We start from the raw sequence: 141952 nt of genomic DNA, 5'->3' as shown, positions 1-141952 counted from the left end.
TATGTTTGATTTGGCACAGAAACATAGCTATAATTCAGTACGGAAGGATCATAAGAAAGAAATGACCATGATTTATTAATGTACAGAATTTAGATAGAGGTATTTGGCAGTTAGACTCCGATGGCCCGTTGATCCCAGCAGTGATAGGGATTAGAGCAGGACTCCCGGTGAGGGTGGGGATTAATATAGAGGCTTGAATACAGCCTGAGTGATGAGAGGCGGTGATGTGGAGAAGGTGGGTTGCACAAAGGCGTCTGCAAAGGAGAGTGACAGACGCGCAGTGAGATTTAAAGTATGTGGCATGAGTGCTACTTTGTCTGATGAAGGCTGGGAGAAAAATGATTGGACAACATCAGTGATGTCACCAAACAGCTTCTCACCTGGGAAAGTAGAAGTGACGTGAAGCTTAGAATTAGCCGGCAACACCTGGGAGCAGACAGATGTGAGACCTGAGATCTTCCTTATTAAACTTATGCATAAGATTCCTTATAACGGGATGGAAAGATGAGCTAAAGATGAGCTAACTCGGGGTGACCATTGGTAGAACAGACTGCACTTCAGTCTCCACTCCACTGAGAATCTCTACTCCAAATCTGAGCCTGATAAAGAAAAGCAAATAAACAGACATTAAAAGGCAGTATTCCTCACTAGGTTTTAGTATAACATCAGTAGCTGGTGTATCTGTAAGTAGTTTTTAATCTCTGAATAAAACACATTATAAAAATGAGCCAAAAAGAGGAAATGCTTGATAGTGAAATATGTGATCTCAAAATATTGTGGTAAAAGCAAGAAGAAAAATATAATACTGCTTCTCAAAGGAAGTTTTCATGTGGGTGAGCTTAAGATGCTTTTATCTCAAAATAACAAAAGCAACACACAGATGTTTTGTCGTGCTGTTATATGTCATATATGAATAGCTGCTGCACTAATTTGATAGGAGGAGGAAGTGATCTGAAGGTGTTGCATGCACACATATTTGCCGTAATTTCCATGTCCATTTGGTCATAAGACTTTGTAGTTTTAAGAAGATGACTTCTGCTTTTAAGCAATCATTCTTTAATAAGACAGCAGCTGAGGGTTTTGAAAGCTCATTAGTCAACTTTCTGATTAGACAGTGAAGTCTGCAACAGCCATGTTCTTCACAGAAGCTGAATGTTTGTTCTGGGTTTTTGTTCTCTCTCTCTCAGGTAGAAAAGATTCTGTTTTACCAGATCCCTTAATTCAATGTCCACTTATATGTATGTTAATGTTGCATTAATGCATAGGTAACATTTTACAGTTGTAGATATTTGAGACATGTAAAATGAACATTTGCTGTTGTTTAGTTTATGCTAAAAGAAGGAATTTTGCTGTATTCCGTAAGATCATCTTTTCTGGTCTTCCTGTCCTTTCACAGCCACTTGTTTCTAAAAAGTACACTTTATTATTACATAAGCTGCTAGTTTCTCAGAATTATGTACTAAACGTGGCCTTGCTTCAGTGCCATGAATCACTGGGTTTAACCCATACTAACTCACTCCCGGCTTGGCTCACATAGCTTCGTAAATGATTATTCTCGAACAACTACAGCGCCTAATCAGGATATTTAAGAAAGTAAAAGTGAGATTTTCATATTTGTTGGTAACTATTAGTGTGCAGAATTATTATGCAACTAAATGAAAAATGAATATTTCCCCATTTCCTTTGTTTATTTTCAGCCAATGAAGTGAGAATGACAAAACAAACAACTTTAAAACTTTAAATTTATAAATAAATGTTTTTGACATAAAAAAAAGTCATTGACCAAAACACTGAATTTACTTTCAAGTTGAAGATTGTTGGTTATTTGATTTCTCAATGATCAAATGTTTTCTGCAGCAGCACCCGGAACCTCCCAGACAATGTTCGGAGAGGGTTTTGGTCAGAAGAAGAAGTACTATAATTTTCCAGTTAATATGAAATCAATGGAAAATAACACGTTTGATTCTTCTCAAATCTTTGGTGGTCTGTTTTTAATACATTTCTTGACCCTGTGACTTTTTGCAACAAAACATTTGATGGTTCTCTGATAACGTTGCAATATATTAGCAATTTTCAGAGTGCTGCATGGAAAAATGCATGAAACTTATATTGTCAGAATAACATATGAATGTTATAGAAATTGTGTAAATCTGCACAGATGCTTGTTAATCAAATGTTGTGTTAAAGGTGTTCAGGGACAAACAAACAGCATCTGTGCCTTGAAAGGTTCATCAGTGAATCTGTCCTGCTCACATCAACATCCAACATCAAGCATGAACTGGTACAGTGTACACAGGGGGGGCTTCAAGATTGAGACATCTGCAGATGGAAAGTACAGCATGTCAGCAGATAGTAACTTGACTCTGACAGTCAACAATCTAGCAGAGAATGATGCAAACATTTACTGCTGCAGAGAACCTGCTGACAAATCAGACTGTGACCAAAGGGGAATTTCTCTCAGTGTTGCAGGTACAGTGGTTTTATCAAATGCGTTAAGAACTCATCTATGAATAATCAATGTATTGATATTATTTCAATTAATGATCCTCTCAGAGCTGCAGGTAAAGGTGATTCCTGCCACAGAGGGACAGACAGTAACACTGATGTGCAGCAGCAGCTGTCCTCTGACTGAAAAGCCTGCAGCCTACATCTGGTACAAGAACAGAGAGTTTCTCTATGAGGACTGGTCTCCCTGGTACCAAGAGCTGCTCAGCAGTGAGGAAGCAGACACATACTCCTGTGCTGTCAAAGGCTACGAGCATCTCAGAGCCCCTCAAGTCTCTGTGGGTGAGTCATGATGTTCAGTGTGTTACAAAATAAACTACTCTAAATAAACTAAGTCAAATAATTCTGAGTAAACATACTCAATACTCTAATATTTTTTTCATCCAGATTCCATCACATCAACATGCTTCAATGTGACGTACACTAAAAGCGAAATGTGTCCTTATCAGCAGGGATCAGAACATGAGCCTTGTTCCATCACATTTCCCAGAGGTGAACACAAACACGTCTTCTTACTGATCTCTGAAATGCACTGTTTCTATATTCACTTTTTTAACCCCTCAGCTGTAAAAAGGCTGAAGGGTTAAAAGATGTTATTGGCAGTTGGCATGGACACAGAGATTTGTGAATGCGAGAATGAGTAGGATTTCCAAATTGCTACAAAAGGCACATGTACTAAAAATCTTTGATGATTTTGAATCTCCTTGACACTGACCTCGAGGTCAAGGTCAAAGTTCTAGTTTTCTGAAAATTTTGTGATTGCAATAATTCAGGAATGGATTCAAGTAGGATTTTCACATTAACAGCACAGGTACATCTACTAAGAAGCTGAGGGGTAGCACTGACAGCCATCAGGTCACACGTGAATTACATTACGCTTTGGGTGAAAAAAGTAGAATGCCAAGATTATTATTGAAGTGTGTGGATGCAGTCAATGAAAATGTGTTAAACTGAAAACGTCCCTGATGAGGAAAAGACAGAATGAGTACACAGACTCCTCTCTTATAATGAAAAGAGAAGTGAGTTCAAGTACCGTTCTTTGAACTCACCTCTACAAATCTGCTCCCATACACAAAACCATGTAACTGACATACATACACGTATAAAATATGCATAATAACATAGTGACTGACGAAACTGTATTTATCATCTCTTCAGTGGTACATGTTGTAAAGACACCTGGGAACACACTGACCTGTAGCACCTCATGTCCTCTGATCGACCCTCAAACTGTCTATGTGTGGTATGAAAATGGAAAACTTTATAGGGAAAATATAAGAAGCATTTCAACTCCAAGTTCTTTGAAAAACAACTTTTACTGTGCAATTAAAGGTCATGAGCATCTTCAATCTGATGACGTCTGTGAGTATCAAAGAAAACTGTTAATTCTGTTAATTAATAACAAGCTGTTATCTCAACATGCAGACACCACAGTCAACTTTAAATCGTCCATCTATATTTCAGGTGTTCAGGATAAAAACTGCTGGACAGTGAATTATGTCAGCAGGAGAATCTGTGCTCTGGAAGGATCTTCAGTGAACATTATCAGTAAATACTCACATCCTGATAACATGAAACCAGAGTTTAAATGTTGGAGTAAAAAATGGAAAACAGGTGATAAGGAACTTGAAAAACCGATTGAGCCTTCAGGTCGTGTGGAGTATCAGGACAACATGAAGAACCAACACACCCTGACCATCAAAAACCTGAAGAAGAATGACTCAGGAGAATACACCTTCATCCTGAAAGGAAATGATAAAGAACTGAAACTGCCTGGAGTCTTTTTGATTGTCACAGGTAAAGTCTCCTAACAAGATGACCTAAGATGTTTCATTCATGTAAGAGCCTCAATGTTTTACACTAAAAAGCCTAAAAAGCCTCATGTAAACCTGAGCAAACAATACTGAATGTAAAAGTGTTATCAGCAAAATTTCACTGATCATCACATTTTAGCTGGTCTAAGAAGTGCTTCTTGTAAAACTGTTGACGGTCCTTTGCGTTCCACATTGACCTGTATCACATTACCCATCAAAATGCTATCCTATATTAAAAAAAAGGTCATTGGGAAATTTTTTTATGAGATTTATAGTTTTTAATTATTTAGTAATGTTCCTCTTTCAGAGCTGAGAGTGAAGATGAGTCCTTCTGCAGTGGTGACAGAGGGTCAGAGAGTCACACTGACCTGCAGCACCAGCTGTCCTCTGACTGACAACACAAACTACATTTGGTACTTCAACAGTCGACATCTGAACATGACAGAGACCCACAACAAACATCTGATCCTAGACCCAGTCAGCAGGGAGAATATAAGAAATTATTCCTGTGGTGTTAAAACTAACAAGGATAACACCACAGCTCAATGGCTACCAGCAGCTGCAGGAGGTTTTGCAGCTCTCCTGTTAATAATAATAATACTTCTCACTGTGTTCTGCTGCCGGAGGTGAGCATCACTGTGTTCTCTTTAAGATCAGTCATGTTCAAACTCTGATTTGAAATCTGTTATTCAGTCATATCCTTTCATGTTTGACACTCAGAAAAAAGAGGGCTTCTAGTCATTCTCCAAAGAGTGAAATATCAGACAACAAACAGCAGGTACACAACACAGTGCATCCACAATCCTGTTTTTCTTTTACTTGATCATTTATCCTTTGTGTGGATAGATTTTTTTGTCTTGTTTATCTCACCAATGTCTTAACCTTCCATATGGTGTAAAATGTGTACCATATGGGAGGTTATGTTTTTGGTCTCCTCAGGTTAGCCATAATCCCATATATGAAAACGTCTCAGCTCACTACAGCAGAATGCCTGTCAATACACACCAACCAGCTCATCTCTATTCCAATGAAGGAGAACTTGACTCCAATCAAGGTGACCTCTACTGCAATGAAGGCAAAGTCTATCCCAATCAAGCTGAACTCTATTCCAATACAGCTGATCTATACTCTAACATCCAATACTGAGTCACTGCCTTTTAAACAGAAAAAAAACTCAAAAAAGCGCCACAGCTGTTGTGTACAGAGTGTAAAACAACCACACTCTAAAATGGCACGTAGAATACAGTAGAAATGAGTAGAAAAGTAGAAATGCTTGTGGGTTTCAATTTAAAGATGTTTGATCATGAAATGCATGTGTTGTGTACAAAGTATAAGACAATGTAAAAATATTATTGCTAACTTTGTAAAACATGCAAACTTGTGAGCTTTGTGTTGTTGCTTTCTGCGTGGTTTAGAGCTTTCAAACTGAACAGTTAAAACTTAAAGTCATCATTTCTTTTTTCCCTGAACCATACATGAACTGATAACGGCTTAACATAAATCAATAACCTTTATGAGTATTAATAAATATAAAAAAAATGAGCTGTAGTAGTTTAATTCTTTCAGCTATAGTGTGAAGATTTATCTGAATAATCATTTGTCTCTTATTTCTTCAGGTTTTTCTGTAAAGTTTTTGAATGTTTGATGCTTGAATGACCCATTTTCCCTTCTATTATTGTCTCTTAAAGAAACTATTTGTTATCAGAATGTTCAAAAACATCACACAGTTAGGTGACAGTGTTGATACAGCCCGTGACTTAGGATGTAATTATTATGTAAAAATACTTATTGGTAGGTGCGATGGAATAAATGAGTAATAATTCAAGATCTCTTAGGAGAGAAGAAAAGTGTCCTGAAATACTGAGTAATTCCGAAAAAAGTTTAGAGAACAGGATTACACATAAATTGTATATTTAAGTTGATAACTTTGGGTCATTTTTAGGAGAAATGTTTTTCACGACTTTCATTGAAAATACACATTTATTTTTACAGAAAAATGCCAAGGTTATATAAGCAATGATGTTATTTCTAATATTAATTAATTACATGTTATTAACCTAAACATTTGGAATTTTTGTCATATGAACATCCACCATTATAACCAGCACCCCCACAATCAGGGTTGTGGGGGTGCTGGAGCCTATCCCAGCTACCACAGGGTAAGAGGCAGGGTACACCCTGGGCAGGATATGTCCAGTTTGTCACAAGGCGAACACATAGAGACAGACAACCATTCGCACTCAAATGCACAATTTAGAATTACCAACCCCACTAACTGCATGTCTTTGGAACGTGGGAGGAACAAGAACCCATGCAAACATGGAAAGAACATGCAAACTCCACAGAAAGGCTCCGACTTGATAACAGGTAGGCAGACAACAACAGAAAATGTTACCAATACCAGCAGGATAACTCAGCAAACAGTATTAGATCCTTCAGCATTACTGTATCATGAGATATGATAATATTGTCATCTAGTGGACGTGTCTCTAACTGCAAAACAGACAAACAGACGAAAAAAAAAACAGTAGAGGAGCCCCCCAGAATTGTCTGAGACAGCAAAAAACAAGAGTGAATTTCAAACCACATTTTTTTTAAAGAGTAACTTTGCGAACAATTTTTTTCTTTTGTTTTTCACATCTACTTTTAGTTCTTAGCTAAGTTTTAGTTAACTATAATAACTGCATCAGAATCTGCTTCAGCTCCAAGTGTTGCCTTGGAGTTGAGGTTTCCATCATCTACCTGATAAATTGTGTCCAAGCACTGTGAAGGTTATATTTTTCGACTTTTCCAGTTCATACCATCAGGCCAACCTTCCTGGCTGATAAACTGATGCATGTGGATGCCTCTCTTGTGTCCTGGATTGTGGATTACCTGACAGGAAGGCCACAATATCTGCGTCTTCAACACTTTGTGTCTTCCACAGAGATCAGCAACACACTCGTATCAGAAAATAAACCAGACTGCGTTAAAAGCATCACTGCATTCTGCAGGAAGGGCCCGAGTCGTATCTATTTTCTGAAGCAGCTGAGATCTTTTAACATGTATCGGACAACGCTCAGGATTTTCTCTGAGTCTGTTGTGGTCAGTGCCATCCTCTTTGCTGTTGCATGCTGGGACAGCAGGATGAGGGTCACAGATGCCAACATATTATTGATAGAAAGGTAAAAAAGATGGATGAGATAATGAAGCTGTTTTCTAATGAAAGTTTCTGTTAAAGGTGTTATTATTTGGAACTTTATCCATGTTTATTACGAGCATTAATGCTATAACTGTCACGATACTGGGTTTTGTACCCAGTGTTTTCTGTTTGGGAAATATCACTACCATTTGTAGTTTTTAGTTTAAATATTACCTTTGCTTTGGTTAGGTTTTCATTCTGATTTTGTATTCATCATTTTCTTTGTTATTCTCAAGTTTTTCTGGTCCTCCTGTGTTGTCTATGCCTCATCTACGTTTCTGTGTCCATGTTTAGTGAGTTTGTCTTTGTGTTTACTTTGGCCTGTCAAAATCAGGTGTTAGTCTCAGTCTAAGTGTTGGTTTCCTGTTTTATTTTGATAGTCTTTTGCCCTGTGTGTGTTGTGTTCAGTTTTTCTTTGCTCGTTTTCATTAATTGATTCTGTTCACTTGCACCTTGTTTTCCCAGCAGTGTCTCTTTCCCCCATAGCCTCATGTCTTTTCAAGTCTATTCAAATTTCCCTCTGTTCAAGTTTTCAGTTTAGGTTTTTGTTCCTGAGCTCTGGCAATAAAGCTGTTTGAGTTTAGTTAAGCCTGTCTGCCAAGTCCTGCATTTTGGGTTCTCTCGTTGCTTGGCACACACCCTCACTTGATAGTAACAGTAAAAATATGACAGTAAAACCAAAAGTATTACAATTCTTAGTGATCAGCAATCATTAAAATCAATTGTCCCTGAGTGTAAAATATAAAAAGATTGGTGAAAACTTGGCACATAACATAATTGAGTAATGACATTTACAGTCCTCACTTGTTGAAGGTTAAGCAGAGAACAATAGAAAATGTTACCAACGTGTGCAGAATGGCTCAGAAAAGATGATCAGATCCCTCAGCATCAAGACTGTTGCATTAAACATGGAGTTGCTGACACAATGAGCAGTAATTATGGTCCCTTCTGGTCTCAAATTACTAAAAAACAGAACAAGAGAGAAGGTGCTAAAGGAATCTGAAATTGTGCTTGTTTTTCAGCATTCAAACAATAAATCACAGAATCTGAGGCAGGAAACAACAAGAGTGAATGTTGAACACAATTTTCCTATAAAATTTTACAGTGTTTATCTCTGTGGTTGAAGACCTGTTGTCACTTCTGAGTGTTGCTCAAATGTGGTAAAAGCTGTCACTTTTAGGCCACACCCAGCACCCATGTGTAACCAGTATCAAAAAAAAGTCTGCATCTCCACAGCAGTTCATGTTGCACAGTGAGCTTGAATCTGGGGTTTCTTGATCACCACAGACGTTTGTATTCATCACAAACCATAAACCACCATAATTAGATATGGACAAAAGCTTCAACACACAGCTTTCTTCTGAACAGCTTAAAGCACCTGAGGTGACTATTTATTGCACATTTATTTAAAATACAAGTGCACACAGCAGAGTCGACAAAAGATTGAAAGGAAAAGGAAGGAAGTTTGGTATTAGCCTCAAAGCTGCACAAGATGTGAAACCACTGAATATGAAACAACAGTCAATCTTCCCCCCCTAACCTTTCACTCTGAAAAGGAGAACAGCTTAGGTGACCGATGACTTACTTTTTTTTATTTTTATTCAAGCTTTCACTGTCAGTGTTAAACGTTAAAGTCTGGACTACAACAATCATGCCGCTCAGGAATGCTTGTCGTCTCTTTGTGGGTGTCATCATTTACATCACAGGTATCAGTGATTATTTATTTGTCCCTATTTAAGAATGAAAGTAACCATAGCTAATCCTACTACATGATTTATAGATGACAACTTTGAGTTCAGATTAGTTCCTAATGTAAACTACAGAATATCTCTCTCTTTTTGACTGAAAGGTTTTTTTCTAAAGAAAGTTTCTGTTTAAGGTGTTAATGGAGGAGAAACCAGGATCTGTGCTCTCAAAGGTTCATCAGTGGATCTGCACTGCTCACATCAACATCTGACTTCAAGCAGAAAATGGTTCACTGTCCAATGGAAGGGAAATTATGTTCAGAGTGAGCTCTCTGTGGATGGACAACGTGTAATGTACAACATCTCTGATAAGAAAAACCCAACTTTAACCGTCAATGATCTAAGAGAGAGTGATGCAAACGCTTACTGCTGTATGAAGACTACAGACAGTCCAGGACACTGTTGGCTCAACAGAATTACTCTTCAAGTTGTTGCAGGTACAGTGACTTTTACTCATGAATTACTTTCCAAATGACATCATTGTATAAGTTGTTCTCCATCATCCTCTCAGAGCTGCAGGTAAAGGTGATTCCTGCCACAGAGGGACAGACAGTAACACTGATGTGCAGCAGCAGCTGTCCTCTGACTGAAAAGCCTGCAGCCTACATCTGGTACAAGAACAGAGAGTTTCTCTATGAGGACTGGTCTCCCTGGTACCAAGAGCTGCTCAGCAGTGAGGAAGCAGTCACATACTCCTGTGCTGTCAAAGGCTACGAGCATCTCAGAGCCCCTCAAGTCTCTGTGGGTGAGTCATGATGCTTATTCTGCTATATTATTTGACAATAAATAAATTCAATATGAACAGAAATCTCAATTCTAAATATAAAAATAATCTTCTTACAAATATTTAATTGCATTACTTTTTCTTCAGATTCCATCACAGCAACCTGCTTCAGTGTGACTTATGCTTATGGAGACATGTGTTCTTATAAACAGACACCAGTGGATGAGCCGTGCTCCATCACATATCCCAGAGGTGAAGTGGTACAAAAATAACACCACCAAAACTCACATGTCAGATTTGTTGAGTCCAACATTTGTATGAATTATATAAACTTTATGAATGTATCTATGCACAGTAACGGGAAGTGTATTTATCTTTTATCAACAGAGCTTCATGTTCAAAGGACTTCTTCCATTTCTGGGTTTGTTACACTGGCTTGTAGTACAAGATGTAACCTGACAGACCCTCAGACTATCTACCTCTGGTACCACAACAAACAAAGCTATTATGAGAATCAACATTATTCAGTTCAAAACTCTTCAAGAGGCACATTTTCTTGTGCAGTTAAAAGCCACAAACGTCTTCAATCTACAGAAGTTTGTATGTGTTAAAAAAAATTATTGATTCACTGACATCCTGAAATATAGACCAGTCAGTCATTTCATAATCCATCTATATTTCAGGTGTTCAGGATAAAAACTGCTGGAGAGTGAATTATGTCAGCAGGAGAATCTGTGCTCTGGAAGGATCTTCAGTCAACATCACAAGTGAATACTCACATCCTGACAACATGAAGCCAGAGTTTAAATGTTGGAGTAAAAAACTGAGAAGTGGTGATGAGGAAGTTAAAAGGCTGATTGAGGCTGCAGGTGGTGTGGAGTATCAGTACAACATGAAGAACCAACACATCCTGACCATCAACAACCTGAAGAAGAATGACTCAGGAGGATACACATTCAGATTCAAGAGAGATCATGAAGGATGGACACAGTCTGATCTGCCTGGAGTATTTTTGATTGTCACAGGTAAATCTAAACTCTTCACTCAGCAGACTTTACTCATTAACAGGATTGTGAAAATATTCCATTACAGAGCAAGGATCAAAAGCAAACAGACATTTTCCTTTTATAGAAAAATTCACCCTTTCGGTGTATTTTTTTTTTTTGTACAGTCAGATCAAGTGAAAAAAACATTATTTTTGACTTTTAAAATATATAAAACTATTTTATAATCCTGATCAAATATTTTCTAATGAGCACTTTGCTATATATCAAATACACACAAAAATTCAATTTTCCTGTTCACAGAAATTAAGAAAATGATAGTTATTCAAGTTTCATGTTGGATTGAGCAAATATCACAAGGTGGAATATTAAGAAAACATCTATATAACCCACACGTAACCTAGAACAGTAACAATAATGGCATGAATAGCTGAAAAGAAATTAATAATCCCAGTTGTCAGACAAATACAATGAAATAAAGCAAACAATCCCCGTAAAATGTCACAGAAATGAAGAACTGAGCTTCATTAAATTTTATGTTTTTTCACTTAAAACATGGCATTACTCACTAAACATGATTTAAAAATGACACTGACGGAGTCTGGAGTCTAATAATAATAATAATTATTATTATTGTATGTTCTTCTTCCAGAGCTGAGAGTGAAGATGAGTCCTTCTGCAGTGGTGACAGAGGGTCAGAGAGTCACACTGACCTGCAGTACCAGCTGTCCTCTGACTGACAACACAAACTACATTTGGTACTTGAACAGTCGACCTCTGACCCCGAGAGAGAACCAGAACAAACATCTGATCCTAGACCCAGTCAGCAGGGAGGATGCAGGAAGCTACTCCTGTGCTGTGAAAACCAACAAAGATATCAGCTCTGCTCCAAAGACTCTCACTGTCCAAAGTATCACAGGAACATGGACACCAGCAGCTGCAGGAGTTTCTGCAGCTCTGCTCCTTTTAATACCTCTCACTGTCTACTGGTGCAGGAGGTAAGCTACACTGTCTCATCTGTCATACCTGTCATGGTTAAACGGTAGCTCAGGAGTTAGAGCAGGTCATCTGTTGATCAAAAGGTTGGTGGTTTGATTTTTGGCTCCCTCAGTCTGCATGCCAAATATCCTTGGGCAAGATACTAACCACCACTTGCTCTCCAATGCATCCATCAGAGTATGAATGTGTATGCTAGTGAGAAAGCATAGAGTGAATGTGGCATGTTGTATAGAGCGCTTTGAGTACTCCAGGAGTGCAGAGAAACGCTATCTAAAAATCACTACATTTACCAAATGTTTTAACATTTTATTTATTTCTTTTTGTGCAATAGAAAAAAGAGGACTTCCAGTCAGTCTCCAAGACAAGAAACTTCAGATAATAAACAGGTTAAAAAAACCTCTCATTTTCTCTTCACAGGAATAATAATTTATTCTCCATCACAGAAAAACTTTAAAATCACTCATCATGCTTTTTTTTCTCACTTACATCCTAACCTCTTGTAGCCTTTTTATCACTGGAGCTCACCACCTACCTCGATCATGTTTCTACTCAACAGTTGTATTTTTTATGTGACTAAAACACATTCACATTATGACACAGTATCATCAGCTGCATCTGCACACATCTAAAGCTCTTTTGGGGAGGAGACCACTGAACTGTTATCCATAAAAAATCCTGACCATCCTCTGCACAAAATGCTAGCCATTAGGGCTGCAGCTATTGGTTATTTTAGTAATTCAGTATTTCATCAATTATTCCATTGATTAATTGAATAATAAGAAATACTTTTAGCTTCATTAATGACAATAATAAATCAAAAAATGTACTCCTTTTTGTTTCAATTTTAAAAATTGCTGTGTTTTACTGCATACAAAGAATGAAAGGAAAAAACTAAACTATTTAAATCTGATAGATATCATACATCAAAACTTTTTGCAAAATGTACAACATTTGCAAAAAAGTAATTTCTTTATTTGAATGAGGCAAAAACTGAATCCTTAGTGTTAAATAACCCAGTGCTCATATCATTTGTCTTCTTTCTGTAGATGCACCCTGGTCCCATTTGTGAAAACATCTCAGCTCATTACAGCAGAATGCAGGTTAATACTAAACATCAACAAGATTTCTACTCCAAAGAAGCTGATCTTCATGCCAGCGAAGCTGAGCTCTATGCCAAGGAAGCAGAAGTCGACGGAATTGAAACTAATATCTACTGCAGCATCGAATCGTTGTGATTTAACTAAAAAAATAATTTAAAGGGAGCATTCACTGATTGGGATAATAATGAACTATCACAGAAGGGACACCACAACTGATAAGTAGAGAGTAAAAATCATACATCATAGTGGAAAATAAAATACAAGAGTAAGAAAAGTAGTAGTGTTTAGAAAAATAGAAATGCTGCAGCTGATGAAATGTGTTGTACATGTCCTGCAAAATACAACACAACTTCAAATTATATGCACATGCAAGCTGAACTACTGTACTGGATAGTTTAGAGCTTTGGCAAAATGTCTGTAAAACTGAACCGATGAAACATTAAAGTCATCGTGCTGGCATTTTTCTCTCTTCTTCTGGACCACAAAATAGCTCCATCACTTTACGTACCTCCACCGTTATACTGCCCGCCATGAAAAGTTTTTATTAAAAATATATCTGTCTCCTCCACTTGCTCACAACTTCTATGGGGAGAGAAAAAAAAATGCACAAATACATGACAGGTGTGCCATTCTTCCCAGTGTTGCTGCTCCAACACTGCCCTTCCTCTCCCTCTGACAGCCAGCCACAAACCGCACCCGGCTGCCATACCTTCATGCCGCCAACAGAGGAAGTCAGCCATAGCCATCTGTGCCCCCAGCCTCTGTACTACCTAAAATGTTTTTTAAAATGTGGTTGAACCTTTACAACATCGCATGGTCTGAACAGACGATGAATGGGCACCCCAGCACGTAATAACGCGAAGAGCTGACCAAACACTCTTTTTCCACAGAGTTATAGTGACGTTCATGCTCTGACAATTTCCAGAGTGCTTGCTTCAGCCTCTCATATGTGACTTGCCATCAGTCTGTCCACTGAACCAGATCTAAGCCAATTTTCCAGTCAGGGGACTGGTTAGAGCCACAGAGTTCAGGATAAACCTCTGGTTGTACCCACCCAGCATTAGGGACTGCCTCGCCTATTTTTTCGCCCTTGGCCACAGGCAAGCCATGTTGGCATCTGCTTTGTCAATTTGTCGATCTGGGCTACCCCTTCAGAAGAGGCATCAAGTGCACAGTCCATTCCTCCATTGACCACTTGAATGGTGCTGCTGTCTCCTCAAACATCTCCATAAAGAAAAATACACCATTTGCTCCTTTTGTTTTGAATAGTGTGGATTTGGCAAATGGCATCACTCACCCAGCTGACCATTTCCCAGACAGCAACCTCTGCAACACCTAGATCTATGCACCTATGCCCGACTACCTGCAGTGGGTCCAAGTGCTGTCTGGTCACTGCTGCCTTCTCTGTGTGGATGGCAGCTTCCTCTACCAACGTTTCCTCCAGAGCACTCCCTGTGAAAAAAACCAACACGTTAGTAGATCAGATGCGAAAGGTGAAGCCCAAAGAGGTCCCAGTGGTGTAGTGTTATGAGCTGTTGCCCTCAGAACTGGAAGAGGCTTCAGTAGAACCACAGGTACATCTCTCTCCCCCCCCCCCCCCCCCCCCCCCCCCTCTCAATCTCTCTCTCTCTCTTCAAGGACAAGTGAACATCAAAACCATTATCCAGGATGAAACAACAAAGATCTATGAGTACATCAGGAGATGGCCACAGTCCACAGTTCACATGCTTAGTGAATCCCTAAGGCAGCGGAAACCTGAGAAAGAGCAAGAACAAGAACTATCACAGACGGAAAGGCTCCTGCAAAGCATATATCATCGGCAGATAGAAGAAGTGCTGACACTGAAAAATCCTACCAATGGCTGGATAATACCTGGCTGGAAAAACAGCAGAGAGGCACTAATCATAGGAGCAAAGGAACAAGTTTTAAGCACAAGATTGATAGAGGCTGGGGTCAACCACACCAGGCAAAACCTCAGGTGCACAGTTTGCACCTGAGGTCTTGCCTGCTTGTATCTTGCAGGGTATAAGGTATAACGTGTATGTAGTATTCAATTTGTCTCTTTACTTTCTAGTATAACTAAAGTATGTAAGTCATGTAACTATCTACTATTTCCCAACACACAGAGGACAAGAGAAAACAGACAAAACTGAACTCAACTGGTCTGCATTGTTGAGAAAAGTATACGGTCTTAGACACAATATTTTAACACAGATGTGACAATAATTAACCCTTACCTGTTAGGAAGACACGCAGATAAGCAAATTCATTATGTAACCATTAAAAAGCATATTAGCCTTCCAACTATGTGGTTTTTAACAAGCAGCAGTCAAGGCATACATAAACCTATTTGTGCACGACTGACAAGAACCTATCAAAAATATGGTGTGGCGGAGGTGTGGTCCCGGGCGCGGCTGCAGGGGAGGATTGGTGCAGTGGGCTCAACGGGGCGGTGCTGGAGATGCCGGTGAGAACAGCTGATGGCGATTTGGACTGATAATGGTTTCCTTCCCTTTTTATAGTGAGACGGAGAGGAGCGGAGGGAGAGGGAAATCGGCTGGGACCGACAGCTGTCAGACTGTGTTCAGTCATAACCGGGGAAAATTGTAAATAAATGTGGAACCTGGTGATAAAGACCTGTGTGTGTGTGTGTACCTGTGTATAGTGCATTTCACATATGGATAATATTTTACCTGACCCAAACGAAAATTTTTCACAAATATCCAAATATTCTTTTGTAACAAAGGTAGGACTGTGAAATTACTGAACAATTTGTGATGTAGCTTGGCACTCCGAAGTTTAGGCGACAGATTCCTTCACAATTTATTGATCTGATGACTAAAGTGTTAAAACCTTCTGTTAGGACATTCATCAGGGACAGGTGAGTCTGATGGTCCATGTTTCCAATCCAAGGTGGAGAATGATACATTAAAGAGGCCAGCACTGGGACAATTCCAAGTATTTCTAAAGAGATGAAGCTCGTTAATTTGATGGTCTTCTTTTGTTCTTTTTTTAAATGACACTATAATATATAACAACAAAAAACAATGTGTTTATGCCATTGTGATAGCCGGTGTCTAGTATGTAATGTTATTTGAACATGATCCTTTTTATGAAAAAACTTCCCAAATCCCACATTTCTGAGAAAAATAATGAAAGAAGTGATTTTTGAAGTATTTCAACAGTTTATATATCTTTTTTCAATTATTGTTAATATTGTTTTTTGTTACTTTTTTTTGCACCTGTGAGTGGGTGTTGTGATGTCTGCCATTTGCTGCAGGGGGTGCTGCAACACTGCCAGCAACCCCAAGACCAAGAGTCCTGATGATGACTTAAAAATATAGGAATAAACTCACCTGTCTTCACTGTAAAATAAAAAATAAATATAATAAAAGAAAAGAGTCAGTTCTTAATCGAACCCTGAATTCAGTTGTAAGTACTAGTATGTACATATGTGAACCTTATTAAATTCATTACAACCATCTGCCGTTGTAACAGTATGGAGAAATGACAGCAAGTGCAAAAAAACTGACCTGATTTACATTAAATACTGATCAGCTGTGATCACTAAATTTCTCTTCTAGTAAAAATCTGCCACATAACCTCAAAAGACAGACAACTAACAACATTTACAGCTCAGTTTTCTTCTGCTGCACAGAGCTGACAATGGGTTAGCAGAGTACATGAAAATGTTCCTCATACCTGCAGAATGGCTCAGCAAAGATGGTCAAATCCCTCAGCAGCATAGACTGCTGTGTTAAACAAGCATTTGGTGACATCATGAGCAGTAACAATCGTCTCCTCTGAGCTAGAGAGAAGGTTATACCTTTTAACAAAGTTTTAAAAATGCCCCCAGAATTGTCTGGGTTCATATTGTGCTTATTTTTCATCAGTGAAACCACATGTCACAGCATTTGAGGCCACAAAAAACAAGAGTGAATTTAAAACACAATTCGTACTCAAAGTATTTAAACCGTGTTTATCCCTGTGGTTGAAGATGTGTTTACACCTCTGAGTGTGATTCAAAAGTGCTAAAGTCTGACACTTTCGAACCAGCACCTGCATATATCCACACCCAGTACAAGACTCCATCCATCCATCCATCCATCTTCATCCGCTTTGTCCGGGGCCGGGTCGCGGGGGCAGCAGCCTAAGCAAAGAGGCCCAGACCTCCCTCTCCCCAGCCACCTCCTCCAGCTTGTCCGGGGGAATACCAAGGCGTTCCCAGGCCAGCCGAGAGATATAATCTCTCCAGCGTGTCCTGGGTCTGCCCCGGGGCCTCCTCCCGGTGGGACATGCCTGGAACACCTCACCCAGGAGGCGCCCAGGGGGCATCCTTGTCAGATGCCCGAACCACCTCAGCTGGCTCCTTTCGATGTGGAGCAGCAGCTGCTCTACTCTGAGCCCCTCCCGGATGGCCGAACTTCTCACCCTATCTCTAAGGGAGAGGCCAGCGACCCTTCGGAGGAAGCTCATTTCTGCCGCTTGTATCCGCGATCTCGTTCTTTCGGACTATGATAGCAAATTAATTAACTATATGATTTTAGATGATTTATAAACTTTGAAATCAGATTAATTGCTAATGTGAACTACAGAATATTGTTGCATGAATAATGTTTAGCATTATTCATGCAAAAATAACAAACCAAACCAAACAAATCAAACACAACCTAGAGATCAAAAACAGAAAACACTGGAGCCCAGAAAATAACCAAACAAAAAGGCCCACAAAAGGCGCAGGCGGCCCGGAAACCACTCCCAAAAACAGTTCAGGGGGCCGGCCCGGAGGTCGACAGCGCAACAGCCCAAACCCGGGCAGCTCGGGGGGCAGCTCGGGGGGCGGCCCGGAGGTCGACGGCCCAAGACTCCAGAAAATGGCCCAGAGGTCGACGGCCCAAGAGTCCAGAAAACGGCTCAGGAGGTCGACCGTGAAGCCAGCGACCGTGACGGAGCAGATCCGGAGGCCGACCACGACAGCAATGATGTCCAGCCAACGACCTGGAAAGTGGCCGGGCAGGACGAGGACGAGCAGGACGAGGACGGGCAGGCCGGGCAGGACCAGGCAGAGCTGAAGCTGTAGCTGAGGCTGCACCAGACGAGGAGGAATACTCGGAGGCTGCACCAGACGAGGAGGCAGAAGGCTGGACGGGCCCCTCGGACCCTCCAGCAGAGGCAGGTTGCTGTTGCTGGACAGGCCCCTCGGACCGTCCAGCGGAGGCAAACAAAGGCAGGTGAGGTTCTCCAGAACCACCAGCGGGAACAGATGAAGGCCGGACGTGCCCCTCGGACCCTTCAGCAGGACCAGGTTGCAGAACAGATGACTGGGGAGAGGAGTGGCCGTGGCAAGGGCGCCGTTTCCTTCAGGATGAGAAAACAGGAACCGGTGAAGAAATGGAGACCTCCTCCTGATCCTCCGACCACATAGCTGCCAGGAAAGAGGCTGGTGAATGGACAGGTGAACAAGGTCCCGGCTGGCGTGTGGAAGGAGAGGAAGTCCATGGCAGCGTAGAGGCAGGTGGAGAGTGTGTGTCTTGCTGAATCAGCGATGGGGAAGATTTAGTGAGTGAGAGAGCAAGCTCACCAGCCCTAACTTGCTCTCTCCAGGCAGTAATGGTGCCAGCCAACTTAGTGTCCTTAGCAAACTGAGTAAGCTGAGGGTTATGCCTAATGATAGCATCTACTGTGCTTAGCCCAACTGCCATAGTCCGTAAATCCTGTGACTGGGCAATGCAGTCGAGCAGACTCACCATCCGCATCATCTTGGCGTTGAACTCAGAGGAAAGAGAGTCTGCGGGGTCCATGTTCTGGTCACGATCTTCTGTTAAGGAATGGCTTTGTGCAGGCAGGAAAAGGACCCAAAGTAGTGATGGGTCCAGCAACACTGACGCACCGACGCTTGTATCAAGCTCACAGAGTGAAGCCTGTATCGTTGCGGGCGTCGCTTTAAGAAAAGTCACATGATCGATACAGCTGCTGTATCGCTCATTGCCAACGCGCCAAACTGTGTTTAGAAGGTATCGCGTCCGCATCTGTCAACGGAACGAGTCGCCACCAAAAAAAACAAAAAATTACTCTCGCAAAGATAAAAAAAAATAAATAAATACACATCTCTCCATAACAAAATGGAGCCCGAAAGAAAAGTTTCTGCTGTGTGGGATCATTTTGATCTTTTAACTGCAAATAGTTTGTCTGTCTTCGTTTCAGTGTAATCTATCAGAACAGGAAAAACAATAATGTGACTTGCAGTGTAAATTACTTATTTCATTTTATGCAGGTTAAATGTCGCATCTGTTCTGCGGAGCTTTTTACACAAACACAAGCACCTCCTCAGTGTTTAGGCATTACAGAGCCAAACATGAAAATGAGGAGACAATCACACCGATAATGAACACAGGTCGGCCTATATTGACACTGAACAGCTTAACCAGTCTGAACACTGTTCTGGGCCAGGCAGTCCTGAATTTTATTATAAAGGACTGCCAACCCCTTAGTATTGTGGAGAGTGTCGGAGAGAAACATTCCAAGATCACAGGATCCTTTAACGTACTGGGGGGATAGGAAGACATCTTATCTGAACCTTTTCCACCTGGCTTTACAGTTTTTGTACCCCAGCTTCATCTGTGCCTGTGAGATTTCCAAAGCTGGGGAAATGGTGTAAAAAAAAAAAACCAAAAAAACGCAGTAGACTGAATGCAAAAACATTGGATATACTTATTTTTCTGAATAGAAACTTATAAACTCTGAGTCAATTACATTTAAATGGGTAATATTATATTCACAATACTTCCATTTTAATGATGTCTGCAATGTTTGCAATGTAAAACATATAAAATGATTCCATGGAAAGTACAATACCTTACAGTATATACAAGTATGACTAGGTATTTGAATCCGTGTCTGTTGTGAGTCTCAAGTAAGTTGCCTGCAATGATATTTAAGGTCCAGCAGGTGTCAGTATGGAGCAAAACAGCAACAATGTGTCGACACAGTATCGATACAATTTGGGGAATGTGCTGAAACGCTTCACGAGGCCTCATTTACCCATCACTAACCCAAAGTGCAGACTCCGGAGACAGACAGGAACTCAAAAACGGTAACAAAACTCAGACTCCAAAAACAAACTCTGGCAAACAGCTAGCCCACACAGCATCATAAACAGTAGATCACAACACAGACAGAGAAACACAGGGCTTAAATACACAGAGGGAGCAATCAGGGAATGGGTAACAGGAGGGAAACACAGCTGGGGCAAATCAGGCCTAACGAGACAAAGGAAGCAAAACCAGATGCATTTACATGAGACACAGACTTTCAAAGTAAAACAGGAAACATAACACAGAGACGGGAACTTGACAAGGGGATACAGCTGACAGGGGAGACAGAACAACTAGAGAACACAGAGACATAAACCACAAGACAGACCTCTAACAAAGAGATGGAAAGGAAACATAAATTACACTGTAAGTAATTTTACTGTATGTAGTTACTTTGAGGTAGTTTCGGGAAATGTTTGTAATCTTTTATTGTACTTACACATTCTCATGTTGTGCATGGCGATGTATTCACTGATACTGTGTTTTCAGCCAGAAGGCACAAAACACACTTTTCCTGTTTTAAAGATGAAAGTGAGAAGAAAGCTTTTATGTACAGAAGTGGAAAAGTGGAGACGTTCTCACTTCTGTAATAAGGCATCTTACATTCACCAGCAATTTTTTTTGATACTTTTTATCCCAAATTTCTTCTTTTACTGGACAACATGGTCCATTCATAGCCATTCCAACAGAGGTGTTCGCTGTCATCATGTTTGGTCTCATCTAACAACTATGTGAGATTTGAGGTTGGAAAGGCTGCCTTACATGATAAGACATCACCACCATGCTAGCTTTAGATCAGCCAAGGGATCCCACTACACTGACACCAGATTGTTATGGAAATATGATATAAATTGATCTGCACACTATAAATAAGTTGTCTTTGTGAGATTTTAATTTGGTGTTTGAAAAATGAATTAACAACTTGTTGTTAATTCATCATTTAAAGGAACAAGTTATCTACCTGCTGTGTTCACAGAACACAAGTATATCTTAATCGAGGGTTATATGAAGACAAAACAAGATATTTTTGAGCCTTCTATTCAGCCATATTAATTTAACACAAGGTCAAAAAGGTCAAAACACTTAAAATTTTCCATCACAGCTCTAATAATGTTTGGTGACCTTCTTGTAGAATTGCCTTCATTCACAGTGCACTGCTACTTTAAAAGGAGCTTCAGACAGTGTGGGAATGATTTTTAGGAATGTTTGTAATAAAACAATTGAATTTCCCCAGTCTTTGTTTCCCCAGTCTACTTATACTTTTTGCTTTTATTTTGATCCATGATTTCCTCATTTGGGGTCCTGCAACAGTTTGTGCTGCTAATTAAAATAGATCATTCAGCTGTCCTGTAAACCTCTAACTCTTGCCAGCCAACAAGACAAAGTGGTAGTTTACAAGGACAGAGGACCACAGTTGTTAGATGTTTGTCAATTAATGGCAAGATCAGAGAGCAGGAACCCAACAAACTCAAGAAGTCTCAGGGGCAGAAGGCAAAACTGCAGGAGAGGTGGAAGGTCCCAAATTGGTCCCTATATGTGTCAGGAGCTGTCACTGCAAAACTCATTCCCTGGGGAATACTGTGTAATTGAAATATTATACATTTGGGAAAATGTGGAAAAATATCAATTACTTACTCACTACTTATGTAATGTTGATTTTATGTTTCTCTTGTTATAAAATACACTCAAAGTATTGACTTTTTAAAAATGCAGTGTTTTATTTGATTCATCTAACCTGTGAAAACTTTTTTTTGTGGAGCTGATAAACAGATCAAAGAGTAGAAACAATTTGTAAAATCAAGTTGTAACAGTATACAAACGAGTTAGTAAAAAACTGGCATATCATAATGATTCAAATAACCCCAGTTATCGTGAGTTGTCTTGACAATGGGTAGTCAGAGAAAAATAGAAAAAAAAAATAGAAAGATTTTACTTATACCTGAAGGATGGCTCAGTAAAAAAGTGGTGAAATCTCTAAACAACATTGACTTTTGCATTAAATAACCAGCTTCTGAGATCAAGAACTATAATAATGGTGCCCTCTGGTGGACATGTCCCCAACTGCTTCACAAGTTAAAGAAGGACTCTGTGTCAGTTCATATCTGACAGGTCACCAAGTGTTTATTTATGTATTTATTTAAATCAGAGAATATGTCACTGTTTTTGATGCAGCTGTGATGGCATCAGCCACACATGGGTAAATCAGGCCATTTGTTCACTTTATTAGTTTGTTTTGCAGTTTTCTTCTTTAATATAATTCATTAATCATTTGGTTAAACCTAACACTGATATTATGAAAATGTTTTCTGTTATATTAATTATGTTTCTCTTTCTTTGAGTTATCTTGTTTTGGTTGGTGGTTGTTTCCTGTCTGGGCAAAAGGCGTGGCTGAGGACTCAAAATGCCTGCTCAGAAGGACCAACCATGTGCTTATCAGGAACAGGAGTGGTTTAGGTTTACTTGTGTTATTTTGTGCTTAGTTGATGTTACTGTGTTTTTGTTTTGTGTGTAAATGGTTAGGCCAAACCACTATAAAAGCTATGTCTTTGTAATTAGGTCAGTTTGTGAGTTAAGGTGTGTCCACTTTTAAGTTTCTGGAAATTACTTTTTGTAGAGTTATATGAATATGAATATTCCATGCAAGTGTATACAGCACAAGTGTGTGTGTGATGATACAGAAGGTATTTGTATTTTCCTTTAAATGTTTTTCAGGCCGGACACACACAATACAAGTACAAAGAAGATTCAAAGGAAGAGGAAGGAAGTTTAGTTTTAGTTTCAAAGCTGCTTAAAGTGTGAAACCAGTCAACATGAAACAGCAGTCATTCCGTCCCCCTCACCTTCACTCTGACAAAGAGGACTGTTCAGTTTGACCGATGACTTACTTTGTCTCTTTTATGGTTCAAGCTTTTACTTTTAGCTTTAGGCTTAAGGCCTGGACTACAACAATCATGATGTTGAGGACACTGAGGTCATATTTATTCCTGATGTACAGTACTTCAGATTTTTCAGAGATTAATTAATGAACGCTCAAAAAGAGAGATAATAAAGAAAGATAACAAAGCTGTTTACTAATGAAAGCACTAAGGCTGGAACGATAAGCCACACCCAGCAGGCATATCGAAGGGTCAGGAGTGCATGAGGTTGTAATTTGCTGCAATAAGTTGACGAGTTAAACCACCAGAGGCCAGCAAAACAACGTTAATGTTAACTCTTCAAACCCAGAATACAATTCAATTAGAGAGCTCAAAGAGTAATTATAGATATGTTAAACAAAACAAAAGGCACAAAGTAAAACAAACACAAAAAATCATCTTTCTCTGCATTAAAATATAAATACAATAAAATTTTAACTTAAGAGCAGATTAAAGTCGACATCACTCGAGCTTTTGATCATTAAAGTTTGGACTTTAAACCATCATCATCAGATACGGACAACAGTTTTAAGACCTCCTCAGCTTTCTGCTCAACCAATTCAAGCATCTCAAATGAATGTTTAATGAATTTAAACATAACTGCATGCAGCAGAGTTGATACTTATTGATACAAAAATTATCATGATGACACAGGCAGTGATTTTGGTATTTTGGCGGTATCATCTTTTATATCTCAGGTATTAGTGATTATTTATGAGTCCTTATATAATAATTATAAATAACTTTATCTAAGAAGAAATATTTGAAAAAAAATTACAGATTGTATAGTTTAAATTTGAGGAATCTGAGTTCATATTAATTCCTAAAGTCAAGTATTTAAGATTGTGACTTTTCTATCATTAATCTTTGAATAAAGAGAGATAATAATAGTAGGATAATGAAGCTGTTTGCTAATCAAAGTTTCTGTTCAAGGTGTTAATGGAGCATGTGGTGGCAAATTTCTTTTCTTATATATTGGTCACTTTAGTAATGGTAATATCACTTTCTCACTTAATTATATGCATGTAGAATAGACACTACAAATGTGTCTTTGTGCCCTATCACAAACACAGTGGGGCGATTGTAAGTTCATGTGAGATGTAAAACAGGTAGTGAGACTCTGTGTCCTTATCTCAGGGAATAAGGAGGAAGGATTTGGGATGTAAATCTTTAGGCAATGTCTAAGTAGAAAACATGGTCATAATTTTCTCTCTTTCGCTCTCAAAGGGAAGGTTTTCAAAGGATGAGCCGAACTGAGGGTATAGACTCATGTGATGCTTTGGAATTTCTTGTTCAGTTAGTTTGGTCAAGCCATAGAAGACATGAGTGAACCGCACCCATCTTCAGAGACTGCTTAGGTGTTTGACCAGAGTTTCTCCATATAACAATATGTACTTAAACCCACTTCAAATAATGCCTACCAGCTGTTTGCAGTTTATTTTAAAACTTCCACGAAATGCACAACTCAGAATTTGTGCTTTCAAAGGTTCATCAGTGGTTCTAAACTGCTCACATCAACATCTGACTTCAAGCAGAAAATGGTTCACAATAGACTGCAAAGGAAATTATGTTCAGAGTGAGCTCTCTGTGGATGGACAAAATGTACCGTACAACATGTTTGAAGGGAAAAACCCAACTTTAACCATCAATGATCTAAGAGAGAGTGATGCAAACGCTTATTGCTGTATGAAGACTACAGACAGAAAAGCCTGCAGAAAGGAACAGCTTTCTGCTGAACGTGGTGGAGGCAATATTCATATGGGCATGAATGGCTGTTAGTGGATCCAGTTTAGAAACATTTATTGATGATATCACTGATTATAGAAGTAGCACGATTAATTTTGAAGTTTACGTGGCTATATTCTCAGCTTAAATTCAGCGAATGGTAATGTATTTTTATTTTTTTATTTCATTTTAGCAGGTCAACTGCCTTTTGTCTCCCTCTTCTGACAGTGAGAGCAATTACACACAATGAAAGGGTCTTAAATGCTGCTGGGTATTTGATTTGATTCAATTTTGACTCCATCAGAAATATTATATTTCTCATCATTTATCAGTACATATCTATGTTTTTATATCTATGTATAAAAACAAAGCTGACACTTGTGAGACTTCATCAGATGTGTAAGCATCACAGCAGATGCTTTTGTGTCAAAGTAACTGAGGATAAAACACAGAAAAACATCTTCTTATAGCAGATAACCTTGAAAATATTCTGCAGTAGATCAAAAATGAAAGAAAACCATCAATCAATCAACATATGAACATTGCCTGATGCTGCTGAAATGAAGCAGAGCAAAGTTACAGAGGTTTTATTAGAGACACAGCTAAGCCTTTTGCAATTTTGACGTCATTCTCAAAAGTTTACATTTATTCAGTATTGAAAAGCACAAAGGCAGGTTTCTTGGTGTCATTTTTTAAAAAACAGAACAAAACAGCTCACCAGTCTGTACACAACGGTGGACTGGTGCGTAATGAGCAAGCAAATAATGCAGAAAACAGATTTTTGATGGGAAACTGGTCTTTGAGAGAGAGTGAGTTGTGCAGGAAGTGTGATTTCATCGTGGAGGAAGCAAAACAGCAAAAGTAAGAGGGAATTCATGATGATGTTTATCAAATATGAAGTGTAGTTTTGATCTTCTTTTGCTGCTGATTCAGGGAATTTTGGTCAGAGAGTGACCAAACCTGCAGATTCAGAATCTGTGAGATGTCAGCTTTCAGCACCAACGTGTACGTGCCGTCGGGTGAACAATCCGCGCTTTACATCTTTGTGTGGAATCTGTTTACCTTCTGTCATTTGCTGTTTTTGCTCTTTAGTGGTTGTTGAAATAGTTTTGTGAGCTTTGACCTGAGATTTTGGCAAAATATATTTATATTGTAGCGAGCAGATGAATCTTAGCAACAAAGCACCACTCAGCTATTGAGCTTGCTGTTCCACAACAAACAGGTAAGAGGAGCTCTATTAAACACTTGCTTGTGTTACACTGTGCTTCCGAGCGTCAATAACCACATAACCGAACTCACTCATGATAAATCATTCTTTCCATCAAACAATGACAGTGACTTTGTACCACAGAACAGTTAAGAGAACAGTTAAAAGTCATGTAACTGTAGACAATAAAACAAGAACATCTTAACAGCAGCACATGTCCCAAGGCATGATGGGAGATAACTAGTCGCTCCCCCAACAAGCCAGACAGCCCCCACCTGAGTGGTTAGCTCTCCCCAGCAACCGGCATGTCCATAGCAAAATCTCTGAGGTGTTGGGGAAGGCAATGACGTCATTAAGGACGTTCCGCTGGTCCCCCAGCTGTCTCTGAGGCCAGGTTGGGGGCCTGCCATTGAAGCTGGGATCCTGACCCCTCCATGGGTGGACTCAAGGGCTGTCACGATGGAGTACGACCACCCTGTTCCGTTAGACCACATCGGACAGCCCCTCGAGAACAGTGCAGGGTCCAACCCACTGACTCATCAGTTTTGGGAAAAGCCCTTTCTTCCTCTCCGGGCTGTAGGCCCACACCTGCTGACCTGGCAACAGTCCTCCCCCTTTCAGCGGGTATCATAAGCTCGCTTCTGCCGGAAGTCTGCATCCCAGAGCGCCTGCCTGGTCAACTGGTGCACCTCCGGTAGCCGGGCCCAGAGGTTTTGGAGGTAGTCCAATCTAGGGTCCCTGCCCCCTTCCTGCTCAGGGGAGGATCTGAACACCAAGTGTACTGGGGTACAAAGCTCATGCCCAAACATCAAGGTCGCTGGAGTGCATTTCGTAGATTCCTGGACCGCTCTAGGGGTGCCGTCCGGGTCTTCCTCATACCCATCCACTGACAGACCTCCTTAAACAACACTGCCTCGAAATTCCGGCCCTGGTCACTGTGCAGTTCCTCTGGTACCCCGAACCGGCAAAACATCTCGTTGACCCGACACTCAGCCGTGGTAACAGCGCTCTGGTCGGGGCAACCGGAACGTAGCGGTTCCCCTGGTCAGTGGTGGGGAAGGGTCCCAGGATGTCCTGACCCTGCCGCACCATGAACCAGCTGGAGGAAAGGGCATCTGCATTGGTGTGGAGACGTCCCGCCCGATGACGAACCTCAAAGTGGTAATCCTGCAGCGTCTCCAACCACCGGGCTAGCTGTCCCTCCGGTTCTTTAAAGTTGAGCAGCCAAGTGAGGGACGCATGGTCTGTGCGCAGAAGAAACTTCTTTCTGTAGAGGTATGGTCTGAAATGGCGGAGACCCAGAATGATGGCCAGCAGCTCTCGACGGGTGACAAAATAGTTCCTCTCCAGTCTGCTGAGGGAGCAGCTGTAGTAGGAGATGACACGCTCCCCCTCCGATGGTGACAAGTACAGACTATAAGCTTTTCACATGTAACCTCCTCACTCAGCTTCTCCAATAAGGTTCAGACCCTCTCCACTTAAAAACAGAATGAATGTAATGTACCCGAAACAGAACATGTTTCATAGCATTGACATGGCACTTCATTTGCAACACACACATACACACATACACACAAACATACGCAAACACACACTTGTATGTACACTGCTGTGACTGCAGTCAGTTTCTAGCAGAGAGAACTGTGGTCCTTTTGCGTGCTAACTCAAAGATAATAATAGGGTTCAGTGGAAAATATTACTGAAAACATAACCTGCAAGCACTAACCAAATGTCCATGATCTCAGCAGCACAGACTGCTGCTGAGATCATGAGCTGTGATAATGGCAGCCTACAGTGGGCAGGCCAGGAACTGTAAGACAGCAGAACAAGATAAACTGGTGCACAATAATGGTGATGTTTTCAAAATGTCCATCATTGGTATTAATAATTTATTATTATTATTATTTATTATTATTATTATTATTATCATTGTCTTTATTATCTTAACAGGCTGTTAACATGCATTAACATTTGTATGAGTATTTTGACAGGAGAATCATTTGACTCTTGTACCATTTTGTTTTTTTACACTCCATCAGGTTTGAGCAGGAGACTTTTAGAAAAAAATTATAAATACATACATAAATGTAGAGAAATAATATAAACACTTTGTTGAAAACTGAAAGTTACTTGAACATCTAAAATATTCAGGGCAAGACGGCAAAACCACATTGATTGTCTTGCAGATAACGAAAGAACCACAGAGGAAGGACGTTCATGTTTAGTTTCAAAGGTGCTTTGTGTGCCAAACCATTGTACAAAAACAGTCATGTCAGTCCTTCTGTTTTTCAATCGATTTTAACCTGTGAGTTAATCTTGTCTACTTTTATATTTACTGTCAACTTTATGCTTGCACACAAGACTTCAACCAACATGTTGCTGACAGATTTTCAACATCTGTTCGTCTGTTTCATCTTCTACATTTCAGGTATGAGTAATTATTTATACATTGTTATGAAAAGAAAGCAAAAATTTTATTTACATTCTAAGAAAAGAAAAAAAACCTGACGTAAAAATGATAAGACAATGAATTCGATTCCTGATAAAAGTTTCTGCTAAAGGTGTTATAGGAGGAGAAACCAGGATCTGTGCTTTCAAAGGTTCATCAGTGGATCTGCACTGCTCACATCAACATCTGACTTCAAGCAGAAAATGGTTCACTATATACTGGGATGGTTATAAGTATGTTCAGAGTGAGCTCTCTGTGGATGGACAACGTGTAACATACAACATGTCTGAAGAGAAAAACCCAACTTTAGCCATCAATGATCTAAGAGAGAGTGATGCAAACGCTTACTGCTGTATGGAGACTACAGACAGTGCAGGAAACTGTTGGCTCAACAGAATTAGTCTACAAGTTGTTGCAGGTACAGTGACTTTTACTCATTGATTACTTTCCAAATGACATCATTGTATAAGTTGTTCTCCATCATCCTCTCAGAGCTGCAGGTAAAGGTGATTCCTGCCACAGAGGGACAGACAGTAACACTGATGTGCAGCAGCAGCTGTCCTCTGACTGAAAAGCCTGCAGCCTACATCTGGTACAAGAACAGAGAGTTTCTCTATGAGGACTGGTCTCCCTGGTACCAAGAGCTGCTCAGCAGTGAGGAAGCAGTCACATACTCCTGTGCTGTCAAAGGCTACGAGCATCTCAGAGCCCCTCAAGTCTCTGTGGGTGAGTCATGATGTTTATTGTGCTACAAACCCTTCAGCAAAAATCTGTAAAAATGGCCTCAGTACAAATATTAAATCTAATTTCTTTTTGTCCAGATTCTATCACACAGATATGCTTCAGTGTGACTTATGGAAACACTTCTTTCCACAATGAGACATCAGTGAATGAGCGGCACTCCATCACATATCCCAGAGGTAAAAATTCCACACTCTACAAACACATCTCCAGTTAATATCAATTCTAGTCAGATTTGTTGAAACTATCATTTATAGGTATTATATGAGCTCTTTGAATATATCTATACATAGTAACAATAGGTGTGTTTATCCCTTTTCTACAGAGGTTCATGTTCAAAGAGCTTCTTTCACCTCGGTGTTTGTCACACTGACCTGTAACACCAGCTGTAACCTGACTGATGATCAAACTGTCTACATGTGGTATCACAACAAAATAAACTATTATGAGAATCAACATTATTCAACTCATAACTCTTCAACAGGCACATTCTCTTGTGCAGTTAAAGGCCACGAACATCTTCAATCTACAGAAGTTTGCAAGTTTCAAATCTATGTTGCCAACTAATAATGAACTCAAGTGCTGGAATACAGACCAATCAAACAACTCTAAATCTTCCATTTATATTTCAGGTGTTCAGTATAAAAACTGCTGGAGAGTGAATTATGTCAGCAGGAGAATCTGTGCTCTGGAAGGATCTTCAGTCAACATCACAAGTGAATACTCACATCCTGATAACATGAAGCCAGAGTTTAAATGTTGGAGTAAAAAATGGAGAAAAGATAAAGTGGAAGTTGAAGAGCTGATTGAGGCTGCAGGTCGTGTGGAATATCAGGACAACATGAAGAACCAACACATCCTGACCATCAACAACCTGAAGAAGAATGACTCAGGAGGATACACATTCAGATTCAAGAAAGATCATGAAGGATGGACCCAGTCTGATCTGCCTGGAGTCTTTTTGATTGTCACAGGTAAATCTAAACTCCTCAGTCAGCAGACTTTACTCATTAATGTCTGAACAGGAGCAGAGGTGGAAGAAATATTCAGATGCTGTGAACATGTCAATGCTGCACTGCAAATGCTCATTACAAAGAAAAAGTCATGCACTTAACCCTCTCAGGCTCAAATTAAACTTTTTGTTGCTAATGCACAACCAAGTCCTGCAGTGGTACTTCTGAGTAAAAAAAACTCATAACATATCTATGTGGGCTAATCAGGTTGTTAGTTTTTAACTGTTGCAAATCTGCAACGCCTGCCTCAAGAGGGTTAAAACTGAAATCATTCAAGTTTTCAGAAAAAAATGCATTTCATATTGTATAAAATAGTTCTTATTATGAAGGAAAAAATATGTTTTACTTTTTTAGAAGAAGCACTCATGTGTCTTTTCCATTTCTCACTTTGGTGTTTGTTTGTTTTTATTTGAACAATCTGGATACTGTTATTTTGTTTGAGCTATAAAGCAATTACTCATCATTTCAGCATTTAACGCTTTGACATCTAGGAGCATACATCACTTAACTGTCAACTTTAAATGAGGTCAGAAGAATTTTGAACAATAACATTTCTGGCTAATTTTGTTTGTTTGTTTGTTTGTTGTTATAAATCTACATTCACAAGAACCACATTTCCAAACCATAAATGTCGCATTTCCATTCCAAAATGTCTTCAGTTTGACAATTAAAAATCAATGAAAATGGTGCATAAATAATGATTTTTTTTTTTTTTTTTAACTTTCAGAGCTGAGAGTGAAGATGAGTCCTTCTGCAGTGGTGACAGAGGGTCAGAGAGTCACACTGACCTGCAGTACCAGCTGTCCTCTGACTGACAACACAAACTACATTTGGTACTTGAACAGTCGACCTCTGACCCCGAGAGAGAACCAGAACAAACATCTGATCCTAGACCCAGTCAGCAGGGAGGATGCAGGAAGCTACTCCTGTGCTGTGAAAACCAACAAAGATATCAGCTCTGCTCCAAAGACTCTCACTGTCCAAAGTATCACAGGAACATGGACACCAGCAGCTGCAGGAGTTTCTGCTGCTCTGCTGGTTTTAATACTTCTCTCTGTCTTCTGGTGTGTTAGGTGAGTAACGCTTTGATCTCATTCAGGTCAATATGTTCTTCTGATATGGCTTTAATTATATATATATTTTCTATCTGTTCAGAAAAAAGAGGATTTCTAACCAGCCTTCAAGAGCTGAAACATTAGGCAACAAACAGCAGGTACCAAACAGGAAACAAAAAATTATTCTGCAATAACAGCTGAAATAAAACAAGCCGCTTGAACACCTTGTTTTTCTTCATATAAATCTATTCCTGCTTAACCCAAAAGCATGTATTTTTAGCCTTTGTATTGTTCTCCTTCATGTGAATTATAACCTCTATATATAAATGTATGTAGATATACATTAATAAAATGTGATGTTATTTGTCCATGCAGATTTTTCCTGATTTCATAAATAAAAACGTTCCAGGTGAATCGGATGAGCAGGATGGTCATCACTATGTCAGGCTGCGTTTCAGTTTGAAAAACAACACTGACATCTACTCAACCATCGAGTTATCGTCTGCTAAGTAAATACACCTTCTTTTTTTTTGCTTTATTCATCATATTCAAACTGTGATTTGAAATCACTTGTTGATTTGAAAATTATTTCCTTTCTTTAAATTAGAATGACGACGACTTCCAGTGACTTTGCAAGAAGTGAAACATCAAACAATGAAGAGCAGGTACATGACAGGATTCAATTGTAAAACATCAACTCCTCTATTTTTCTTCATATCTTCAATCATTTGTTATCTATCAAGAACAGTGCTTAAACTTGTGTCCTCGTCTTTTTTTCCATCCATAATTCCTCCATTCATACATCTATTTTCTCCCATTTGTGTTGGGTTGGGTCACAGAGAGGGCAGACATGTAAACAAACTATCCCCTGCTAGCTCTTGCAGCAGTGGGTCATTTTGGCATTCCCAGGTTAGCCATCACACATCTCTCCAGCAGGTCCTGGGTGTTCCCCAGTGCATCCTCACTGTGGGAAGAAGCCACGTAGGAGGTATCCTAGTCAGACTATTGCTGACTAATTAGTACTAATTAGTACCTTTTGATTTGGGCGAGTAGTGGCTCCACAACCTCGACTTGAAAGATACTTTGCACCACTTGTAGCTCATCTTTTTCATACTATGTTAGTGGGATTGCTGTCAGGATTCTGCCAGAGGTGGGAGTTTGTTCCCAGTGTAACCTCATTTTATGTTTGGTATAGTCCTGTCAAGCATCCCCACCACCTGATTCGAGTCAGCACCATGTGGTGATCAATTGACAACTCTCCTCCTTTGTTCACCTGAGACCAGCTGTTTTTGACACATTTGAAATTATAATGGAGAAGAGGTCATCAATCATTCCATGACAGGCAGTAGTGAACTTTTCTAACAGACTAATTGAGTTTTATTGTCACAAGAACAGATATCTCTCATACTTCATGCAATACCTCTATAGTGGAACACATCTGTTTAACAAAAATCATCTGCTCTCTCTTCTCAAACATTATTGCAGGCCTGCACTGTACACACAAACTCACAAACTGCACAAACTCAAATACAAATCTACATGTTAGCTTCTATTCTGTTGTACAGTGGCACATTAATGTAATCTGATATCTATGTTTTCCTAAATTTAGCAAGCCATTTCAAAATTGAGATCTCTAATCTAGTTTAGAGGTCCCAACCGAGAAGCCTTAACACCCACTCACATCATTTGATCACAAGGTCTCACAATGGTTTCACCCGAAGCCTTGCTGGAGAATGACCCACACCCGTTTTTACAACTTGTCTCACATGATTATGCAGATCAACTGTGGGTTCACACTTTTCTTTCCAAGAAAAGACTTTAAAATGGATCCTAGATTCAATTGGAAGCTAATGTAGAGAGGCCAAAACGGGATTGATGTGGTCGAATTTCCTTCTGCTTTAAAAATCGTGCCGCAGCATTGTGCATTAGTTGCAAGCGTGACAAAGTGCCACGCCCAACCTCTACTAAAAGAGAATTGCAGTAATCCAAACGTGAAGTAATAAAGGCGTGAATAACACTTTCCAAGTTACACTTGGAAAGAAAGGGCTTAACCCAGTATGTTGTGTGTCCTCCTCAGGTGAACCCTGACCCCATATATGACAACCTCCCAGCACATTATAGCGGACTGCAACTACCTACGAGCCACACAAGTGATGTCTACTCCAGTATGGACCCACTGCCTGCTCACTAAAGTAACTTTGTTACCATAGTGATTTAAAGGGCCTTTTTCTCCGATAGGTTTAGCGACTGAGCTAATTTCAGTATCACAGCAGGGACACCACATTTGGTGGATCTGCCAGTGGTTTTCATACATAAATTACAGAAGAAATAAATGTTGAACTTTTCAGTTAGAAAATGTATTTTATTAAAACACATGTCACAACTGAAAGATGACAAAAAACAGCAACTTGAGTTTGAGTGCAGCTGAGTGACTGTTTTTTAATGCACCATGAAATATCAAAAACCATATTATCAACTTTTGTTAATAATATGTTTTTTTATATATATTTTTGCAACTCTCATAACTTTCCAAAGAAACTGTATGGGCATTTATTGCAATAAATGTGGCTACTGTTTAAATTCAGCCCTGTGGTTTCATATGTATTCTGGCTGATAGACGATGACCTCTTAATACTGACAGAGGGTCACTCTTCACTAAAAATCTGTTCTTTTGAAAAGTAGTCATGTTATGATTAGCAAATAATGTAATCCCTTGACAAAATGTACGAGACAAGAAAGCAAAAGTGTCCAGTGAACAAACATAGAGCAACACAGGGGGAGGCAACAGATGGAAACACAGGTGGGGGGACATGACTACAGCTACTCACACTGAAACCCACATGCTCTACATTACAGAGGACTCATTCCTAGAACAGAGATAAACAGAAAGCAGACGCTCTAAATAGCAACTTAAACTTTAAAATATGAACTAAGAATTTAAGACTGCAACAAAGAGTCAAACAACAGGAACCATTAGAAATTGTGGAAGCAGATTTCTTTTCTGTTGTATTACAAACATATTTAATCATATCACTTAAGTATAGCCAGATCACTCCTGACACCAATTGTATGCATCCATGTGGAATCTTATCACAACTGGGCCCCAAGTTTTATTGCACCTTCACAGAAGGTCCATTATATACTTGAAGATCTCCGACATCCTGCTCTTAGGGAGGTGACAGCCAAGCAGAAAACAAGGTCATAATTGTCTCTGTGAGGCAGGAGGTTAAAGGATGGGGCTGATGGCATAGAGATATATGATATGCTATGGAATGTTCTTTGTTTAACAGCGTCTGTGATGGGTTATATAACATGTAAGGGCAGCGGCCACAATTCAGAGATCACCCTAGTGTTTGACAGGAGTGGTTCTCTCCATATTGCAATATGTTATTAAACTCACTTTAAATCATGCTCACTGTGGTGTTTGCAGGTTATTGTTAAAATTTCCATAATAAAATCATGAAGTGATTTTGCTGTTGTTTTTTTTTTTTTTTTTTTTTTTTTTTTTTTTCCTTTGTCATTTTTTTTTTTTTTAATAAATAGGACAGGGGGAATGAATGAGAGAGAGAGGGGGAGAGAAAGAAAGAAAACCAAAGGGGAGAAGAGACGGTGAGAAGGGGGGGGAAGAGAGACAAAAAAAAAAAACAACTCCTGGGTCACCTGTATGGAGAAAAAAAAAACAAACAAACAAACAAACAAACAAACAGAGGAGACAGCAAACAACAAAGAGCAACATAATAATAGAGAAAACAAAGCACCATCACAATAAACTAGCTAGTCATAGATATCAGTATTTACTAAGTAATAAACAATATTGTGCAGCACGCAAGATAGACAGCGCACAGTGTGCTTTGAGGCAGCAGCCAAGAAAGCTTTAGTCCGCGTCTGTGAATACCCATGTGTGCATACCTGTGTGGATCAGCATGCTTGCATTCCAAAGGTTTCTCCATGTAATGATCTGCTAGGGAGTGTGGGGGGGCCTCAGCCCCGTCCTCCAGGGTGTGAAGCGGGTATGGAGGAGATCAAAACTCCAGACATCCAGAGGCCCCCAGAACACAAAAGACCATGGAAGACCAACAGAGGGGCAGCCGCGCCACTGTTCCAGATTTTGCTGTTGTTAAATCTGTGTGTCGTTTCTCAGCAGATACACTCACAGTAAACACTTTGTCTATTCTGTTTTCAACCTTTCCTGTAAAATTGCTATTTATTTTTGACATTCACTCATGTTTTTGAAATTTTATGAAGTGACAGAAACAGCAGCTGTAAAAAGGTGATTTACATATCACTTTGAACAAGAACTGTTATGTGGTTTGTCTCTGAACTTGAGCTCACTACAGATAAACATCATGGAAAGTACATCATGGCAGCACGGAGTAACTTCTACACAGAAAAAACGAGCAGTGTTAGTGCAACACCACAAGAGTCAATTTCAACACAGAGCCAGTGTCTCTTGAATAAAATGACAACAATTAATGCAACATGAAAAATAATAACTTTTTAAAAATTTCTTACCATATTCACATTGTTTTATGCTTATGTCAACTAATATGAATTATTATCAGTTGTAAACCCTTTTTAAAACTTTTTTACTGTCTACTCTTGTAGTATGAATAACAGCTGTATGGAGACTTTTGGTAGTTCCGAGGGGGGTATAACAGTAGTGTTTGCTGCGAGATCGATCAACTTTAGACCAGACAACAAACGACGGAGACTCCGGAAAAGTGCAATCAAACGATGAGTTTTATTATCACAGGAGAACAACCAACCGTCAGCATACGGAATGGGTTGCTCTGACAAGAATACATTGGGTTCTGGTTTTATAGGACAAAATATCACACCTACGTCAATACAGTTCAAAAATACATGGTGACAGACGGGCAAAAGTTCAATTCGTGCAGACAAGGGTACATCACGTACATATGACCTTACACCGACATATAACTTCTCTTTTCTACATTACTTGCCTTTTAAGGTAATAACTTCAGGTCTTAGCATCTCTGAGAGCTAATAATGGACCCTCGTCATTAATTACTAAGTAGAGTACTTTGCAGCCAGTCTCAAACTGAAGCAGAATACGCTTAGGCCTTCGCTCAGACCTGCTACTAGATTAATATGTGTATTGTAAGCATGCATGCAATTAACCTGCTATGTTCTCATCTCCCCTCAGCATGTATCATCTGGACACTCTCACCAGTGAAGCTTAAAACCTTCTAGAATGGAACATCAACTCTTAACCAAGCACATTTATGCATTGTGTATAAAATGAACTCAACCTGTAAAAATAGAAAGGTCAATGTGATGACAGACATATTCAATGCAATATAAACCCTGTAGGAAATATTACTGATAAATGATACTGTGAAACATGTTATTAATACATTCTTCATAAGGCAAATTATATGGTAGCAATGAAAGAATCTCTGAATCCCAACCTATCACATTATTCTAAATGGTCTTCAACAAAGTTATCTTCATAAGTGTAAAATAATAACTCTAAACAGTGTTAGAGAGCCTTGAAAAAATCATCAAATGCTCCAAGTGAACTGGTTGACTTGCATGGTTTGACCTGCTTGTCCAGGACAATAAGAAACTCACGGATGGTGTTCCTCTTTGTCCCTGCAGCACGTAGATAGGGTTGTGTAATGGGGTTGACGGCATCAACATGTTCCTGGATGCTTGTTCCACTCTGAGTATGTTAAAAATGAAGGAAAAAAAAACAAAATAAGTTGAATAAAAAAATCAAAATATCTGTTAAAACGTAATTGTTACACGCTTTCCCCGTCAATGTTCAAATCAACAGCTAACCAACACCCCTCACCCCAAACACAAGACCACATGGTAATAAAAGGAATAAAACAGGTATCAAATATTTTTAAAATAGAGTGCATTTTATATATGAAAAGAAAACAAATGATTGTTGGCCTCTGGTAGACACCCTCTGGTAGACACCCTGAGCTTGAAGGATAAAAGACCACCCACAGAGAGGGGATTCTTTTAATGTATATATATATATATATATATATATATATATATATATATATATATATATATATATATATATATATATATATATATATATATATATATATATATATATATATATGAAGCCTGAGCCTTTGACTTACAGGGATCATTTGTATATATGTTGAATTTATGATTTCAAACTTGTGCATCCACCACTGTAACAGTATACAAGTATATACAAGTAATATTAGGTCCTTGTGGGGCCTGTTTATTTACACTATATTTACTGATCCAATATTTTTTTTACTTAATCAACCAAGAAAAAGAAATAAATAAAAAATAAAAATAAAAAAACTTCCTGAAAACCTTCAACATAAGACAATGATATTATTACAGATATTTGCACCTCAATCATCTTGTGCTGTGAAATTGACAAGAAGTAGGCAGAGAACAATTCAAAAAGTTGCTGAGATCAAGAGCTACAATGGTGTCCTCTGGTCGACATGTCCTGAACTGCTAAAAAACAACAAGTGCAGTACTTATTTTTTCATTAAAGAATATATCATAGTGTTTCATGCAGCACAATAACACCAACCCCCCCCCCCCCCCCCCCCCCCCAAAAAAAAAAAAAAAAAACCAGATTGAATATAAATCAAAATACTAGTTAAAGGTTTTTCAGTGTTTTCCTCTATGGCTGAAATCCTATTTTCTCCTCTTTAGCCAAAAAAGGCTAAAGACTGGCAGACGTTTTGACTGTTGAGCCAAACTCAGCAGTGACAGAATACAATTCAGTCACAGAAATCAAACACTTTTTGAATATGGAAATTTTAAAGAAAGCAACTAGGCTAAATAAAAAATAATAATAAGAAGGTAACTTTTTCTATTAAAAACAGCAGCTACACGCAGGAGTTTCTGCAGCTCTGCTAGTTTCAATACTTCTCACTGTCTGCTGGTGTGTTAGGTAAGCAACACCTGGTTTGGTCCAAAAGCTATACATTCAAAGTCTGCTCTGGAATCCCGGATTTTATTTTTCATTCCTTTTAATAAACAGAAAGAAGAGGACTTCCAGTCAGTCTCAAAAAGGAGAAACTTCAAATATAATGCAGCAGGTGCAAAACAACATTCAAATAATTCTGCTGTGTTAGACAAACTTCCCCTCATCTGTCCTTTTTTCTCACATGATCATTTATCTGGAAAAAGCTTACACTTGTTATATGTCCGCCAGCAAGCATTCTTTTCAGTGTTACCCCCCACACCAGATCATTTTCCTTCTGAATGTTTTTTTTATTCCACACACTGAACTGGAGCTTGTTATTCATGCATTCTTTTCGCCACGTTTAGATTACTGTAATTCATTGTTTATATGTCTGAGCAAAAACTCCCTGAAACGTCTGCAGGTTGTTCAAAACACTGCAACAAGGCTTCTGACCAAATCTTCTCATACTGTTGTTAATACAGCTGCACTGACTCCCTATTGAATTCAGAGTCCATTTTAAGATTCTGGTTCTGACTTTTAGAGCTCTTCACAGACAAACACTAGCTTACATTATTGAACTTCTAACCTGTCCCTAGCAGATCCTTTACAGAGCTTTACAGACAGAGCTTTAGCCACCGTGGCCCCCAGACTCTGGAACTCTCTTCCTCTGAGCTTTAGATGTATGCTTAAGTTTCACACCACAAACCAATAGCAAAACATTCTCCTTCAGGATTTTCTAGTAATGAGCAGAATCCATGATTAAATTAATTGAAGCAAGTTGTCCAGATCCTGAAGCAGCAAAGCAGCCCCAGACAGATGCCATTTTTGCCCAGTCTGCTTCTTATTAATGAATCGTGAACTTTGACCTTAATTGAGACAAGTGAGATATGCAGTTCTTTAGATTTTGTTCTGGGTTCTTTTGTGACCTGACAAATATAAATTACTTTGTTTTCTGAGATATTTTAACTTGTTTCACTTTGTCAGACAGGTTGTTTTTTGGGGCGATCGTGGCTCAAGAGTTGGGAGTTCGCCTTGTAATCGAAAGGTTGCCGGTTTGAGCCCCGGCTTGGACAGTCTCGGTCGTTGGGCAAGACACTTCACCCGTTGCCTACTGTTGGTGGTCAGAGGGCCTGGTGGCGCCAGTGTCCGGCAGCCTCGCCTCTGTCAGTGCGCCCGAGGGCAGCTGTGGCTACAATGTAGCTTGCCATCACCAGTGTGTGAATGGGTGGATGACTGGATGTGTAAAGCTCTTTGGGGTCCTTAGGGACTAGAAAAGCGCTATACAAATACAGGCCATTTACCATTTTAAGATCTGTCACTGAAGTGACAATGTAACCAATAACAAACAACCAGCTGTTAGTTTTTGATGCAGTTTATTATAAATTTATAATAACTGTCTCGTCTCCTCAGACGAACCTTGACCGCATTGATGAAAATATCTCAGCTCAGTCAGCAGGGCAGGATGATCATCACTACAGCAGACTGCACTTCAGTGAAGACCACACAGCTGACCTCTACTCCACCATCGAGCCACTGTGTGCTCAATAAAGAAAAGCTTGTTACCATGGTGATTTCACCTCCAGTGATATTACTCTACCATCACAGCACAGACTCTGCAACTTCTAGATCTGTCAGTGGGTTACACTCGCTTTATTTTAATATAAAATATAGTAAAAAATAAACAATTTATTTGAAACTGCAAAGCTTAAGTATAAATTCTTAAGCTTTTAAATTTAAAGATATTTGGTAATGACGTACCTGTGTTAAAAAAAAAAACACCTGCAAAACACAAGGAAACTGTTTAAAAATTCTGCTATGTCCAAAAGCCCGTGTGTGTGCATTTACTGATCACCCTCTTAAAAAATGTGCTGTTTCTGTTCTGGTAACTTTTTGTCTGTATCACAAAATAATGACTAACAGCGTCATCTGGCTCTGCTCTCACTGTCAGCACTGTCAGGTGTTTGATGAACATATAATGAAATAGGTCGTGTGTAGGAATGGGAATCACAGTTGTCCAATATCTTGGAACTGTTCGTAAACAATTGCATCATACTGCTAACACAACTTCGACTTTTTGCAAGCATCCTCACTGACACCATGCTAATGCTAAGCTAACAAGAACCCAGAGTATTGTTAAAGCTGATCCCAGTGAGCCGCTGCTGTACTTCAACAGGTAACAAACTGATGAGCAGTCACACTTTAGCCTCCGTTTCTACCTGTTCATGTTTCGACAGTACAGTCACTGTGATGATTGATTTGAAGTGTCTTTGCTAAGAGAAAGATCATGTGTGTCCTCATTGTTTTTTTATTTGTGTTGGTGTGTCGGGCTGTAGCCTGTAGGTTTACACTGTTAAATGGTAATTATGCGACAGTGTGTTTCAGATCATTTTGCAGAGTAAAATGAAAGTAACATAACAAGTAGTATCTTTAGTGTAGTTTCTGAGAATGTCAGCTCTCATGGGTGAAGTTTGGCTCTGAGGGTCGGGGAGGAGTGTAGCGGTAGCAAGGCAATGTGAAGGGGACCAGATGGAAAAAAGACGACCACATGAGCCTTCAATCGTTTTTCAAAGCTTTGAATATATTCTTTCTTCCTTCTTATACAGAGGTTTTGTCATGCTCACCAGCAACACATCTAGAAATAACCACTCGAGCCTCTCAACAAACTCCTCTTTAAATAGATGCTGGTCATATCACCAATAAAATGCACGATGTGTGAAACAAAAGAATATGAACCAGCAGTCCCCCCTCACCCTTTGCTCAGACAAAGAGTGCTGCTTAGTTTGACTGATGACTTACTTTGTCTTTTTTTGGTTCCAGCTTTGACTGTCAGCTTTACTCAAAAGCTGGACTAAAACAACAATGGAATTGAGAGATGCTGGTCGTCTGCTTGTGGGTCTCATCTTTTACATTTCAGGTATCTGAAATTATTTATGAGTTCTTATGTAAAAATCATTACTTAATATTAACTTAAGTACAAAGATATTGTAAAATTTACAGATGAGAAAATTTAGTTTGGACTAGCTCCTAATGTGGAGTACTAAAAATTATTAAGTGGTTAATAATAAAGACATATTAATAAGATAATAAATGGTTTTTTTTTAACTCTCTTCTGTTAAAGGTGTTACTGGAGAAGAAACCAGGATCTGTGCTTTCAAAGGTTCATCAGTGGATCTGCACTGCTCACATCAACATCTGACTTCAAGCAGAAAATGGTTCACTATATACTGGGATGGTTATAAGTACATTCAGAGTGAGCTCTCTGTGGATGGACAACGTGTAACGTACAACATTTCTGAAGAGAAAAACCCAACTTTAACCATCAATGATTTAAGAGAGAGTGATGCAAACGCTTACTGCTGTATGAAGACTACAGACAGTCCAGGACGCTGTTGGTACAAAAGAATTACTCTTCATGTTGTTGCAGGTACAGTGACTTTTACTCATTAATAACTTTCCAAATGACATCATTGTATAAGTTGTTCTCCATCATCCTCTCAGAGCTGCAGGTAAAGGTGATTCCTGCCACAGAGGGACAGACAGTAACACTGATGTGCAGCAGCAGCTGTCCTCTGACTGAAAAGCCTGCAGCCTACATCTGGTACAAGAACAGAGAGTTTCTCTATGAGGACTGGTCTCCCTGGTACCAAGAGCTGCTCAGCAGTGAGGAAGCAGTCACATACTCCTGTGCTGTCAAAGGCTACGAGCATCTCAGAGCCCCTGAAGTCTCTGTGGGTGAGTCATGATGTTTATAGTCCCTACAAACCCTTCAGCAAAAAACTGTAAAAATAGTCTCAGTACAAATATTTAATCTCATGTCTTTTTGTCCAGATTCAATAACACAGACATGTTTCAGAGTGACTTATGCTTATGGAAACATGTCTTCGCACAATCAGACATTAGTGAATGAGCCGTGCTCTATCACATATCCCAGAGGTGAAATTTCCATAACCAAACCATACAAACACATCTTCACTTAACCTCTATCTTGTCATATTATGTCAAACCAACACTTATATGAATTTATTGAGCTGTATGATTATATCAAATATAGTGTCAAGAAATGTATTTATCCTTTTTCAGCAGGGGTTCATGTTCACAGAGCTTCTTCCATCTCAGGGTTTGTCACACTTACCTGCATCACCAGCTGTAACCTGACTGATGATCAAACTGTCTACATGTGGTATCACAACAAACAAAACTATTATGAGAATCAACATTATTCAGTTGCTAACTCTTCAAGAGACACATTCTCTTGTGCAGTTAAAGCTCACAAACGTCTTCAATCCAAGGAAGTTTGTAAGTGTCAACAATCTAATAATGAACTCAAGCGCTGAAACACAGACCAATCAAACAACTTTAAATCTTCCATTTATATTTCAGGTGTTCAGGATAAAAACTGCTGGAGAGTGAATTATGTCAGCAGGAGAATCTGTGCTCTGGAAGGATCTTCAGTCAACATCACAAGTGAATACTCACATCCTGATAACATGAAGCCAGAGTTTAAATGTTGGAGTAAAAAATGGAGAAAAGATAAAGTGGAAGTTGAAGAGCTGATTGAGGCTGCAGGTGGTGTGGAATATCAGGACAACATGAAGAACCAACACATCCTGAGCATCAACAACCTGAAGAAGAATGACTCAGGAGGATACACATTCAGATTCAACAAAGATCATGAAGGATGGACACAGTCTGATCTGCCTGGAGTCTTTTTGATTGTCACAGGTAAATCTAAACTCTTCACTCAGCAGACTTTACTCATTACAAAAGAGTCTGCTTTTAGGTTTCACTCACTCATGTTTATTCTTTACCCCATGTTACAATTGTGTAATGTTTCATATCTTGACATATTATGTTTTTTAATAAAAAAATGTTCCTCTTTCAGAGCTGAGAGTGAAGATGAGTCCTTTTGCAGTGGTGACAGAGGGTCAGAGAGTCACACTGACCTGCAGTACCAGCTGTCCTCTGACTGACAACACAAACTACATTTGGTACTTGAACAGTCGACCTCTGACCCCGAGAGAGAACCAGAACAAACATCTGATCCTAGACCCAGTCAGCAGGGAGGATGCAGGAAGCTACTCCTGTGCTGTGAAAACCAACAAAGATATCAGCTCTGCTCCAAAGACTCTCACTGTCCAAAGTATCACAGGAACATGGACACCAGCAGTTTCTGTAATAGCTCTGGTTTCAATAGTTCTCTTTTTCTTATTTTTGATTAGGTAAGCAACAGTGTGTTTGATTCAAAGTGACAACATTTTTATCTCTAGCATGAACTCACTTATTTTTTCTGTTTATTACTTTCAATAACCAGAAAAAAGAGGACTATGAGTCAGTCTTCCACAAACGAAACATCAAACAACATAGTGGAGGTAAAGATTACTGTAGAGTTGGAAAACACATTTTCATACTGAATGATCTGTCTTACAGAGTCAAAGGAGTCAAATCTTTAAGTGAATTATGATGTATCGCTTTTTGTTCTTAGCTAAATCCTGATCCTGTGTGTGAAGACGTCTTAGCTCAGCCACAGGTGGAGGATGAAGTCCTCTACAGCAAAGTCCACTTCTTTAAAAACCACACAGATCCTCTTTTTTCCACCATAGAGCCACTTCAGCCAAGAGAAGAGCAGCATGCTGATTACACTGTGGTAAAGTGTAGACATAACACGAGCTCTGATGAAGAATCTGTTGTCATTTCAACAGAAACAGACCCCACTTAAAGACCTGCAGACGTACACTGCGGTGAACAAGCCTGATGACAACCCTCTGCCTACATTTAAAATCTTGTGCACTGCACTGAATCTTGATTTCACATTATTTATACCTTCTTTCTGTATTTGATGCAGTGAGTTTAAGCATTTGATGAGCTTCACATGATACTCAGGTGAATGGAACAATTCATGGTCATGTAAATATTATTGCCATGTATTTTTAATTTTAATCATTTTTAGCAGGTGAGAGCAATTACACACAATACAAAGGTCTTCAACAATATAACTTGAAGAAAGAAGGGATACAACAGCTGTAATTTTTGCTATGGGGATGCTCCTCGTGGGTGTATATGTGCTGTTTTCGCACAGGACACTGAAAATTTCGGAATAACTATTTGAAAGTTAAACAGTGTTTGGGAATCTCACTGCATTATAGACTTGATTTTGTCACAATGCAGAATATTTAGGTTCACTTTGTTTGCTTCCTTTGCTTTTATTCCTAACTGTATTCCAAACACGTTTGTACAGTTTTACTTTTGTTTGCTTTAGATCTTCTATTTTTAATGTGAAGCGTTTCTACTATTTTAAATGTCTTAGTTTTTTCGTAGACTATTTTATAGCAAACAGCATATTCCATCCAGCCATTCTTTTCCGCGTATCTATTTCAGGGTCGACGAGGGGCTGGAGCCTATCCAAGCTGTCAGACAGCGTATTCAATTCAATTCAATTTTATTCATATAGCGCCAAAACACAACAACAGTCGCCTCAAGGCGCTTTGCATTGTAAGGTAGACCCTACAATAATACATACAGAGAAAAACCCAACAATCAAGCAAGCACTTTGGCGACAGTGGAAGGGAAAAACCAGGCTCAGGGAGGGGCGGGGCCATCTGCTGCGACCGGTTGGGGTGAGAGAAGGAAGACGGGATAAAGACATGCTGTGGAAGAGAGACAGAGATTAATAACAGATATGATTCAATGCAGAGAGGTCTGTTAACACATAGTGAGTGAAAAAGGTGACTGAAAAGGAAAAACTCAATGCATCATGGGAATCCCCCAAGCAGCCTATGTCTATCGCAGCATAACTAAGGGAGGATTCAGGGTCACCTGGTCCAGCCCTAACTATATGCTTTAGCAAAAAGGAAAGTTTAAAGCCTAATCTTGAAAGTAGAGATAGTGTCTGTCTCCCGAATCCAAGCTGGTTCCACAGAAGAGGGGCCTGAAAACTGAAGGCTCTGCCTCCCATTCTACTTTTAAATACTCTAGGAACAACAAGTAAGCCTGCAGTGTGAGAGCGAAGTGCTCTAATGGGGTGATACAAGGTTGTTAAGATAAGACGGGGCCTGATTATTTAAGACCTTGTATGTGAGGAGCAGGATTTTGAATTAAATTCTGAATTTAACAGAATGCGCTGGTATTACCAGCATAAAAAAATGTTTCAGTTGACCCAACTGAATAATATGGAAAAGCTCTGCACTCAAGTATCAACAAATAACCACAACATGGCAGGCCGTTGTGACCACAGAAGCACTCTATGTATGTTTGATTGCTGTTAGTGATTTTTATTTCATTATTCATTTCATTTTCATTGTATCCTCATTTTATAGTTTATTCCTGTATTATTGGGACATTGTCACTAGTAAGTTTTGCCACTTAGCGCTTCCCTTTGCCACTGGTATATATTTAAACATATGATGTGTGTGTATAAACTGTGTTGAAAATTTGGATTTACAAAATATGGCAATTACAAATACAGATTACAGTATACAGACAACTAACCTGATTTACAAATGAATTTAGTTGTGGTGACAAGCAGAGACAAAAGCTTTTCACTTGTAAACTCCTCACCCAGCTTCTCGAATAAGGTTCAGACCACTGAAAAACAGAATGAGTGTAATGTACATGAAACAGAACATTAAATGTAATGTTGGCATGGCACTTCATCTGCAACACACACACACACATTTTCATGTGCACTGATGTGATTGCAATCAGTTTCTAGCAGAGAGAACTCTAGTCATAGCTAACTTTAAGAGAATAATAGGGTTCAGTGGAAAATATTACTGAAAACATAACCTGCAAGCGCTAACCAAATGTCCATGATCTCAGCAGCACAGACTGCTGCTGAGATCATGAGCTGTGATAATGGCAGCCTGCGGTGGGCAGACCACAAACTGCTGAAGAGCAGAACAAGCTATACGGGTGTCTTATAATGGTGATGTTTTCAAAATGGTCAGTATTATCATCATTATTATTATTATTATTATCATTATTATTTAACAGGCTGTAAATGTGCCTTGTAATAATGTTTGCATAAACATTTTGACAGGAGAATCATTTAACTTTTGGCAAATGTGAAATGATTTTTATTACACTCCATCAGGTTTGAGCAGGAGAGTTTTAGAAAAAATAATAAATATATACAGCATATATACATAAATGTAGAGGAATAATAGAAACACTAACTGAAAGTTACCTGAACATCTAAAATGTTCAGGGCAAGACAGCTAAACCATATTGTTTTTCCTGCAGACAAAAGAAGAACCAAAGAGGAAGGGCATTCATGTTTAGCACAGAGGGGCTTTGTGTGCCAAACCGCTGAACATAAAACATTCATGTCAGTCCTCCTATTTTTCCGTCAGTTACAGCCTGTGAGATAATTGTGTCTACTTTTCATTGTCTGCTACTGTCAGCTTTATGCTTGCAAGCTGGACTCCGACCACCATGCTGCTGACAGATTTTCAAAATGTGTTTGTCTGTTTCATCTTCTACATTTCAGGTATGAGTAATCATTTATACATCCTTATAAAAAACATAGAAAAAACTAAATTTACATTCTAAAATAATTCAAATAAGAAAAAGTTGGGACAGTATGTTAATTAAAATCAAACTGAAAACAGTACTTTGTTAAATTGTCTTTGCTGTGTATTATACTGAAAACAATACAACAGAGCATTATTTAATGTGTTACTCATTAATTTGATCATTTTTGTCAAAATAAAAACACATTCCAATTTTGGTTCTTGCAACACATTTCAAAAAAGAAGTATTCAGTATTCAGTAATTAGTTACTAATTACGTTTTTCAAGTAACTTGTCCAAGACTGTTTGTTGGCAAACTGGCGGTCCTTGGCACATCTTTGCTCTTAAAGGACTAGACCTTTCTTGGATGCTGTTTTTGTACCAAATCATAATTACAATTACCTGTTGACATCACTTTTTTCAAATAACATCATTATTTAACCAATTTTCCTGATTACGAGCCAAAAATTGCTCCTGCCTCAACCTTTTTTGATATGTGTTGCAGGTACAAATGACAGGAAAGAATGTATATTTACAAATGAAGGGAAGTTGACCGGACAAAACATGAAATATTTTGTGTTCATATCGTCTGCAGTGAAATAAAGATCAAAGTAAATTTATAAATCAGTATTTTCTTTTAATTTTTTCTCAGTTTTCCATACTGTCCCAACTTTTTGGTATTTGGGTTTGTAGGAAGAACAAAAAACACAGTTAATTGTGATAAGACAATAAGTACATTTGCTAGTAAAAGTTTCTGTTAAAGGTGTTAATGGAGGAGAAACCAGGATCTGTGCTCTCAAAGGTTCATCAGTGGATCTGCACTGCTCACATCAACATCTGACTTCAAGCAGAAAATGGTTCACTATCCAATGGAAGGGAAATTATGTTCAGAGTGAGCTCTCTGTGGATGGACAACGTGTAACGTACAACATCTCTGATAAGAAAAACCCAACTTTAACCATCAATGATCTAAGAGAGAGTGATGCAAACGCTTACTGCTGTATGAAGACTACAGACAGTCCAGGACACTGTTGGCTCAACAGAATTACTCTTCAAGTAGTTACAGGTACAGTGACTTTTACTCATTAATAACTTTCCAAATGACATCATTGTATAAGTTGTTCTCCATCATCCTCTCAGAGCTGCAGGTAAAGGTGATTCCTGCCACAGAGGGACAGACAGTAACACTGATGTGCAGCAGCAGCTGTCCTCTGACTGAAAAGCCTGCAGCCTACATCTGGTACAAGAACAGAGAGTTTCTCTATGAGGACTGGTCTCCCTGGTACCAAGAGCGGCTCAGCAGTGAGGAAGCAGTCACATACTCCTGTGCTGTCAAAGGCTACGAGCATCTCAGAGCCCCTGAAGTCTCTGTGGGTGAGTCATGATGCTCATTCTGTTACAAAACATTATGCAAAGCCCTGTAATAATTCTCTCAGTACAAATATTAAATATTATTTCTCTGTGTTCAGAGTCCATCACACAAACATGCTTCAGTGTGACTTATGCTTATGGAAACATGTCTTCCCACAATCAGACATTAGTGAATGAGTCATGCTCCATCACATATCCGAGAGGTAAAAAAAAAAGAAAAAAATCCACACTGTTTATTAAACACATCTCCACCAAACCTCTAAATTCAGATTTCTTATAACTATCTTTTATATGAATTATATGAGCTCTTTAAATATAACTATGCATAGTAACAAGAAGTGTTTTTATTCTTTTCAACAGAGGTTCATGTTCAAAGAGCTTCTTCCACATCAGGGTTTGTCACACTGACCTGTAACACCAGCTGTAACCTGACTGACCATCAAACTGCCAACATGTGTTACCACAACAAAAGAAACTATTATGAGAATCAAGATTATTCCACTCATAACTCTTCAACTGGCACATTGTCTTGTGCAGTTAAAGACCACAAATATCTTCTATCTAAGGAAGTTTGTAAGTGTCAAACTATCAAGCGCTGAAACACAGACCAATCAAACAACTTTAAATCTTCCATCTATATTTCAGGTGTTCAGGATAAAAACTGCTGGAGAGTGAATTATGTCAGCAGGAGAATCTGTGCTCTGGAAGGATCTTCAGTCAACATCACAAGTGAATACTCACATCCTGACAACATGAAGCCAGAGTTTAAATGTTGGAGTAAAAAATGGAGAAAAGATAAAGTGGAAGTTGAAGAGCTGATTGAGGCTGCAGGTGGTGTGGAGTATCAGGACACCATGAAGAACCAACACATCCTGACCATCAACAACCTGAAGAAGAATGACTCAGGAGGATACACATTCAGATTCAACAAAGATCATAAAAGATGGACACAGTCTGATCTGCCTGGAGTATTTTTGATTGTCACAGGTAAATCTAAACTCCTTATTCAACAGACTTTACTCATTAATGTCTGAACAGGAGCAGAGGTGGAAGAAATATTCAGATTTAAGTGAAGATGCTACAAATCAAAACCTCATTACAAGAAAATTAGGATTTATCTATTGAAACTGAATTCACTTAAGTTTTTTGCAAATTTGAAGAGTATTGTATTAATTAGTACTTATTTTGCAGAAAAAAATGTGTTTTACTATTTTATAAGATGCATTCATGTGTCTATTTTATTTTTTGCTTTGGTGTTCATGGATTTTATTTGAACAACCTAGATTCTGTTATTTTGTTCAAGCTACATCAAGGACTCACATTTCATCATATGACATTTTGATCTATGGAACGCCAGGACTGCCATAATGAATTAATTAAATACACCATTAAATAATTAATTAAATGTGGCAATAATTAATTGAAATTGGAATTTATTAATTTTATTAATAGTTATGACACATGCAATTAATTAATTATTGACACATTTAATTAATTATTTATGTATTTCACATTTTAATTAATTATTGACACATTTAATTAATTAATTATTGACACATTTAATTAATTATTTATGTATTTCACATTTTAATTAATTATTGACACATTTAATTAATTATTTAATGATATATTTATTTATTTCATTTTGGCAGTCCTGGCGCCTGGCTCTCATCTTGAATTAATTTTATCTGTCAGCCTCACCCATCAAACTCAGGGGGCGGGGTTAACGCTGCCCATGCAGCTTCTCTAACATTTGATTGGTTGACGTGCAAAGTAAGTCAAAACAGGTCGATCCTAGATAATCGATTGCTTGTGTAGACTTGGGGCAGCCAGGTATCCCAGAATGCAGATCAAATCACAGGCAGCAATGGTGGTGGTGTAGTTTTAAAATACCCAGTTTTTCTGTCACCAGCTACACTTTTAACAGTGTTTTAGCCGCGAATGTCGCGACGTATGTCTGGTCAGGTTGTCAACATAGAACATGTTTGTGCTCAGATGTTTTCAGATATTTCACTAGCTCTGCTAACAGTCAGCATGCAGAGTGCACCCAGGGGGTTACGTTAACCGGTTTGTTTACATATTCCACTCTCCGTGTTCCACATGTTGCATTCGCAGATTCTCATTTTCACCGAACGATCGTCTCTTTCCGCCTGGTCTTGTGTTTCTGTAACATAAAGAACGAGCTGACATTTTTCTCACGAAACCAGCGATCAGCTCAACAGACCCTCAGTTTACCTGCATGCATCCTCCTCCTCATCTGTCAGCTGTTTAACACCTGCTGCTAATTCAAGAAACACGCCTACGTTACCTGGTGATAGTCACAGTTTAACTGGGCAGCCGGTGCTCGATATAACGCAATGTCAGCGCATTTTTCTGCACAAGATAAGTAAATATAGTGTTTTCCCCGAGCGCAGAGCTGCTGGAGCTTGTTTCCTTACAGAGCACTTTATAGGCGAACCAGCTTCATCAGCGGCTGATGTCCAATCACCGGCACACAGCTTTCAAACCTCAGCTGAGTTTTAGCTCTCAGTGGTTAAACGCTGGACTTCATTCACTCAGCTTCTGTCTGTCGGGTCACGTTTACTTCGCTGTTTTATTTACAACTGAGCAAATCGGTTTGGCTGAGGTTAAAGTTACGTTTCATAACTGCATAGTTTCACAGACGTTTAATGGTTCACTGGCACATGTGTTAGACTGAACTATTCGCTTTTCTTTATCTGGTGTGTTTTGGATTTAACAGTGAATTTTGAGATTAAACTGACTTTTAAAAGGAAAGAGAAGGCACATTTCCACCGGGAGGAGCAGGGTTTGCAACGGCATGTTCATCATGAAGTCTGCAACCTGGACAGAAATATTATATCATCTGTTTTTTAATAGTTATTCAACTGTATTCTAAGCACCAGCTGTCTGTTAGAATGTGATTTTTTTCTCTCTCTCTTTTTTTTTTTTTTTTTGCTTTTTCGGTCATGTTATGTTTACCTGTCAAAGGTTTGTTACAAACTATGAAACACATCGTGCAGACTTCTGGATGTTAGAAGAAAACTAATACTGCTCATGAGGGAGACTAAAGGCAGGAAGGTGTCCTTTAAAACTAAACATGTTAATAGGACCTCCCTATTTATATAATAGTTTATGATATAGCACATGTATTTCAGTAATAGCCTGCTGATTTCAGTGTAGTGGTGAACAGTCACACAGCTCACGTAGGCGTTATCTGTGATACTCTTTAACTATAATTTATCCAAGTTAACTTCAGTTAACCATTCAGACAGCTCTTTTGCAATGAAAAACATAAACACTCATGCTGCCGGTAGGTTTCCTCAGTGCCCGCTTTTAACATTATAGTTGCTTATGCAGTAACCATGGTAACCACGGACTCTGAGCAGCTGGATCGACGGAGGTCAGACAACAATTTTACATGTATGATCTTAAAACAGGACACAGCCACTATACGTGCTGGCCTCATATCAAATGTGAAGGCAGACTGAGTCTATGTTTGACGTTTTTTATATCTAATCTTCCTTTTCAAACATTTAAACAGCAGCGAGTCTGCAGCTGAGGGAATACAAACTCAAATTGTCGGAACAGGTTTGCTCGTTTCTTGGATTCATTTGGTGATTTATTAAATGTATAACTATTATTCTAATCTGCTGCTGGGTCTCTTACACTTTTCTTTATGCTGTATATTTTCACGTCTTTGGAATAGTTGGAAGTTAGATAGTCAGCTGGGAAACTCTGTGTTAACTCATGGAGCTGAGGATATCGTGGATATGCTGACCTCGCTGCGTGGTGTACAGAGCGAGGTCAGCATGATTAATATTCACAATAAAAATATTAGCCGAACATCATGAAGTCTGTATGTGTTTCATAGTGTCGAACAACCTTTGTACAGTTAAAGCCAGCAGTTACTACATGACAGAAACACCAACGTTATCTCTTTTATGTGTTTATACACAGGTCACGCTGATTACTGAACAAAAACCCAAAGATCAGATGTTAAACAGATTTATTTGCTCTCTCTCCTCCTTAAACATGTTTTTAATGTTAGTTATAATTCAGAATTGGCGACTGAAACACGTAGGACATATAAGAACATCAGGAAATAAAACACCGATAAATATAACCTCAGTAAAAGAAGTCAGCGGGGGTTAATACAGCTGTGTACCGGGGCCTGCACTTTGTCGGCGGTAATAATAGCTCGATTGCTTGCGAGGTGAGCGGGTCTATCCCACGCTTTGCCGTGAGACTGGGCAGACATCTCCGAAATCATCGCAGCACTTTTGCAAAGAGGCTGTATCTTGACAAACCGACCAGACACATGAAGATTAAACCACTACATTCTCTGCTAAAAAAATATTAAAACGGTATTTGGTGACACACAAACAGGGTTTTTCAAAGTTCAGTTCTGTTAGCTTCCACATGCCGGTTGTTGTGTGCTAGAAACAATGGCCACCAGGCCAAAGCAATGGTTTTGACTCGATCAGCGTTAACCCCGCCCCCTGGGTTTGATGGGTGAGGCTGACAGATAAAATTATTTCAAGATGAGAGCCAGGCGCCAGGACTGCCAAAATGAAATAAATAAATATATCATTAAATAATTAATTAAATGTGTCAATAATTAATTGAATGTGTCAATAATTAATTAAAATGTGAAATACATACATAATTAATTAAATGTGTCAATAATTAATTAATTACATGTGTCATAACTATTTATTTAATTAATTAATTCCAATTTTAATTAATTATTGCCACATTTAATTAATTATTTAATGGTGTATTTAATTAATTCATTATGGCAGTCCTGGCATTCCATACTTGACATCCATGAGCATACATTACTTTAAAAAAGGTCAGAAAAAAAGAAACAAAAATACTGTTGTTAAATTTGGAATAATAACATTTCTGGCTAATGGAATCCTTTTTTTCTTTTCTTTATTTGCATATTTGCATTCACAAGAACTGCACTTCCAAACCATAAAGGTCTCATTTCAATTCCAAAATATCTTCATTTTGACAATTAAAAATCAGGGAAAACTGTAGTGGTGCAGAAATAAACGTTTGGACTAAAAATTAACACTTACCCTGATTTCTTGCTTTCAGAGCTGAGAGTGAAGATGAGTCCCTTTGCAGTGGTGACAGAGGGTCAGAGAGTCACACTGACCTGCAGTACCAGCTGTCCTCTGACTGACAACACAAACTACATTTGGTACTTGAACAGTCGACCTCTGACCCCGAGAGAGAACCAGAACAAACATCTGATCCTAGACCCAGTCAGCAGGGAGGATGCAGGAAGCTACTCCTGTGCTGTGAAAACCAACAAAGATATCAGCTCTGCTCCAAAGACTCTCACTGTCCAAAGTATCACAGGAACATGGATACCAGCAGCTGCAGGAGTTTCTGCAGCTCTGCTCCTTTTAATACCTGTCATTGTCTGCTGGTGTGTTAGGTGAGCAATACGTTTATCTCACTCAGATCAATAGTATTCATCTGATATATATATATATATATATATATATATATATATATATATATGTGTGTGTGTGTGTGTGTGTGTGTGTGTGTGTGTGTATACATATACATATATATATTTGCTCTTTTTTTACAAATCAGAAAAAAGAGGATTTCAAACCAGCCTTCAAGAAGTGCAACACTAGGCAACAAACAGCAGGTACAAAATGAGAAACAAAAAACATTCTGCTGCAATAACAGCTGAATTTTTTTTTTTTTTTAATGCCCCTTGAACACCTTGTTTTTCTTCACATTAATCCATTCCTCCGTATCCCAAACTCATGTTATTTTAGCCACTGCACTGTTCTCTTTCATCTGAATTATAACCTCTTTATGTAAATGTATAAAATGTGAAGCTATTTGTTACTTGTCTCCACAGATTTATCCTGATTTCATTGGTAAAAATGTTCCAGCTAAATCGGAAGAGCAGGATACTCATTACTATGTCGGGCTGCGTTGCAGTTTGAAAAACAAAATTGACCCCTACTCAATCATTGAGTTATCGCCTACTAAGTAAATACACATTTTATTTTTGCTATAATCATCATATTCAAACTATGATTTGAAATCTCTTGTTGATTTGGAAATTATTTCTTTCTTCTTTTTTTTTTTTAATTAGAATGACGACGACTTCCAGTCACTTTCCAAGAAGTGAAACATCAGACAATAAAGAGCAGGTAGAGGACAGAATTCAGATATAAACATCCCCTCCTCTGTGGTATTTTCTTCATGTATCATCAATTAGTCTCCTTTTTTTTGCCTGTCCCGTTTGGTTCTTTTGCCATCAGAATTATTGTCTAAAGGTGAGGAAAGATACCCAACGGATTTACTTTACCAAATTGACCATCTCAGTCTTGCCGTAATGGTCTATTTGATTCACCTTTTATTGTTTATTTTATTTATTTTTTATTTTCACTTGCTAGATACGGGACAGACTTGAATGAGGAAAAGAAAAGGGAGAAAGGAAGAGGGGGAGAAAAAAAACTGCGGAGAAGAGGGACGGGGATAAAGGGCAAAAAAACAAAAACCAACTAAATAAGCAGACAAAAAAATACATATATCAATCACCTGGATCACCTGTTGAGAAAGAAAAAAGAAAACAAGCAGAAGAAAACGAGAGCAATACAATAAAAAACATCACGATGAGATATGGGAATATAACAGTAAATATTAAATATTAAACATTATTGTGCAGCACGTAATATCGATAGCGCACAGTGTGCTTTGAGGTAGGAGCCAAAAAGGGTGTAGTTTGTGTGTGTGAGTACCCGTGTGTACACCTGTGAGCATGAACGCGCTTGTTTTTAAAAGGTTCCTTCATGTAATGATCTGCTAGAGGGTGTGGGAGACCAAGGAAGACCAACAGAGGGGCAGCCGCGTCACTATCCCAGAAAGAGCTGAGGAGAGTCCCAGATGAGGGGTCACTCAGCAGCCGCGGAGCAGAAGCCGGGGGGGGGGGGGGTTGCAGTGACGTGCCCATGAGCTCCGCCGGCAGCAAGCTGTGCCAGAGTGACCCAGCCCCAGGCCGAGAGGCTGAGGGCACCCCACCCCCGAAGTGGCCCGAGCGAGCCCCAGGCTCCAGGCCCCGACAAGCAGCCACCAAGGAGTGAGCCGGTGTGTACATGGGCGCCCATCCCCGGACACAAAGAACCACCAACGCACCGATGTCTGAGGGCGTCTGCCACCGGCAGGGGAAGTGGTGGGGGGAGATAGGCCTCCAAACCTTGGAGGGCCTGAGATGTCCCCAGAGAGGTGGCGTCTGATGCCCAACCTGACATATAGACACAGACATACAGGCACACACAGATACAAACATCCATTCCCACCCTCATGCTCTCATATCAATTAGTCTCCATTTATCCATCCATCCATCTTCTTCCACTTATCCGGGATCTTACACCTCACCCAGGAGAGGCCCAGGAGGCATCCTTATCAGATGCCTGAACCACCTCTACTGGTTCCTTTCGATGTGGAGGAGCAGCAGATCTGCTCTGAACCCCTCTCAAATGCCTGAACTTGTCATTCTATCTCTAAGAGAGAGGCCAGCCACCCTTCAGAGGAAACTCATTTCTGCTGCTTATACCCGCGATCTTATTCTTTCGGTCACTACCCACAGCTTCTGACCATAGGTGAAGGTAGGGGCGTAGATCGACCGGTAAATTGAGAGCTTCACTTTTACAGTCAGTGGGCACTCCACCCTTTTCTGGCTGAGGACCATAACCTCAGGTTTGGAGGTATTGATTTTCATTCCCACCACTTCACACTTGGCTCTGCATTGTTCTGGTGCGAGCTGGAGGCCATCACCCGATGAAGCCAACAGAACCACATCATTTGCAAAAAGCAGAGATGAGATTCTTAGACCACCCAAGTAAAAGCCTTCCCCCACTTGGCTACGCCTAAAAATTCTGTCCATAAAAATTATAAACAGAATTGGTGACGAAGGGCAAGTCCGACTTATTGCCGACGATGCAGACCAAGCTCTTGCAATGGTTTTATAAGAATCAAATGGCACGTAGCAATGGGCCAGACACCCCATACTCTGGAAACACCTCCCATAGAACACTCCGAGGGACACGGTCGAATGCCTTCTCCAAGTCCACGAAGCACATATACACTGGTTGGGCAAACTTCCACGCACCCTCAAGTATCCTTGAGAGGATAAAGAGCTGGTCCAGTGTCCCTCTGCCAGGATCTGCCAGACTCTCCTTTTCAGCACCTTGGCATAGACTTTCCAAGGGAGGCTGAGGAGTGTGATCCCCCTATAGTTGGAACACACTACAGTCCCCTTCTTAAAGATGGGAACCACCATCCCGATCTGCGGTCTGCCAACCTAGAGGTATCTCCCCTGATCTCCACGCGACATTGTAGAGGCATGTCAACCAAGATAGCCCTAGAACATCCATGGCCTTCAGGAACTCAGTGCAATCCTCATCCACCCCAGGGGCTCTGGCACCAAGGAGTTGTTTAATTGCCTCAGTGACCTGACCCCCGGAGATAGGCGAATTGTTCCCCTTATCCCCAGATTCCTCCATTAAGGAGGTCCTCTAAGTATTCCTTCCACCACCCGACAATTTTCTCAGTCATAGTCAGCAGTGCTCCATCTGCACTATACACAGTACAGCCCAAATAGCAGACAGGTCTGGCCCGGATCTGGTGTCAAGCTGGCACTGCTGGCTGACTTCTGGCATGCTAAGTGGTATGTCATCCAGATATGGGTCAGGTCTGGCAATGAATGCACTGTTTATGTGATGGCATGCCATATCTGGCCCGATCGTGGTTTTGTTTTTGTGGCCCAGGTTCATAGAAAACAGGTCTGGCCCGGATTCTGCATCAAGCTGGTACTTCTGACTGACTGGTGTCATGGCAGGATGTATGTCAACCAGATGCGGGCCAGGTCTGACAATGATGGCATTATTTATGTTCCTATTTTCCTATTTTAGTTAGAAGACCCAAATGCCATCTTGCAATACTATACTGCTATGGTAGCCAACGTTTCAAATGCAGGTTTGACAAGTTTGTGAGTGTACACTTTATCCAAAACCTAGTGAGGGTTTACTCACATTCACCACTGGGTAGCTGTAGCTCAGGCGGTAGAGCAGGTCACCTGCTGATCAGAATGTTAGTGGTTTGATCCCTGGCTCCTCCAGTTTGCACTTAGTTTAGAGAAAGTGTGTGATTGGATGAATACAGCATGTAATCCGGGAGAGTAGAAAAAAGGGCTATCAGTCCATTCACTGTCTGAACAGAGTTTTGTCATGTTACTTTTGCACTATTATGTTCCGGGACATGTTGTTATTACATGGCTTGATTAAGGTACACATTAGGCTGACATCTGGGGCCAGAGTTTAAACTGTTCTGGGCCAGCACAGGGCCAGCAGTGTGTCTGCAACTTTGGCTGCACACGACTTACATATGGCCCAGATCAGGTTTGCCAGAAGTAATCCACACATGGGCCAGCACAGGACCACCAGTGTGCCTGCAACTGGCCTTGTTCTGGCCCATGAGTGGGCCACCTCTGGCAAATCTGATCTGGGCCACCAAAGGGCCGTCATTCTTTGAGGTATGTGGGCCGTGTTTAAGCACATTGTGTGGGCCAGATCCGGGCCATACCAATTTTGCTACGTGGGAGGTAGAGCACCGCTTTCCCCTTCTGAGTCCCATGACAGTTTGCCAGAATCTCTTCTAGGCAGACTGAAAGTCTTTTTCCGTGGCCTCTACGAACTACTCCCACACTCGAGTTTTTGCTTTAGCCATTGCCACGTTCTGCTTTGCCTGTCAGTTGTTACCACCACGACAGGCACCAACCAACTTGCGACTTTGGCAATGGAGGTGGTGAACATGGTCCATTCAGACTAGTGATGTGTCGGTCACGAACGAAACGGCTCTTAGAGCCGACTCTTTGAAGTGAACGACGTGATCCGGCTCCTTATTGGGAGCCATGGGTTGTTGTTTTTTTTTCTTTCTCTCACCCTCTCTCTCGCACTTTTTTTCCGCTTCACTCCGCACACGAGCCTTGTGCTTTGCGCTGGAAAGAAGGGGGAGGGGCAGTAGTTACACTCGCAGTAGCACAGGAACAGAGCGGGGACAACAACGTCACATTAGAAAGGTATAGTAATCATCCACAACTATTTTCAGTTGCGGATGATAAAGGATTCAGAAAGTTTATCCATGCAGGCCCATATGACAGAGAATGTGCATCTTCTTTTTGTTTTCATATTTAAATTTATATTTAATTGTGTTGAGGACCTCAGCCATCCCAACAACAGACTGTTCTCTCTGTTGAGGTCAGGAAAGCGATTCCGCTCCCTGAAGACCAACACAGAGAGACTGAGGAGGAGCTTCTTCCCGCAGGCGATACGGTCTCTCAATCACACCACCACACAGTACTTACCCACACATATGGTTCTTACACACACACTGGACTTTCTGGACATTGTTTTTGCACAACACTGGTCACTATATTCTTCATTTCCAGTTAATACTTGTACAGCTGCTGTTATTGTGTATATATTTATTTATATTTAGATTTCTTCATACATTCTTATATAGTTCTATATTGTGTATTGTGTATTTTGTTGTACAGTTATTTTATTTTCAACTTTAATTTATATATTTTATCTTATTCTTCCCAGTTAAATTTACCCTTCATTCTAATTTGTGTTGTACAGTTATTTCATTTTTAACCTTAATTTATATTTTATTCCTTCCTAGTTAAATTTACCCTTTTTAATTTTTCATATTTATTTCCTATCTTATTCATAGCCTTTCCTTTTTTGTTTTCTTTAGGTCACGAGCAGTTGTCCAAGCATTTCACTACATATCGTACTGTGTATGACTGTGTACGTGACAAATAAAATTTGAATTTGAATTTGGTTTGCAGTGTTTTGTGTTGTTTCACTTTGAATTTGTTTAAAAGGAAAAAGCTGAAGATTTAAATAGTTAAAATTTGAAAATAGTTGCTTTTTGTATTATATGATTTATTTATTACATTTTATGTGGAGTGAATAAATAAAAGTATATTTACGGTGTGGCCACTAGAGACAAAGCATGTACAAACCCCGAAGCACGTACAAACTCCAAAACACATACAAACTCCAAAACACGTAAAAACTCCATAGCACGTACAAACTCCGAAGCACGTACAAACCCTGAAGCACGTAAAAACTACAATACACAACAGAAGTGCTCCAGGATGCTTGGCGCAGTGTTGAGGTTTTGTTATCTAGTGGCTACACAAGCCATGAAGTACCAACGACCAGATTTGGTGTGTGGTAGTAACAGGTAAATGAACATTTATTTAAATTATTTGAATATATATGAGCGTTTGCGTATAAATACACAAACAATACACATATGCCTTCAATTGTGTAATATAAGTGATCTAGGTAGCTCTGTTTTGGAAGTTCAGTTAACGCTAGAAATGTGTTTTGGAGTTTGTACGTGCTTTGGAGTTTGTATGTGCTTTGGAATTTGTAGGAGAGGAGAAAAATGACCTATAACCCAGTATGTTGTTTGTCTTCCTCCTCAGGTGAACCCTGGTCCCATTTATGAAAACATCTCAGCCCGTTATAGCAGATTGCACCTACCTATGACCCACACAACTGATCTCTGCTCCAATATTGACACACTTCCTGCTTACTAAAGTAACTTTGTTACCATAGTGATTTAAAGGGCCTTTTTCTCTGATAGGTTTAGTGACTGAACTAACTTCAGTATCACAGCAGGGACACCACATTTGGTGGATCTGCCAGTGGTTTTCATACTCTGCAACACAAATTACAGAATAAATTAATCTTGAACTTTTTAGTTATAAAATACATGTTATTGAAACATATGTCACAACTGAAAGATGGCAGAAAACAACTACTTGTGTTTGAGTGACGTTTTCTTAACATAGAACATAATAAATGTTGTGACTGTTCAAATTAAGCCGTGTGGGTTCATATGTATTCTATTTCAAACAAGTACTGGTATGTGGTTTGTCTCTAAACCTGAGCTCACTACAGATAAATATCATGGAAAACTTCTAGAGAGTACATTGAGCAGATTTACAAAATTAGGAAATTGCTGCGGTACTTTGTGTGAGACATACATTAAGACAAACACTTAAATAAAAATAAAAAGTGCTAAGCAGATTGATATATAGATGAACACAGGTGATGATCAGTGCAAAGTTGCAACAGGTGTAGAGAACACAATACAGGGGTCATGTGTTTGAATTAGAGCAAGTGGTGGGAACAGTCTTATGGTTATTGTTCATGAGTCCAACAGCAGAGGGGAAGAAACTGTTCTTATGGCGAGAGGTTTTGGTCCAAATGGACCGAAGCTTGCTGCCTGAGGGAAGCAGGTCAAACAGACCTTGTCCGGTCAGTTGTGCGCCCCAGTGTCCTGGAGGTGTAGAGGTCCTGCAGAGATGGGAGTCTGCAGCAAATCACCTTGTCAGCAGAGTGCACAACATGCTGCAGTCTCTGTTTTTCCCTGGTGGTGGCTCCAGCATACCACACCACAATGGAGGAGGTGAGGATGGACTCGATGATTGCAGTGTAGAATTGCGTCATCGTCCATGTTGGCAGGTTGAATTTCTTTAGCTGACTCAGGAAGTACACCAGGTTGTTATGCCTGCACCATGACACCAGACATTCAGCCTCCATCCTGTAAGCAGACTCACCCCGTCCGAGATGAGTCCAATAACGGTCATCTGCAAACTTAATTACCTTGACAGAGTGGTGGTTGGAGGTACAGCAGTTGGTGTATAGGGAGAAGAGCAGAGGAAAAAGAACACCACCCTGAGGGGAGCCAGTGCTGATTGTCTGTGAGTCAGAGACATTCTTCCCTAGTCTCATATGTTGCTTCCTGTCTGTCAGGAAGTCAATGTCCCAACGGCAGACGGGACTGACTTGCATGGTATGACCTGCTTGTCCAGGTCAATAAAAAAAATGTGGATGGTGCTCTTCTTTGTCCCAACAGCAAGCAGATAGAATTGCGTAGTGGAGTTGAGGGCATCAACATGTTTGTGAATGCTTGTTCTGCCTCATTTTAAAAATGAAGAAAAAAGGAAAATATGTTGAATTACCGAATCAGAATTTCCGTTGTTGCAAAGTTCAAATCAAAACCTCATTTATAACAGCCAATATAATAGTCAGTTTCAGGCGTACTATTAAAGCAAGAATAGTGCATAATTACAAAGAAATATATTGTTAATCAACTCTATAATACACCTCATACTGTGTAATGGACTGTATTATGAGCTTGGTATCATGTCTTAAAATTATGTAATTTTATTCATAAGTTGTTATTTATGGGGGGTTCTTTTGTAAAAGATGCTGTACACACTAGTTGATTTGTTAAATACTACCTGTAAAAACTCAAATTATTACCATCTGAAATTAAGACCAACCTTTTTTTTCAACAGAGAAAGAGTCCACTGAAAGCGGCCTGACTCAAACCTGATTTTATTAATGGTTCAGCACAGACACACAGTTTCTCATCCAGGATTAAAGGAGCCAGACTTTGCTCAGACAGGTAGGATTTAATTTTACACTGAGCATGGGTCAGTACTAGTGATACAGTTTAAGTGACGCACAGAAATCAGCAAATAATTTATTATAGATGCATTAAAGCTTGTTGGGGTATTTACTGTGAATCATTTTACTGGTAACTTGATCAACTAGCAACTTAAGTCATGACAGAAGATAGTATTTCAGTCCTGGCATTGTTTAAATATTAATTACTTTACTACTATATACGATAACCGTTACATAGTAACAGTAAAACATTTAAAAACATCTACAATTGCCATGGGAATGAAGCACTGTTAGCCAAGATCTGTTTTACAAGGACCAGAAGACCACAGTTGTGATAATTGTGTCAATCACAGCTAACAGTAAGAAAGCAGAAACACAGTGAAATCGTGGAGTACCAGGGGCTGAAGGACCAACTGGAGGAGATTACGAAGGTAAAGTCCAAAGTGGTCTCAATGGTAATAGGAGCATGAGGAGCTGCCACCCCAAACTGGGAAGAGTGGCTTCAGCAGATTCCAGGCACAGCATCAGAGGTTTCTGTACAGAAGAGTGCAGTCCTAGGAACAGCAAGAACCATATACATATGCAATATACATGAAGTATTAAAGTTGTTATTTCTATTTTACTGTAAAACACACTGAAGGAACTGACTTCTTGAAAATACAGCATGATTTGTTAAATATTACCTGTAAAAATTCTAATTATTAGCATTTGTTCAAGAAGTGGAGCTGATAATCTGATTAGAGACAAGAAAAACTATCCAAAATCAAGGCAAAAAGGCCGAAACCTGAGCTTTTGACTTATAGGGATTATTTGTATACATGTTGAATTTATTATTTAAATCTTGGGCATCCACCACTGTAACAGTATACAAATGATAGAAAATAAATACAAGTAAAATTGGTTCCTTTTAAGCTTGATTATTTACACTATAACTACTGATCCAATATTTTTTACATACTCATTTAAAATGTAAAAAAAAGAAGAAAAAAGCTACTGAAAACTTGCAACATAAGATAATGAAATAACTGCAGATATTTGCACCTCACTTATCTTGTACTGTGAACTTGACAAGAAGTAGCAGAGAACAATTCAAAATGTTGCTGAGATGAAGAGCTAATGGTGTCCTCTGGTGGACATGTCCTAAACTGCTAAGCAACTTCAAGAAGTCCCCCAAAATTATCTAGTTTCATCTTGAAGGTGACACAGGAACAAGTACAGTACTTATTTTTCATTAAAGAATATATGATAGTCCATCCGTCCATCTTGTTCTGCTTATCCGAGGCCAGGTCCCCGGGGGACAGCAGCCTAAGCAGACAAGCCCAGACCTCCCTCTCCCCAGCCACCTCCTCCAGCTTGTCCGGGGAAACACCAAGGTGTTCTCAGGCAACCCAAGAGATATAATCTCTCCAGTTTGTCCTGGCATGTCCCCGGGGCCTCCTCCCGGTGGGAGATGCCCAGAACACATCACCCAGGAGGCGCCCAGGTGGCATCCTTGTCAGATGCCCAAACCACCTCAACTGGCTCCACTATGTATGATAGTGTTTCATTTCATTTTGTTGAATTCCATTTATCCTTTCTGGGTGCGGCTAAAAAAGATTAAAGCCTTCCACAAGTTTTGACTGTTGAGCCACACTCAGCAGTGACATTAAAGAAACAGGAATAACCAAGTCTGCAGTAAGTGACAAGTTCAACCACTACAGTGAAGCAACAATAATAAATTAAGGTTAACTCTTCAAAGCCAGAATACAATTCAATCAGACAACTCAAACACTGGTTGCATATGGATATGCATACAAGCATACAAGAAGGCAAGAGACAAAGAGGAAGAAAGTCAGTTTTAGTGTCAAAGCTGTACAAAGTGTGAAACCAGTTCCTTCTTACAAGAAAAGAAAAAAAAGGTGTTTGTCACCCTCACCCATCAGTCTGCAGAGAAAGAGTGTTTAGTTTGACTAATGCATTTCTTTTTGTCTTTTGGTTGAAAGTTTTACTGTCAGCTTTACACAAAAACCAGGATCTGTACTGTAAAAGGAAACGTTCATGGAAATGGAAAATACAATTCAATCTGAGAGCTCAAACACTCGTTAAGGATATTTTAAATAACGTGTTTCCCATATCACATTGTTTAATATTTTGAAAAAGAAAAGATAAAAATGGCAATAGAATTATGTCTACATCACTCCAGCTGTGTGTTTACATTTTAAACTGTTATACTCAAACATGCTCAGCAGTTTAACACCTCCACAACTTCCTGTTGAACAACTTCAATATATTTAATAAACGGAAGATTTAACACATTCAAATCACAACTGCATGCATCAAGTAAATAAAACAAAAGAATCATTATATAGGAAATCAATTGATGCAAATTAAAATATCACTCATGCTAACAAAGCATAAAATGAATGCAAAAGATTTAAAGAAAGAGGAAGCAAGTTTACTTTTAGTTTCAAAGATGCACGACATGTGAAACCAAAGAACATGAGTAGCAGACAGCAGCCACCCCCCCTTCCCCCCTCCTCACCCTTCGCTCAGACAAAGAGTGCTGTTTAGTTTGACCGATGACTTACTTTGTCTTCATGGTTCAAGCTTTTACTGTCAGCTTTATGCTCAAAGTCTGGACTAAAACAATGGAGTTGAGAGATGCTGGTCGTCTGCTTGTGGGTCTCATCTTTTACATTTCAGGTATCTGAAATTATTTATGAGTTCTTATGTAAAAATCATTAGTTAATATTAACTTAAGTCAAAAGTTTAAAAAAAGTTGAGAAATTTTTTAACAGATGAGAAATTTTAGATTAGATTAGTTCCTAATTTAAAGTACTGAAAATTATTAAGTGATTACTAACAAAGACATATTAATAAGATAAAAACATTTATTAACTCTCTTCTGTTAAAGGTGTTAATGGAAGAGAAACCAGGACCTGTGCTTTCAAAGGTTCATCAGTGGATCTGCACTGCTCACATCAACATCTGAGTTCAAGCAGAAAATGGTTCACTATAGACTGGGATGGTAACAAGTACATTCAGAGTGAGCTCTCTGTGGATGGACAACGTGTAACGTACAACATGTCTGAAGAGAAAAACCCAACTTTAACCATCAATGATCTAAGAGAGAGTGATGCAAACGCTTACTGCTGTATGAATACTACAGACAGACCACAACTCTGTTGGCTCAACAGAATTACTCTTCAAGTTGTTGCAGGTACAGTGACTTTTACTTATTACTTACTTTCCAAATGACATCATTGTATAAGTTGTTCTCCATCATCCTCTCAGAGCTGCAGGTAAAGGTGATTCCTGCCACAGAGGGACAGACAGTAACACTGATGTGCAGCAGCAGCTGTCCTCTGACTGAAAAGCCTGCAGCCTACATCTGGTACAAGAACAGAGAGTTTCTCTATGAGGACTGGTCTCCCTGGTACCAAGAGCTGCTCAGCAGTGAGGAAGCAGTCACATACTCCTGTGCTGTCAAAGGCTACGAGCATCTCAGAGCCCCTGAAGTCTCTGTGGGTGAGTCATGACTGTTGTTGCTACAGACTCTCCAGCTAAACCCTGTGAAAATGACCTCAGTACAAATATTTAACATCATGTCTTTTTGTTCAGATTCCATCACACAGACATGCTTCAGTCTCTCTTATGCTTATGGAAACATTTGTTCTTATAAACAGACATTAGTGGATAAGCCGTGCTCCATCACCTACCCCAGAGGTGAAGTTTATATCATATTTGTTGCAACAATACATGTATATGTCTTAAATAAGATGTATGATTATATCAAATATAGTGACAAGCAGTGTGTTTATCCTTTTTCAACAGAGGTTCATGTTCAAAGAGCTTCTTCCATCTCAGAGTTTGTCACACTGACCTGTAACACCAGCTGTAACCTGACTGATGATCAAACTGTTTTCATGTGGTATCACAACAAACAAAACCATCATGAGAATCAAGATTATTCAACTCAAAAATCTTCAACAGGCACATTCTCTTGTACAGTTAAAGCTCACAAACATCTCCAATCTAAGGAAGTTTGTAAGTGTTAAACATATTTTATTTTATATATAATAATGAACTCAAGCGCTGAAACACAGACCAATCAAACAACTTTAAATCTTCCATCTATATTTCAGGTGTTCAGGATAAAAACTGCTGGAGAGTGAATTATGTCAGCAGGAGAATCTGTGCTCTGGAAGGATCTTCAGTCAACATCACAAGTGAATACTCACATCCTGATAACATGAAGCCAGAGTTCAAATGTTGGAGTAAAAAATGGAGAAAAGATAAAGTGGAAGTTGAAGAGCTGATTGAGGCTGCAGGTGGTGTGGAGTATCAGGACAACATGAAGAACCAACACATCCTGACCATCAACAACCTGAAGAAGAATGACTCAGGAGGATACACATTCAGATTCAACAAAGATCATGAAGGATGGACACAGTCTGATCTGCCTGGAGTCTTTTTGATTGTCACAGGTAAATCTAAACTCCTCACTCAGCAGACTTTACTTATTAATGTCTGAACAGGAGCAGAGGTGGAAGAAATATTCAGAGCCTTCTTTGTTCTTTAATAATGTTAAAATATTCCCTTACAATGAAAAAGTTTGCTTTTAATTAAAATCATGTGCATTTTATGAAACATAACTTTAGTTAAAATATCAAAAGTAAAAGTTGGCTTCTATTGTAGATAATCATAATAGTTTTAATATTATATACAGTCGGGTCCAAAGGTGTTCAGACAAACTGCCCTTCACCACAGTTTCAACAGGTGGCATACCTGCTGCTTCAGAGCTATTTCTATTTATTGAATTACTGTTTTGATACTACAGGTTCTGTTTATAAAAGAAAATAATACTCATCAATAATACTCATATTATTTCATCAATATTTTTGCTCTCGATTGCTGTTAAATATAAAAAAAAAACACCTCTGCTTTCAAGAAGAAAATAAAACAGTTTTCAGCTCTGACTCACAGCAGTATAAAGTTAAGGAAAGTTTCTTCGTGGTTCAGAGGTCACTCAGCAGAGGATGGTTTAAAGATGTGCATGAAATGGAGTGTTACAATTCACCAATAAAATTTTGATAAATGTTAACTTTTTTTTAAAGAAGGAAAAGACATTTAGTATTTTCATTTAAGTAGTTTTTTAATTATTAAAAATAAAAGCTAAAGCTACGCCCCCTTCTACCGTTGATTGACTGTGTGTAAACCTTACCTGACACAAACTCTTATCCATCATCCATCCATCTATGCATCCATCCAGCCACCTCCTCCAGCTTGTCCAGGGGAACACCAAGGCGTTCCCAGGCCAGCTAAGAGATGTAATCTCTTCAGCGTGTCCTGGGTCCGCTCCAGGGCCTCCTCCCGGTGGGACAACTGGCTCCTTTCGATGTGAAGGAGCAGTGGCTGTACTCTGAGACCCTCCCGGATGACTGAACTTCTCACCCTATCTCTAAGGGAGAGGCCAGCCACCCTTCAGAGGAAGCTCATTTCTGGATCTCAATCTTTTGGTCACTACTCACAGCTGCTGACCATAGGTGAGGGTAGGGACGTAGTTTTAATAGTAAATTGAGAGCTTCGCTAAGCTCTCTCAGCTCTCTCTTTACCACAACAGACTGGTGCAGGGTCTGCATCACTGCAGCCACAGCACCAATCTGTCTGTTGATCTCCTGCTCTCTTCTCCTGTCACTCGTTAACAATACCCTCAGAGCCAGGTGGCGGCTAGGAGCCTCCTACAAAATTAAAAAGGTGATAACACATCCAGAGTTTGAGTCCTGTGAGTAAAAAACAAAGCTGACTGAGACAAAAACAGCTGAAAACTTGTGATTATTAGATTAAATACAGCAACTTTTTCTCTATATGTTTTACTTTATAAAGCGAATTATTGTTTATTACGATCAAAGCCAGCAGCTGTCTCTAACAGTCTCAATTTGCAATGTTTGTGTGGGGATTTCTCCAAAACATGTGTTATTCACCATCATTGACAGTCTGGTTTAATAAGTATTTTTGTTTAGAATTGTGCTTGTCTGCATCCTTGTTTCACAAAACAGCATTATCAATTTGTGGCGATAGTCAATTTGGCCAGCAGATGTCACTGTGGAGATGGGTCTCAGATTGAAATAAAATTAGAAGCAGAGCACAGCTTGAGTAAACTAACTGAAACACAGACACTGACTAGCTGACAGGAAATACACAACTGGGCAAAACAATGCACAGGTCAAATAAGTCAGCCCAATGACAATGGAAGCAAAACTGAACACTACACACAGGACAAAAAACTATCAAAATAAATCAGGAGACTAACACTGACTGAAACACAAACTAGACAGGGCAAATTAAACACAAAGTTAAAACTGACTAAACATGGGAAACATAGGAAACATAAAAGAAACACAGACGAGGCAAAGAGAACATAGGAGGGCAGGAAAAACTTGAGAATATCTAACAAAGAAATCTTGAATACAACACAAGATTGACGACTGAACATAAGCAAATGTAATGTTTAAATTAAAACTAGAACGAAGTCAGACAGAAAATTTACTGAGTCCAAAACAGAAAACACTGAGTATAAAACCAAAGATCATGACATAAAGACCCAAAGCACAATGCAAGTTTCAGTTACTGAAGACAAAAGTCAAGGCGGAGACCCACAAAAAAAGAAGCAACTGGACAGGCAGGATGCAACGGTAGGATAAACCTTAAAGTAAATATTAACTCAGGCTGTCATACATTGTACATGGAGTGGAGTTTAAAAAAGCAACTATTCCCTCGTAAATGTCATAAAAGTACAGAACTTAAGTCAATGTTAGATTTTATCACTGCATGGGGGATTAAAGAGTCTGCTTTTTGGCTTAACTCACTCAGATTCAGTCTCTAGCACATGTTGCAATTGTGTAATGTTTCATCTTAACATATAACATCTGTCATTATTAATGTTCCTGTTTCAGAGCTGAGAGTGAAGATGAGTCCTTCTGCAGTGGTGACAGAGGGTCATAGAGTCACACTGACCTGCAGCACCAGCTGTCCTCTGACTGACAACACAAACTACATTTGGTACTTGAACAGTCGACCTCTGACCCCGAGAGAGAACCAGATCAAGCATCTGATCCTAGACCCAGTCAGCAGGGAGGATGCAGGAAGCTACTCCTGTGCTGTGAAAACCAACAAAGATATCAGCTCTGCTCCAAAGACTCTCACTGTCCAAAGTATCACAGGAAGGACACGAGGAGTTTCTGTAATAGTTCTGGTTTCAATAGTTCTCTTTTTCTTCTTTTTGATTAGGTAAGCAACAGTGTGTTTGATTCAAAGTGACAACATTTTATCTCTGGCATGAACTCACTTATTTTTTCTGTTTATTACTTTCAATAACCAGAAAAAAGAGGACTACGAGTCAGTCTTCCACAAACGAAACATCAAACAACATAGTGGAGGTAAAGATTACTGTGGAGTTGGAAAACACATTTTCATACTGAATGATCTGTCTTACAGAGTCAAAGGAGTCAAATCTTTAAGTGAATTATGATGTATCGCTTTTTGTTCTTAGCTAAATCCTGATCCTGCGTGTGAAGACGTCTTAGCTCAGCCACAGGTGGAGGATGAAGTCCTCTACAGCAAAGTTCACTTCTTCAAAAACCACACAGATCCTCTTTTTTCCACCATAGAGACACTTCAGCCAAGAGAAGAGCAGCATGCTGATTATGCTGCTGTGAAGTTTAGACATGAAACGAGCTCTGATGGAGAATCTGTTGTCATTTCAACAGAAACAGATGACACTTAAAGACCTGCAGACGTACACTGCGGCGAACAAGCCTTTTAACAAACCTCTGCACCTCTCATTTAAATTTTTGTGCGTTGTACTTGAATCTATATTTCACATTATTTATACATTTTTTTTCTGTATTCAACACAACTAGATTAGCCAGTTTGATTGGCTTCGTATGTTACTCGTGTTAATGTAATAATTCATGGTCATGTAAAAAAAAAAAAAACAATCATAGTAAAAGTTAATCTGCCTTTTGTCTCCCTCTTCTGACATTGAGAGCAATTACACACAATGAGAGGGTGTAAAAACAATATAGCTCCAAGAAAGAAGGGATACAACAGCTGTAATGTTTGCTGTGGGGATGCCCCTCGTGTGTATAGATGTGCTGTTATAGCAGAGGACACTGACATGTTTGCGAATCTCCCTGCATTATAGCCCGTGATATTGTCACAATGCAAAATTGCAGAATTCATTCAGAGCTATATATTAAACACATTTGTATAGTTTTACATTTGTTGATTTTAGATAGTCTAGTTTTGATGTGAAGCATTTTTACGATTTTAGATGTTTGAGTTCGTTCCTAGACAATTTTATAATATTATTCCAGACGGCATACTCCATCCGTCCATTTTAGTTTTGAGGAGGGGCTGGAGTCTATCCAAGCTGTTAGACAGCGTATTACCACCTAGCACTGCTTTTTGCCACTGGTACTGTACTGTACTGGCAAGTATGTACTCGCGTTCTCGGCGAGACCAGACTTGCCACTGAACACTGAAATAAACCAAACATTAACATTTAGAAGTGATCTAAGTTACTTATATATCATGTTTAACCTCAGTAGCGAAATCTCTATTAATAAAAATAGTGTGCATGTATGTCTTAATAAAAACAAGCAGGTGAGATGTTAGAACGCCTTTATTTTTATTTTAGTACAATAGACAGCTGCTGGGGTTTGTTTAACCTGACTAGCGAAAAGACTGCGTAGGGGTTGAAAATTATGTGCCAGGAGTCCGCTGTTCTCGCCGGCTCTAGTGATCCTCGACCTCACTGTCTGCTATGGAGCTGGCGGGTCACAGACGTCTCTGAAAACGTCAGAGCACGTTTGGAAATATATGATATCTTGATAAATCGAGCAGATATTTGAAGCTTACACAGCTACATTCTTGCTTGAAAATAACTTAAAAGTTTATTTTGTGACCCAGCAAGAGAAATATTTAAAAGTTTTCAGCCCTGCTCGTCTGCCATTGCCGCGTTTGAGTTTTGGATGAAATGCATTCTGGGATATTTAGCTGTACCAAGTCCACACAAGTCACCACCGATGCATGCTCGATAAAACAGGCGGAGCGAGAAAACATCCGGGACTTTTTTGCGTTCTCGGCTTGATGCATACTTTGAATTGGAACAGTACTTGGTCTCCGACTGATGACGTATCACGAGTACACGAGAACGCAAGGATGCACAAGTACGCATATTGAGACAGGACTCAGTAGCCAGAAGAGAGCAAAATAAAAACCGATTTTGTTCACCTGAAAGACTAATGGAATTAAATAGCTGCACATTCTGTAGACTGACATTTCCAGATGTATTTTAAAATGACATCACATGTGAATATTCAACTGTAAGTGTTACTAAAGATATCTAATGAAATTTATATTTCGACAAGCAGATTGTCGTTTTGTTAAGAAACGTCTAATAGTCACATATTTCCAATAACGGAATTGAAACTTTGGGATATTAATCAGAATCAGAATCAGAATACTTTATTGATCCCTGGGGGAATTTTTTTTTTGTTACCACCTCCTAACAGTCCTGGTGGTCACAGGTTCCCTCCTCACAATTGGCACATAGCGGGGGGTGAGGTGAATCAGGTTATGATCTGACCTACCAAGTGGGGGGAGGGAGGAGGAGCTGTATGCATCCTTGACGTTAGCATACAGTAAGTCTAAAGTTTTCTCTCCCCTGGTGGGACAGTCCACATATTGTTTGAATGTTGGTAGTGTATTGTCCAGTGATACATGGTTGAAGTCACCCGAGATCACAATAAAGGCACTCGGGTGCTGAGTCTGTAGCCGAGCTATGGCAGAGTGGATAGTGTCACATGCAGCTGTGGGGTTAGCAGAGGGGGGAACATAGACAGCCACCAAGATGACGTGAGAGAATATTAAAGCATATTCTTACTATTGAGACATTTTTAGAATATGCTGGAACCCTGTCATTGTGTTATGGACTTCAGGTCAACAAAAGCCATACCTGACTGAGTTGCAGAACTGGTTGCTGGCTCTGGCTGTGACGAGGTAGATGGGATAGGAGGGACGGGCATGATCTGGTCTTTTTCATTTTCAATGATGGTGGCACATTCTGCAGTCAGACGTCTCACTGCAGCTTGAGCATTGGTCTGACTGCAAAACCCCACAGCCTTGAATCTTGGATCAAGCAGGGTAGCAATGGTCATGACACTCATTGTTTCCAAGTGAGACGAACATTCACCCAGCATTCTTGTGAGGTTCATGCACAGCTGGCGGGCTTTGTCATCCAGAACTTGAGGTTGTTTTTTAGCAATTGCATACCGCAGCATGCAGACAAGTGGAATGACTTTGGACCCAGATACTCTCTGCTCTCCAGAAAGTTCAGTAGTGGCTGTGTAAAAAGGAGAAAGCACCTCCAGGCACTCTTTAACTGAGTGGTACTCCTCAGCAGTGACAGGTGTGAGATCTGTTCTCATTGAGACAAGGGCAGCACTAACTGGCTCTCTCTCCTCATACAGACGCTGCAGCATGGTGTATGTGCTGTTCCACCTGGTATCAACCTCCTGAAGGAGCTTTAGATGTGATCTGCCCATCTGCTGCTGCATTTGGCAGAGCTTCTCCTTTGCTGTTGTGCTAGATCGGAAATAGCTTACCAATTTACGTGCCTTACCTCTGATCTCCTCAAGCCCAGGCTATCTATATATATATATATATATATATATATATATATATATATATATATATATATGTGTGTGTGTGTGTGTGTGTGTAAAGACAAGGTTTGTGAACTTTTCAGTCAAAATAAACAAATGCAAAACAGAGGCAAACAAGAACACAAAGCTGGCAAACCTACCCGATTGACCGAAATCAACTCAAAATATTCCCACACGCCAGAACGTCCTCTCTTCCTTGCTGGTTCCATATCTGTCAGTGGAATGGTCACCTCTTCGCTCTCTGTCACCATCAACACACTCCACGAATCCCGTGGATGATTCACTTCCTTATATCCGTTTGAATCAGGTACCGAAGCAGTTACGTGCGTAATGAAGCTTCGGACGTCACTGGTCACGTGACTTTTGCCAAACGAAGCAAGCCTCGACACAGTGCTTCTGAACCAGTGTGTTGTTTTTTTCGACACACGCTCCGGAGCGCCAGCTTCAAGCGGGCCATCACTACTGCAGGGACACCGGCCCTCGTGGACTAACTCTACGTCCACACGTACATGGGTATTTTTGAAAACTGAGATTTTCCGTTTTCATTTTAAAAAATAATCCCGTCCACACGTAAACGCAGAAATGAAGGAAAACGCTGCTAGGAACATGCCAAAGCAACAGGTGGCGATATATTCCTAACCGTGTAGAAATGTTGGGCAATCAGAAGTCTAGAAGCCTCGGTGGGAAATAGTAAACAAAGATGGGGCATAGAAGCAGAACCGAGTTGTATGTGTGGAGGGACAGTAACTGTTTATGCATATGTAAGCATTTAAACACTGCAGAGTATAAGTAACAGTACTGTAGAAATTAATTTGATCAAAACAATAACGTGGCGCACAGTGTGACGTCAAAAAAAGCGCACACCTTTGACGCTGCGTTTTCTCAGTTTTTCTCGTCCACACGTAAATGCAAAAACTGAGTTTTCGAAAATATCCACCCTGGCAGGCGTTTTTAGAATCTACGTTTTCAGTGACCGAAAACGCCGTTTACGTGTGGACGAAAGGTGCAAACGCATAGAAAAATCTGCATTTTCCAAAATACCCGGGTACGTGTGGACGTAGCCTGAGATTGCCCACCCCTGGGTTAGTCTGACAGCTGAACATATTTAAGGCTGCCAGTTGTCATTGGAGAGGGGGGATTTGTGCTGTGAAGAAGCTCGATGAGTTAAGGAGAGCTGTATAGCAAATAAATACTTTTTGTTCCACTACACTTGCCTTGGTCCATCTCACTGTGTTTCCAGCCGCTAAGGGCCGCCCTGTTACACCTTTCATCCTTTGTTTTTTCTTTTCATCTTCCACTTATGATATACATGACCCTACACCATAACTTCTTGCAAACCAGTCTCTCATCCATCATTGCACTGGGTCACTTTGACAGTTCCATGGCCAAAGTGAGTCTGAAAGTCTGCAGAAAAGCAGTTAATCAGTTAATCCATTCAAGAATTTTGTTGGGCGCGCATGCCAGACATAAACTGCTATCCATGCTGAGTGAGGGTTTACTTGTTCGCTTCTGGTGTTTGAGGCAAGAACCAGAATTCCAGGTACATGCCCTGCAAAGGCCAGGTATATTTGCTTATAAGGATATTGAAAGGACTGTACACTTCGGCTTTACCGTCATTTAAAGAGCTGTATGCATTTGTGTCACGGCCCCAGAAAGGGCTGCAGGCCTTTGCTTTACAGCTATCCAAACAGCTACATGCTTCTGTTGTACAGCTGGTTAAAGGGCTGCATACGGCGTGAAGCAGTCCAGTTAAGCACAGCTGCATGTTTCTGCTGCACAGTCAAAGGCAGCTGCATAATGAGAAGGGTCCTATGTGTTACACACTGGAGGACGACAGGGTTCATTCAGGTGCACATGAAGATTTATTGCACTGAAACACAGCAAAACAATTCAGTGTTACTGGCGGCTTCCATTGTAATAACTGGCCTGCGTTACTTTTGTGTCATTACGTGTAATGGCCATGTATTAATCAGCCCTTAACACACAGAGAAAATGACCAGTAAACAATAGACAACATAACATGTACTGGCTGGTCTATTTCCTATAACTTTAACTGACACCAGCTAACTGTTTCCTTTGAAGGATACAAAAAAAACAACAACAGCAATAGAATAATATTAAACACAAAGTGAACTCGTCTTCCTTCATTAAATAGGTTCTTTTAGATGTTAAGGAGGAATTGACTTAACCAGGCTGGCGGAGAATGAAGACAACCGGACACCTGCGGCAGATGGGGAATCAGTGAACTTTTATTGAGACAGAGACAACCTCTCAACACAGCTCACATCAGGAGATTCCTAATATTTGCTGTGAGGATGGGTATATATTCTCTAACACTTACAGGAGGGGGTTGTGAGGAAAGTGCTGCATTAGCAGAAAAACAACTCCATAAAAGGAAATCGGCCTTGGGTGTTCTAGTCTCTTCGCTTGCAGATATCTTGCACCTGCAGGATGAGGCGATCGCTTCTTATCGCTCTCAAGGCCAAAGTCGTGAGCACATTTTTATTACACAGTTGCACAGTAACTTTAAAGCTGAACAATATTTAAAGCTGAATAATGTTTGATCAGATTATATTTTCTTCAAATCCCCCTTTTGACCCATCTTAAATGGGTCAACACACAAAAATAAGTAACATTCAAAGGAACACAGAGACGTGTCGAAGCCTGGCTCGAAAAACTCCTCGGGTCTTATCATTTGTCTTTATCTGTCATTGCAGATGAGGAGAAAAGAGTCCAGGCACCACCCTGCCCAGGGGTCGGCTGCAAGCAGTCTCGGTTCCCGACGAAAGCAGTAACAGCTGTCCTGCACACAAGGATACAACGAGTCAGTGCAACCAGGGTAGTGACACAAAATTAACAGTTCCTGTAACTCAGCAACCAAAAAGCATAAGTAATGATAAAAATGTGGAGAGTACAGAGTATACTATAATAATGAGAGATATAAACGTGAAAATGTGAAAAAATAAATCAACCGTAAAATAAACCCAGAACGGTAACTGCTAAGGACATTCAAAAGTGAATATGGTAAAACGTGAGGAAGGGGTGTGGAAAAAAAACAATTTATATCCAGTGGTGGGAGTACACATTCGCTCAGGCTTAAGTCCGGAGACCCTGAGAACATCGCTTAACCCTCACAACCCGACCAGACACAGTTCAACCAGATATATCCTTCAAGAGGAAGTGGGTGAGGGAAACAATTAATAACAAGCCTAATACAAAACACCACAGAGAAACAATCATTGTAGAAGCATTTAAACAAGAGAAAGACGATAATGTTCGTCACCCTCACGATCAGAGTTTTCATCATCCGTTGGCGAGGAGGTGGGAAGTAGACTAGCCAATAAAGGCATCTGCCGGGCGAGATCCTTATCCTCAGGAGTGAGAGCTGTAACAATCAGTCTCTGGATGAGGGATCGAATGCATGGAATACAACAGCAACCGCAGGTGACTAGGACAGCAACAAAAACTGAGATGGAAACTAGGATGGAAGCTACAAGGGCCTTATATTTGCCAAACATGTTAAGCCAAGAGTCCCACATGGCAGTATCAACGCCCGAGTGTTCCTTCATTTTAACAGTAAGAGCTGTGAGACCAGTAATAGCTTTAGTGAGGGAACCATCAGGAGCTGTGTTATTGGGGATATAGGTACAGCACTCCTGACCAAAAAGGCTGCAGACTCCGCCTCTTTCTGCGAGGAGAAAATCCGTTGCGACCCTGTTTTGGAAAGCCATTAGGGAAGTGGCAGATAACTGTGCATGCACAGCTTCAAAACCATCTCGAGTGTAATTAGCCAACAGTTGCACATTAAAGTGAATGTAGTTAATTCTGTCTACATTCGCATTTATTTCAACCATCCAAAGTATCGAGGCCCATCCTGCTTTAACCTGGTCTCGCAGTTTATATTCATCGGGGACCCCACGGGGTATACCTACAGCATCAATATAGGTTGGATTATGAGCTGAACCTGGGATTAGAGAACGTTTAGAGCGGCGTTCAGAGGAGGATGGGAGGCCAACTTCGTGTACTTCTATAGAGAGATCTACTGGAGTGACTAAAACAGGTAAAATAAGAGTTATGAGAGCGCAAAGACCTGACGCATCCCGAGGGAAACCATCATATAACTTGTTATTGCCACACCACCACCACAAATCAGCCCTAGCCGTAGGTCGGAAGTTTGGTTTCATAACCGTCATCTCAGTGCACCAAGAAGAGTTCAAGCTACCTAGTTTTACTGCATTGCCAGTCAGGTTAATACAAGTGAAATTGTTTACAGCTACATCTGAAGAAAAGAAAGGTGGTTTATTAGAGACCGAGCGTTGAGTTTTAGGAAAGTGGTTTTCCAGATATGAGCAATGACCTCGTTTTGTATTGTTCATAAGATGCAGGAGGCATGCACTATTGACTGGCGCCGGTACAACTCTTAAAGTGGGGCGGGCTCCCATACAAACTATGCAGTCGGAAGCCGTCTTGTCAGCAGCTTGTTCAGCTAGTAGTAACCAGTTGTTTGTTGCTCCAGAAATACCGGTTAGAATTTGGAAGAGGTCATCTTTAGACATTTTATTTGTGTCTACAATGCGTATTCGGCCGTTTCTCCCCCCGTTTGTATATGTCACCGGAGGGCCATTAAAGGTGGGGTTATCATCTTTAACTACAGAGCTTGGAGCTGCACCAACGCTAGGGCATATCTCCATTTGCCAATACAGGGCGGTGCGATCAGTCCAAGGGGCAAGTATAAATTGTTGACAGGAGGTCAAGGCCAGATCCTTTAGGGTAAAAATTAAGCCTGAAAGATCCGGTTTTTTTGCTATTCTGAGCATATTTTGGTTTCTCCAGTGCAAAGCCTGACCCCTAGAGTGCTTGGACCAATCAAGGTCCGTTTCTGACACTAAACTGGACCACTTCCACTGATGCCAACCTCCCAGGGTTATATACCACACTGAGGAGGAGAGATGTACTGCAAGGTTAAAAAGATCCCCCCCTTGGTCTTTGGTGACGGGAGTGACTGGGAAGCTAGCGAAATCTATTTCGACTACCCAACTTTTATTGTTGGGGACACAGAGAGTAATCATTCTAGTCGTACTTGGGGTGCAGGAGGTAACCGTGTGTCGTTTCTTTCTAAATGGATCGGGCGTGGGCAAAACTGGAGAGGAAGTGGTGGGCAAGACCCTAGGGGCTACATTTGTCAGATTGGGACTGTCAGAAGGGGGCGAAGCTTTTGAACTTGAAGGTGTCAGAAGTGTCGGGGGCCCTTCACAGATCAGGATTATGCCAATGGGAATGAGACCCAGGGCCAGGAAGCAAACAAAGACGCAACATCTTTGCCTGCCTGTCATTTCAGGGGGAAAGGGCCAAGACATGTTTACTTAGCTTGGATGTCTTCTAATAGAGGATGATGGGGCAGAGAAAGGTGGTCCAGTTCCCCCCACCTCGCCAAGGGCGTGTTCTAGGAGTTAAAGAGCAACAAAAAGTATCAGTGACACAACTTTAAATGAGCTTTCAGCGGTTAAAACTATTGCAATGTAAAATGTAAATCTTAAAAACTCAAGCCAATATAAAAGCAAAGTCATAAAAGATGTTAAAAATAGAAAAATAAAAATGTTTAGTTCAGTATGAAGAACACCCCCTTTTGTAACCAGCCGGCTTGTAGGTTGAGTTTTGGCTCCCTCAAGTGGTTGGTGATGCTGTTGCAGCTCCTTCTGACAGGTCCTTCTGCACCTCTCTCAAGGTTCTTCCTGGTTCGGTGGCAGCAGCGCACTGTGTGTAATGAAACCAGGTGTCACCTTTCCCTTCGAGCCTGACAGCGTGGGAGGTCCGCTCTGTTATGCGGTAAGGGCCTGTCCAGCGAGGCTCAGCCCACTTTCTCTTTGTGACTTTCAGGAGGACGTAGTCCATTCCAGGTGTAGCCGCCTCTTTCAGCTCTTGCTGGTTTCTTTCAGCGACCTGTGAGGAATACTGGGCAACAAAACTGCGGAGCATGTTATAATATGTCCTCGGATCGAGGTCTGAATCAGCTTCATCCGACATTAACAGGCGAGAGGAGGGGCCAGGAAAAGGCCTGCCATGCTCCAACTCAAATGGAGTGTAACCAGAGGTTTGATTTACTGAGCATCTTATGGACATTAATGCAAGAGGCAATGCCTTAACCCAATCTAATTTGGTCTGTGCACAGATTTTAGCCAATTTAGTTTTTAGAGTTTGATTCATCCTTTCCACTTTCCCCTGGGATTGGGGGTGGTAAACTGAGCCAAACTTATGTTTCAAACCTAATGCGGCTTCAACCCTCTGCAGATCGTGGTTCCTGAAATGTGAACCATTGTCCGACCTTATGACCTCGGGAAACCCATGCTGTGGTATATAATGATTAATCAGACACTTCACCACAGTTCTACTGTTTTCACTTGCTGTCGGCCAGGCTTCTGGCCAACCTGAAAATGCATCCACAGCCACCAGCAGGTACCTGTAACTACCTACTCTGTCCACCATGTCTGTGTAATCAATGATTATTTCTTTCCCTGGGCAAAGTGGGATGGGGAAGTACCCTGCTATTGGCTTGAAGGCGGGCTTGATTCCAAATTGGTTGCACTCCTTACAGGTTTTAACCATGTATTTTGTCATGTCTTTTAGATAAGGGTGCCACCAGGCGGCTAAGTTCCTCATCATTTGTGCAGGTCCCACATGTCCCACTCCATGTGCCTCTTCCATTGCTGTCTGTCTGACCCCTGGCGGTAGAATGGGCCTTCCATCTGGGCCACGCCAAACATCTGTGTTTGTGGCCCCTCTTGTTACCCATAATGATTTTTCCTGGGGGCTGGCTTTGTCCTGTAACTCTCTGATTGTGGCTAGGCCTAGTTGTATGGGTGGTCTTTCTGGAGGGGGTGTGGCTTCTGGGTCCATTACCATAATCAGGGAGGGTAAGTAACCAGCTGTCTGCTTAGCTACTAAGTCGGCCTGTTTGTTACCTAATGCCACTAAGTCCAATCCGGCACTGTGTCCTTTGCATTTTACCACTGCCACCTTAACAGGTAACAACAGTGCTTCCGCTAATTCCCTCATTTCTATCTCATGTTTAATAGGCTTTCCGCTGGCTGTCAAAAAACCAGCTCTTAGCCACTGCTTGAGCTCCACATGCACTGCTCCCACAGCATAAGCTGAATCACTGTATATATTCACTTTCTGTCCCTTTCCCATCCTTAAGGCTTCAATCACCGCTCTCAGTTCAGCTCTCTGTGCAGACTGTTGTCCTGTCAACTGCTCTGCTTTCACTGTTTTCCATCTCATGTCTGTCTGTTCCACTATTGCCCATGCAGCCTTCAACATTCCACTTTCAGTTCTGAAACAACATCCATCTGTGAACCAATCTTTTTCTGCATCCATTAGAGGTTCTGCCTGCAAATCTGGCCTGATTTTCTCCTGTACCTGCACAACCTCTTCACACATATGTGGTTCCCCTGATCCCATGTGATCAGCCATGTTTATGCCTTCATGTGAGTAGGTGATGTGTGGTGCTTCCAAAATGGTACTGAGGCGTCTCTGCCTGAGTGAAGTGAGTGTGAAGGCCTGTGAGGAGACGTAGGCCACCACACTGTGTGATGTCAAAATTTTTAGTGGGTGGTTCATCACTATGTGTGCTGTTTTCTGAATGATTTTTGCAAGTCCAGAAACGTGTTGTGTGCACGGTGGGTGGCGTTTTTCAGTGTTGTCAAGCATTACGCTTACATATGTCAACACTTTTCTCTCTCCCCCTTTTTTCTGGAACAGGATACCATTGATATGGGTTCCAGTTCCAGAAACATCAAGATGAAAAGGCAAAGCATAATCTGGCACAGCAAGGTCAGAGGCGACAGAAAGCTGTTGTTTTAACTTTATAAACGCCTGTTCTGTTTCTGTAGTCCATGAGAGGGGAGCAGAGAGGTTTCTCATGCCTTGTTCATTTACCAAAGCGCGCAAAGGGGAAGTAAGGCCAACATAGTCTGGGACATAGGTCCTGCTGTAACCAGTCAGGCCCAAAAATGACAACATGTCTTTTACAGTTAGAGGTTTTGGATGGTGCAAAATGGAGTTCCTGTGTTCTGGGGACAAGGAAATACCGGACTGTGAGACCATGCGGCCTAGAAAAGAAACCTGTTTTCTTGCAATCTGTAGTTTGTTTTTGCTCACTTTAAAACCTGTGTTGGCCAGGTGGTGAAGTACCACTCTGGTGGCCTCCAAACAGATGTCAGCCGTGGGGGCAGACAGCAAAAGGTCATCCACATATTGTATTAACATACAGTCAGATGGTAGTGGGCTGGTTTGTAAAAGTTCTTTCAAACACTGATTAAACAGTCCTGGGGAGAGGGCAAATCCCTGTGGTAAGCGAGTGTAACGCCATTGTCGGCCTCTAAATGTAAATGAGAAAATGTCACGCAGTGACTCACGAAGTGGGAGGCAGAAAAAGGCATTAGCCAAGTCAATGCAGGTGAACCAGGCATGAGATGGTGGGAGGTTGGTCAAGGCAACATAAGGATTAGGCACAGGCAAAGTAGGAGTGCCAAGTAAGGCATTAATCCTTCTCAAATCATGTGCCATTCTGAACTTCCCCGTGCCTTTTTTCTCAACGGGTAGGATGGGCGTGTTCCACTTAGAGCAGGAGGGCTCCAAGACACCGGTAGTGACCAAACCAGAAATTGTTTCTGCAATCCCAGCCTCAGCCTCCGGTCTGTGTGGGTACTGAGGCTGCCACAAAGGGGTAGCAGATGACAGTTGAAAAGAGACTGGCTCCACATCAACTAAACCTACATCTGTGGGTCCAAGGGACCACAAACAATCTGGAAGAGAGTCGAGTAAAGGCGCAGCATCACAGTGGTCTGTGTGTTCTCTTCCATGTGACCCGCTGACCACTCCATGTTGCAGTGTTGAGGAATTAAAGCAATCATTTAAAATTTGGTATGTCTTGGTAGATGGAGAAAACAAAACCTGTGGGAGTTTTGTAGGTGTCCAGTCAGTGGCCGCAAGGGAACGTTTAACCATTCCACCCAGCTCCTTAGCCTGGTGTCCAGGGTGTAAGGCCAGTGACACATGGGGAGCTGCCTCATCAGACATCATGTACCACTGTAATTGATCTGTTGTAAAAGTAACCGCTGCTGCCACTCCCTCCGGTGCCGCAAAAATGCACGACATGTTCAGAGACCAAGCCCGCCCCTCACACTGCTCTTGGAACATGTGCTGGTACCAGGTGGTGTCATACCTGTCATAAAACAGTGTAACATGAGGTGGGTCAGGGGGAGGGACATAAGGATGTAGGAGTGAGAGCCACGGCCGCCATTGCTGAAAAGCAGTCCAAACTCCTGGTTCAGCAGGTGTTTCAACTTCCAATAATGCCCAGTAGATGTCAGCAGAGTCCGCCAAACAGGAGGAGGGTTGCAGCAGAAACTGACCACCTCCCTCTGGCCCATCAGAGCAGGGAAGTACAACCCCAGTAGGGAGAGTCACAGTTAGGCCTTGTGAAGAGCAGAGTATTGTGGCTCCTAATTTAATCAACAAGTCTCTTCCCAGTAAATTCACAGGCGCCTGTTTTGAACAAACATAGCTGTGTAACAAGGTCTGATCTCCAACCGTTGTGGGGAGGGGCACGGTGTAAGGCAGAGTTTTAGGTTCCCCAGATATGCCCACCACTGTAATCACTCTGTCAGTAAGTCTTTCACGAGCAACATCCTTAATGGTGGAGTACGTAGCTCCAGTGTCCACTAAAAAGCTGCTTCTTCTTCTATCTACAGTTATGGACAGCATAGGGTCCGCCGTTGTCCCTTCACCGTCCTGGGCAGTCTGTGGGGTGTCCTATAGCTGGGGACCACCCTCGTAGTACTCCCACCCCATCACAGGCATCTGTGGGGCCGGGGGCACTTCAACTAAAGCACCACGAGGTCCACCTCTGTGGCCAGGATGCTGATAGGGCCCACCACGGGCTCCCCTGCCTCTTCCAGCAGCCGGGTTCAAAGGGCACGCTTTAGCCCAGTGTCCAGGTTGTCCACACCGGAAACAAACATACATCTGGCCTCCCCTACCACCTCCCATCTGACCCCTTCCCCTGAAACCACCTCTGTTTCCTCCAAATGGGGAACCTCTCTGCCCATAAGGGGCCGGGGAGTGATAAGCACCATACTGGGGGGGCTGTGGATCAGTTGGCCATGGGTTCGGATACAAATCAGGGGCAACTGGACCAGGAGGGGGAGCCGCAGCGGCCACAAGCTGCTTTTTAGGCTTGTCACCTTTTCCACCCAGGTCGTTTTTAGCTTTCTGCAGCTGAACCTTCAACAGTTGCAACTGTAAATCTTCGACGCTCTCCGCTTTATCATCAGACTTAATCTGCACTTTGTTAAGATTAAAAATCAAATGTTTCTTCCAGATTGCAAAGTCACAGTCCTGCAAATCAGGATTATCCTCCATTTTCTGGCTTACTGACTCCGGAATGCCCCTCAGCACCGCCCTTCTAAACCACATGCTCTGTGAACAAGTCCTACTGGGGTGATGACCTGTATGGTTCACCCAGTCTTCAACAGCCTGATTTAGATAATTGGTGGGATTTTGCTTTCCCTCCCATTTAAATTTCTGTAAGGTGCCTTGATTTTTGGGTGGGAATTGTTTGCGCAGGGCCGGTCCAATAAACCTCAAGGCCTGCATTAGTGGCACCTCGTTCTCATGCATGGTAGTACCCGCATTTTGTTCCAGGTCCGCTGCCTGAGATCGGGATGTGCACCTAGTTATAATAGCTCTAAAATCTCCCAGTGCGAGGTCCTGTCCAGCTGTGTATTTATCCAAACCAGCCAACCAGGCATTCCCTCCCTCCGTTATGTCAGGGAGTTTGTCCACTAGGGCCTGGACATCTCCGAATGAATAAGGTTGATACACTGGTCTACGTTGCGCTTTAGTCTGGACCAGGGGAAACATGCCTGGAGGCTGAGGCACAGGGCCCTTAGATCTAGTCTGATATCCTAAACTGGGAGGGGTAGAGGGGGGTGTATAGTTAAGGTCACTGAGTTCATCATCAGTATCCTCAGTTTCTTCCCCGCCTGGTGGGGTAGCAGTGTCAGCAAAAACGTGGGCTAAACTCATCTGTGTTTCCGGATCCTGACGGCCCACCAAAGACATGGTAACTGTGACATTTGGTGAAGTGCCAGGCTCAGTTTTTGCAGTAGCGGTCAGATCTCCCTTAACAGCGACAGGAGTGCTGGCAAAGGGGTTGGACCGGGAAAGAGGGGCTGACGCAACACGATTATTCACCTGAACCACTGACCTATGTTCATTTAAGCAGCTGCGTAATGCTGCTTCTTGATCAGTTAATTGTTGTTCAGTGGGTTCCTGTCTGTTCATTCGAACCGCAAATGGTGCGCTCGCAAATGGGTCAGTTAGGCCCTCAGATCCGGTTCCAAAACAATGGGACATAGAAGAGGGGGCTCTACTACTAGCTGAGGATGTCGCCGACAGAGAGGAGCTTCCTGGGCAAAAATGCTTGGTATCTATGGGAGTTGGAGCTACGGGCGGTTCTTCTCCAATAGTCATTATTCCACCAGAGATATTAAGTACCGGATATATGCCTGCTGAGGGAGGAGTTGAGGCAGAATAGGGAGGTGGCTGAGACCTATTTTTCTTCATGTGTGGTTTTGCAGTTTCCCATAAACACACCCAGTGATTAAATTTAGCTTTGCGGCCTGCGTGCTTATCTGCTTCCTTTCTGTGTCTCACCCTGCTCATCACACCTGCACCTGCTGCTGCTGAGTTGGCTTCTTCCTCTTTCTCTTTTGCCTGCATAGCCTTATTCTGCCAAATTATTCCCCAGTTACCACTACTCCCCACGTCCTTTCCCTTTTCTTTCATTAACCTTTCAGCTGTTTTCCTCAATGACTCTTTCTGCTTTTTTGCTTCTTTAGGCTGGTGTGTGGAGTTGATGACTGTCTCAACACATGTTAATTGTTCTCCCAATGTGCTAAGAATAACACCGGGACCCCAACCATCATCATTAGTTTCTCGATCTAATTCTCCATCCATTTTACTGTCAATGGAGGAGTGTTCTTTTATTGATTTTAAAGGAGAATTTGGGCCAGCTGGGTTTCTGCCTCTGTTAGGCACTAACAGCTGGGGCGCTGCTTTAAAGGTGAGTCAGCACTGAAATATCCCTTCAGGTGTTACCAAGCTTCTACCAAACCGGAGTCTGGCGGGTAACCTTGCCTAGAGCTTCCTGATAGGGGTGCTAGTTGGTTGTCACCTTGTTCACACGTCTCATTCACACTTCATACATTACCTGCAGTCACTCATTACCCTCCTTATGTATGTAATAAATGTGTAAAAAAAAAATTCTATGTGTGGTGTATTATTTTAACCAAAAGAGGAACCTAGTTCCTTTAATTGTGTAATCTGTGAACAACGGAGAACCAAACTGTCCTGCCCAGTGTTCCACAGCAAGCATTCAGCGTGTATTTATGTGTGTCCAATATCAAACAGAACATCAAAACATTTAAAACACTAAAATCATCGGGGTTTTAAGAAGAGATCCATTTTCTCCTATTGATCAAAGGGACCCCTCCTTTGGACTCCAACCAGTACTTCTCCTTTTTAAGTTTTAGAGGATCTTTTCTAATAAAGTCCTCTGGGCCTTCCTAACCCTTCTGTAGTTTAGAGAATATTACTAAAAAATATTCTCAAGGCCTTTAACCTTTTAATTTGTTTAGAAAGGCGTTACTAATAAACCCTTTCAAGGTCCCAGACCTGCACTGAGGTATGTATCCGACACCGGAGAGCAACCCGTCGGCTGCAACCGTGGTCAGACCTCAGTTCACTCTTATCTTTATTCACTTATTCACTTATTTCTTATTCACTTATCTCTTATTCACTTGTCTGATTCTCAACAAGCCTTAAGTAAGCCAGACAATTTTGGTTATGAATTACTAGGAGTTTGGACACTAAGTATTTTTATAATGTTCAATATAGCAGAAATAAAAGGTCTGCTTACCTTGTTTTTGTGTGCACACAGCTTTTGTCCAAACTCCGTTCACTCAGACCACGGCCGATGTCCTCCCATCCGTTCCAGTTGACCTGGAGCGGATCCTGTTCGTGACGCCAATTGAAGGATACAAAAAAAACAACAACAGCAATAGAATAATATTAAACACAAAGTGAACTCGTCTTCCTTCATTAAATAGGTTCTTTTAGATGTTAAGGAGGAATTGACTTAACCAGGCTGGCGGAGAATGAAGACAACCGGACACCTGCGGCAGATGGGGAATCAGTGAACTTTTATTGAGACAGAGACAACCTCTCAACACAGCTCACATCAGGAGATTCCTAATATTTGCTGTGAGGATGGGTATATATTCTCTAACACTTACAGGAGGGGGTTGTGAGGAAAGTGCTGCATTAGCAGAAAAACAACTCCATAAAAGGAAATCGGCCTTGGGTGTTCTAGTCTCTTCGCTTGCAGATATCTTGCACCTGCAGGATGAGGCGATCGCTTCTTATCGCTCTCAAGGCCAAAGTCGTGAGCACATTTTTATTACACAGTTGCACAGTAACTTTAAAGCTGAACAATATTTAAAGCTGAATAATGTTTGATCAGATTATATTTTCTTCACCTTTCACCTTACTGATGGAACAACACGGTTACAGAGATTAATGCAGGAGGCTAACATGACTTAGCTAGCGCACAAATGTTACTAGCATTACCCACAGATAACGTGAAACAACTCCCTTATTCGCTCACATCAAACACCATATAAACAAGAATTACACTCCAAACATGTTAAATAAGTATCAACTTTACATAAATGTATGTAGTTCTCGTATATTGCTCTCACCTGAAACACAGCAAAACAATTCAGTGTTACTGGCGGCTTCCATTGTAATAACTGGCCTGCGTTACTTTTGTGAAGGATTATTTTGCCAGTTACCCATTTGGCTGAGCCGCCACTGCCACCTACTGGCGAAACTAAATATCGCCCTAACTTCACATCAGGTGGGAGCAAATGAGCTTTTCGCTCTGTGTTATGATGCAAACTATTGTCACAATAAAGATGATGGGGGGTGGGCACGAACACATAAGGAACACATCTGAGACTTGTTCTTAATGCTCAAAATACTCAGGGTGCCACATATGCACATACTTTAGCAGTGCCAAGCTAAATTGGCACTTCCCTTTGTTGGACTAATCACAGTTGGCCATAATACTAAACTATATTTAACCTAAATATATGGGTCCTGTGATTTGAGTATGCAGGTTAACTGCTTAATACAGTGACTCCACTATATAAAGACTTCATTGTGAGTATGCATAGTATATATTAGTATATATGTGTAAGGAAGAGGACTCCCTTACTATATTTAGGGCCCGAGCACCGAGAGTGCGAAGGCCCTATTGTATCTGCTCCGTTTCTTCTTATTATTATTCAGGCAAAACAAGGGCCTTTTTGAGGGCCTAAACATGCTCAAAAACTCATGAAATTTTGCACACATGCCAGGTCTCGTGAAAAATTTTGTATTTTAATGGTTTTACATATGAGCACTGGGAAATGGCTCTAGAGCGCCACCTATTCTTTGTTAAATGCAGCCCTACAACCACATCGTTTGAGGTACATGTATGAAATTTGGCACACATGTGTATCATGCCAAGACAAACAAAAAAGTCTGTGGGCCCATTGATGCAAACCCAACAGGAAGTCCGCAATTTAGAAGTGAAGGTGACATTTTTGCTCTAATTTTGCCATTTCCATGCCTCGAACGTTTTCGAACTCCTCCTTGGAATTTGGTCGTATAAGCTTCATGTTTGGTCAGTGTCAACTACATACCTGGGCCATGTTAAATTGCGGAGCTTTTCAGTTTTCGTGATACGGTGTGGTGGTGGCGCCACGGCGAATTTCGATGACTCGCCATGAAAATCTTATTGCCTCTCATTCCCTCATACATTGTCCGATCTGGACCAAAGAGCACACATATGATAAGGCTCCACCCCTGAACATATTTCAACTGCCATATTTGACATCAAGGACAGCGCCACCTAGTAGGAACTAGGTGGCGCTTTTACACTTTGGGGTACAGTATTGTGATGGGTGACATCTGCAGCCTCAAATTTCTCCAGGAAAGCCTTATGGAGTTGGTCTTGGGTTACAGTGAAAACTGTGACTTTTCGCGAAAGGGTGTGAACCCTGCAGCATGGCGAACTTTGATGTCTTGCCATGAAGAAACAAATTAGTATAACTCAATGAAATCCAGTCTGATCAGTACCAGACTTTACAGGCATGGTGTCAGACCCGCCCTGAATAGATTGATGTGCCCATTGTCAGGAATACGCAGAACGCCACCTAGTGGCAACAGGAAATGTCATGTCTTTCATTTTGTCGTACTGATTTTCACAGGTTCATCGTGGCCACCTCAAAAGCGGTGAATATCACCATCAGTTGCTCATGATGCTTCAGTGCGAAAATTGTGACTTTAAACTGAACGGCGCACCCTGGTGGCAACGCGGTTCACCGTGAACAATGAAGTGGCGTTTGAGGGGCTTGGAAAGTTTAAAAAGTCTTGAAATTTGGCGCACACCTCCAATGGGACGAAGGCTTTCTTGTTATGTGATCACCTTCCTTGAATAGCGCAAAATGGCTCCACAGCGCCCCCTACAAACTTTCAAATCATCAGCCCCTGCTCTGTGTTTTATGTATGAGTCTGAAATCTGGGAAGGTTATAGGAGGGATCAAGATGTACAAAAAAAGTCTCTTGGAGCAAAATCCCAAATCCAACAGGAAGTCAGCCATTTTAAAATGAATGTGTAATTTTGGCGACATTTTCCCCTCTTTTCAGGCACCGTTCTTTGACGAACTCCTCCAAGGGATTTCATCAGATTGATGCAATTTCCTGTGTGTGGAATCTAAAGACCTTTGTGATGTTAAATTGCGAAGCTTTTTACATTCAGGGAAACGGGGTGGTCATGGCGGCATGTGGAGTTTCAATCACTCGCCAAAAAGCAGTAATCTGCTGTCACTCGAAAACACAATGTCCAATCTCTCCCAAAGGTCGTAGGCATGATTAGACTCGAGCTCGGATATGTTTGTTATGCCATTTGTACATAATGGTTAGAGCGCCACCTAGTGGGACGACTATAATCCTGGTTGAATAAGATGAAATGTTAGCTGGTGGTTAAATGCATGAAATCCATCAATGTCACATCAGATCGGACATGCTGGTATTAGGTTTTGGGCGTGGCTCGACACGCCAGGGTGCGAGGGCCCTCATAACGCTGCTTGCAGCTTTAATTATATTATATTATCTGTATAGCACTTTAGAGCACACCTTTCACTTTATTAAAAGCACCTTATCAAGCACTTTATTTAGCACTGAACTTTAAGCATGGATTTGCACACAAGAAGTTTAAATATTTATTGACTATTTATTGGGAATTTTAAAATCAGTTGGTAGCCTTGTTTCACATCCTGCACAGCTGCTCCTCATCAAGGAATGTGGTGGTTGTCTGTCAGGAGAAAAGAATGGTGATTGAGATTTTGATTAAGGTTTACCAGTAAGGAAAACTAATGCAAATGTGTGTGTGATTACACACAATTTATGAAAGTAACTATGATTACATGTCTAGTGTATACAGGAATATATATGTCATAATAAAATCAACAAACCTCAACATGTAAAAACACTTTGAGTCATATGTTCAAATACCTTTGGTCCATTTAATAAGAAGGTGTCACATGTTAGGGAGCTGAAACTCCTAAACCCTTTATCCAATTTGAATGTGGATACCTGCACATGACAGCTGAGACCATACACATTTTGTCCATATTCATTATGTGTTTATGTGTGTATGTAAACTGTATTGAAATTTTGGATTTACAAAGTATGACAATTGCAAATACAGATGTCAGTATGACAGTACACAGCCAACTAACCTGTAACAATGTAGCCAAAACAGAACATGTGATCACAATCACTTTCTAGAAAACAAAACTGGTCTTTTTGCATGCTAACTTAAAGAGAATATAAAGAAACAGTGCAGAATATTATGGGAAACATAACCTGCACTAACCAAATGTCCATGATCTCAGCAGCAGTTTGTGCTGCTGAGATCATGTGCTGTGATAATAGCAACCTACGCTGGGCAGACCACAAACTGCTGAAGAGTAGAACAAGCTAGATGGATCCTTAATAATGCTGATGTTTTCAAAATGGCCACCATTGTTATTATTGTTATTATTATGATTATGATCATTTATAATATCATCATCATTATTATTATTATTATTTTAACATGCCTTGTAATAATGTTTGTATAAACATTTTGACATGAGTTAGGACTGAATGTTTCATTATATCACATCACTCCATTAGGTGGGAGCCACACAGCACATAAATATATAAATATATATATAGGGGAATAATATTAACACTTTATTGAGAACTGAAAGTTACCTGAACATCTAAAATATTCAAGGGTAAGACAACTAAACCATATTGCACTTCCTGCAGAGAACAAAAGAACCACAGAGGAAGGACGTTCATGTCTAGTTTCAAAGGTGCTTTGTGTGCCAAACCACTGAACATAAAACAGTCATGCGAGCCCTTCTGTTTTTCAAGCGATTTTGAGATGTGAGTAAATCGCGTCTACTTTTATATTTATTGTCAACGTTATGCTTCCACGCTGGTCTCCAACCAACATGTTGCTGACAGGTTTTCGATATGTGTTCCTCTGTTTCATCTTCTACATTTCAGGTATGAGTAATTATTTATACATCCTTGTAAAAAGATACCTAAAAATAATTTACTTATTTACATTCTAAGGATAGAAAAAAACGACAGGTGATAAGACAATAAATCCGTTTGCTAATAAAAGTTTGTGTTAAAGGTGTTAATGGAGGAGAAACCAGGATCTGTGCTTTCAAAGGTTCATCAGTGGATCTGCACTGCTCACATCAACATCTGACTTCAAACAGAAAATGGTTCACTATACACTGGGATGGTTACAAGTATGTTCAGAGTGAGCTCTCTGTGGATGGACAACGTGTAACATACAACATGTCTGAAGAGAAAAACCCAACTTTAACCATCAATGATCTAAGAGAGAGTGATGCAAACGCTTACTGCTGTATGAAGACTGCAGAGAATCCAGGACGCTGTTGGTTCAACAGAATTACTCTCCAAGTTGTTGCAGGTACAGTGACTTTTACTTATTACTTACTTTCCAAATGACATCCTTGTATAAGTTGTTCTCCATCATCCTCTCAGAGCTGCAGGTAAAGGTGATTCCTGCCACAGAGGGACAGACAGTAACACTGATGTGCAGCAGCAGCTGTCCTCTGACTGAAAAGCCTGCAGCCTACATCTGGTACAAGAACAGAGAGTTTCTCTATGAGGACTGGTCTCCCTGGTACCAAGAGCTGCTCAGCAGTGAGGAAGTCACATACTCCTGTGCTGTCAAAGGCTACGAGCATCTCAGAGCCCCTCAAGTCTCTGTGGGTGAGTCATGACTGTTGTTGCTACAGACTCTCCAGCTAAACCCTGTGAAAATGACCTCAGTACAAATATTTAACATATTTAACATTTTTATTCAGATTCCATCACACAGACATGCTTCAGTCTCACTTATGCTTATGGAAACATGTGTTCTTATAAACAGACATCAGTGGATGAGCCGTGCACCATCACATACCCCAGAGGTGAAGTTTATGTCATATTCATTTAACTAAATAATATATGATTAAATAAGTTGTGTGATTATATCAAATATAGTGACAAGAAGTTTGTTTATCCTTTCTCAACAGAGGTTTATGTTCAAAGAATTTCTTCCACTTCAGAGTTTGTCACACTGACCTGCAGCACCAGCTGTAATCTGACTGACCATCAAGCTGTCTACATGTGGTATCACAACAAAAGAAACTATCATGAGAATCAACATTTTTCAACTCATAACTCTTCAACAGACACATTCTCTTGTGCAGTTAAAGACCACAAACGTCTTCAATCTAAGGAAGCTTGTAAGTGTTAAATATATTTTGCCAACTAATAATGAAATACAAAAAAATCAAACAACTTTAAATCTTCCATTTATATTTCAGGTGTTCAGGATAAAAACTGCTGGAGAGTGAATTATGTCAGCAGGAGAATCTGTGCTCTGGAAGGATCTTCAGTCAACATCACAAGTGAATACTCACATCCTGATAACATGAAGCCAGAGTTCAAATGTTGGAGTAAAAAATGGAGAAAAGATAAAGTGGAAGTTGAAGAGCTGATTGAGGCTGCAGGTCATGTGGAGTATCAGGACAACATGAAGAACCAACACATCCTGACCATCAACAACCTGAAGAAGAATGACTCAGGAGGATACACATTCAGATTCAACAAAGATCATGAAGGATGGACACAGTCTGATCTGCCTGGAGTCTTTTTGATTGTCACAGGTAAATTTAAACTCCTCACTCAGCAGACTTTACTCATTAATGTCTGAACAGGAGCAGAGGTGGAAGAAATATTCAGTTTGGGTGAAATTGGCAACGTCACACTACAAATCATCATTACAAGGAAAAGGCCTGTATTTAAAACTGAATTCATACGTTTTCAGAAAAATTGCATTTAATATTGTAGAAAATAGTACTTATTATGCAGGAGAAATGCCTTTTACTTTCTATAAGATGTATTCACATGCCTGTTGCAATTTTCACTTTGGGTGTTTATGGTTCAGGTTTGATCAACCTGGATACTGTTATTTTGTTTGATCTACAGCTGTCATGTACAGCTGTGCAGCAGCCAAGGCAGGACCCAAACACAGGACTCAGAAACAATATAGGGGAATAAACCAAAGGAAGCAAACTTTATTTGCTGAATACGACTCGATCTAATACTGACTAACAGGATTGGGAAGGGGTCGGCAACCTGCGGCTCCGGAGCCGCATGCGGTTCTTTAGTCCTTTTAGTGCGGCTCTGCGTGGTTTGGGAAAATAAATTATTTTTTTAAGTAATTAGCTGAAGTGTATTTCATTAATGTTAGTTCTTTTTTTTAACTTGTAGTTCTAAATTGGAAGATTATTGTGATATTGAAATATAAATATAAAATTATATTCTATTATTTTTTGATTGCTCAAAATAAGCGTCACACTCGCGGGTGCCGCTCAGGTGCGACCGCCTCCCCTGCAGCGGCGCTGCAGACCACGCCCCGCCACACACATTAACCAGGTAAAATACATATTTAGGCTGAATTTTGTAAATATCTATTTTTCATCTTTTAGCAGCATAGTGCTTTTTTTCAAATTATTTTTTTAAAAGTCAGGTCAAGGCTCCAAAAGCCCAAAGGAGATATAAGGGTGGCGGCTGACAACAGTTTTTGTTTACTGGATCATTTTAGTTCAGTTGGGTGTCTTTCCTTTTGTTATATTTCCTTAAGAGTTCAAAATGTGTTAATTACATAAATAAAAAAGTAATTTTCTCTGTAGCACTTCATAGATTTAAGCAACACAGCTTAGTTGTTTACACAAAGCATACAGGTAAAATAACAATATATTCAGTGTTATCTTCATTTTAGACGTCAAAAAGTATTTGCAGCTCCCAGTGTTTTTGTTTGCGTGGAAATCATGTCCAAATGGCTCTTTGGGTGTTAAAGGTTCCTGACCCCTATGATGGGGGAAGCAAAACTGAACACAATGAACACAGGATGAGGGGCTGTCAAAATGAAACAGGAATTATGATAAACACAGGCTTGACATGGGGACCAGAGGGAAATAGTAATGGGGACATGACTGACTGTGGAAACAGAAGGGAAACACTTGGAACAACACATTGTCTGGATAATTGAACATGCTTTTTTAATTTATTTATTTTTTGTCAACATAAAGGTCTCATTTCAAAATATTTTCATATTTTAGTTTAATAGAAAAACATTTAAAGTCACATAAAAAAACAGTAGTGGAATACAAATATAAGTTTGCACAGAAAAAAAATAACACTCACCCTAAATTTTTGCTTTTAGAGCTGAGAGTGAAGATGAGTCCTTCTGCAGTGGTGACAGAGAGTTACACTGACCTGCAGTACCAGCTGTCCTCAGACTGACAACACAAACTACATTTGGTACTTGAACAGTCGACCTCTGACCCCGAGAGAGAACCAGAACAAACATCTGATCCTAGACCCAGTCAGCAGGGAGGATGCAGGAAGCTACTCCTGTGCTGTGAAAACCCACAAAGATATCAGCTCTGCTCCAAAGACTCTCACTGTCCAAAGTATCACAGGAACATGGACACCAGCAGCTGCAGGAGTTTCTGCTGCTCTGCTGGTTTTAATACCTTTCATTGTCTGCTGGTGTGTTAGGTGAGCAAAAGTGTGATCTCATTCAGATCAATAGTATTCATCTGATATTGTTTTAGTTGTGTATATATACACATGTGTGTGTGTGTGTGTGTGTGTGTGTGTGTGTGTGTATATATATATACATATATATATTTGCTCTTTTTTTACAAATCAGAAAAAAGAGGATTTCAAACCAGCCTTCAAGAAGTGCAACACTGGGCAACAAACAGCAGGTACAAAACAAGACACAAACAATGCTGCTGAAATTGGAAAAAAAAAAACCCCATTGTCAACCTTATTTTTTGTTCACATAACTCTATTCTATTTTACTTTTTTATTTATAATCATTATCATAATTAGCAATAATTATCATTTAATCAGGTATTTTAAGTATATATACATTTATTGTGGGCATGAATGTCAAAGCAATTTGGGGTTTTTAATGATTGATTTCAACTGTTGTTTTTCAAGCGTGGTATTATTGCAGGAATAAAGTGTTTTAATTAAGTTTATAAAACACCTAAGTGCATTTATTTTAGACTTTAGATTTTACAAACAGCTTCAAATAGATACATATCTCCCAATAATATTTGTTCAAATGTCCTTTAGCGGGTTGCAGCTTAGCCAGACATTTTTAGTAAAGATCAACAACAGTCTGGCATATTTCTGGTTGTATATTTGACTACTTATCTTTATATAAGTGGAATTCATCTTCATTTGTTGGATTCCTGTCGTGTTCCTGGCTTTTAAGCATACTCCACAAATTTCCAATAGGGTTGAGGCTGGGGCTTTGAAAAGGCTATAAAGCTTAATGTAAGGCTGCTTTATTTATAGCTCAATTTTTGTCTCATTTGACGACAAAATTGTTCTCCAAAAAAAAAAAATGGCGTTTAGATATGGGAAGCTACAATTTTCGGTTAAGCTTAAAGGGGTTAATTTTGAGGCAGGAGCTCTTTCTTGTCAGTATCCTCTGAGTCCATTACAGTGTAAAACATGTTTTCACTGTGGACAGTGTTCCAGCAGTTTCCAGGTTATGGCTGGCTTGATTTTTGGTGGTTTCTGGGTTATTCCTGAACATCCTAACTAATTTCCTCTCATCTGAGGGTGACAGTTTAGGTCTTCCTCGAGGCCTAGGCAAAGTGGTCACACATGAAAAAAATATACTTACACTTATATACAGCTGTTTGAAACGATGGTCTTGCTATCTGCAGTTGTTTAGAATTGGCTTCTGACACTTTTGTTTGATTGTTTTTATTTTTTATTTATTTTTTTCATTTTTAAAAATGGATGCTCTACAACTAGTCAACCCTGGAAAAAACAGCAGTTGAAAGCAGTCATCAAGAGCCTAACTTTACTGTGAAGTTCATCCCCGTTATGAATATATATAAACACAGCTTAAATGTACACTTTATTTATCTGAATTCAATCATTTTAATTTCAGATTCATTTTATCAATGTATTTCTTTTTTCTTATTGCATTTTAATGAGCGACACAATCTACTTATCTATTTGTTTGTTCTACTTTACTTACTTATAATTGTTATAGCAAAGGAATTTCACAGATTTTATACTTTATATTTTGTCACCTCACAAACCTGCTGGTCAGAGTATCACCTGCAAATAAAGTAAAAATATTTAAATGAGGAGAAAAATGACCTATAACACAGTATGTTGTTTGTCTTCCTCCTCAGGTGAACCCTGATCCAATATATGAAAACATCCCAACTCATTATTGCAGAGTGCACCTACCTATGACCCACACAACTGATCTCTACTGCAATATTGACCCACTGCCTGCTCACTAAAGTAACTTTGTTACCATAGTGATTTAAAGGGCCCTTTTCTCTGATAGCTTCCACAACACAGCAGCGACACCACATTTGGTGGATCTGCCAGTGGTTTTCATACTCTGGAACATAAATTACAACAGAAATTGTTCTTGAACTTTTCCGTTATAAAATGTATGCTATTGAAACATATGTCACAACTGAAAGATGACGATCACAACAATTTGTGTTTGAGAACAGCTGAGTGACATTTTCTCAACATTTCTTTTATGCACCATATCCCAAAACCACGTGAAGTCACTTTTACATCCCTCATAGCTTTCCAAAGAAATTGTAATGACATTTACGGCAATAAATGTGGTTACTGTTTGAATTTGTCCTTGTGGTTTCATATGTGTTCTGACTGAGAAACACTGTCCTCTGAATACTGACAGACACTCTTCACTAAAAATCTAATCTTTACAAAACTAGTCATGTTATGATTAGCAAATAAGAGAACCACGTGACAAAATGTACGAGACAAGGAAGCAAAAGTGTCCAGTGCACAAACATAGAGCAAGACAGGGGGAGGCAACAGATGGAAACACAGGTGGGGGGAGATGACTAAAGCTACTCATACTGAAACCCACATGCCCTACATTACAGAGAGCTCATTTCTAAAACAGAGATAAAGAGAAAGCAAAGAGTCTAAACAGCAACTTAAACTTTAAAATGTGAAGTAAGAATTCAAGACTGCAACAAAGAGTCAAACAACAGGAACCATAAGAAATAAAGAAGGAAGTGATTTTGCTGCTGTTCAACTGTGTTTAGTTTGTAGTGGAAACTGCTGAAAACAACAGAGGAAGCAGAACTTTCTGCTGAAAAGAGTTGTAAAAGCTAAACTGCTTGCATTTGAAAGGGTACAGTGAAGATTATCGAGAAAGCTGAGCACATGCAAGCGGGCGAACACGTGTGGGATTCGAACTTTCGCCCCCAGGTCTCAAGGCGGCTGCTTATCCCACTGAGCCAAACCAGTTCTGATGCCAACCAAAGATATAATGACAAAAACAATTATCACTGATAAAAGGTGAAAAAGCTCAAAATTCTGCTGAAAAGAGCAGAAGAAACAGAAAATTGAGCTGAAAAGAGCGGAAGAGATTGAGATTTGTACTGAAAAGAAGTAAAAATTCTGCTGAAAAGAGGTGTAGCTGTGGCTACAATGTAGCTTGCCATCACCAGTGTGTGAACGTGTGTGTGAATGGGTGGATGACTGGTTGTGTAAAGCGCTTTGGGGTCCTTAGGGACTAGTAAAGCGCTATACACATATAAATACAGGCCATTTTAGCAGAAAGAGCAGAACAGTTGAAAATTTGAATGGTGAAAATCTGCTGAAAACTGAGGGAGTAGTTAACCAGCAATGGTCGGAGCAACTAGAATAAGGTAGAAGAATAAAGCTTATCTGACTACAATCAGATAAAGTCTAAATGTTGGTACAAAGAATCAGAATTCCACTTTTAAAGTCAAGAGAAATGCTGTGGGGGAAGCTGAACAGCTGACTGAGTTTGCAGATCATGTGGAGTATGATGATAGCAGGTTTAATATAAATTTATAAAAACTGTCTTGTCTACTCAGATGATTTCTCATCTTATGTATAAAAACAACTCGGCTCAATCAGCAGAGCAGGATCATTTCTACAAAATTTGCAGCTTTATAGACTTAGTTTAGTTTAAATAATTAAAGTCAATGTGTCCTATAGAGTAAAACATTTATAAGAATTGCATTAATATATATCCAGTGTGATGTTGAATACCTGCAGCAATACATCAGTTCTACACTATGTCTCTTTGTATCTGAAGAAATGATAGATAAATGAGGAAGTGATTGTGTTAAAGCTGAACGCAGTTTGTCTGCAGAAATACTCTGAATTTAACATTTCCTCTTAGATGGATGTTGATTGATTAATGCTTCTGATATTTTATCAAGTTAGATATGAGCAGTGGTAGTAATCAGGCCTTGAAAATATTCATATAGCCAACTTTTTCTGATTAGAAGTAAAAATCTGCAGCAGCCATGTTGTTGCCAGAAACTGGATGTTTGTTTATGGGTTTCATTCTGTGTCTCTCAGGTAGGAATAATTTGTTTCTCTTCATGACAAGTAAGTAATGATGTGTCAGGAATGTAGATGAAAGATGTAAAAAGTTCATTTCAGAAAACAGGAGATTCCCAGTTAACAGGATTTTTACTTGTTCTAGTGTTCTGAATTCTCCAGCGTATAAAAGCACCAGATTGTGATCCTTCTCACTGAAAAAAAGGCCACATTGGGTTTACTTAATTCAATAGTGGACATTGGTTGCACACAACTGTTTTGCTTTGGCAGAAACTTAAACAACTGAGTTAAATCAACACAACTTACTCATATTCAATAAACCTGTGCATTTTGTGTTGATAAAACGTGATTGAAACATGTTTAGATGAAGTAAGGTGAGCTTTTGGAATATTTTAATCCTTCGCAATGTTGTCATTTTATTTCAACACTATTCAATAACATTTACCCCAATACTACTTGGTCACTTAAATACTACATGCTGTCTTCATATTACATAATGTTCAACAAAGTCTAGAGTCTGGTTAGCATAAAAATGAAATGGATCTACAACTTCCTCCTATCTTTATCCATGGTTGCAGAGGGGCTGGGGCATAACCCTGAAGTGATAGGTTACAGGAGGCAGGGTACACCCTGGACAGCTCACCAGTCTATCACATAGAGACAAACAACAATTTTCACTTACATTCATGGGTAATTTAGATTCACCAATTAACCTAACTCTTTTGACTTTTAACTGTGGGAGGAAACTAGAATACCTAGAGAGAAACCACTGCAAGCCAGATTGGGGATTTAAACCCAGGACCTTTTTACTGTGAGGCAACAGCACTAACCCCCATGCTACAAAGCCAGGCTTAACAAAAGTAGGAAAGCTATGATTTCAAGGCTTGATGCAGAATTTTTCGTATGTTTTTGTCCTTGACAGGTTAAACCACAATAAATAGAATAAATAGCGATAGCATACACGTGGTGTGTGTGTGTGTGTATCTGCCTCTTATAACTCCAGTGATTTTCCTGCAGTTTGAAATCTTTTGCAATCTTGTGAATTTCATGAGTCCAGCAACTAACCACTCTTACTAGATTGTGTCACGTCATCTGAACAAGTTGTTGAATTTCGTACAGATCCTACATGATTTAGTTACGTTCAAGATAGAAACATGAAATTTTTGTGTTCAAATTACAAGTTAGACTTTTTTAATGTAACAACCACCCAATTTACTTTTTTCGGTATACCAAAAAAGTAGAGGTGGCTGCTCGATTTGACTGAGATGGATGCCTTCCTGAAACCACGATCCAAAGCGCACAAGACTGAAATCCCTTGCGGTGTCGCAAGATTCAACATCGCTATATTACTGACTTAGTTCACTCGAACATGATATGAACAATTTAATCTACCCTCTCTACATGTCATGTAGTTTCTACACTATATAGTTACACTTAACTTTAAAGCATAAGGCAATTGTGTTAAATACACGCAAGATGCTTACATAAATCCAAGAGATGACCAATCCCCTTTTTTTCAGTGTAACATGCTGTCATCACAGATTAGCACAGAAAAGAAAGTTAGCATAAATGTTCACCATGTTTTCTAATCACATGTTGTGTTAAAGGTGTTCAGGGAAAACAAAACAGCATCTGTGCCTTGAAAGGTTCATCAGTGAATCTGCCCTGCTCACATCAACATCCCACTGCAAGAAATAGCTGGTACACTGGACACTTGACTGTCTCCAAGATTGAACTCTCCACAGATGAAACACATGTAAAGTACAGCATGTCAGCAGAGAGTAATTTCACTCTAACAATCAATAATCTGACAGAGAGAGATGGAAATTTTTACTGCTGCATTAAAACTGCTCACAGATCAAAGTGTCAACAAAGTGGAATTCATCTCCTAGTTACAGGTACAGTTCTTTTTACAAATGCATCATAAATGAATGAGTTTATGGATGATCAGTGTATTCATGTTGGTCATGTGACCTCTCAGAGCTGCAGGTAAAGGTGATTCCTGCCACAGAGGGACAGACAGTAACACCGATGTGCAGCAGCAGCTGTCCTCTGACTGAAAAGCCTGCAGCCTACATCTGGTACAAGAACAGAGAGTTTCTCTATGAGGACTGGTCTCCCTGGTACCAAGAGCTGCTCAGCAGTGAGGAAGCAGTCACATACTCCTGTGCTGTCAAAGGCTACGAGCATCTCAGAGCCCCTCAAGTCTCTGTGGGTGAGTCATGATGGACACCTCCTCATCATGTTATGAGATGTTAAACACAAACACTTTACTCTTCAGACTCTAATGAATTTACTGAAAGTTGTTGGTTTTTCTCAGGTTCCATCACAGAGACCTGCTTCAGTGTGACCTATGCTAAAGGGAGAATGTGTTCTTCTCAGCAGACATCAGTGGACGAGTCCTGCTCCATCACATATCCCAGAGGTGAAGTTCTGGACAAACTGCACTTTGAAACTTCATTTTTATTTCTTAATTTATTTGACATGACAGAGATGAACTGGTGGAAAATGTGTTCATCATCTCCCAACAAACTCCCAGAAAGCCTCAGATCAGCTGAAACACTCAGTTTATTTAAATCCAGGTTGAAGACTCACCTGTTCTCAGCTGCATTTGAATAAAGCACCAAATCCACACTTTAAGCTTAAATTTCAAAACTTACATTTAACTACTGATTTTATCTACTGCTCTGATTTAATCTGTTTTGATTTTATATACTGTTTTGTTTGTTTGTTTGTTTGTTTGTTAATTAGTTAGTTAGTTTATTTGCTTGTTTTAATCAATTTTAAATCATGCTTTTTATTTGTTCTTGTTTCTAATGTCTCTGTAAAGCACTTTGAATCACCTTGTTGTTGAATTGTGCTATACAAATAAACTTGCCTTGCCTTGCCTAGTCTGAGTGTTTTTCAGAGCTGAGAGTGAAGATGAGTCCTTCTGCAGTGGTGACAGAGGGTCAGAGAGTCACACTGACCTGCAGCACCAGCTGTCCTCTGACTGACAACACAAACTACATTTGGTACTTGAACAGTCGACCTCTGACCCCGAGAGAGAACCAGAACAAACATCTGATCCTAGACCCAGTCAGCAGGGAGGATGCAGGAAGCTACTCCTGTGCTGTGAAAACCAACAAAGATATCAGCTCTGCTCCAAAGACTCTCACTGTCCAAAGTATCACAGGAACATGGACACCAGCAGCTGCAGGAGTTTCTGCAGCTCTGCTGGTTTTAATACTTCTCACTGTCTGCTGGTGGATCAGGTGAACGTTACTGTGTTATCTCTAAGACCAGTTATGTTTAAAGTGTGATGTGAAATGTTTTACCCATTCACTGATTTGTTTCTTTTATGCAACCGAAAAAAGAAGACTTCCAGTCAGTCTCCAAGAGGAGAAATGTCAGAATCAGTGCAGCAGGTACGAAATAAGATTCAAATAATTCTGCTGTGTTAGAAAAACATCCCCTCATCTTTCCTTTTTTCCTCACACGATCATTTATTCTGGAAAAAAGCTTAAACTTATTATATGTCTGCCTTTTTCTGAGTAACCAACTGTAGCATTCTTTTCAGTGTCCCTACCTACACCCGATGTTCATGTTCATCATTGTATCAAATAAGTCAGATATACATCAGCAATCCTTACCACACATTACATTAATATCATCTTCAACTAGATTTGTAATTGATTGGACGTTGAACAGTCGTGATGTTTACCACTGACAGGAAAAATAATTTTTGAGTTCATTGCCATTTTTGTCCCGTCTGTTTCTCATTGTTATATCATGACCTCTGACCTTAATTGACACAATTGAGACCTGAAGTTCTTTAGAGGTTGTTTTTTGGGGGGGTTAGGTCTCTTAACTTGTTTCAGTTTGTCAGACAGGTTCTATTTGAGAATCTCAGTGACAGTGCAGTACAGTGACAATGTAACAAACAACAAACAACCAGCTATGAGTTATTGATGCAGTTTGATATAAATTTATAAGAACTGTCTCGTCTCCTCAGATGAACGTTGACTCCATGTATGAAAACATCTCAGCTCAGTCAGCAGAGCTGGATGATCATCACTACAGCAGACTGGACTTCAGTGAGAACCACACAGCTGACCTCTACTCCACCATTGAGCCACTGTATGCTCAATAAAGAAACGTTTGTTACCATGATGATTTCAACTCCAGTGATATTACTTTACCATCACAGCAGAGAAACTGCAGCATCTGGATCTGTCTGTGGGTTACACTTTCTTCACTGGAATATAAAATAAAGGTAGAAATAAGTAGAAATTGAAATCAATTGAAATTGAAAAGCTCAAGTAGAAATTCTCAAGCTTTTGAATTAAAACATATTTGGTAATGATGTACGTCTGTCACAAAAACCTGCAAAAAATGACGCAACCGTTTAAAAATTCTGCTATGTCCAAAAGCCCACGAGTGTGCATTTACTGATCACCCACTTAAAGGGTGCTATTTTTGATAACTTTGTTAGACATTGTATTACTTTGTGTGCTTTGGGTGTCACTAATAAAAACATCAAAGCCATTGTGTCCGCAGGTTTGTCTTCTGTTAGGTGGTACAGACAAAAGTCTGTACCACAAAATAACCACTAACACTGTCACCTGTCTCTGCTTTCATTGTCAGCACTGTCAGGTTTTTGATGAACATATAATAATATGTAGCCATGTCACATGTTTAACTGAGCTGCTTTGAATGCAGTTTGTCTGGAGAAAGACTCACAAAATTAAAATCTTTTTTCAGCCTTTCAGGTAGGAATGAACTATTTAAGTAAAGAGCAGATTCACTGTTTGACATGATTTGTTCTGTATGACCTCTCAATTGTATTTAAGTACCAGATTTGGACTCTTTAACACTAAAGTGTTTTCTTCACACAATTTGAAGTCCATCATTATACAATGAGAAAGATGAAACAAAGATGACAAGTGAAAAACATTCAAAACAGTTGCCAATCTTCATAGGGGTAGACGTCCCAGACAATTCACCCCAGTCAGACCACATAAGGCTCAGAGAAACTGCAAATCCCCCCAGGAACTACAAGACTCCAAAGGCCTCAGTTAGCATGTTAAATATTAATATTCATCTAAGTGCAATTAGAAAAAGACTGAACAAATATGGTCAATACAAATAATGAACAGCACCACATTTGGAGAGCATCTCAAACTAATTAAGCACACAAGTCATATACACTGAACGAGGGCTGATGATATGGGCAGTTTTGCCTACACAGAACCAGGACACCAGGGCTGAACTGGGCAGCTGAACTGCTGCTACGCCATATATCTTAAGGCACCCGGGCCCTCACGTATCTGCGATACGCACCTTGAAGAACAGAATTTAATTTTGAAGAAATGAGAAAGGATAAGAGTTGACAAGTTAAGAGAAAACAAAAAACAAAAAGAAAAAATAGTAAAATCAAAAGAATCGGTATGTTAGCTGTTGGGGCTGCTGTCACTGCACTGTCAGCAGTACAATCAGTAACAACTACTAACAAGCCCTCACAGTCACAGTGGGGTGCTTTTGTAGGGACAACAATCCCAATAAAAAAGTGAGGAAGAGACACAGGAAGTTGAAATTAATGTATTAAGAAAATAAATGATTATGAAGTGAGATATTCAGGGATTCAGGTAAAATGAATGGGAACTTTGACCATGAGCCACTCTTAATAGCTAAGGTGTGGCTTCTGATTGTCACAAGCTGCTGTGCAGCTAAGGCGTCCTAAACCAACGACAACGTGATTTAAACTTGATTCAAATAAATAATCAAACAAAATGAAGTATATTCATAATATGTGTATCGGAGCTCAGTGACCTTCCAGTCACTGAGGTGGCCATGGCCCTCACATTTGACTCTAAAATATTTTAAAGTCCTCTGTCTGACAGCTAAAGCCTAGAGTAAAATGAGTCATACAAAGGACAGTGAACCCAAGCTCATCAGCAAATCTTCAACAGAATGGCTTAAAAAGAAAAGAATCAAAGTGTTGCAATGGTCCAGTCCAGTCTTTCCAGACCTTAGGGGTGGCTGTAGCTCAGGTGGCAGAGCAGGTCAGCCACTAATCAGAAGGTCGGTGGTTCAATCCCAGGCTGCATCCTGGCTGCATGCCAAATGTCCTTGGGCAAGATACTAACCCCGTGTTTGCCTACTGGTGGTGGTCAGAGGGCCCGGTGGCGCCTGTGTCCGGCAGCCTCGCCTCTGTCAGTGCGCCCCAGGGCAGCTGTGGCTACAATGTAGCTTGCTATCGCCAGTGTGTGAATGTGTGGGTGAATGACTGAATGTAGTGTAAAGCGCTTTGGGGTCCTATGGACTAGAAAAGCGCTATACAAATGCAGGCCATTTACCTTAGCCTGATGGAAAAACTGTGTTGAGTCATTAAGAGGGATGTGCATAAAAACATGTCTGCAAACTGAAGCAATGCTGTAAAGAAGGGTTGGCCAAAATTCCTCTGCGATGATGCAGTTCCTTATAGGAACTGAAACTAAGATATTTAAAGACTTAGCAGCTCTTGAACTTGAGACACTCTGTCTCTGTCAGGCTCTCTCACACCAAATAAGAGGAAGCCTCAAAACTTTGTCAGATTTAGCTTCATATAAAGGCAAGCAAACCAGTAAATTGTCTGAAATCAGGCGTACTAAAATCCAGGAACTTTTCACTGGACACAAATAAATGTGTTCAGTTCTAATAAATGTTCTATTTTAGGTATTATCACTTTGTACATTATTGTGGATGGAACAGAAGGTAAAAATCTTGATCCCAGACTCAGAGGACTCAGAACTGGTTCATCATCACCATCATCTCAGCTGCACCTAATATATTCTTGATGGTCTGGTTGTATTAAAGGTTCTTTTTATTGCGCAGCTTAAGGGAAAATTTCAGTGACTTGGATGCCTTTTGAAACTGCTGGAGTGAGAATGAGGAACGAGACAAAAAGAAAAGAGAAGGAATGCAACAGTCAAATGATGATGTCACAGTCAGTATACATTTCCTCTGTACTCACAAATCACAGAAGAATAAGCTGTATAAAATCTGTATTAATTTATTTTTTAAACTTCCTGGTGACCTTGACTTTGAGGTAAAGCTCACACCTTGACCAGTTACCAGTAAAGAATTCAAACTCATGTTTTTCGTAGATGCACCTGCAGCTAAGTGGTAAAAGGAGCTCAAAGCTTCACTTAAATTTATTCATGAATATCTCGACTGGTTTTAGCAACACTTACTTAAGCTACGCTGCCATCTCCTGGCAAAACTGACTATCACTACCACATCAGTTGAGAGGAAGAACCGTTAAAATCATAACACAAATTTTTAAAAAGTAATGTATATTTACTAAGGTGATAATCAACATTTAAAATTCCCACCAGTAAAAGGCTGAGATTTCTTCTTTGACTCTTATGTCTTTTCTTTTCCCTTTCTTTGATTTTGTGAACTTTATGCTTCGAAGATGAAGATGAATCTTTTGAAAGATGCTCATTAAACTTTTCTGGGTTTCATCTTGTACATCTTAGCTATAAGTGATTATTAAGTAAGGTTTACGTTACTTACTCATTACATATTTAGTAAATTAATAATCTGAATTTATGCTGGATTAATTAATTAATTAATTAACTAATTAATTACTATTACTGTGGTCTCAGAGGTCCATCAGTGGATCTGCACTGATCACATCAACATCTGAGTTCAAGCAGAAAATGGTTCACTGTACACTCGGATGGTTACAAGTAAGTTCAGAGTGAGCTCTCTGTACGTGTAACGCAGAAACGGCCCTAACCAATCTGGCGCCCTAGGCAAGATTTTAGGTGGCGCCCCCCTACATCAGCAGTGTAGTGTAATGTTGTAACAAATAATATTTCTATTAAATAAGCTTTACTTTGCATTTTAATTAACGTGGGATTATTTTTTGTATTTAGAAATAATAGTACCAACTTTTTTTTTTTCAACATTTGTGGCACTGGCGTGGCGCCCCCTGATGGACGGCGCCCTTAGCATTTGCCTATACGGCCTATGCCACGGGCCGGCCCTGGTGTAACGTACAACATGTCTGAAGAGAAAAACCCAACTTTAACCATCAATGACCTGAGAGAGAGTGATGCAAACACACTTTTACCAAGAGCTGCTCAGCAGTGAGGAAGCAGTCACATACTCCTGTGCTGTCAAAGGCTACAAAGATCTCAGAGCCTCTGAAGTCTCTGTGGGTGAGTCATGATGTTTATGGTTGCTACAAAACAAACAGAATGGGTCATACAGCAAATCATTACAATCAGGATCACTTCTTTGTTTCTAGGTTCCATCACAGCAACCTGCTTTAGTGTGACCTATGCTAAAGGGAAAATATGTTCTTACAGGCAGACATCAGTAGATGAGCCGTGCTCCATCACATATCCCAGAGGTGAAGTTTTCACAAATAAGCAAACATCTTCCACCAAACCTCTAATATATTAGTTTGATCTCATTTTTCTTCAAAAAATATAAAGCTCACATATTACCTTTATTAATACATGTATTAGCAAGCCATATTTAATTACTCCTTTTTCTTAACACCAAACACCAAAAATAAAATTACATACATTATGTCAAAGTGACTCATTAAAACTATATTTATCATCTCAGAAAGCAGAAATTACAAGAATCAACAATTTTCATTTCAAAGCTATTCAACAGACAAGTTCTCCTGTGCTGTAAAAGGCCTTGATTACCTTCTGTATACACGGTGTATATACACACACACACACACACACACACACACACACACACACACACACACACACACACACACACACACACACACACACACACACTCTGTGCTAATATTTTCTTGTGCTGCTTGAATCGGCAACAAAGTTCCTTAGCTAGAAGACTCAGAAACAATCTTCTTTTGCCTGTCCGCCCTGTGCATGCCTTATACAAAATGTAGGCATTCACCACCGCCAGGTTCAGCATATTGTAGAAAACCGCTACTGGTCACCTGCGTGTTGCTGCTCTTACAGAATACATGCGTGCCATTTGGTCCAACACGTCTACACCACACTGTAAAAGAAGAGAGTCATGAGTATATGTTTTTTCTATAGGCCTGTATAGCACACATCAGAAAACATTGTAGCACTGATGTAAAATTATACACACATTCGCATACCTTCATGTGGTTATAGTTTCTTATTGCTTTGGGTTTCCTCTTTCTGCCGTCACTGATCGTCACATCTTAGTGCATGGAACTAAGAACACACACAGTCTTGGTTTTTTTAGGTCCATAAATTGTGAAGGAGACACCGCCACTTCTAAGCACTGAAGTGGAGAATTCCTCTCGCTGTGCAGTGTCTTTTGCAATTTGAGGAAGTTCACGGCGGACTTTATTCACCGGCACGGTGAATAAAGTCCACAAAACAACGTTACTTGGCACAAGTAACGTTGTTTTGCGCTGCAGTAGTCTGTGCGACAGCGACAGTGAAGTGAAGGAATTGTCCGTTGTGACGTTTCTCCCATCATCCAAAAACAGCTCCACTAGTTTCATGACCACGTTCTCTGCCAGCCTCTCTTCCTTCTGACGACTGGGGTCCTTTCCCAAGTAGATGCACTGCAGACATATTTGGTCTCCAGATCCGTGGCCATCCAGAACTTGATCCCAAATTTGTCTGGCTTGGTTGCGATATACTGTGTGAATGGACACCGAACCTTGGTAGGGAAAAGCTGTTCATCTATGGTCATGTGTTCTCCTGGAATGAAACTCTTAGCACAGTTCTCATTGAAGCGTGTCCAGATGTCAGAGATTGCCTCAAATTTATCTGTTTTCACCCGTTCTGCCCGCGTGTCCTTGTCATCAAATTGAAGGTGTTGCATAATTAAAATGAATCTATCTCGGGGCATTGTCTCTTTGCTTACTGGCACCAGAAATCTTTCTGACCAGCAATCTAGAATGGCACCAACGGGACACATGATTGCTCTTAGGGTCAGGGTTTTTTTTTTTTTTTTTTTAATTTTTGCTATTTTTACAGGAACAGGCAGAGGAGAGAACATGTAAAGCTGGAGTGATCACACATGTCACTCATGTCATTGTATTAGCAACTTGTCATTCTGTTTTCACACATTTTTTTATAAATAAAATGGACTTGTGTTTCCATATATTGTGAATGTGACCAAAAACAAATGTCCATTACAGAGGCCATAAATGAATAGGCTGGTGTGGTGGGGCGTGGTCTGCGGTGCCGTGAAGGGAGGGCGGATGCACCTGCACGGCATCCTTAATCACGCCCGCCTAGTTAAAACACGGGGATTCAGGGGTTTGGGTGTGTTGTGTTGAGATGTACATATCCGAATGATACTCCGTGGTCCCGCCGTGCCTTATTCTCGCCACAGCTGGTTCTCAGGAGGGTGTAGGGTCATATAAAGACAAAATTATACAGAATATATATAACATAATATAATAATATGATATATATAATATATAACTAACCAGACCAATTTGTGGTTTGCAAGGACGAGAGGACCATAGTTGGATAAATGTGTCAATTCTAGCTAACAGCAAGATCAGAAATCAGAAACACAATGAAATCAAGGAGTACCAGGGGCTTAAGGACCAACTGGAGGTAAAGTCCAAATTGTCTTAGTAGTAATAGAAGCATGAGGAGCTGCCACCCCAAATCAGGATGAGTGGCTTCAGCAGATTCCAGGCAGAACATCAAGGGTCTCTGTACAGAAGCGTGCAGTTCTAGGAGCAGTAATGGAAGATACTGCATAGAACAATATACATACACAATACATATGAAGTATTGAAGCTGTTATTTATGTTTTACTGTAAAATTCACTGAAGGCTCTGACTACTTGAAAGTAGACCATGATTTGTTAAAAATTACCTGTAAAAATTCAAATTGTTACGATTTGTTCGAGAAGTGAAACTGATAACCTTAATAAAGAAAAGAAAAACAAAGGCAATAAAGTCTGAAGCCTGAGCGTTTGGCTTACAGGGATCATTTGTATATATGTTAAATTTATTTTTCCAAACTTTGGGCATCCACCACTGTAACTGTATGCAAATGACAGAAAACAAATACAAGTAAAATTGGGTCCTTTTACGTTGTGGGGCCCAATTATTTAAACAAAAATAAAGATCAACCATTTTTTTTTAAATCTGCAACATAAGATAATGAAATAACTACAGATATTTATACCTAACTTATCTTGTCTGTGAACTTGAAAAGAAGTAGGCAGAGAACAATAGAAAATGTTGCTGAGATGAAGAGTTATAATGGTGTCCTCTGGTGGACATGGCCTGAACTGCTAACCAACTTCAAGAAGTCACCCAAAATTGTCTGGATTTATCTTAAAGTTGACACAGCAACAAGTAAAGTACTTATTTTATAAAAGTAATACATGATATATATGACTTTTATATGTTAATTATTTATATATGATAGTGTTTCATGCAGCACAGTAAGACCAAAAAACAAAAACAAAAACAGAGTGAATTTAAAACAAAATTCTTGTCACCAGTGTTTACCTCTATGGTTCAAATCCTATTTTTCCTTCTGGGTGCGGCTAAAAAAGGCTAAAGACTGGCAGACGTTTTGACTGTGGAGCCACACTTAGCAGTGACATTAAACGAACAAGAATACGACAGGACAAGTGACAAGTTAAACCACTACAGGGCTGCAACAATAACATTAATATCACCTCTTCAAAGCCAGAATACAATTCAATCAGACAACTCAAACACTGGTTGCATATGGTTACCCTTAAAGAAAGTAACTAGAGACAGGCTACATAATCATATATATATATATATATATATATATATATATATATATATATATATATATATATATATATATATAACACCAAGCACGCCCCTGCGGGCGGTTTATCCTTCAAGCTCGGGTCCTCTACCAGAGGCCTGGGAGCTTGAGGGTCCTGTGCAGTATCTTAGCTGTTCCCAGGACTGCGCTCTTCTGGACAGAGATCTCCGATGTTGTTCCTGGGATCTGCTGGAGCCACTCGCCTAGCTTGGGAGTCACCGCACCTAGTGCTCCGATTACCACGGGGACCACCGTTACCTTCACCCTCCACATCCTCTCGAGCTCTTCTCTGAGCCCTTGGTATTTCTCCAGCTTCTCGTGTTCCTTCTTCCTGATATTGCTGTCATTCGGAACCGCTACATCGATCACTACGGCCGTCTTCTTCTGTTTGTCTACCACCACTATGTCCGGTTGGTTAGCCACCACCATTTTGTCCGTCTGTATCTGGAAGTCCCACAGGATCTTAGCTCGGTCATTCTCCACCACCCTTGGGGGCATCTCCCATTTTGACCTCGGGACTTCCAGGTTATACTCGGCACAGATGTTCCTGTACACTATGCCGGCCACTTGGTTATGGCGTTCCATGTATGCCTTGCCTGCTAGTATCTTGCACCCTGCTGTTATGTGCTGGATTGTCTCTGGGGCATCTTTACACAGCCTGCACCTGGGGTCTTGCCTGGTGTGATAGACCCCAGCCTCTATGGATCTTGTACTCAGAGCTTGTTCTTGTGCTGCCATGATTAGTGCCTCTGTGCTGTCTTTCAGTCCAGCTTTGTCCAGCCACTGGTAGGATTTCTGGATATCAGCCACCTCCTCTATCTGCCGGTGGTACATACCGTGCAGGGCCCTGTCCTTCCATGATGGTTCCTCGTCTCCCTCCTCTTTCTAATATATATATATATATTAATGAGATCATTAACGAAGAGAGGGAAGGTAGTCAGAACTGAGGGGATTGAACTACCAGAAGGCAACAAGTACTTGGGGATCCCGCAGGCGAATGGGAACCATGAAGAGGCCACTAGAAAAGCTGCAACCACCAAGTACCTGCAGAGGGTCAGGCAAGTCCTGAGGAGTCAGCTGAATGGTAAGAACAAGATCCGGGCCATCAACACGTACGCCCTGCCCGTGATCAGGTACCCTGCTGGGGTAATAGGCTGGCCAAAGGAGGAGATAGAAGCCACTGACATAAAGACAAGAAAGCTCCTTACCATGCATGGAGGGTTTCACCCCAAGTCCAGCACCCTGAGGCTGTATGCTAAGCGGAAGGAAGGGGGCCGGGGACTGGTGAGTGTCAGCACCACAGTCCAGGATGAGACAACGAACATCCAAGAATACATTGGGAAGATGGCCCCAACTGACCGAGTGCTCAGTGAATACCTCAGGCAGCAGAAACCCAAGAAAGAGGAGGGAGACGAGGAACCATCATGGAAGGACAGGCCCCTGCACGGTATGTACCACCGGCAGATAGAGGAGGTGGCTGATATCCAGAAATCCTACCAGTGGCTGGACAAAGCTGGACTGAAAGACAGCACAGAGGCACTAATCATGGCAGTGTAGCAGATGTGAAATGGTCGACTGCGTTGTGACAACAGACACGGACTGGCTGGAAACAGGGTTTATTCCTACAAAACAGAGTGCAGCAGCAAAATCAGTGTCACACACAGCGGCAGCAGGCTTCTCCTCACCCAGTGTGGAGTCCGTACAGCTCTGCTTGCATCATATAAAAGAAAATACAACTTATCAAAATAATAATTTTCACAACCGCCACTTCAAAATCAAATATTACAGTGGGGTAAAACAGAGACAATTATGGAATCACTAACAATAACGTATAACATTCAAATTCCCATTAAAATAGGTCAATTGCATAATACATATTCAAACAACTTTTTAACTCTTCCCAACATGGCTGAAGATACTGCTCAGAGCACAGCCTCGGGACATGAGCTCATTATACACATAAAACAAAAACTACACATTTACACATACCTACAAAACAGAGTGCAGCAGCAAAATCAGTGTCACACACAGCGGCAGCAGGCTTCTCCTCACCCTGTTTAACACAAGTCAGTTCCACACAAACGGATGATACAACAGATAAAGCGCAGTTCCAAATATCATTTTTCTCACTCAAAGCGATTGAAAACACTTTGAGAGCTTTTAACCCTAGGAGCCAATACTTAACAAAGACAAATACACCGAATTTATATGGATAATTTAGTACAGGGAGAAGAGCTACAGAAAGCGTGCCTCACCAGTGTGGAGTCCGTACAGCTCTGGCTAGGAAACCCCACACCCGCAATGTGGCCGCAGGTGGCGTTACACTGATTAATGTCCCACTTCAACAATAACACACGGAACCTTAGTTCCACAAAAATAAAGTTGACACAATAAAAAAGTATAACCTATGTACAATACAGTTTTGAGAATGTTCACAATTCGTACATTATATCTCAGCTACATACTCCCCCCTGAACTTCTCAAAACCCGTTAGGTAAGGGTGAGCAACTGAGCGTCACATATAACAATTCGTAACTGTCAGTGATCTGGAAATTCACTACCCGGTGATACGTGCAACAAATATGTTTCCCAACTCATGGGGAAAGTAAACAGAAGAAAGTTGGCCAGACCCCCTAATGTTTACTCGCAAGAGAAAGTGCCTTATACACTATCCTGAACAAACAACACGGTAACAGCTACTATATGATGAATAGTACTCTGAGCTGAAGACAATCTCAAAATAGGTGTTAACATCTGACATGAAAATCACCCAACATATAAAACAAGTAGCCCTCACAGAAACAAGTTCTTGGCAAAGCTGCTCACTACATTGCCTGTTTGTAGGTTTCTTTGCTTCATAGTCTGGATTAACCTATTCACAGGCTTCACTATTCGACCCACTCTCGTCCTGATCTGGCCTGCTGCATTACTTGGGGGTACACCACCATGTTTCACGAGGCTCCCAACCTCGCTGACTGGCTGACTTTCAGGGTAACTGATACTTGGTAGTGTTCCCTCCTCAACTGGGGTAGTGCAAGCCCTGCTGTTGTTGTCATCATCTACTTCAGGGTAAGCAGCTACTTCACTACTGGCACTGTCACTGTCCTGATGCTCCTCATCATCCAACTGCGCACGGACACTGTCTCCAATACTGTCACACTCTTGGGGTCCTCTAGGAGCCGGGACACAGTCATCCGTCATCTGAGCCACCCAACAGGCTGTGCGTTCAGTACAATCGTCCTCAGGATCAGCGACAGGGGATTCTCCATCAGATTGACTCTGCTCCTGGCCGAGTTCTGATTCACTGGCAAAAGACATCTCTGGTTCGCCCTCGAACTCTATGGGCAGGAAATTAGCCTGCAAAAGCAAGTTCCTATGGACAACTTTCTTCTGTCCACTCTTGACGTTCCTGATGCGATACGTGTGGCATGTGGGGTTCTTGGAGATCACAGTGTAGATGGTCGACTCCCACCTATCAGCTAACTTCCTACGACCCCGTTCGCCCTTGTTTGCCAAAAGGACACGATCTCCTTCCTCAATGTCAACACCTTTCTGCTTTTTGTTGTACAGGTCTGCTTGACGCTGCTGACTAGCTCCGGTGTTAGTCTGGGCCAATGCGAGTGCTTCTCTGAGGTCATCTCTCATCCTTTTTACATAACTGTCATAGTCTGTTACATCATTGTCCCTTGCAACATTGTGAAACATGACATCCACTGGTAACCTGGGGATACGCCCGTACATTAGGAAGAACGGTGCGTAACCAGTGGACTCATGAGCGGTGCAGTTGTAGACAAAGGTCAATGTCTGCAACATCTGAGGCCACTTGTGCTTCTCCCTCGGAGGTAGGGCTCTGATCATATTTCCCAAGGTCCTGTTAAACCTTTCGGTGTGACCGTTACCCATAGGGTGGTAAGGTGTCGTTCTTGACTTCTGCACCCCGGCCACCTGCAGCAGCTCTTGGATCAACTCACTCTCAAAATTGGCGCCCTGGTCTGAATGGATCCTTTGAGGGAAGCCATAGACACAGAAATATCTGTCCCACAACTGGCGCGCAACTTGTTTTGCCGTCTGATCTGAGCACTGGAAAGCATGGGCCATCTTGGTGAAATGGTCAGTCACTACTAGAACATCCACACTCTTGCCCCTGTGATCCTCTGCGGACCAGAAGTCTATGCAGACGAGCTCAAGAGGACCGGTAGTTTTAATGCTTTCAAGAGGAGCCCTCCCCTCAGGCTCGAGTGTTTTGCTGACAACACAACGTTTACAGCACTTGACATGCTCGCGAATGTCATGCTCCATGTTGATCCAGAAAAATCTCTGCCTGGCTAGGTACAGAGTTCTGCTTTGGCCCTGATGGCCAGCATCATCATGGACACCTGACAGGACTTGACTGATTAATGTGGATGGGGTCACGTACTGATGGCGCTTTTTGCCAGTGAGCAGGTCTTTGCTCACTCTGTACAGGATACCATCCAACACTTTCAACTTTTCCCACTGTTTCATCGTCTTTTGCGCTCTGTGCGACAGGTGAGCTCTTTCTCTACGTGATGGACGCCGACCACGTACGACGAACGGAATGACTTGAGACAGTGTCACATCTGCTCTCTGCTCCTCCTGTAGCTCCTGGAGCGAGAAGGCAGACAAGGTGTTCTGGCCTAGTGAGGGAAACCGATCTAGCTCTTGAGTCAACCAGGAGATTGCTCTCTGTTTTGAGCCTTGGTCCCACTCAGCGTGGCCTGCGAAGACTGCGGAAACTTCATCATTAGTCAGGGAACAACACCCTAGGCTCTCTGCAGGGGCCAAACACTCAACACTTTGGTGGTTGGCACTGAGCCTGAATGCATCCTGAACCGAGATTTCTTTGACCTGTTGCGACTCCTCTAACAGGGTTGCATAGGGTTCAGTCATGAGTCTCTGACTAACACGGTTGTGAACGAATGGCTGCCTGCTCAGTGCATCTGCAACGACATTTTTACTGCCAGGAATGTACTTGATGCTGAAGTCGTAGGGGGACAGCTTTGACACCCACCTCTGTTCACATGCATCAAGCTTGGGCTTCGTGAGAATATATGTTAGGGGGTTATTGTCTGTCCAGACGGTAAAGCTATGCCCCTTCAACCAGTGGCTGAATTTGTCACAGACAGACCACTTTAGCGCCAGAAACTCAAGGCGATGGGCGGGATAGTTTCTCTGTGCACGGGCGAGGGCCTTGCTGGCAAATGCAACGGGACGTGCTTTACTCTCGCCCTCTTGGACTTGTGACAGCACAGCACCCAAGCCGTCCTGTGAAGCGTCTGTCGACAAGATAAATGGTTTGTTGAAATCAGGGTGAGCAAGCACAACGGAGTCAAGGAGTGCAGCCTTCAAGCGTTCAAACGAGTCAACATGCTCCTTCTTCCAATCACTTGGGCTGAGCCTCCGGAAAGAAGCAGCACCTCGGGCATTTACTTTCTTTCCTTTAGGAGCGGCAGTCAGGGTAAAAAGGGGTCTGGCAATCTTAGAACAGTCCTGTATGAAGTGTTGGTAATACATTACCATACCCAGAAACGACTTTATCTTCTTCTGGGATGGCGTAACCCCGTCCTCCATCATGAGATCAGCCTCTGAGATAGCGGTGATCGCCTTAACCTTGTCAGGATCGGTCGAAACCCCGCCTTCAGTCACAACATGGCCCAGAAATCTCACACTCCTTCGGAGCAGATGACATTTTTTGGGGGCCAGCTTCAGTCCATGGGCACGTAGTCTGCTAAACACAATCTCCAACCTCCTGAGAGCCTCTGCTTCATTGGGTGCATAAACAAGCAGGTCGTCCAGGTAACACAGCAGGGTTAGGAAATTCTGGTCGCCAAATATGCCCATCATGAGACGCATGAAGCTCGCCGGGCTGTTGCACAGGCCTTGGGGGAGTCTGTTAAACTCGTAGAGCCCCATTGGTGTTGTGAAGGCCGTTAGCTTTTTGTCCTCCTCTGCCATCTCAATATTGTAGAAGCCAGAGGTGAGATCCATGGCACTGAAAATTGCGTTACCTCCCAGGGCTGCCAGACAGTCTGACTGGTGGGGCAAGGGATGGGCATCCTTGACTGTGCGTGCGTTCAACCAGCGGTAGTCCACGCATATTCTGAGATCTCCATTCTTCTTCCACACCAGTACCAGTGGGGACGCCCACTCACTGTTGGATTTGCGGATCAGCTCTCGCTCCTCCATCTCTGTGAGCACCTGTCGCAACTTGTGGTACTGCCCTGGAGGGACGCGCCGATAGGGAAGTCTGAACGGCCTGTCGTCAGACAGATGGATGCGATGGACAAAATCCTTTGCCAGTCCACAGTCCAGCTTACCCTTGGAAAAGACATCCTCATACCTGTGGATCAGTTGCAGTACCTGAGCCTTCCAGTGGTCTGAGACTTCACAAGAGTCGAGGTCTAGGTCCTCCAACCCCATCTTCTGCAAGATGTCACGCAGGCTAGGGCAGGAGGGAGGGCTACTCTGTGCGTCGCTACACACTGTCTGGCTCTGGACCCTAAGGGTCTCACTTGGGTTTTGGTCAGAAGCCACTTCGAGATCTTCAACAGCTACACAAGCGGAAGCATCTGCTACCTTAGCGTTTCGTCTCAATGTGATAGGCTTATCACATGTGTTCAGGATTCGAACAGGGACCCACCTATCGCCACTCATAGAAACCACAGTTCTACAGACAATGACACCTTTTTTATGAGTTTGCGATTTTGGTGGTTCAACCAGAATGGCGCTGCCCTCGGAAAGGGGTGATGACGCTGGCAGTCTGCCCCATACAAGGTGCTCTTGCTTGGGGAGTAGAGTCACTGCCTGAGCTAGTTTGACAGTGCCAATGACATCTGGCATTTTGTCACCCCTCCACCGGTTAATGCCAGACAGCATATTCAGAAACTGCACTATTTCAGGCGCTTCTGCTGATTCGGGTTTGCTCAGGACTTGCCAGAAATGGGGGGACAGCCTGAAGTGTCTGAGGAGGTGTTTGATAACATTTGTCCCTAAAATCAACTGATCTTTCTGACCGGGGACCACTAGGGCAGGCACTCTGAACGTACAATCATACACTTCCATTTTCAACTCGCATATACTCTTGGGTTTAACCTGAACTCCACCACAGCCCACTAGCACAATGTCGGTACGAGTGTCGCTTAATTCCAATGCGACCCCAGCGCTCTTTAACTCTCGCTCCGCCTCTTCGCTCAAGGTACACGCCATGGAACCTGTATCAAGAAGGGCCTGCAAAGAGACTTTGTCATTCACCAATGCATTCGTGTAAAATAGGCTGTCTGCCTCATCAAGTCTTACTATATTCTGGGAAAGTACAACAGTACCAGGTGGGGCACACTTCAGGCTTTCTTTGTATACAGTCTGTATGTCATCACTGGGATTGAGGGTTTCACACTCTTCGCTCACACTGTCCCCTCTCAAGTGCAAGCACCCTAGTTTCCCTGGGGATTATTTTGCTGGGTAATGGGTTCAGCTGCTCTGGGGCAGTCTTTCCTCTGATGCCCAACCTCCAGGCAACCTAGACATCTCCTCTCTCTCATGCAGTGAGTGCACGTGGAATGTGAGCTATTGCCACAAACCTGGCACGAAGGGAACCTGGCTGAGGCTAGAGGCTGTGGTCTAATTACGGGGTGGACAGGCTGGTTGGAGCGCTCTAACACCCTCTCCAGCATACTGAGCACGCGGTCTAGAGCACTTGGGTCTGAAGCGGCAGCTCCAGCAGCCTTACCCGGGCTGTCCTGGGAACATTTTACTGTACCTACTTGGGCATGGTTCAGTTCAAACTCAGGCGACTCGCTTGTGGTTGTCGCAGTGGCCACGAGGAGGGGATGGGGTCTGGCAGAGCCCAGGCTCTTCTTTTTTGCATGACACTCTCTTTGGTGTTCATCAATGGCTTCCTGAACCTCCATTACTGTCCATTTACTGATGGGCTTACATTTGAAAACACAGGCGAGGCTGGGATCAGGACAATTTCTGATAAACATCATGGCTATCTCTGCCTCCATGTTCTCCATTTTGCCTCCCTGACGCTGTAAATGCTTGTCAGCTGCCTCAGCAGCGATATTAAGCCTCACCCAATAGTCTACTGGGGTCTCTTTTGCAATTGCTTGGGTGGCATAGAAGTCAGCCAGTGGTTGACAGGAGCCAGGACTATCACTAAAATAACGCCTGAGTATGGCATAGATGGTCTCAGGGTTGGTCACTACACCAGAACATGAGTTACTTTTCAAACCCACCTTAACAATGTTTTTAGCTCTGCCGAGGAGGTGGTTTAAGACTTCATCCACCTGCACGGCTCTAGACAACCCTCTCTTCTCTAAGTACACTTCCATCATGTCTATCCACTCATGAACAGAGTACTTATCCGCATCATCACCTCTGTACATAGGTGGGTCTTTGATATCTTGTCGGACCACTAAGTTCACTTTGGAGAGGTCGAGAGTGGTGTCAGGGCTCTTAACTTTGGGGGACTCGGCTGGAGCTGTCTGGTTTGGACCAAGTGGGACTTGACTGGATAGTAGCCGGCTAGCGATTGATTCACCTATCTGGGTTCCCAATTCACCAATGAGCTCACGTAGCTCTTTGTGTGTGCTGTCGTCGCTCAAAGCAGGGGTTGAGGACTGGCGCTCATGAGCTTTATTTCGAATAATGTCATCTGACTCTGCTGGCTCATCACGCGACATTATAGACCTGTCTCTCACTTCATCTGCCCCAGACAGTCTCCAACCTCTCCCAGCGACTGGCGTGAAAAGGTTAAAGGAGTCTTGGCCCCTACCAGCCATGTTGCTTACAGGAGGTTAGCAATAACTACAAAGGGGATCAGAAACAAAAGGAATACAAAAATACCTATCACTCAGAAAAATACAACACAAGTAAACACGGCTCAGTTAGACTCTAACAGGTGTAACTGGGAGAAATGCCTACTAACAGAACACTGGAAATTTTTTGCTGACCCACAGAATAATTTTACTTATATTACAGGTGTCGGAAGTGTTCAGCTCAACCTCAGCGATCGGCAGCGGCTGATCAGATGCATCCGGGTCACGGCACCACTTTTATGTAGCAGATGTGAAATGGTCGACTGCGTTGTGACAACAGACACGGACTGGCTGGAAACAGGGTTTATTCCTACAAAACAGAGTGCAGCAGCAAAATCAGTGTCACACACAGCGGCAGCAGGCTTCTCCTCACCCAGTGTGGAGTCCGTACAGCTCTGCTTGCATCATATAAAAGAAAATACAACTTATCAAAATAATAATTTTCACAACCGCCACTTCAAAATCAAATATTACAGTGGGGTAAAACAGAGACAATTATGGAATCACTAACAATAACGTATAACATTCAAATTCCCATTAAAATAGGTCAATTGCATAATACATATTCAAACAACTTTTTAACTCTTCCCAACATGGCTGAAGATACTGCTCAGAGCACAGCCTCGGGACATGAGCTCATTATACACATAAAACAAAAACTACACATTTACACATACCTACAAAACAGAGTGCAGCAGCAAAATCAGTGTCACACACAGCGGCAGCAGGCTTCTCCTCACCCTGTTTAACACAAGTCAGTTCCACACAAACGGATGATACAACAGATAAAGCGCAGTTCCAAATATCATTTTTCTCACTCAAAGCGATTGAAAACACTTTGAGAGCTTTTAACCCTAGGAGCCAATACTTAACAAAGACAAATACACCGAATTTATATGGATAATTTAGTACAGGGAGAAGAGCTACAGAAAGCGTGCCTCACCAGTGTGGAGTCCGTACAGCTCTGGCTAGGAAACCCCACACCCGCAATGTGGCCGCAGGTGGCGTTACACTGATTAATGTCCCACTTCAACAATAACACACGGAACCTTAGTTCCACAAAAATAAAGTTGACACAATAAAAAAGTATAACCTATGTACAATACAGTTTTGAGAATGTTCACAATTCGTACATTATATCTCAGCTACAGCAGCACAAGAACAAGCTCTGAGCACAAGATCCATAGAGGCTGGGGTCTATCACACCAGGCAAGACCCCAGGTGCAGGCTGTGTAAAGATGCCCCAGAGACAATCCAGCACATAACAGCAGGGTGCAAGATGCTAGCAGGCAAGGCATACATGGAACGCCATAACCAAGTGGCCGGCATAGTGTACAGGAACATCTGTGCCGAGTATAACCTGGAAGTCCCGAGGTCAAAATGGGAGATGCCCCCAAGGGTGGTGGAGAATGACCGAGCTAAGATCCTGTGGGACTTCCAGATACAGACGGACAAAATGGTGGTGGCTAACCAACCGGACATAGTGGTGGTAGACAAACAGAAGAAGACGGCCGTAGTGATCGATGTAGCGGTTCCGAATGACAGCAATATCAGGAAGAAGGAACACGAGAAGCTGGAGAAATACCAAGGGCTCAGAGAAGAGCTCGAGAGGATGTGGAGGGTGAAGGTAACGGTGGTCCCCGTGGTAATCGGAGCACTAGGTGCGGTGACTCCCAAGCTAGGCGAGTGGCTCCAGCAGATCCCGGGAACAACATCGGAGATCTCTGTCCAGAAGAGCGCAGTCCTGGGAACAGCTAAGATACTGCGCAGGACCCTCAAGCTCCCAGGCCTCTGGTAGAGGACCCGAGCTTGAAGGATAAACCGCCCGCAGGGGCGTGCTGGGTGTTTTTATATATAATATACATGAATCCTGATATAAGAACAGGAGTAACTTTACTTATGAACGACAGGATGAGTTAATACTGTATGATTCATAGATCACGACTTTCAGGTCCAATTAGTTACAGAATATTATTGTGTGATTAACGATAGGAAAGTGAAAATGAGTTTCTGTTAAAAGTGCTTCATAAATAAATGTTTATAGAAATGGAAAATACAATTCAGTCTGAGAGTTCAAACACATTTCAGATATTTTTAATCAATTGTTCCCCATAGCTCATTGTTTCATATTTTTTAAAACAAAATATAGTCACAGTAGATTAAAGTCTGAATCGCTCCAGCTGTGTTTATTACAAATTGTCATACTGAGATATGCTCAGCAGTTTATCACCTCCACACCTTTCTGTTCAACAACTTATATTTAATAAACTGAATATTTAATGCATTCAAAACACAACTGCATGCAGCAAGTAAATAAATTAAAAGCATTATTATTGAGGAATTGAACTGATGTAGATTAAAATAATATTCATGCTACAACAAAGCATTTAAGGATGCAAACGATTCAAAGGAAGAGGAAGCAAGTTTACTTTTAGTTTCAAAGATGCAAGATATGTGAAACCAAAGAATATGAACCAGCAGCCCACCCCTCGCTCTGATAAAGAGTACTGCTTAGTTTGTCTGATGACTCACTTTGTATCTTTTGGTTTGAGCTTTTACTGTCAGCTTTACGCTCAAAGTCTGGACTAAAACAACAATGGAGTTGAGAGATGCTGGTCGTCTGCTTGTGGGTCTCATCTTTTACATTTCAGGTATCAGAGATTATTTATGAGTTCTTATGTAAAAATCGTTAGTTAATATTAACTTAAGAAAAAGATCTTGTAATATTTACAGATGAGGAATTTTAGTTTAGATTAGTTTCTAATGTAAAGTACTGAAAATTATTAAGTAATTAATAACAAAGACATATTAATAAGATAAAAACATTTATTAACTCCCTTCTGTTAAAGATGTTAATGGAGGAGAAACCAGGATCTGTGCTTTCAAAGGTTCATCAGTGGATCTGCACTGCTCACATCAACATCTGACTTCAAGCAGAAAATGGTTCACTATAGACTGGGATGGTTACAAGTTTGTTCAGAGTGAGCTCTCTGTGGATGGACAACGTGTAACGTACAACATGTCTGAAGAGAAAATCCCAACTTTAACCATCAATGATCTAAGAGAGAGTGATGCAAATGCTTACTGCTGTATGAAGACTGCAGACAGTGCAGGAAACTGTTGGCTAAACAGAATTACTCTCCAAGTAGTTACAGGTACAGTGACTTTTACTTATTACTTACTTTCCAAATGACATCATTGTATAAGTTGTTCTCCATCATCCTCTCAGAGCTGCAGGTAAAGGTGATTCCTGCCACAGAGGGACAGACAGTAACACTGATGTGCAGCAGCAGCTGTCCTCTGACTGAAAAGCCTGCAGCCTACATCTGGTACAAGAACAGAGAGTTTCTCTATGAGGACTGGTCTCCCTGGTACCAAGAGCTGCTCAGCAGTGAGGAAGCAGTCACATACTCCTGTGCTGTCAAAGGCTACGAGGATCTCAGAGCCCCTCAAGTCTCTGTGGGTGAGTCATGATGTTTATAGTCCCTACAAACCCTTCAGCAAAAAACTGTAAAAATAACCTCAGTAAAAATATTAAATCTCATTTCTTTTTGTCCAGATTCCATCACACAGACATGCTTCAGTGTCACTTATGCTTATGGAAACATGTGTTCTTATAATCAGACATCAGTGGATGAGCCGTGCTCCATCACATACCCTAGAGGTGAAGTTTCCACAAACAAATTGTATAAACACTTCTCCAAACCTTTATATCATATTCGTTTAAACTGCACAATTATGTGACTTAAATGAGCCGCATGATTATATCTAAATAGTGACGAGAAGTGTATTTATCTTCGATCGACAGAGGTTTATGTTCAGAGAGCTTCTTCCACCTTGGGATTTGTCACACTGACCTGTAACAACAGCTGTAATCTGACTGACCATCAAGCTGTCTACATGTGGTATCACAACAAAATAAACTATCATGAGAATCAACATTTTTCAACTCATAACTCTTCAACAGACACATTCTCTTGTGGAGTTAAAGGTCACACACATCTTCAATCTAAAAAAGTTTGTAAGTGTCAAATCTGTTTTTCTTTTCAACTAATAATGAAACACAGACCAATCAAACAACATTAAATCTTCCATCTATATGTCAGGTGTTCAGGATGAAAACTGCTGGAGAGTGAATTATGTCAGCAGGAGAATCTGTGCTCTGGAAGGATCTTCAGTGAACATCACAAGTGAATACTCACATCCTGATAACATGAAGCCAGAGTTTAAATGTTGGAGTAAAAAATGGAGAAAAGATAAAGTGGAAGTTGAAGAGCTGATTGAGGTTGCAGGTCGTGTGGAGTATCAGGACAACATGAAGAACCAACACATCCTGACCATCAACAACCTGAAGAAGAATGACTCAGGAGGATACACATTCAGATTCAAGAGAGATCATGAAGGATGGACACAATCTGATTTGCCTGGAGTCTTTTTGATTGTCACAGGTAAATCTAAACTCCTCAGTCAGCAGACTTTACTCATTAATATTTCAATATGAGCAGTAGCGCTAGAACTATTCAGATCTTTCTCGGTTATATAACAATGTTAAAATATTCCCTTACAATGAAAAGTTTGTTCTTAATTAAAAGCATGTAAATGCTATGAAAAATAACTATAGTTAAAATATCAAAAGTAAAAACTGGCATTTTGCTTGATTTAATATAATAGTTTTAAAATTATATACAAATGAGTTTTTCGACAAAGAAATAATTTTTGTAACAACTTTCATCTTCAATTGAGGCATTGTAATAAAAGAATTACTTAAACGGTTCAGGAAATACAATCATATTTATACAGTCCCCCATTTTCAGAGGCTCAAAAGGGAACTGGATATCTGATAGCAAGATACATTAAGCAAAGAAAGATCCAGAGTTTATTTCAAGTATTTCATGTTTATTTACTAAAATGTTCTGGAAAAATGAAATATTTGGACAAATGAATCAAGATTCATTTGTACCAGAATGATGGCCAAATGCCTCAAATGCAATAGTGTTTCACAGTCCCACTGGATAAGGTATCATGGGCTGGTTGTGTTGTGCCCTTAAACAGGGGAAATAGTGAGGAGAGGTGAAAGAACGGCACAGACACGCAGCTCTCACTCTCACTCGTCTGTATTGAGTTTCAGAAGCAATACAACCAAAACAATATTCTTATGGATGCACTCAGTCTCAGGACAACTGTATCCAAACTAAGTCACTATTGTTCGCTGCATTAGCTGATGAGAATACTTTAGATAACATGAACTGTAGCATTAGACAAAAACATCTTTTTAACTCGCACATGTTAGCTGACACAGTCACTAACTTTCCACAGCAATGAAATAATACTTTAAGTACTGCATGTCTTTCAGTAGTTAACTTATACAGATCGTAACAGAAAAATCTTCACACAATATGGCGGAGTAATAGCGAAAACTAGCATACGCAGCAACAGAGATTAACTGGAACTTCTCAGCAAAATAGTCCGCAATTCACATCTTCCGCTACAATGAACAATGATAACAATGTAATAATCAACAGTAACACACATTTATATAGATTTGTGCATGACAGTTACCTTAAACAGGGGAAATAGTGAGGAGAGGTGAAAGAAAGGCACAGACACGCAGCTCTCACTCTCACTCGTCTGTATTGAGTGAAGGAGGAAGCGCGCGAACCCACCTACTGGAGCCCTGAGGCATTAACAATGGATCGATGCACAATCAACCCAGGCAAAACTTTCACTACTTATCTCCCTCTATATTCCCACTGCATATTCTATTCGAAAACAGTCAAAGCAACAAATAAAACATTAATAAGGGCATGACATGAAATGTAAGGAACAGAGATGTACAACTTCAAAACTAATCAAATTTATGATCCACCACAGTTGCATGGCAGGCAGAGACACAAATACTCACTAACAGAGACGCACACTCAACATGAGGAACCAGCAACGTGACAAGGAACACTGGGAAGCTGGGAAAAACAAGGCACATGTGAAATAAGTCAGACTAATGACAAGGGAAGCAAAACTGAACACAACACAAGAGACTACCAAAATAAAACAGGAAAGTAACACTGAGACTGAAACACAAATTTAACAGGCCAAAGTAAACACAAAGATAAAACTGAGTAAATATAGGCAACAACAGAAACACAGACATAGGAGGACAGGAAAAACCTGAGAATAACTAACAACGAAATCTTAAACACACATTTAGAATGACACCCTAACCTAAGAAAATATAATATTTAAACTGAAAACTACTCAAAGTCAAATAAATGTTTTATTATTTAACTGAATATGAGGACTGGAGGGTCTGCCTGCAGTCAGGCCTCAATTAAAACTCATGTTTTGTGAGTAATTCATGTTGCGATTTGGAAGAGTTTCATGTCTTGCCTTAATACTATTATTATTACTATTATTATTATTGTTGTTGTTAAATGTTCGTCTTTCAGAGCTGAGAGTGAAGATGAGTCCTTCTGCAGTGGTGACAGAGGGTCAGAGAGTCACACTGACCTGCAGCACCAGATGTCCTCTGACTGACAACACAAACTACATTTGGTACTTGAACAGTCGACCTCTGACCGCAAGCGAGAACCAGAACAAACATCTGATCCTAGACCCAGTCAGCAGGGAGGATGCAGGAAGCTACTCCTGTGCTGTGAAAACCAACAAAGATATCAGTTCTGCTCCAAAGACTCTCACTGTCCAAAGTATCACAGGAACATGGACAATTGGAGTTTCTGTAATAGTTCTGGTTTCAATACTTCTCCTTTTCTTCTTTTTGATTAGGTACGCAACACGGTGTTTGATTCAAAGTGACAACATTTTATCTCTGGCATGAACTCACTTATTTTTTCTGTTTATTACTTTCAATAATCAGAAAAAAGAGGACTACGAGTCAGTCTTCCACAAACGAAACATCAAACAACATAGTGGAGGTAAAGATTACTGTAGAGTTGGAAAACACATTTTCATACTGAATGATCTTTCTTACAGAGTCAAAGGAGTCAAATCTTTAAGTGAATTATGATGTATCGCTTTTTGTTCTTAGCTAAATCCTGATCCTGTGCGTGAAGACATCTTAGGTGAGCCACAGGTGGAGGATGAAGTCCTCTACAGCAAAGTCTACTTCTTTAAAAACCACACAGATCCTCTTTTGTCTACCATAGAGCCACTTCAGCCAAGAGAAGAGCAGCATGCTGATTACACTGTGGTGAAGTATAGAAGTAACACGAGCTCTGATGAAGAATCTGTTGTCCTTTCAACAGAAACAGACCCCACATGGTTTGAACAAGCCTTTTAACACATCTCTGCAACTGTCATTTAAAATTTTGTGCATCACACTTGAATCTTCATTTTTACCTTTTTGCTGTGTTCGACAAAATTAGATTAGGCAGTTCGATGGGCTTCACATGTTACTCATATGAATGGAATAATTCATGATCATGTAAATATTATGCTCATGTATTTTTATTTTTATTCTATTTTAGCAGGTCACGGGCCTTTTGTCTCCCTTTTCTAACCGTGAGAGCAATTACACACAAAGAAAGGTTGTTCACTATAATCCAAGAACAAAGGGATACAACAACTGTAGTGTTTGCTGTGGGGATGACCCTTGTGTGCATGTGCTATTATAGCAGAAGACACTGAAATGCGGGAATGTCACTGCATTATAGCCTTGATTTTGTCACAGTGCAGAATATTTAAGTCCAAGTTGTTACTCTTATTTATTTCGTAACAACTGGAAACCTTGTTATGTCTTTTTCAGAACTGTACATTTAACCATTTCATTGCTGTTAGTAATTTTTATTTCATTGACGGTTTGTTCTTATATCATTATATCACTGGTGAATTTTGCCACTTAGCGCTGCCCTTTGTCACTTTTATATATGTATAAACATATGATGTGTTTTTGTGTATATATGTAAACCTTGTTGAAAATTTGGATTTACAAAGTATGACAATTACAAATACAGATATCAGTGTCACAGTATAAAGACAAATAACCTGATTTAGAAATTATTTTATTTGTGGCAACAAGCAGAGATAAAAGGCTTTTCATCTGTAAACTCCTCACCCAGCCCCCACACTTGCATGTGCATTGCTGCGATTGCAATCAGTTTCTAGCAGAGAGTCTTTTTGCGTGCTAACTCAAAGATAATAACAGGGTTCAGTGGAAAATATTACTGAAAACATAACCTGCAAGCGCCAACCAAATACCCATCTGCAGAGACTGTTGCTGAGATCATGAGCTGTGATAATGGCAGCCTACGGTGGACAGACCACAAACTGCTAAAGAGCAGAACAAGCTAGACTGGTGCTTAATAATGGTGATGTTTTCCAAATGGTCACTATTATTATTAATATTATTGTTATTATTATTATTTTAACAGGCTGTAAACATGCCTTGTAAAAATGTTTGTATTTTAAGCATTTTAACTCTTGTGCCATTTTTTATTGCACTCCATCAGGTTTGAGCAGGAGAGTTTTAGAAAAAGTAATGAATACATACAGCATACATATATATACATAAATGTAGAGGAATAATATCAATACTTAGAACAGTCATTGAGACTGAAAGTTACCTGAACATCTAAAATATTCAGCACAAGACAACTAAGCCCCATTGTTCTTCCTGCAGACAGCAAAAGAACCACAGAGGAAGGACATTCATGTTTACTCTCTTTTCTTTTTGTCCTTGCCTGTCCTGCCCGGCAATCAGAATTATTGTCTGAAGCCCAAGAAAAAGCCCAGCAGATTTATGTTCCCAAGTTGACCAAGTTCCGCTTTTGCTGTCCTGGTCCACTTGATAGTAATAGTTTTTATAGATAGATAGATAAAATAGAGGATTTTTTATTATGAGTTATTACAATCAGAACAGATAGGACGGGGAGAGGAAAGAGAAAGAAAAAGGAAAGAGAAGTTTGGAAGACAGTTAACAGAAGGAGAGGAGAGATAGAGAGAGAAAAGACACTGAAAATCTGCTGAAAAAAAATGAGCAAAAAAAAAAACAACAGCAGGGAAACCACAGCAACAACCAACATATGCAAAAGTAACAGTAAATAATAAATATTAAATGTTACTGAGCAGCATAGAGTACTAATAATGCATTATGTGTTTAGAGGCAGCAGCCGACCAAGATACTGTGCATCTGTGATTACCTGTTTGTACACCTCTGTGTGTAAGAGCTCTTGTGTTCATAAGATTTCTCCATCTAAATGTCTAATAGTAGGTGTAGGGAGCCATATGCCCCCAGGACATGAAGCAGGAATGGAAGAGACCCAGACCCCCAGACATCCAGTGCTTTCTATGCCTGCTGAACATAAAACAGTCATGTTAGTCCTTCTGTTTTTCCATCCATTATGACCTAGATGAAATTTATTCAAGAAAAAAAACAAGACATACAAAAAAAGTTTTGAGCCTTTGGCTTTTGTTACTGTTATAGGAGGGGTAAATCTGGGATGTCCTTTGGGAACATGGTGGGGTTTCCTCATCCTCACACTCTCTCTTGGTAGAAACGAAGGTTTCTGTGCGTGATGCCTACAATCAGTGTAACGTTGCATTTTCAACTGATATTTCTGAACTGAGTGACGTGCAATGTTATCCAGTGGAGACACAGCAGAAGGCAAAGGGAGTACATCCAGTTTAGTAACCATCTTTCTGCCATACAGGAGTTCATAGGGAGAGAGGGAAGTAGTTACATGCGGTGTTGCACGGTAAACTTGAAGCCAATCCAGCACAGTCTCCTTCCATGGTTTTGACTGCTGGATTGCTGTCTGGATAGAGGTGCGGAGGGCACGATGAAACCTTTCGATTGCTCCATTTGCAGCTGGGTAGTAGACAGATGTTCTGCTGTGGGAGATGCCTCTATTACAGAGGTAAACTGTGTACCATTGTCAGTTACAATGTTCTGGGAGCAGGATTAGTATGTGCAGTTTTGTCATTGAACTGGCAAAGGCGTTTTGTGAGCACAATCCCTTGGTGACTTCCATGTGCCAGTGCAATCAGTTTAGGTCTCACTGAAAGTGGTGCAATGAGCCTTGAGCCTCTGAGAACATAATCACTTAGGGTTGAGAGTGCATTACAGATTTTGTAGTAAGGTGCAAGTGTGACATCAAGTGCTTTGATTGAGGCAGGCCAGCCACTTTATATTTGTGAACGCAAAGCAACCAGTTCAGGGCAAGTTGAACAGGCAGAGTCAGAGTCAGCAACTGGAAGTGAGGACATGGCAGCAGCAACTTGAGCTATCATTTCATGATCTGCATCTGATGTGGGATGGGAAGAAACAGACAGGGGCAGGCGAGAGAGACAGTCAGCTGTATAGTTTGGAGAACCTAGGCAGACCAGCGGGCGATGCACATGCCAGCCCGATTAATCCCTTTGGTGCTCAGCAGTGTTGTCAGAGCTTGGTGGTCTGTCTGCAGAGTAAAACGTCGGCGTCACAAATATGTTCTCCATTTCTCTGCAGCCCACACACAAGCATAAGCTTCTTTTTCAACAGTTGAGTACTTTTGTTCTGTTGCAGACAGTGTGCGGGAAGTAAACGCCACAGGTTTTTCTGTGCCATCAGGTTGCACTTGAGCAAATACAGCACCAAGCCCATAGTCACTTGCATCAGTAGAGATCACTACACGCAAGGCAGGGTCAAACAGTAGCAGTGCAGGACTATTCACCAGGAGTTTTTTAACTTCTTCAAAGCTCGCTTGTGCATCTAAAGTCCGTGTGAAGGTGTTCTTGTCGCTAGCACAGGCATGCATAGGGGCTACAACAGTTGCAAAGTTTGGCAAGAACTTGGAGTACCATGACATCAAGCCCAAGAAGGATCTCAAAGCAACAGCATCAGATGGGGGAGGGGCTCTTAAAACAAAATCAATATGCTCCTCATCAGGAAGAATGCCATCAGCAGTGACAACATGACCTAGGAAGCATAGTAATGTCTTCCTAAAATGGCATTTGTTTTCGTTAAGCACAAGTCCAGCATCTTTGAGCTTCTGCAGGATAGTGTTAAGGTTTTGGTCATGCTCAGCTGCACTTTTACTGTAGACAGTAAGGTCATCCAGGTAATTTTGGAGACCTGGGAGGTCTTTTTTAAGGATTTCAGCCATCACTTTTCTGAAAAGCTGAGGGGGCAGAGGCCAGTCCATAAGGTACTCTGCAGAATCTGAAGAGTCCATCATGTGTAATGAATGCTGTCAAATCTCTGCTATCTTCATGCAGGGGCAGCTGGTAGTATGCATTTGCAAGATCAATTGTAGAAAACCTCTTTGCACGCTGTAAGCTGGCAAACAATTCATCTACATGTAGTAAGGGGAAGCAATCAGTGATCACAGCTTTGTTTGGTTCACGGAGGTCTGCACACAGCCTTATTCCACCAGTTTTCCATCCTGTCACAACAATTGTGGATACCCATGGTGATGCATCAATCCGTTCAATGACACCAGCTTTGAGTAAACGATTCAGTTCTGCTGAAACTGAAGCCCTCACAGCAAACGGGAGACGTCGCAGCTTCTGACGGGCAGGTTTGACTGTTGGGTCAACTTTCACTTTATACACAAAGGCACGCACACAGCCAATATCTGGGGCAGCAGGGATGCAAGGAGCAGGTGATTGGTTTGTAAACATCACAAAAGCAGTACGATCAGTACATGGAGGTAGAGCAGTATTGCCTGCAATGCTGACATTCAGTGCTTCCATCAGATTTCTTCCAAGAAGAGGAGTTCCTTTTTTTTACAACAAAGAACACAGCTGAGGCAGATGCATTTCCTCTGCTCACTGTGACTTGCAGGCAACCTAACAGGAATTGTTTTCTTTGTGTATGTAACCAGTTGAAGGTCAGGTGGTTGTAGTGGCGTATCACTGAAGTGCTCTTTGTAGATGTGGTTAGGCAAGATAGAAACTGCAGAACCTGTGTACACAATCAGTTCAATGTCCTTAGCTGATGAGATAGGTGTGCTCACATTTATGCTGCATTGCAATCCTTTTGATGCATGCGAAGGATCTGTTAGTAGAGGACTGTGAGTTGTGGTAAATGGACTTCCCATACATCTTTTTTCTTGGATGAGCAGCAGACACGAGCAAAATGTCCAATTTTATGACACATTTTACATGTAGCTTTGGCAGCAGGACACTGACGAAGGTTGGCTAAATGACTGTTTGAACCACATCTAAAACAGTTCTTAGTGGGTGTGGTTGCATGAGATGGCTTTGCAGGTTGAGCATTGGATTTGTGTTTCTCACTCACGCTCCTGCATGGAGTGTGAGTGAGACTGCACAGCTTGGACTGGAGTACTGCTGTCTGCAGCTATGGATTTAGCTTGTTGAACTGCAGATTCCATTTGTGTTCCCAGTGTAACAGCTTTATCTAGAGTCAAATCGGGTTCAAGCAAATTTCTTTCTCTTATGCTGGGGCTAGACACATGTTCAACTAGCTGTTCACGGATCATTTCTTCTGTCCTGTCATCAAACAAACATTTAGAAGCAAGGTCACGCAAGCTCGCCACATACTGGATAACAGTCTTATGTGAAGCTTGTGTTCGCTTTCTGAAAGCATGTTTTTCCACAACAACATTTACCTTGGGTGAAAAGTGTTGTTCTAGGGCAGTAACAGCAGAGGCGGAAGTATCACCTGTATTTGGCATTGAGCAGAAAATCCTTTGTCCCTCTGTTCCTAAGCAGTGAAGTAAAGTAGCTCTTCTTCGTGCAAATAATTGTTGAACATACGCATCCACATGTTAAAGGCCAAAGCAGGATCTCCAGGGCAAGGCAAAGCAGTGGAGAGGCGTTTGCAGCCATGATGACAAAAAAACTAAGCAGAAAAAAACATGCACATTGAGTTATCAGTTAGCATCTTAACTTTATTCTAACTCTAAATTTTCCCGACTGCACTTTACTCTTATTTCATGACACCACCCTCTAGTGGTGCAATATGGTATAGTCATTACAGGACACGACACTTGCTTATGTCAGCTGTTAGGGAAAATATTCTAAAACACTTCTTCAGTAAAGACTCAGAGAAGAGAAACACACGGAGTTCTTGCTAGCAAGGGCAGCTCCCTACTGAGAGACTCGCACTAAGAAACTGCCCCGGTCTTTATTTATACTTCAGTGTGTGTGTGTGTGTGTGTGTGTGTGTGTGTGTGTGTGTGTGTGTGTGTGTGTGTGTGTGTGTGTGTGTGTTACTGCTGATCAAAGGGTCAAACATCCTTGGTCAGGAAGAGGGTAGCCTCCCCCTCACCCTAGATGGTTCACCCTAGATAACACGGTGAGGAAGTCCTGCAGTTCATCTAAACAAAGAGCACTTAGACTAAAACAAACGTAACTACGTTAATCCTGCCATAAAACAATAAAACCAGGTACAAGCTCTCTCGTGCTCCCAGGACATGGGGGTGCATTCCTGGGGTGCACCCCAAGCCTGCAGCCTGTTAGTGATCACACACAATTAATTATATGCCTCTAAGTATACATGGTTGAATATTTCCTAATACAAATAACTACATGCAGTATTCTACCATATGCAAACTTATATCACTAAAAGATTATACTGACTACTAAATACAATTTTCCATTGACATCAGCCAACCAAAAAAACTGTCTTTGAATACTGTTCGCTTCTTCTTCTTTCAACTGGAGTGCATTACCACTGAGTTACTTTGCATCTGCTCTTAATATTTGGCCAGTCACTCACCTAACCAAACTACTGCCAGGGTGAAAATGAATAACACCTTACCACTAAATCAGGGGAGAGCAAATGTAGTTTCACATTGTGTGTGTGTGTGTGTGTGTGTGTGTGTGTGTGTGTGTAGTGTAGAGTAGAATAGAAGAGAAAAGAATGCCTTATTTTCCCTATACAGTTGTACAATGAGATAGAGGGCATCTCCTACTCAGTACAAACATGCTGGGTGGGGACAGTTCTGCAGCACTATATACGCATGGACAGTATTAACAGAGAAAAAATATATAAAGTTTACAAATATACAAACCAGTTTTAAAAAGTAATATGTAATAAATAGTGTTATGTATATACTAGAGATGGCACATACTACTTTTTTATGTCTGAGACCGTTACCGATATCATAAATTTGGATATCTGCCAATACCAATATAAATCCGATGTAGCGTATTTTATAATCAACATAATGTTTTTTTCAAATATGTTGCTGCATTTTGTATAGGTTCATACTGAAGTTTTTAAAAAACAAAACAAAACAAAAAACACTGAAGCTATTCAGCAAAAAATACACTGCACCCAAAATATTTCATAGTTCAGCAATTCTGCTCAATCTAATAAACTTAAACCTACATCATCCTTCCTATTCTGGTATTTTAAAGAGTACTTAGCAGAAATATTAAGCAACCTAACTAATAGGTTTGCCAACTCCCAGCTAGAGTTGGATGTCTCGAGACCGGTCTTGGTCTCGAGACCACTTTTACGTGGTCTTGGTCTCGTCTTGGTCTCGTCTTGGTCTCGACGTACTTTTGTCTTGGTCTTGTCTTGGTCTCGACGTACTTTGGTCTCGGTCTTGTCTTGGTCTCGACGTACTTTGGTCTCGGTCTTGTCTTGGTCTCGCTGTCTTGCTGTCTCAGGTCAACATAGTGGTCGGGAGATTTGGAGTCAACAGTATCCATCACACACAGCGTAACGTTCGATAATGTATCATGTGGAAAAGCTTTATCTCTGAGAGCCGTGCTTAGAGAGTGCTTTGTAGTGAATCAGAATAGTCAACTCCCATTGAGCGAGAGCCGGCTCCTCAATTAATTTCCTTTCGCTGCTCAGCTGTCACACAGCGACACACAGTGGCTCAGCCATGCTCAAATCCCTCCACATTGTGGCATTTTATTATTTCGCCTTTCGCGCCCTTCACACACAACTAAATGCAACCCGTTAGATTGAGTCAGTTACAGAAATTTCAGCGACTTCGTCTGTCATAAAGTTTGCGTTCATAGAACACAAAGAGTTTTTGGTAAATGCAAAAAAGAAGCATTCGGCAAAGTGCAGGTTTTGTAAAGTCTCCTTGACCGAGACAGCCGGGACTACCTCAACCTTCACCAGGCACCTGGAGCGCAAACACCCTCAAAGGTAAGTTAGCCGGTAGCCATCTATCCATCTTCAAACTCTTCTAACTACCTTTCCAACCTCAGATGACCAGGTCATGTTTATGTAATATTGTTATTTATAATGTGTTCTTCAAACATTATAAATTATGTAGGGACAGTTTTTTTGCAACCGTCCCTGCAGACTTAACTTTAACTTAACGTTACGTTACATGCTATGTACAGGTAGCTAGCGCTAGCAGTGGCTATCAGCTACTTAAACAATTTTCATTAACTTTAGGTATTTTGGTGAATTCATTGAGCAGAAATATATCGAAACCATTTCAGTGAGCACTTTAAGGGCTGGTATGGTGCTTTGTTGTGGACTTTAATGGGCATATTTATATGGTTGCTGACTCGTAAGGACGGGCGTTTCAAGAGTGTCCCTATAACATTGCTCGGCTAACAGCAGCGTTCTCGACAGTGAAGACCAGATCAGAGCGGTCTATGGCTCTGGTCCAGATAGCACGGATCGCAAAACTGAGTCCTAAGGTTCTTAAATCGAACTTAAGGACCTTTGACTATGACTTTCTTAGGTGTTTTCTACTATGTTGCCCTACTAAACCAGTCCAGTGTGTAGGGGCTATTTTAGCATTATTAGACACAGTTATTTTGTATTGGTGTAACTTCAGACTTTATTGAGTAGTTCATTTCTTGTCAATACAGCTGTGTCTGATAGCTGACTGGCAGGAGGAGGCTTAATGCAACCTGCAAAGTTAATGCACAGACATTTTGTCTTTTGTAGATTCCATTTAACTGTTTTTCTGTTCTTCTTATTTAAGGTCTTGCAACCCTGAACACTCCAGTATTTTCATTATTACTAGTTGTGCCTAATGATCTATATGTGTCACACTGGATTAGATTAGGTTATTTTGTATGCAAAGGTCTGCCCTCATTGATAGGTTTAAAATTACTGTGCTTGTAAGATACAGTAGTTTTTGTGGTTGAATAGAAACCGATGTTTTACAGATTCCTATTTCCCTGTTTTGTAGGTACTTGGAGTACAAGGCAGGATCTGCAACATCAGTGATAGCGGTCAATCCCACACAGCCTCATTTATCATTGTTTGCTCCAAGCATCCACTTATTTTCCCCAAATTCACCCAGGCAACAGGCCATCACCCAGTCCATCTTCCAGGACCTTATAGTTGGATGCTCTCTCCCCTTGTCTATCATTGAGAATCCACATTTTAGACACTTCCTGAATGTCTTGGATAGCAAATACACTCCTGTGTCTAGAACCACCTTGACAGAGAAGCTGATACCTCACCTTGTCACTAAATTGAAGGGTGACATAATCAAAGCCCTGGAAGTCCAGCCAAATGTAGCAATAACAACAGACCTCTGGTCTGACCAGAGGCTTCGTACTTTCCTGGGAGTTACTGCTCATGCTGCCTGCAAGAACAAGGACTCTTACAGTTTACAATCATTTTTGCTTGACTGTAGGCGTTTCACAGGGAAGCACTGCGGCGAACGAATCGCCTCAGCATTTGACAGAATAGTTGAGGAGTATGGCATTGGCCATAAAATAAGCTACATTCTGACGGATAATGCATCCAATATGAAGCGGGCCTTTAAAGTCAAGATGCCAGAAGTAGAGCACCCTGAAGGTGACAGCAGTGATGACCTTGATGATGAAACAATGTGGGAGGATGCAGAAGGTTCTGATCCATGGTCAACGGGTGAACGTCTTTCTTGCTTCGCCCACTCGCTGCAACTTGTAATCAGTGATGGGATGAAAGAGGTAAAGGCAATAGCTAGAGCCATTGCCAAAGCCAGCAAGTTTACAAACCTGCTGCACAGCAGTAGTAACCACAAAGACTTGTTTGAGGCACACTTTGGCTCCAATAAGTCCATCCCAGCAGGAAACAACACCCGCTGGAATAGCACCTACAGACAGTTAAAGGCTCTGATCACACTTGACCACGGGGCCATCACTGAAATGTGCAGCAATACAGAGAATTTAGTGTTTTCAACCCGAGAGTGGGCTCAGCTGAAAGACCTTTGTGCTTTGCTTGAGCCTTTTTCTGATGCAACAGACCTTACAGAAGGTGATCATCAGGTGACTATTAGCATGGTGGTCCCCACTGTTCTGGACTTGAAGAATCATCTTATAAAGATGGAAGTACAAATGCCCCAGGCCGTAACTATAGTCAGGGCACTGAAAAGATCTTTAGAGAAACGGTTCTCTGGAATTTTCAGGCAGATTTGCATGGACGAAAAGGATCCAGAAGAGCCGTTTAGCCATCGGATCTACTTCCTTGCCACCATGCTCGACCCCCAGTTTGGACTGACCTGGGTAGATTTAGATGTGCAAAATGGTGAAACCGGACCAGCGCTGAAGAGGTTCAGAGATGACCTTAAAAAGTCATTAATAGGTTACTGTATAATAATAATAATTTATTGTTATTGTTGTTTTTGTTGTTCCACTTAATATCACTGTCTTTGGTTTTATAGCATCATTAGAAGCATCCTGTCTAATCCTGTCTTTGTATGTGTGTGTGTGCACCCTTTTCCAGACCTTTTGATCACAGAGGTAGACAGAGACGGACCTGCAGCACCAACAGAAGAAGACACAGAATTATCAGATAGTGACTCAGCGCCACCCCCAAAACAACGTCTTCTTTCACGCTACAAGGCATTTAGGTTGCAACGCAGCACAAGCCAGGACTCGAGCACTGATGCACAAATAAGCAAGTACCTAGACGGCATAAATGACTCTGACTGTGATGCACTCACCTTTTGGTCAAAAAACAAAGAGTGTTTCCCCAGTCTACACAGTGTTGCCTTGAAGGTCCTCTCTGTCCCTGCCTCTTCTGCCCCAGTTGAGAGGGTTTTTAGTAGAGGAGGCATTCTAATGAGACCCCACCGCGCACGGCTAGGCTATAAGATGTTGCAATCTTTAGTTTTCTTGAAGTGCAATCAATCACTGTTTTAAAAGGTGAACTGTTTTCTCTCACTCCTCTCTGAAAATATGCTGTTTGTTCATTATATATTTGTTCATAAGATATTTGTTATTTGTTCATAATGTCTGTGTTCTATTGTTCCTGCCCTACTGAACAACAGGCTTGAATTCATTGGCAGTGTGTTGTAATCTCATGCCACTGAAGACATCAAGATGCCAGAATCTTTTAAGCACTTGTTCTTATTCTTATTAATGCACAATTTGTATTGGTATGTAATATTTGTAGTTTGCATCTGATTCATGTGAGGTGTGCACATGTCTTTATATTGTTTGATTACAGAATTTTACTTAAAATGGTGTTGTTTGACTAAATAAATGTGACCATTGACTTTTAAATAACATCTGCATATCACTTTGTGTTGACAGGCCTTATCCATTTTAGGGAAGTTGGTATCATACAGTGTAATTTGGCTAGTACTACTACAATAGGACATGATGCAATTTCAAGTTTATAATCTTCAGTTTGATGTTACAATTTTATCTATATATAAAGTATAACTGAAACCAGTTACATATTTCATATTTTAGTTGTTGGAGGTGATCGCTGTTTTGTCAGATGACTTTGGGGCCAGTCAGTACCATCATGTTAGCCCTCAAAAGCACACAAAAGTTAGTCTTTTTTTGTCCCGGTCTTGGTCTCGTCTCGACTTGGTCTTGGTCTCGGTCTTGGTCTCGATACCCTCTGGTCTTGGTCTTGTCTTGGTCTCGATACCCTCTGGTCTTGGTCTTGTCTTGGTCTTGGATTAGGCGGTCTTGACTACAAGTCTACTCCCAGCAAAAAAAAAAAATAGGGAACCACCCCCCACCTTCCACCTCATAATGCTTAATTGACGTAGTCAACTTTAATTTAATGCACGCGTAAGAAAATGTACAGAAATCAATAATTTTTCTACAATAATTAAATAGATTCAACATCTTTCTTCAACAAAATTGCAGACTGCACAGATGGTATCTTCCCAAAGGAAAAGGTACTACAGCTTGCTAGGTTATAAATTTGACTTAATAGTTCCTATATCAAATAATGAATTTTTATACATTTTACATCAGATGAAAACTTTGGTTGTAGGATTCAGATAATTATTTATGAAAAGCTAGACATGACAATTAGAAAGAAAATTCTGGCCCCCTGGCAAACATTTGCTGATGCACCTGTAGCACTTCCTTTAGGGAAGCAGGCTGAACATGTTGAAACCAGGGTGGAAGCCGTCGTTGATGACGTTTGCTGCTCTGTTGAGGCAGCGGGAGGAATAAATGTCCATCAGGGAGGGGAGAGGGCAGCTGATGATCTTTTGTGCTGTCATGACTACACTCTGAAGCCTCGGTCTATCCAACTCAGTGCAGCTGCCGTACCATACCGTGATGCTGTAAGTTAGCAGGCTCTCAATGCACGAGTGGTAGAGGGTCAGCAGCAGGTTGGAGTTCAGCTTGTACTTCCTGAGGGCCCTCAGGAAGTGCAGGCAACGTTGGGCCTTTTTTTTTTTTTTTTTGCCTGTCCCGTTTGGTTCTTTTGCCATCAGAATTATTGTCTAAATAATTCTGGTGGTTCTTTGTGTCTGGGGGTGGGCGTCCGGGTACACACCGGCTCACTCCTTGGCGGCCGCTTGTCGGGGCCTGGGGCCTGGGGCTCGCTCGGACCCCTTTGGAGGTGGGGTGCCCCCGGCCTCTCGGCCTGGGGCTCGGTCACTCAGGCACAGCTGGGGGCCGGCGGAGCTCACGGGCGCGTCACTGCAACTCCCCCTGACTTCTGCTCCGCGGCTGCTGGGCGAGCCCTCATCTGGGACTCTCCTCAGCTCTTACTGGAACAGTGGCGCGGCTGCCCCTCTGTTGGTCTTCCATGGTCTCTTGTGTTCTGGGGGCCTCTGGATGTCTGGAGTTTTGATCTCCTCCATACCTGCTTCACACCCTGGAGGACGGGGCTGTGGCCCCCCCACACTCCCTAGCAGATCATTACATGGAGAAACCTTTGGAATGCAAGCATGCTGATCCACACAGGTATGCACACATGGGTATTCACAGACGCGGACTAAAGCTTTCTTGGCTGCTGCCTCAAAGCACACTGTGCGCTGTCTATCTTGCGTGCTGCACAATATCGTTTATTATTTAGTAAATATTGATATCTATGACTAGCTAGTTTATTGTGATGGTGCTTTGTTTTCTCTATTATTATGTTGCTCTTTGTTGTTTGCTGTCTCCTCTGTTTGTTTTTTTTGTTTGTTTTTTTTTTTCTCCATACAGGTGACCCAGGAGTTCTTTTTTTTTTTCTCTCTCTTCCCCCCCCTTCTCACCGTCTCTTCTCCCCTTTGGTTTTCTTTCTTTCTCTCCCCCTCTTTCTCTCATTCATTCCCCCTGTCCTATTTATTAGAGAAAAAAAAAAAAAAAAAAAAATGACAAAGGATGAACTGAAGCTCTGCCATCACGTAATGTCGCATACTGCTGTTTCTGATGTCATTTAAAAAAAAAAAAAAAAAAAAAAAAAAAAAAAAAAAAAGAATTATTGTCTAAAGGCGAGGAAAGATGCCCAACGGATTTACTTTACCAAGTTGACCATCCCAGCCTTGCCGTAATGGTCTATTTGATTCACCTTTTATTGTTTATTTTATTATTTTTTTTAATTTTCACTTGCTAGTTACGGGACAGACTTTAATGAGGAAAAGAAAAGGGAGAAAGGAAGAGGGGGAAAAAACTGCGGAGAAGAGGGACTGGGATAAAGGGCAAAAAAAACCCAAAAACCAACTAAATAAGCAGACACACAAAAAAAAAATGCATATATCAATCACCTGGATCGCCTGTTGAGAAAGAAAAAAGAAAACAAGCAGAAGAAAACGAGAGCAATACAATAAACAACATCACGATGATATATGGGAATATAACAGTAAATATTAAATATTAAACATTATTGTGCAGCACGTAATATCGACAGCGCACAGTGTGCTTTGAGGTAGGAGCCAAAAAGGGTGTCGTTTGTGTGTGTGAGCACCCGTGTGTACACCTGTGAGCATGAACACGTTTGTTTTTAAAAGGTTCCTTCATGTAATGATCTGCTAGAGGGTGTGGGGGGGCCACAGCCCCGTCCTCCACGGCATGAAGCAGGTATGGAGGAGATCAAGACTCCAGACATCCAGAGGCCCCCAGAACACAAGAGACCAAGGAAGACCAACAGAGAGAGCAGCAGGTAAGCGCATAGTCCCTCCTGATAGCCCTCAGTGTCTGTATTTAAAATTGAGAGGTGGGCAACGACGCCAGGGGTGAGGTGTACACCCTGATGGTCTTTTGGAGTCCGTGTAGCGTGCCCACCCCCAAGATCCTATATGTATGTGTTATGAGAGTGTGAGTAATGTGAATGTCTAAGTTGTGAGATAAAATTAAGGCACAAGAAGCCAGAAGGGGACAGAGGGGGGGATGCCTCCCCTGCACCCTGGTGACACACCTTTACCCCAAGGACCTGCATGTGTGGGTGGTTGTGGTGGAACGGGAAGAGGGAGGCAGCTGGAGATGGGGAGGGAAGGAAGGGAGGGGCAAGTGACCCCTCCCTGGGGCCAGCTCCCCCGCTGAACCCAGTAGGCACCTCCATACTCCGCAACCCGCCAGGGAAAGGGGACCCAGGCCCATCCGGACCGGGGCCCAGAACAGCAGCGCCGCCCAGCCCCACAGAGCCCGGGACAGCCCACCTGACCCCACCACAGAGAAAACTGCACCCACCCCATCATCCACTCATCTTCCAGACTACACAAGACAATAGACGCCCAGGCTGAGATCTTCCTCCACCTCTCCTATATCTCCCCCTCCTGCAGAGTGAGTTCCTGAAGAGAGGAGAGCTCCTGCAAGGTGTAACACCCCCCCACCAGTTGAAGAGCCCCCCAGGTGGCTCGATGCACTGGCAGCACCCTGCGCCAGGGCCGGGCCCCCATACACCCACCCGCCCACAACCCCAGCAACATACCAACCAGGACCCAAGCCCCCGAGGCCCAGCCAGGGCCCCAGCCCAGAGACGGAGCGCCCCCAGAACCTCACGCCCGTCCCAGACCCACCCAGGGGCAGCCAGGCTACCAGGTCAGTAACCCATGTCCGTCAGCACAGACCCTCCCCTAGCCATGCTGCACGCAGCCACGAGGAAACCGTCACCTAAGAGCCAACAGAGCCCCTAATAGGCCATGACCGCTACCCCGGGTTGAGCCACCCAAGGAAGATGCTCCTGGGGAACCCCCCGACGAACGTTGGGCCTTCTTGATGACCACTGAGATGTTATCTGTCCAGGAGATGTCAGCAGAGATGAGGACACCAAGGAACCAGAAGGAGTGGACCCTCTCCACACAGTCCCCGTGGATGTAAAGGGGGGGGGGGGGGGGGTGGGTATGTCAGTGCTGTGCCTCCTGAAGTCAACAATGACCTCTTTGGATTTCTTAGTGTTCACTGCCATGCTGCCAGCTTCAGGACTTCCTCTCTGTAGTCTGCCTCCTCTGCCTTTGAGATGAGTCTGACTACTGTGGTGTCGTCAGCAAACTTGATGATGAGTTTGTTGTTGTGGGTCGAACTGCAGTGGTGGGTGTAGAGAAAATACAGGAGGGGGCTCAGCACACAGCCCGGTGGGGAGCCAGTGCTCAGTGTGCGATTTGAGGAGACATTAGGGCCAAGTCTTACAGTGTGTGTGTCTGTGTTTGAATCCATCTCTCACCCCAACCACACACCTCACCTCTGTTTTACTGTTCTGATACATGTCCTCCAGCAGCCTCACCCTCTCTGTCCCACTGCTGTCCTCCTCATACAGTACCAAGGTTCCTTTCTTGTCACGCTATGTCCTCTTCTTCTTTTACTAAGATGAATTCCTTCTAAAGAAGGAAGGACATTTTTATATAATAACTTAACGCCATCTGTCATCACCTACAAAACAACAACCTACCTTGTTGTCATGACAGTGATTAGGCATACAAAAACAGCTGTACCATCAATGTTTCTGAATAAAGTTGAAGGATGAGGAGAAGGTTGAGGAGAGCCATGCTTTTAGAACATGTAAGCAGGAAAGCATACATGTTCTTTAAGGTTCACTTCTTTGTTTCATTTAAAAACTTTGATGTCTGCTAATGAAAGTTTCTGGTAAAGGGATGACTGGACACACAAAAAACATCTAAAACATCTATGGATTAAAAGGTCAGATAAAGCAAAGTCCAACTGAAAATGGTACACTATGCACAAGCAGGGCAACAAGTATGTTCTCTACAGACGAAACCAGGGTCGTGGGCGTGTCTGAGGGCTTCCCCACACAGGTGATCAAGGATGTGAGAGAAAGTGATGCAAACATTTACTACTGCAACAAGTATAGAAACAACCAAGAACACTGCTGGGACAGGAGAGTTAAACTCATTGTTTCAGTATGATGCTTGCAAACAGTGATTATTTTATGATTATCACACCGATGAATGCATATCCTCTCAGAGCTGAAGGTAAAGGTGATTCCTGCCTAATCACGACCTGAAAACAGCTCCATCTTAGCAGTGATAGAAAATTGAAATTCAGAGAAACGCTAAAGATATTTGAGATAAAATGAATGAAAATTTTGGTTCCCACAAAATATGAATAAAACAGAGTAAAAGAGGGTACAAATATTACTGAACAGTACACACAGCTTTTAGAGGCTCACACTGCTACCATTCATATAATACCCCCCCCCCCCTCTCTCTCTCTCTCTCTCTCTCTCTCGTCCAAACATGGATGAAGTATAGACCCAGTGAAGACATTTGATGTGTTATAAAAAAAAAATGTAATCGTTTTTCTTCTTTTTTCTATTTCTGTATACTA

General features: G+C 41.0%; 14 protein-coding genes across 15 annotated transcripts; 10 read left to right on the top strand and 4 right to left on the bottom strand.

The window, feature by feature from the left end:
• The first annotated feature begins 1132 nt into the window (after window positions 1-1132).
• LOC146630182 (uncharacterized) lies at window positions 1133-5465 on the top strand. 2 transcript variants are annotated; one of them, XM_085355641.1, is made up of 8 exons: window positions 2259-2469; window positions 2554-2787; window positions 2893-2997; window positions 3664-3867; window positions 3970-4302; window positions 4627-4945; window positions 5040-5097; window positions 5259-5465. In XM_085355641.1, exons 1-8 carry the CDS (start codon window positions 2274-2276, stop codon window positions 5463-5465), a joined length of 1656 nt encoding a protein of 551 aa, XP_085211767.1. In that variant the 5' UTR covers window positions 2259-2273. The 2 variants fall into 2 exon arrangements, with proteins under 2 accessions (XP_085211768.1, XP_085211767.1); XM_085355642.1 differs by lacking the exons at window positions 5040-5097; window positions 5259-5465 and adding an exon at window positions 1133-1187 and having other exon boundaries at window positions 2188-2469; window positions 4627-4949.
• A 4326-nt stretch (window positions 5466-9791) lies between these two features.
• Window positions 9792-11975, top strand: LOC146630181 (cell adhesion molecule CEACAM5-like). The gene is made up of 5 exons (XM_085355643.1): window positions 9792-9990; window positions 10117-10221; window positions 10357-10569; window positions 10653-10994; window positions 11626-11975. The coding sequence occupies exons 1-5, from the start codon at window positions 9807-9809 to the stop codon at window positions 11973-11975; spliced, it is 1194 nt and encodes a 397-aa protein (XP_085211769.1). The 5' UTR covers window positions 9792-9806.
• A 16411-nt stretch (window positions 11976-28386) lies between these two features.
• On the top strand, window positions 28387-39759 carry LOC146630180 (B-cell receptor CD22-like). Its single transcript, XM_085355640.1, has 9 exons — window positions 28387-28447; window positions 28584-28880; window positions 28955-29188; window positions 29284-29382; window positions 29529-29741; window positions 29836-30177; window positions 30944-31289; window positions 38287-38344; window positions 39622-39759. Exons 1-9 carry the CDS (start codon window positions 28387-28389, stop codon window positions 39757-39759), a joined length of 1788 nt encoding a protein of 595 aa, XP_085211766.1.
• A 1284-nt stretch (window positions 39760-41043) lies between these two features.
• On the top strand, window positions 41044-43927 carry LOC146630179 (uncharacterized). Its single transcript, XM_085355639.1, has 9 exons — window positions 41044-41125; window positions 41330-41635; window positions 41710-41943; window positions 42040-42144; window positions 42295-42507; window positions 42592-42933; window positions 43094-43430; window positions 43523-43580; window positions 43694-43927. Exons 1-9 carry the CDS (start codon window positions 41071-41073, stop codon window positions 43925-43927), a joined length of 1884 nt encoding a protein of 627 aa, XP_085211765.1. The 5' UTR covers window positions 41044-41070.
• Window positions 43928-46641: 2714 nt separating this feature from the next.
• Window positions 46642-62094, top strand: LOC146630178 (uncharacterized). Its single transcript, XM_085356550.1, has 9 exons — window positions 46642-46696; window positions 47482-47784; window positions 47859-48092; window positions 48188-48292; window positions 48450-48662; window positions 48735-49076; window positions 53193-53538; window positions 53703-53760; window positions 61978-62094. Exons 1-9 carry the CDS (start codon window positions 46642-46644, stop codon window positions 62092-62094), a joined length of 1773 nt encoding a protein of 590 aa, XP_085212676.1.
• Window positions 62095-64251: 2157 nt separating this feature from the next.
• On the top strand, window positions 64252-69389 carry LOC146630177 (uncharacterized). Its single transcript, XM_085356549.1, has 9 exons — window positions 64252-64306; window positions 64518-64823; window positions 64898-65131; window positions 65225-65329; window positions 65438-65650; window positions 65749-66090; window positions 68560-68893; window positions 68985-69042; window positions 69156-69389. The coding sequence occupies exons 1-9, from the start codon at window positions 64252-64254 to the stop codon at window positions 69387-69389; spliced, it is 1881 nt and encodes a 626-aa protein (XP_085212675.1).
• A 2197-nt stretch (window positions 69390-71586) lies between these two features.
• On the bottom strand, window positions 71587-72243 carry LOC146630176 (E3 SUMO-protein ligase ZBED1-like). The gene has a single exon (XM_085356547.1). It carries the CDS (start codon window positions 72223-72225, stop codon window positions 71587-71589), a length of 639 nt encoding a protein of 212 aa, XP_085212673.1. The 5' UTR covers window positions 72226-72243.
• Window positions 72244-75584: 3341 nt separating this feature from the next.
• LOC146630175 (uncharacterized) lies at window positions 75585-77042 on the bottom strand. Its single transcript, XM_085356546.1, has one exon. The coding sequence runs from the start codon at window positions 77022-77024 to the stop codon at window positions 75585-75587; it is 1440 nt and encodes a 479-aa protein (XP_085212672.1). The 5' UTR covers window positions 77025-77042.
• A 955-nt stretch (window positions 77043-77997) lies between these two features.
• LOC146630174 (uncharacterized) lies at window positions 77998-82098 on the bottom strand. Its single transcript, XM_085356545.1, has 4 exons — window positions 80748-82098; window positions 80269-80402; window positions 79750-79890; window positions 77998-78273 (listed from the first exon to the last, which is right to left on the bottom strand). The coding sequence occupies exons 1-4, from the start codon at window positions 82096-82098 to the stop codon at window positions 77998-78000; spliced, it is 1902 nt and encodes a 633-aa protein (XP_085212671.1).
• A 48-nt stretch (window positions 82099-82146) lies between these two features.
• LOC146630173 (uncharacterized) lies at window positions 82147-84843 on the bottom strand. Its single transcript, XM_085356789.1, has one exon. It carries the CDS (start codon window positions 84352-84354, stop codon window positions 82147-82149), a length of 2208 nt encoding a protein of 735 aa, XP_085212915.1. The 5' UTR covers window positions 84355-84843.
• Window positions 84844-90008: 5165 nt separating this feature from the next.
• LOC146630171 (uncharacterized) lies at window positions 90009-101632 on the top strand. The gene is made up of 9 exons (XM_085356544.1): window positions 90009-90063; window positions 90197-90502; window positions 90577-90807; window positions 90903-91007; window positions 91113-91325; window positions 91407-91748; window positions 100409-100751; window positions 100847-100907; window positions 101495-101632. Exons 1-9 carry the CDS (start codon window positions 90009-90011, stop codon window positions 101630-101632), a joined length of 1794 nt encoding a protein of 597 aa, XP_085212670.1.
• LOC146630172 (uncharacterized) lies at window positions 99092-100397 on the top strand (the record flags this gene model as incomplete). Its single annotated transcript, XM_085355362.1, has 4 exons — window positions 99092-99398; window positions 99482-99715; window positions 99821-99925; window positions 100393-100397. Coding segments are annotated over 4 exons (651 nt in total), but the record flags the coding sequence as incomplete, so codon positions are not given.
• Window positions 101633-120710: 19078 nt separating the features above from the next.
• Window positions 120711-125408, top strand: LOC146630170 (uncharacterized). Its single transcript, XM_085356542.1, has 9 exons — window positions 120711-120765; window positions 120964-121269; window positions 121344-121577; window positions 121674-121778; window positions 121923-122135; window positions 122221-122562; window positions 124558-124894; window positions 124986-125043; window positions 125157-125408. The coding sequence occupies exons 1-9, from the start codon at window positions 120711-120713 to the stop codon at window positions 125406-125408; spliced, it is 1902 nt and encodes a 633-aa protein (XP_085212668.1).
• Window positions 125409-129051: 3643 nt separating this feature from the next.
• LOC146630169 (zinc finger BED domain-containing protein 4-like) lies at window positions 129052-136132 on the top strand. The gene is made up of 4 exons (XM_085356541.1): window positions 129052-129165; window positions 132991-133181; window positions 134188-135572; window positions 135714-136132. The coding sequence occupies exons 1-4, from the start codon at window positions 129052-129054 to the stop codon at window positions 136130-136132; spliced, it is 2109 nt and encodes a 702-aa protein (XP_085212667.1).
• Window positions 136133-141952: the final 5820 nt, after the last annotated feature.

This window comes from Diplotaxodon limnothrissa, linkage group LG6 (genome assembly GCF_057381915.1).
Source record: "Diplotaxodon limnothrissa isolate DT_005_m linkage group LG6, D_limnothrissa_male_GT1.1, whole genome shotgun sequence".
NCBI classification, from domain to species: domain Eukaryota; kingdom Metazoa; phylum Chordata; class Actinopteri; order Cichliformes; family Cichlidae; genus Diplotaxodon; species Diplotaxodon limnothrissa.
This window is presented reverse-complemented; position numbering and strand designations above follow the sequence as displayed.

Excerpts from the sequence above, each read along its gene's own strand:
- LOC146630182 (XM_085355641.1), top strand. The coding sequence starts at position 2,274 with ATGAACTGGTACAGTGTACACAGGGGGGGCTTCAAGATTGAGACATCT. Across the intron at positions 2,998-3,663 it reads TTCCATCACATTTCCCAGAG|TGGTACATGTTGTAAAGACA; the intron begins GTGAACACAAAC and ends TCATCTCTTCAG. Across the intron at positions 5,098-5,258 it reads TATCAGACAACAAACAGCAG|GTTAGCCATAATCCCATATA; the intron begins GTACACAACACA and ends TGGTCTCCTCAG.
- LOC146630181 (XM_085355643.1), top strand. The coding sequence starts at position 9,807 with ATGTGCAGCAGCAGCTGTCCTCTGACTGAAAAGCCTGCAGCCTACATC. Across the intron at positions 10,570-10,652 it reads TCTTCAATCTACAGAAGTTT|GTGTTCAGGATAAAAACTGC; the intron begins GTATGTGTTAAA and ends TCTATATTTCAG. Across the intron at positions 10,995-11,625 it reads AGTATTTTTGATTGTCACAG|AGCTGAGAGTGAAGATGAGT; the intron begins GTAAATCTAAAC and ends TTCTTCTTCCAG.
- LOC146630180 (XM_085355640.1), top strand. The coding sequence starts at position 28,387 with ATGTTGCTGACAGATTTTCAACATCTGTTCGTCTGTTTCATCTTCTAC. Across the intron at positions 29,383-29,528 it reads CTCCATCACATATCCCAGAG|AGGTTCATGTTCAAAGAGCT; the intron begins GTAAAAATTCCA and ends CCTTTTCTACAG. Across the intron at positions 30,178-30,943 it reads AGTCTTTTTGATTGTCACAG|AGCTGAGAGTGAAGATGAGT; the intron begins GTAAATCTAAAC and ends TTTAACTTTCAG.
- LOC146630179 (XM_085355639.1), top strand. The coding sequence starts at position 41,071 with ATGGAATTGAGAGATGCTGGTCGTCTGCTTGTGGGTCTCATCTTTTAC. Across the intron at positions 41,944-42,039 it reads AGCCCCTGAAGTCTCTGTGG|ATTCAATAACACAGACATGT; the intron begins GTGAGTCATGAT and ends CTTTTTGTCCAG. Across the intron at positions 43,581-43,693 it reads CATCAAACAACATAGTGGAG|CTAAATCCTGATCCTGTGTG; the intron begins GTAAAGATTACT and ends TTTTGTTCTTAG.
- LOC146630178 (XM_085356550.1), top strand. The coding sequence starts at position 46,642 with ATGCTGCTGACAGATTTTCAAAATGTGTTTGTCTGTTTCATCTTCTAC. Across the intron at positions 48,093-48,187 it reads AGCCCCTGAAGTCTCTGTGG|AGTCCATCACACAAACATGC; the intron begins GTGAGTCATGAT and ends CTCTGTGTTCAG. Across the intron at positions 53,539-53,702 it reads ATTGTCTGCTGGTGTGTTAG|AAAAAAGAGGATTTCAAACC; the intron begins GTGAGCAATACG and ends TTTACAAATCAG.
- LOC146630177 (XM_085356549.1), top strand. The coding sequence starts at position 64,252 with ATGGAGTTGAGAGATGCTGGTCGTCTGCTTGTGGGTCTCATCTTTTAC. Across the intron at positions 65,132-65,224 it reads AGCCCCTGAAGTCTCTGTGG|ATTCCATCACACAGACATGC; the intron begins GTGAGTCATGAC and ends CTTTTTGTTCAG. Across the intron at positions 69,043-69,155 it reads CATCAAACAACATAGTGGAG|CTAAATCCTGATCCTGCGTG; the intron begins GTAAAGATTACT and ends TTTTGTTCTTAG.
- LOC146630176 (XM_085356547.1), bottom strand. The coding sequence starts at position 72,225 with ATGCAGCAGCAGATGGGCAGATCACATCTAAAGCTCCTTCAGGAGGTT.
- LOC146630175 (XM_085356546.1), bottom strand. The coding sequence starts at position 77,024 with ATGGAGATATGCCCTAGCGTTGGTGCAGCTCCAAGCTCTGTAGTTAAA.
- LOC146630174 (XM_085356545.1), bottom strand. The coding sequence starts at position 82,098 with ATGCTGTCCATAACTGTAGATAGAAGAAGAAGCAGCTTTTTAGTGGAC. Across the intron at positions 79,891-80,268 it reads CTTCCCCTTTGCGCGCTTTG|GCCTTCACACTCACTTCACT; the intron begins GTAAATGAACAA and ends GTCTCCTCACAG. Across the intron at positions 78,274-79,749 it reads TGTGTGAAGAGGTTGTGCAG|GTCGCTGAAAGAAACCAGCA; the intron begins GTACAGGAGAAA and ends TATTCCTCACAG.
- LOC146630173 (XM_085356789.1), bottom strand. The coding sequence starts at position 84,354 with ATGGATGGAGAATTAGATCGAGAAACTAATGATGATGGTTGGGGTCCC.
- LOC146630171 (XM_085356544.1), top strand. The coding sequence starts at position 90,009 with ATGTTGCTGACAGGTTTTCGATATGTGTTCCTCTGTTTCATCTTCTAC. Across the intron at positions 91,326-91,406 it reads TCTTCAATCTAAGGAAGCTT|GTGTTCAGGATAAAAACTGC; the intron begins GTAAGTGTTAAA and ends TTTATATTTCAG. Across the intron at positions 100,752-100,846 it reads CTCACTGTCTGCTGGTGGAT|CCGAAAAAAGAAGACTTCCA; the intron begins CAGGTGAACGTT and ends TCTTTTATGCAA.
- LOC146630170 (XM_085356542.1), top strand. The coding sequence starts at position 120,711 with ATGGAGTTGAGAGATGCTGGTCGTCTGCTTGTGGGTCTCATCTTTTAC. Across the intron at positions 122,136-122,220 it reads TCTTCAATCTAAAAAAGTTT|GTGTTCAGGATGAAAACTGC; the intron begins GTAAGTGTCAAA and ends TCTATATGTCAG. Across the intron at positions 122,563-124,557 it reads AGTCTTTTTGATTGTCACAG|AGCTGAGAGTGAAGATGAGT; the intron begins GTAAATCTAAAC and ends TTCGTCTTTCAG.
- LOC146630169 (XM_085356541.1), top strand. The coding sequence starts at position 129,052 with ATGGCATTTGTTTTCGTTAAGCACAAGTCCAGCATCTTTGAGCTTCTG. Across the intron at positions 133,182-134,187 it reads GAGCGCAAACACCCTCAAAG|GTACTTGGAGTACAAGGCAG; the intron begins GTAAGTTAGCCG and ends CCTGTTTTGTAG. Across the intron at positions 135,573-135,713 it reads CCTTAAAAAGTCATTAATAG|ACCTTTTGATCACAGAGGTA; the intron begins GTTACTGTATAA and ends ACCCTTTTCCAG.